The sequence below is a fragment of the Quercus suber genome, unplaced genomic scaffold (assembly GCF_002906115.3).
Source record: "Quercus suber isolate HL8 unplaced genomic scaffold, Cork oak 2.0 scaffold_27, whole genome shotgun sequence".
NCBI classification, from domain to species: Eukaryota; Viridiplantae; Streptophyta; class Magnoliopsida; order Fagales; family Fagaceae; genus Quercus; species Quercus suber.
In genome coordinates, this window is record NW_027069492.1 from 982,099 (window position 1) to 1,126,277 (window position 144,179).

Consider the following 144,179-nt stretch of genomic DNA (forward strand, 5'->3'; position numbering starts at 1 on the left):
CTCCTAATTTTGCAATCTCACAAACCCATTCTTCTGGTGAAGCTGTTGATGCAGTTTCCTTTCTTAAAAAAAGAAAAAGAAAAAAGAGATTTATGGTAAGTTATTGCATTGGTTGTCTCTAAGTAAGCTTGACTATTAGGCCCACCTTTAAGACCAACTACACATATCCCTCAGTTGATTCTACAAACCCTCCAAATCTTGTTATCTCCATGGGAGCCCCTAGGATCCTTCTGCCAGTCAGGCTCACGACTTCCAGGGTACTAAAGGCTATGAGGTTGAGTGATGCCCTTGTATCTACTACTGCTCTCCTGACTTGGATACCGTTTATGGTGGCCATCAGATAAAGGGGTCTGCAATGGTCTGGGTGCTCAACCTCCATGTCCTCATCAGTGAAGGTTATTGCATTGGTTGTCTCTAAGTAAGCTCGACTAGCATAAGATTCTGTTGTGAAACATTCCATCCTTGAATTTGCTACTATACTCATGAGGGACTCTGTGGCCACCCTACTTGCTTTTGGCCCAAATCCCAACTGAGTGAATAGTGATCTGAACTTAGGATTCTGACTATGCTTAGATGGAAGGATCCTTCAGATTCTTCTACTTCTGCCAGATTCCTATGGATCACTATAGCCACCACTCCCTTTCCCTTGTGGTTGGGTAAAGGGTTCCTTTGCACTTCAGGTTCCTTTTGAGTGAGCTCTAGAGTTCCCTTCCTAAGCTTTTTGTGAAAAAGCCTACGGAGGGTCCGATAGTCCTTAGTGGAGTGCTTAACATAGTTATAAATCCTGCAAAACAATGGATTTTTCATTTCTTCTTCAGTTGGTGGCTTGCATATAGTAAATGGCCTGACAATTCCATCTTCAATCCATTTATCCAAAACATGATTTAATTCCTCTGTAGTACATGGGATCATGAGTGGTTTCTCTACCATTTTTCCTTCAGGTCTCTTCATTTTTCTCCAACTGACACTGTTATGGCCTGGGATACTGGCTCCCTCTTTTTTCTCATAATCTACGTTATCCTTCTTGTTCTTTGCAGTAGGTCAGCAAATTGGGTTATGCATAAATTTTTGAGGTTAAGCCTGCAATCAAAGAGCATGTTAGATATGCAGGTTTCCACGAGCTCTTTTTCTTCATGGTCTCCATAACAGTCCAGAGAAACGTCTTTAAACCTCTTGATGAACTGGACAGGATCCTCCCTGGGCCTTTGCCTTACCATCTGAAAGCTTTGGAAGGTGACCTTGTCTTCATTTGGATAGTACTTTGCACAGAATCTCTCCATCATTTCGTCCTAGGTCTTAATGGACTCAGGCCCCAAGGTGGTGTAATAGGTATATGCTCTGTCCACTAGGGACTTAGCAAACTCCATTAGACATAGTTCCCTGGCTCCTGCGTAAGGGCCCATAGTGTGGATAAACCTACTCACGTGTTCCACAACACTTCCATTTCTTCCATCAAAAGGATGAAACTTTGGGGGTTCATATCCTTTGGGATATGGCTTGCCAAGGAGCTTTGGTAGGAATTGGGGATCCCAAGAAAATTTCTTGGGGATCCCTAGGAGCTTTTCCCTTTCTTATTCCAAAAGGGTATTGACATCTGCTAGCGTTAGATATTGGGGGTTCGCTCCTCCTCCTACTATTGACCCCCCCCCTCTGGTTGAGCTCTGTTCTGGTTGACCACATAGGGGATATTATCCTTGATTTCTTGGGTCTTGCCCTCTTTACGAAGGCGAATCTCTTGTTGCAAATCTTTCAACACTTCTGCCATTCGAGCCACAGGGTCTGGCTCCTATCCTGCGTGCCTCTGTCCTGATACGACCTCCTACTTTACCAGAGGTACCTTGTTCCTCTGTTTAGAGGCCACTTTATTTTGTCCTACAGGCTCAGAGGCCGCAAGTGGCGCATTGGTACTTTTGCTGTTCCTTGGTCTTGGAGCGATGCTCTGCGAAGGGACTACTTCTTCCCTCTCCTTTACCCAGTCCCCAACGGAGTTGCCAAAATGTAAGGATCCTTTTTTGGATGGTGTCCAGGCCTAAGTAGAAGCAAGGACCCTGGGCCTTTTAGTTGTTGTTTTAAGGGACTGGGTTTGGTTCACCGCAGCTAAATGGGCTGATTACAAACCAAGTGGTGCGCAAAGCAGGAATCCTACAATACATACATACCAACAAGCAAGAAATATATATGCATGGAATAGCAAGAAACAGTAAAGGAGTAATGTGATAAACAAAAAACACAGAATGAACATTAAGGATCCTTAAAACAAAGTGAGATATTCCATTACTTTTCTTAATTGTGTATTACAATATACTCACTAAGACGTATTACAAGGTCCAAATAAGTTCAAAATCACAGACTTAGATGGCTCTCCAAGCCTCTAAGACTTGTAAAGTTTGAATTTCTTTGAATCTGAGTATGTTCTATAGTGGCTGTTTAAGGATATCGGGCAGTATTTTCCTTTCTTTTGTTACTTTCTTTAGGTTTTTTTACAGAGTTTTCTCAATAATTCTATTCTAATTCACTGTTGTTGAATGCTCCTTTTTATAGTATCATCTTGGGGTTCTAAGGTACCACTGATTCCCCTCCTTTGCTCCTTGGGTACCAGAGCCAATGTTGTGCTAGCAACTTTGGTGGCTGGTCCCTTTCTTGTTTCTCATAATTTTCTTCTTTTGGTGCTTCTTCCCTAAAAGCCTTTTGCTGACCTCTAATCTCTCTTCCTTCAAGGCTTCTAAACTTCACCTTTCCAAACTTAGCTTTTTTGGCTGCCTTTCCTTTTGTCATTTTTCCAGAGTGAGCCAATTCCATCCCTACCAAGTTGAAAGTTTTCCCAACCACTTCCCTTCATGGTTCTTCTTTCTAGGTTCCTCAAGGTACTAGCTCTTTGTTCATGAATTGTTAGTCTCCAAACTTTCTGATTCCTTTCTGCATCATTGGGTAGCTAATATGGACACATATGTTCTTCGTTCCTTGTGTTTCTTGGCACTCCTTTTGAGCTGTCTTAATCTTATCCTAGCTTTACTGCATGTCCTGAGGACCCCGAGCTCTTGGTAATCCTTGGGTATCTCGGCCCAGTTCTTACCACTGGACTCCCTAGTAATTTTCTGATCTTGGCGGGCTGAGCTTTTTTCTTTCTTCCCTTCGTTTCATGGGCCCTAAGGCCTATCCATTCATGGGTCTTGAGCTTTTTTCTTATTGTGAGCTCAAGTCTTTTATTATTTTTTTATGGAGTTCAACTCACTGTGCCATTTTGGGCCTTGGTGCAGCATTATAACTTTTTAGACCTCAACACCAACCTCCAGTGTTGATATTCCACCTTCTAAAAATCTTCAAACAAAAGACTTTGGCTGGCCCCCCTAGGTTTGAATCCTAATTCCATCCCTACTTGTAACTTAACTGATTGACACATCCTGAAGTGTTGAAGACATACAATGTTCAAATCTCTAATTTCTTGTTATAACCATATTGAATTATCAACAACAAAAAATCATAAATTTAATCATCTTTCTAATTATATTCATGAATCAAATTTCGTTGGTAAAGTTAATATAACCAACCTACCGTCCTCAAAACACACATATTCCATACTCGGCAAAGATGAACTCTAGGGCCCTTGACCATCAGACATCCACTATTCTGATAAGCATTTCCCCTTCTAGAGTGCTAAATGGCCATCGAACTTTGACTTTTTTTATAAGCATTTTCCTTCTAAGGTCCAAAGCATAAAAACTTAACATCTTTACGTTTTCTGATTTCTATTGGTCCATCCTAAATCAATCCCCTTTCATCTTCCCAATAGGTTAATTGCCTATTTCTTCTTGATCAACACATAATCCTGACACCTCATGAGTTTATGTATAAACTATAAAGCCATTGATTATTTAATTTAATTAACACTATAAAAGCTAGATTTTAAACATAGAATTTTTTAAACTAATTTGCTGGAGACTTCATGGAGATTTGTATATATGACTTTAATTTCAATTCAAATAACACCTTCAAATTCTACATCATAATATTCTTCACCCACAAATTACACCTAGCCTTTTCTCAAAAAAAAAAAATAGACCTAGCAAATAACATCTTCAACTTCATAATCAAATTTAATGGAATTTGTATTGTCACTACGTCATATTCTTAATGGACGTCCAACAGAGCAGATTGATTCTTTTTTATTAACAATGAAAAACAAAAAAGAGAGTAGATTAATATGCAAATAGTAGATGATATTCTTCACCTTCAAATAACTCCTTCAATTTTTTTTTTTTTTTTTTTTAAGGAAAAACTCCTTCAACTTCTATATGGTGCAAAACATAATTTTTTAATTCTCAATAATTCATATTCATAATGGTTGTTCGACAAAGCAGATTGACCTGCAAATAACGTTCATCTATTAATACAAATCAGTGGCATTTGTACCCTTTGCATTTAACTCACTCCTGAAAATTATCCTTCACTCATTGTTTTAACCCACGGCATCATAAACCACCCATCTTCTTCTATATACCAATGTTATCAATTTCGTTCGGTTGGACACGGAATGACTAGAATTTTTCATTCCAGTTAATTAATTAACTAGTATGCATCACATTTTTATTCCATCTTGTTGCATTTCAATCCATTCCACTAAATTCCTTTAGGTATGATGATTTCAGTTAGTATATAAACGAATCATTATTTTTCTTACTTTACCTACATATAGGGTCTGTTTGGATTGAACTTATTGTTGCTGAAACTGAAAACTGAAAACTGAAAATACTGTAGCAAAATAATTTTTAAATGTGTAAATAGTACCGTGGGACCCATTTTTAATATTTTTTAGTGCGTAAACAGTGCCAAACAGTGCATGAACAGTGTTTTTGTCTCCTGTACAGTAAAATCATGTGATTTTACTGTTCACTTTCCCGGAAAAAAAAAAAAAAAATTGCAAAACGCAAAACGTGGACTCAGCAAACGCTGAGTCCAAACGCCCTCATAATATTTTATTATTATTATTTCATTAAGAATGTGTTTTTCTTATTTATTTTACTCACATATGATATTTTTTTTTCCTTCATTAAGAATGTTTTCCCCCTCATTTACTAAATATGAAATGTTATATTATGTAATGATGATATTAGAAAAGATGGTGAGCATTTTGAAAGAATTGATGGAGAGACTAGGGATATGGAAAAAGAGAATAGAATAAGGTGATACTTTTTTTTTTAATACCCTAAAACTTCATTAAATCAAAAAGAAAAGTACACAATAATGTAATCAGCCTTGCAAGCATCCAAGATAATTCTTGGGGCTTCATGCTTATTGCAATAGAATTGGCTTTTGAGCCTAACTGTAAGTTTGGTAGTGGTGTGATTTGCAAAATTAAGTATTTTTCCAACCCAACTAAACTTACATTTGAAAAAAGACTTGCTAAGTTCAAGGGAATTACAAATAATAATGCTAATAGACCAGTCAACTGGTACACCCTTGACATTAAGATTGTCAACATAGACTTTAACATCACCTTCTATGACAACCTGCATCCAGTGGCGGACCATCAATAGGACCAAGGGGGTCTTCCCCCCCCCCCCCCCCACAATTTATTAAAAAAATTAAGGATTTTTTTTTTTTGGAATTATCCTAAGTAATTTGAAAATTTTTAAAAGAACCTTATCATTTTGGCCCCCCATACCTAATAATATAATATATATTTAAGAAGGACTAAAATAAACATAATGTTCATTAAAATAGAAGAATAATGCTAGAGATACAAACTATTTTACAAAAAAATATTATAAACTGCTGATGTGATGAGTGATTATTGGTAAATGAAAAAGTAATATTAATGGTGGGCCTAGATAAAAACAATAAAAAGGTTGATCCACATCAACATTTTGTAAAAATATTGTAAAATATAATACAATCCATAAATATATATGTCAAAAAATTACAATAATTAAACATTCAGCATCTTTAAAATGAACACATAGGTATTTTAACAATTACCTCAACAAATAAAAGGGGAAAAATTCTAATTTTCATCCCAACACATCTAGGTTTTACTTGTATCATAGCAGTAGAAAAATTGAAAGGTTAGCAGTTTTATTAATTCGCCACAGAGAGAGATTGTTTATTTTATTCATTCTTGGTTCACTATAATTTCCCTACAAAGACAATTCAATATTCTAACTTTGGCATCGGAGGCGCTGTGGCAGGCACCACACCGGTGTGTATAGGAGACAAGTGGAAGGGATTAGCTCCGTCCGACGAACATCACTGACAAGTTCATTCTTATCATCTTAAATTTTAAACTTCAGGAAATGAAATCAAAATTATGAAAAATGGGTTTTAAGTTGCTAAAATTTACTAGTGTGGTGTACGTCTTGAATTGCCAATAATTTTATGATGTGGTGGAGAGACGGGGTTGGTGACCTTGTGGAGGGACCCACGTTACCTGTTGTGGTCTTGGCATGCATGTGTTTTGTGTCAGTATCCAAAACAGCATGGTATTCCTCCAAATATTGTACTGCCTTCTGAAACAGAGCCAGCCCAGACTTGCGTTGACCACCCACTCTAACCTCATTTCGATTTCCCCATAACGCCCATGCATAGGTCGCCACCTTGGCTGCCTTTTCTGGTGTACTGTCCTCCTCCATAAACAAGACCCACATGAGGTCTTTGAAGCTGCAGTCTCGGTCCGGTTCAAATGGCAGAGCTAACTTAGAACTCTCCCACATCTCACATGCAAACTTGCAAGTCCAGAAACAATGGTTCGAATTTTCCAATGCCAACTTACATCCATCACATAAATCTTCCATTAACACCCGTCGCCTAACCAAGTTTGCTTTTGTGGGCAAGATATCCCGACAAGCTCTCCAGGTGAAATGTCTGATATTCTGTGGCGTGGCAAGCTCCCATATCATCCTCCAAAATTTTCTATTCTGCCTACCATCAAAGCACGCTCCATTTCCCACCCCTTTTGACATTTCCACTGCCACCCAATAAGCACTTCGTACCGTGAAAACACCATTAGAACTACATGCCCAAGCTTGCTTGTCTGCTAGGAGATGCACACTTAGAGGAGTACTTTTTATGACCTCTACTTCATGTGGTAAAAACAGAGCATCAACCACCTCTGTTTTCCAGCTTGCATTCTCCTTATCTATCAACTCACTCACCATTGTTTGAACATGCATAAACATTCTAGGAGAGGTTACTTTGTAAGTGGATGGCGTTGGCAACCATTTGTCTCCCCATACCCGTACTTGCTCTCCATTTCCAATCCTCCACTACAGCCCCTGTTTCACGATTGCCTGTGCTACCATGATACTTTGCCACGTGTAAGATGGATTATTACCCAGAGAGGCCTGAGAGAACTCACAGTGCGGAAAATACTTGGCTTTGAGTACTCAATACACAAGAGTGTCATGTCGATGTTGAAGCTGCCATCCCTGTTTTGCCAAAAGAGCTAGATTAAATTCTTTTAGGCTGTGTTTGTTTCGTGTAAAATGTTTTTCCAAAAATACATATTTTCCGGAAATGCTATTTTCCAGAAAAGGAAAATAATTTTAAGTGTTTGGTTGAATTATGAAAATTGTTGTGGAAAATTGAGTTCATGTGTTTGGTTCTATTAGCAAAATGCTATTTTCCTACCATTTTTTCATTCCGGTGACAACAATGCAACAACAACAACAACAACAACAACAAGATTCCGGCGACAACAACGACAATCAAACTTTAAACAAACAAAAGTCTGGGTCTGGGTCGAACACTTTGGGCTTTGGGTTCGTGGGTCGCCGGCAGAGGCGAGCTCAAGCGGAGGCAAGATCGCGGGCAGAGGCGAGCTCGAGCGAAGGCGAGATCGAGCGAAGGCAACGCGGTGCTTGGTGTGGATCGGAGCTCGGATCGAAGGCGATCGCCGGCGATCGAAGGCAAGATCGAGCGAAGGCAACGAGCTCGAGCGAAGGCGACGCGGTGCTTGGTGTGGATCGGAGCTCGGATCGAAATCGATCGAAGGCGAGATCGAGCAAAGGCGACGCAGTGCTTGGTGTGGATTGGAGCTCGGATCGAAGGCGATCGCCAGAGAGTAGATCGGAGCTTGGAGCTTGGAGCTCGTCGGTGTGTGGATCGCTGGTGTGAGCTTGGAGCTTGGAGAGCAGTTGGTCTCTTCGCGTGTGAGAGATGAGAGAGCTGTTTTCCGGAATTTGTTTGAAGTGAAAATGAGAACTGAATTCATTTTCCACCTTCAAGCCCTTATTTTACGGTCAAAAGGGGAAATGCATTTCAGTTGACCGAATTTTACAAACCAACCAAATACACTAATTTTCCGGAAATGCTTTTCCGGAAGTGGTTTGAAGCCAAACCAAACGCAGCCTTAATTTCTTAAACCCCGTCCCCTTTGGGCCTTAGGAGAACACAGTTTGTCCTAGCTCAGCCACGCCATCTTCTTCTCCTCCTGCTTTTGGCCCCACCAGAAATTCCGAATCATACATGTAAGACTCTCTCTTAAAGCAACTCATAGTATAAGTTGGTATAGCTTGAGCCACAGCTTTGATTAAAACCTCTTTCCCAGCTTTAGACAGCAGTTTTTCTTTCCAACCAGCTAGCTTTTTCTTCAGCTTCTCTTTGATGTCATTGAAAGTGTTCCTCTTACTTCTTTCTACTAGAGACGGCAGAATGACTAGGATTTTGATTAGATTATTGGGCCTTAGGAGAACACAGTTTGTCCTAGCTCAGCCACGCCATCTTCTTCTCCTCCTGCTTTTGGCCCCACCAGAAATTCCGAATCATACATGTAAGACTCTCTCTTAAAGCAACTCATAGTATAAGTTGGTATAGCTTGAGCCACAGCTTTGATTAAAACCTCTTTCCCAGCTTTAGACAGCAGTTTTTCTTTCCAACCAGCTAGCTTTTTCTTCAGCTTCTCTTTGATGTCATTGAAAGTGTTCCTCTTACTTCTTTCTACTAGAGACGGCAGAATGACTAGGATTTTGATTAGATTAAAGTCAATTTTTATTTTAAATAGATTGTGTTATATTATTATTATATAGTTGAAAGGAACACTAGGAATTGGTAGGATGATCTCCACGATGGACTAGAAAAATTTCGCCACTGAACGCGCAACAGACTAGTAGTAGTAACCACATCTCTGACTTGGTGATTGACCAAATTGTAATATTTTTACCAATTAAATTAATGTTAGAGGTTTCGAATGCAAATTATATAACCCCACGGTTTGAGATGAGAATGTGGAAGGGAGCATTTGACTATTTGCCTTAACTTCAAATTGCTCGACTGATATTTAAGGAGTTTTTTTTTTTTTTTTGGGTGAGAAAGAGATATTTAAGGACTTGGCTATGAGAATGTGAAAGAGAACATTTGATTACAGTTCATTATTGTAACGTGACCAAAATATTGAAGGTACTGGACCTAAACTTTATTCAATATTTAAAATGTAATTTTTTTTTTCTTTTGTATGAAATTTTAAGTTCCTTAAAAAAAAAAATTTATAAAAACTGAGTATAAATAATTTCAATTAAAAACATTTTTACTTTCTATTAAAATATTTTTAAATTTAAATTTAAAAGTGATGTGATAGAATCGGAATATTTATCTTATGAGCGGTATTATGGGGAAAAAGCTTCATAACAATTTTATAACAAAGCATAGATGACAAATTAACTAGTTCTTATTTGAGCCCAACACTAAAATAAATTTTTTTTTTACCTACTATTACTAGTTTGTCACTTAAAATTTATTGTAAAATTGTTATGAAAATATTGTGTTTACAGCTTTATGTAACTAATATTCTTTGATGAATAATTTTTTTTCATACAACTAAAAATATTCTAAGTTTTTAAGAAATATTTGTATTTCAGTACGTACGTACATACATACATACATATACATATATATATATATATATAAACATTAAGGGATAATTACAATTTGCCCACCTGTGGTTTGACCCGATTTCTATGTGCCTACCCGTGGTTCAAATTTTGACACTTTGCCCACCTGTGCTTCTGACCGTTAGCCCTCCGTAACCCACCTCTCCACTCTCCGTTACTCTAACACGTTTTCTTTCAAAATCAAAACACAAAACAGATCAAAAAGTTAGCATCACAAATAATCATTTAAAATTAAAACATATCTCAATATCACAAATAATTAATCACAATATGTTAAGGAAAATAAACCACAACAACTAATAAATTTATATACTTAGAGTTTGAAGGTATATTGGTAAAATATCATTTAATTAAACAGGTCAGACCGGTTTCATGGGTTGGAAACTAACCTGACTCGTTTATTAAACGAGTCAATCATGTCAATCCAAATATAACACAAACTCATTAAGCTTCAACTCATAACTTGCTAATTTCGTGTTGTGTTCGCCAATCATGTCAAATTTTGCCACACCTAGTAAAATGCAACCATTAATGTTTATATATATATGCGTGTGTACTAAAATACAAATATTTCTTAAAAACTTTGAATATTTTTAATTGTATGAAAACAAATTATTCATCAAAAAATATTAGTTACATAAAGCTGCAGATACGATATTTTCATAACAAATTCACAACAATTTTTGCCACCCCTAGTAAAATGCAAGTATTAATGTTTATATATATATATATATATGTATATGTATGTATGTATGTATGTATGTATGTATGTACTGAAATACAAATATTTCTTAAAAACTTAGAATATTTTTAGTTGTATGAAAAAAAATTATTCATCAAAGAATATTAGTTACATAAAGCTGTAAACACAATATTTTCATAACAATTTTACAATAAATTTTAAGTGACAAACTAGTAATAGTAGGTAAAAAAAAAATTTATTTTAGTGTTGGGCTCAAATAAGAACTAGTTAATTTGTCATCTATGCTTTGTTATAAAATTGTTATGAAGCTTTTTCACCATAATACCGCTCATAAGATAAATATTCCGATTCTATCACATCACTTTTAAATTTAAATTTAAAAATATTTTAATAGAAAGTAAAAATGTTTTTAATTGAAATTATTTATACTCAGTTTTTATAAATTTTTTTTTTAAGGAACTTAAAATTTCATACAAAAGAAAAAAAAATTACATTTTAAATATTGAATAAAGTTTAGGTCCAGTACCTTCAATATTTTGGTCACGTTACAATAATGAACTGTAATCAAATGTTCTCTTTCACATTCTCATAGCCAAGTCCTTAAATATCTCTTTCTCACCCAAAAAAAAAAAAAAACTCCTTAAATATCAGTCGAGCAATTTGAAGTTAAGGCAAATAGTCAAATGCTCCCTTCCACATTCTCATCTCAAACCGTGGGGTTATATAATTTGCATTCGAAACCTCTAACATTAATTTAATTGGTAAAAATATTACAATTTGGTCAATCACCAAGTCAGAGATGTGGTTACTACTACTAGTCTGTTGCGCGTTCAGTGGCGAAATTTTTCTAGTCCATCGTGGAGATCATCCTACCAATTCCTAGTGTTCCTTTCAACTATATAATAATAATATAACACAATCTATTTAAAATAAAAATTGACTTTAATCTAATCAAAATCCTAGTCATTCTGCCGTCTCTAGTAGAAAGAAGTAAGAGGAACACTTTCAATGACATCAAAGAGAAGCTGAAGAAAAAGCTAGCTGGTTGGAAAGAAAAACTGCTGTCTAAAGCTGGGAAAGAGGTTTTAATCAAAGCTGTGGCTCAAGCTATACCAACTTATACTATGAGTTGCTTTAAGAGAGAGTCTTACATGTATGATTCGGAATTTCTGGTGGGGCCAAAAGCAGGAGGAGAAGAAGATGGCGTGGCTGAGCTAGGACAAACTGTGTTCTCCTAAGGCCCAAGGGGACTGGGGTTTAAGAAATTAAGGCTGCGTTTGGTTTGGCTTCAAACCACTTCTGGAAAAGCATTTCCGGAAAATTAGTGTATTTGGTTGGTTTGTAAAATTCGGTCAACTGAAATGCATTTCCCCTTTGACCGTAAAATAAGGGCTTGAAGGTGGAAAATGAATTCAGTTCTCATTTTCACTTCAAACAAATTCCGGAAAACAGCTCTCTCATCTCTCACACGCGAAGAGACCAACTGCTCTCCAAGCTCCAAGCTCACACCAGCGATCCACACACCGACGAGCTCCAAGCTCCAAGCTCCGATCTACTCTCTGGCGATCGCCTTCGATCCGAGCTCCAATCCACACCAAGCACCGCATCGCCTTTGCTCGATCTCGCCTTCGATCGACTTCGATCCGAGCTCCGATCCACACCAAGCACCGCGTCGCCTTCGCTCGAGCTCGTTGCCTTCGCTCGATCTCGCCTTCGATCGCCGGCGATCGCCTTCGATCCGAGCTCCGATCCACACCAAGCACCGCGTCGCCTTCGCTCAATCTCGCCTCCGCTCGAGCTCGCCTCTGCCCGCGATCTTGCCTCCCCTTGAGCTCGCCTCTGCCGGCGACCCACGAACCCAAAGCCCAAAGTGTTCGACCCAGACCCAGACTTTTGTTTGTTTAAAGTTTGATTGTCGTTGTTGTCGCCGGATCTTTGTTGTTGTTGTTGTTGTTGTTGTTGCATTGTTGTCACCGGAATGAAAAAATGGTAGGAAAATAGCATTTTCCTAATAGAACCAAACACATGAACTCAATTTTCCACAACAATTTTCATAATTCAACCAAACACTTAAAATTATTTTCCTTTTCCAGAAAATAGCATTTCCGGAAAATATGTATTTTTGGAAAAACATTTTACACGAAACAAACACAGCCTAAAAGAATTTAATCTAGCTCTTTTGGCAAAACAGGGATGGCAGCTTCAACATCGACATGACACTCTTGTGTATTGAGTACTCAAAGCCAAGTATTTTCCGCACTGTGAGTTCTCTCAGGCCTCTCTGGGTAATAATCCATCTTACACGTGGCAAAGTATCATGGTAGCACAGGCAATCGTGAAACAGGGGCTGTAGTGGAGGATTGGAAAGGGAGAGCAAGTACGGGTATGGGGAGACAAATGGTTGCCAACGCCATCCACTTACAAAGTAACCTCTCCTAGAATGTTTATGCATGTTCAAACAATGGTGAGTGAGTTGATAGATAAGGAGAATGCAAGCTGGAAAACAGAGGTGGTTGATGCTCTGTTTTTACCACATGAAGTAGAGGTCATAAAAAGTACTCCTCTAAGTGTGCATCTCCTAGCAGACAAGCAAGCTTGGGCATGTAGTTCTAATGGTGTTTTCACGGTACGAAGTGCTTATTGGGTGGCAGTGGAAATGTCAAAAGGGGTGGGAAATGGAGCGTGCTTTGATGGTAGGCAGAATAGAAAATTTTGGAGGATGATATGGGAGCTTGCCACGCCACAGAATATCAGACATTTCACCTGGAGAGCTTGTCGGGATATCTTGCCCACAAAAGCAAACTTGGTTAGGCGACGGGTGTTAATGGAAGATTTATGTGATGGATGTAAGTTGGCATTGGAAAATTCGAACCATTGTTTCTGGACTTGCAAGTTTGCATGTGAGATGTGGGAGAGTTCTAAGTTAGCTCTGCCATTTGAACCGGACCGAGACTGCAGCTTCAAAGACCTCATGTGGGTCTTGCTTATGGAGGAGGACAGTACACCAGAAAAGGCAGCCAAGGTGGCGACCTATGCATGGGCGTTATGGGAAATCGAAATGAGGTTAGAGTGGGTGGTCAACGCAAGTCTGGGCTGGCTCTGTTTCAGAAGGCAGTACAATATTTGGAGGAATACCATGCTGTTTTGGATACTGACACAAAACACATGCATGCCAAGACCACAACAGGTAACGTGGGTCCCTCCACAAGGTCACCAACCCCGTCTCTCCACCACATCATAAAATTATTGGCAATTCAAGACGTACACCACACTAGTAAATTTTAGCAACTTAAAACCCATTTATCATAATTTTGATTTCATTTCCTGAAGNCATTTACTCATTAGTTCTGAATATATATATATATATATATATATTGGTTTTTCATAATTTAGATCAATTTGGTTAATACTAAAATTTGTATATTTTTTTCACTTTAATAAAATTTGATAAATAGATCGACACGACTGACCTATTTAATAAACAAATTGTGTTAGGGTTGATTAATTTTGACCCATTTGATAAAATCTAATAAATAGATTGACACAACTGACCCGTTTAATAAACAGGTTGTGTTAGAGTTGATGAATCTTGACATGTTTAATAAACGTGTCGGGTTAATATTAGCCCATATAGTCGAATATTCATTTGTCGATACGACACGAACTAAACATGCAAACACGAATTACCATCCCCACATTTTACTACTTTTTTTTGGTTGAGAAGATTGCATTTTACTACAAGATTATCACAAAATGTGTACGGTGACCACGCATTACAAATTTACAATGACTATGAGTGCATAGAAGAGAAACACACGGTTCTGTCATGTGTGTACATTGTGTAGCTTCTCTTTTCTTGTCTCGATAATGAGGACATTTACACAAGATTTTGAAATTTTCCTGGATCATCGTGGACTTATATCCATTGTCCAAAAAGAAAATAAAAATTAAAAGCTGCCTAATTATTATTGAAAAATAAATAAAAACGTTAAAAGCGGCCTATTAGTCTCTTCTTATCTGCTGCAAAAAAAGAAAAAGAAAAGTGTATATATATATATATATATATGAGAGGTGCTACGTCCATAATTTTCACAACAAATTATAAGTGGTTAGTTACTATTAGTTCAAATTTGAACTTAATACTAATATTACTTTTTTGCGCCAACAATAACAACCAGTAATAATATGCCACTTAAAATTTGTTGTAAAAATGTTGTGAACATTTCATCTATCTCTCTCTCTCTCTCTCTCTATATATATATATATATATATATTAGCAATATCATTAGGAGTGTCCAATTGTGGCTTGGACCCGACAAAATTGTCCAATTTGAAGGTATCCGAACTAAAGTTTGACTAATCCAACCAAGGTGGCAATCTATAGTAGGTTTTTGCCAAGAAAATCATGACAACCACGGGTTGAGTGGTGGTTCTTTGCAAGAAAATCCGACTCCAACCACTCAGGCTGATTACCACCGTTAGACTTTGTCATTTTTTGTCAAGATCTTGACCAAATGTGATGAAATCCATCAAATCTCCATTAGAAATTAGAGCTCCGCCATAATCGATGAAATCTCGACCAAACCCAGTGGTTTCGACCGATTCAATTGTCAGAATAGTGAAGTTGTGGTGGTCCAAGTCCTGTATACCCATGATTGGTGACAGGAGGCGTGATTCCAAACTTGAGTTGATCTAGTCAAGTGGTGGTTTGACCCCAAACTTGACCTTGACTGGCCTATGGACACTCCTAAATACTATGATGATTGCTTTTCATATAAAAGTTACATTTTTATTTATTATTACTAATATTTTGCCCATGAGATGCACAACTTAATTAAAAATTATATATAAATAAATAAAAATCATATTAATATAAGTGAACCACTTGAAACTTTTAGAAAGTTTATCTAAAATAAATTAACCATCTTAAAGAGTAACCTTTGAAAAAAATTATTAAAAGTTTAGATACTTGCCATAAGCATGGTGTGTAAATTTTATTATATTAAACATAAAATTATGATATATAATCAGAATTTTATATTTTATTTTGAACTACTTAAAATTTTTTGTAATAGAATTTTAGTTGGAGTAAAATTTTAAATTTCTAGAAACTTAGGTAACAGAGTTTTACTTAAGATAAACTACTAGTACTTTTAGTAATATAATTTTAGTTGAAGTAGAATTTTAAATGTTTGAAATTTAGGTGATTGATTTTTACATAAAGGAAACTATTGGTAATAAAGTTTAGTCTAAGGTAAATTATGTCAATAACTAATGAGAGTGTAGACATTTGTGAAAATAATTAGAGCAAATTACAACTTACTCATCTGTGATTTAGCCGAAATTTATGTTGCCTACTTATAGTTTGAAATTTGGCACTTTACTCATCTGATATTAATTCTATTAAAATTCCGTAACCCACCTATGACTTTTTGTTAGAACAACTTTTAACATCAAAATGTAACATAAAACAGATCAAAAAACTAGGGTTTGAAGATACCTTCTCTTGGCATCGAAAAAAAAATTGACAAGAAACTCAAAAAGGAATAACTCAATCCTACGGCTTGATGTTAAAAATAAAAATAAAAATAAAAACCTTCAGGAACATATTGAAAGAAACCCATGCCCAAATCAGACCAAAATTCAATTTGTAACTCATTTGAAATTTTCCCGGAAACCCACACCCAAACATCTTACTTGCACTAATGAAGCTGGGTTCGCTGAATTGAAGTTGAGTTTGCGATATGAAGTTCGCAATGATGTTGGATTGAATATTCCTGATTTCCCATTCTCAAATCAAACATGTCGGCAATTACCAAGTGGTCTGATGGCACTTCCTTAGGTACTCATTTCTAACTATTTAAAAATAAATAAAAATTAGATGCGTGTCGCAAGCAGCAGGAGCATTCACATGGAAAAAATTTTAGTTAATTATTATATTTTCACAAATTCATCTATTCTTCCAAAATCATTAGGCTTTGACGCTCACCAATTTTCTTGTAAACAATCAACAGTGAAAAATTTTCCCCCCCTTTTTCTCATTCTCTCTTTTTGATCTGTTTTATGTTATATTTTGATGTTAAAAGTTGTTTTCTAATAGAAAAACTATAGGTGGGTTACAGAACTTTAACAAAACTAACTTCAGGTAAGTAAATTGACAAATTTAAAACCACAGGTAGACAACTTAAATTTTTGCTATATCACATGTGGGTAAATTGTAATTTGCCCAAATAACTATTTGGCACAACTACAACTTCTAGAATCCAACTTTAATTTATTATATAGTATATAATCTTTTATAAATACAATAGGGTTGAATTTATGAGATTCCACTCCAGCTCTACGATAACTACTATTTATTATCAAACTAAAATAACAATTAGTTTTTGGTATAGTCAGAATTTAAATCTTGAACACCGCACACCCTTGGTGCGATGGTCACTCTATAAGTATAAGTGCTTGTAAAGTGTGGGGGGTAAGGGCCGGAGTTCAAGTCTCAAGGAGGGAGTTTCACACACATATACATAATACACTTAGATTACGTTAGAGTAGAATTCTATCTTGTATCAAAAAAAAAAATTTAAATCCTGGTCTAATATTTGAGGGTAAAAGATTTTAAGCTAAATTACAAATTACACCCTCTAACTTTGATCAAAATCCAATTTAGATCTCAAACTTTATTTTTGTTCAATATAGTCCTTCAAGTTTCAAATTTATTCAATTAGGCATCTCATTTACTTCTGTTAGGAGACTACTGTTAAGTTTCCTAATTTTTCTTTTCTTTGAGTTTTTTGGCTAGTCATTTTAATTGCAACTTTGAGAATCATAACATATACAAAAATTTAATTGTATGAATTATAATTATATGTGAATAGATTGGACTACCATCCTTTATTTCAGGGCACAATTTCTTTTTTTCTTTTTTCTTTTTTTGATGGGATTCAAGGCACAATTTCATATATGTATATATATAAATTTTTTTTATATAGGTAAAGATAAGAAATGTAGTAAAAATCCAATATTTCTAATTTTTTTAAACCTTTTTTTTTTTTTATAAATAGTTATTAGCATATTAGACTTTAGTAAATATACTAATGGAGGAAAAATTCAACCTAAAACTGCATAAATGAAGTCAAAATTCTATTAATATCACTATTGGACATATGTTAACCCCCCAACCCCACTTTGGTATCTCAATTATAGTCTTTGCCATCATTGATTGCTTACCCACATTCACAAAACTGATATTCCTCAAACAAAAACAAAAACAAAACTGATCATAAAATGTACTTCTGTTTTGGTGGCACCATTATACAATATAAAATAAAACCTAAAAAATAAGAAAGCAAAAAAAAAAAAAAAAAAAACACAAAAAAGAATAACAATTAGAAAACAGCATTGATAACAACATAACTCTGTCACAAGTTGAATGATATATACTAACCATCTTGTGTCACAAGAGGATAATCAGAGGCACTAAGATTGATAAACCAATCCCAATCCTTACTCCTCTTGAGAAGAATGGCACAAGCATGAAGAGTATTAGCAACCATGGTGGGTCCTCTGTAAGTGACCATATTAGCTTTGGTAATCATGTAAACATTCCCAACCTCAATAAAAATTGGCTCTTTTTCCACTCGGGAGGCAAGCTCCAACCTCTCCTCTGCCGGTGACTCAAGATCCAAATGAACAACATATTGGTTCCGCGGATGATATAGAGCATGAAGAGTTCTCCAAAGCTTATCCAAATCACCTTTTGACCCAGAAACCAAATAAGCGAAACGAGGAATCGTTGGGCCAGCAGGAGGGGTGGAGATTGTGTAACCTTTGATTCAGCAAAAACCGAACTTGATTGATTTGTAGCTATGCGAGAAGGAAAAATTGAAATGATTGAATTGATTGTGTGTAGTGAAAAAACAAGACCCATGTTGAAGGTAGTGGCCAGAAGGAATATGCATATGAGAGAGCTTATGACAAGGGGAAATATCCACTTCTTCTCCATGTTTAGGGACCCATTACCAAACCATATCATGGGTTCCAATCAACTATTTCTCATGTTGCAAATCTCCATACTCACCAGATACATGTATCAGAACAGAATAGCGAGTGGCTATTCAATCAAGGTGTTGATATTTGGATCAAGACCCTCTGCAAAACTATTCCAAAAATTTGGACTTTAAAGACTAGCTGTTGAATCAAAACCAAACATTAAACAAAGGCCGCTATATAAATTACAGGCAAAAAGAAGACTAGCTCAAGAATCGTAACCAATAACCGACAAACAAAAATATGTATATATATAAGCTAAAGGCATAAGCAATAGAGATAGAGAAAGAGAGATAAAATAGAATAGAATAGAATATATTACAAGAGACAGGTATGGCACATCAAGAAAATCGAACAAAAATAAAACAAAAAATTATCCAAATTCTTTGCTGTCCATGATCTAAAAATTTAATAAAAATTCTTTCCCAGTTAAATCCCTTGATAATGACGAGCTTTTATTTAAAAAAAAGAAACTTGTTATTTTAGGGAACAAACCCTGATCATAAACTTCATATTCAACCTAAAACATACATAGAAAATTAATTTATTGCGCCAAATCAGAAGAAAAAAAACAATTGTAAAAAAAAAAAGAAAAAAAAAAGAAGAAGAAGCAAAAATAAACGTTAATGAAACAAAACCCAGATCAGAAAATCAAGGCTTCAAATCATTCCACCAAAAGAATCTCAAAACATATGCAATGGATTAAAATATCACATACCAACACAGCTGAGTACATAGCTGAAAAATAAAATAAAAAACACAAAAATCAGTGAAATAAAAGGCAACCCAATATAACTAAAACCACCAATAACACAACAGATTTAAATGAGATGAGATGAGAAGACAGCCATATACATAGATATACACAAACAGACAGACAGACACAAAGAAAGAGGTTGTGAGGGAAGAAAAAACCTGTTTTTTGATGATGCAGAGAGACTTTCAGCGCGTTTGTGCACGTTTAGATAAAAAACACAGAATAAAATACTACAAAAAACAAAAAACAAAAAACAGGATTTAGAGAGAGAAAGTTATTTATATATTTTTTCTATTAAAAAAAAAAGAACAAATGGAATTTAAAAATTTTTTTTTTTTGTGCTTTTGTGGAAAAGAGGACGTGTAATTGTGTCAGTGAGAGAGATCAGAGAAGTGGTTTTTTTTTTTTTTTTTTTGATGGAATCAGAGAAGTGGTTTATTAGTTAAAGCGATCTCTCATTAACATATCATATCACTTTTTTATTTAAAAAATAAAATAAACATATGATATCGCTTGACATGAACATAGGCGTTTCTGTTACGTTGGGGGTTCTTTGACCAAAAAACAACACCAAAAAAAAAAAAAAAACCGTCTATACGTTTTGCGTGTGTTTTGTGTTTTTTTTTTTTTTTTTTTTGCTTTCTTATTTTTTAGGTTTTATTTTATATTGTATAATGGTGCCACCAAAACAGAAGTACATTTTATGATCAGTTTTGTTTTTGTTTTTGTTTGAGGAATATCAGTTTTGTGAATGTGGGTAAGCAATCAATGATGGCAAAGACTATAATTGAGATACCAAAGTGGGGTTGGGGGGTTAACATATGTCCAATAGTGATATTAATAGAATTTTGACTTCATTTATGCAGTTTTAGGTTGAATTTTTCCTCCATTAGTATATTTACTAAAGTCTAATATGCTAATAACTATTTATAAAAAAAAAAAAAGGTTTAAAAAAATTAGAAATATTGGATTTTTACTACATTTCTTATCTTTACCTATATAAAAAAAATTTATATATATACATATATGAAATTGTGCCTTGAATCCCATCAAAAAAAGAAAAAAGAAAAAAAGAAATTGTGCCCTGAAATAAAGGATGGTAGTCCAATCTATTCACATATAATTATAATTCATACAATTAAATTTTTGTATATGTTATGATTCTCAAAGTTGCAATTAAAATGACTAGCCAAAAAACTCANAAAAAAAAAAAAAAAAAAAAACTGGTCATGCCAACAATTGATTAGCGTTATAAAATTTTTAATCACAAAACTTGCATTATATCAATTTTAAAGTTGTAGTGTGTGGACATCTCGATCAAAAGCAAAGCAACATGCAATTTATAGAACTCTTTGCCGTTGAACAAGAGTTTTGGGAAAACTAAGATATATATTAGAGACATATTCGAAAGCTAAAGTTTAAATACTTAAAGAGAAAACCAAGGTTAAAAGACATCTAATTAATCAGGTTTGGTAAATTCTCCATTTGGCACATATTATGTTTCTAAATATGGAAAGCTATTTAGTAGAAGATGATGGAATTCTGGACATGCATTGTCTTATACTCTTATTATAGGGTCCAGGACCCTGGCCTCAGAATTCCATTGTTTAATTTCTACAGCATCAATGATTTCCAAATTACAAAACTATAATGTCAAACGTAAAGCTGGTTCAGGTGTAGCGGCTCCATAGGAATTGCTTCAGTTTCCTATTGTTTCTATGCTATATATGACATCCACACTCAAAGACCAGGCTCCATTTACTCTTTCTTATGATCAATATCTGACCAAATAAATAGTCCGAACCCAAATAAGACAGGCTGTGGCCGATGTGCACAAAAATAGCACAAATATTACTACTAGGAGATAATTTTCCTTTGGAATAATATGATGCAGGTTGAGTTCATAACTGAAGCCAAATGTCAGTCTTTTCATGCACTGCACCCACACATGTTAAGTCCACCAAATTCATGTTTCCATTTACATTTTCCATAGTTAGTACTGCTATATTATTGTAATTGGAAACATTTTTTTGTTCAAGATTTCACAGATAATTTTGCATTGAATTCTCATTTGATTTTTTATAACAAACATTAAATACAAGTTAAAATATACATACATTCAAATATATGCAACAGATGTGGATGTACTTGACATTATTTCTACACTAGTGCATACAAATGGATAGTAAGTAGTCGATTTTATATATATATATATATATTGAAATTGAGCTTAAAAATACCGAGGGAAACATGGTAGAATGTTTCTCTTTATAGTAATCGAGTTTCAAATTCTGACCATTACCAGCAAAATTACAGATACAAATTCTGGAGTCCAACAAAAAGAAGATCTGCATGTTTTGTGATTAAAAATTTTATAACGCTAATCAATTGTTGGCATGACCAGTTTTTTTTTTTTTTTTTTTTTTTGGCTTTTGAGAGTTTTAGCAAAAGAGTTTAAGTAAAACACCCTTGCGTGTGTGAGAGTTTGGTTCTCATTAGAGAAAGGAATTTATTTTGTTCACGTTAAAGGGGTTGCTTTATTAGTTAATTGAGCTTTTCTTTTAGGACTTCTATAGTACAAACGTAATTTCTTCATCAGTTTGATTCCTCATCTTTAATATGACAAGAACCTATGCTTTTTGAGTGACCACTCTTTTTCTGCATAATCTCTCACTGCTTCAAAGCCTTGCATCACGGAAACCTCACGTGCTTGAAAGAATTTGGAGATTTGTGGGATTCTCCAAATTAGAAAAGACTATTTGGATTTTGGAGATAATTCTGATTTTTATAGCAATGACAATAGTAGAAAATCTGTTTCTAACAATTCACAATAGGGGTAAAATATAGTCAACACCCTTAAGATTTGAGCTAATAATAACCAGGTCTAAGACTTTTTAAAACTGACAAACTTGGTTCCTAGAGCCAACTTCTTCCCTAAATCGTTATTTATTTTTCTGCTATTTGTCATGATGATTAGGGACCAAATTGGTCAATTTTAAACTTGGCTAGCATTAGCCCAAATCTTAGGGGTGTTAGACTACATTTTACCCTTCATAATAGATTCCTACACAGACATGGCTCAAGTGGAAACCGGAATTTAGAACCCCAACAAGCAAAGAATTGTACTTACGAACATTGGTATTGACCCTATTTCGGATGCTGAAACATGTGAAAGCTATTACAGAAGATATTCCAGTAAATGTAATACTACGATTCTGGTCTTGGGATTTTGCATGTCCCCATGGGAATTAATTGATTAATTGTTTGATAAGCCTCTCCAGTCTCTAGCTACTTGATTTATTCTTCTCCCACAATGATCATCTTACTGTACTGTTCATATAACATCATTAGAAAAACAAAAGAGAAATGATATGTCTACAATAATTTTACAACATTTTTACAACAAATCCTAAGTGGCAGGTTGTTACTGGTTGTTATTGTTAGGGCAAAAAAATAATCTTAGCATTAGTTTCAAATTTGAACCAATAATAACTAATCACTTGTGATTTGTTGTAAAAATGTTGTAAAATTGTTGTAGTCGTAGCATCTCTCAAAACAAAAAATTTGAATTGTTCCAGAATTATCTACGATTTTTTTTTTTTGACTAAGAATGGGAGACTCAAAATAGCAGACTCCACTTCATGAGACGTGTTTCAAAATCGATTATGATAGCCCTTGAGATTACTTTGTGTAATTATTTAGTCAATAAAATAGCAACTAAAAAGACAAAAAGGTGCTACGTACTGATAACATGATTCCATTAAAGTAGGTAATAAACATGTACGCAACTTGTATCCCTTTCCCTTAAAAAAAGTGAGAGGTCTGGGATTCTAACTGACAAGAGCGACCGTAAGTATTATTTTAGTATGAAACAGCAAAAGACGCTAGGTGAAAAACACAGGAAAAGTACAGAAACCCTTTAAATGTTATTAATACAGTACTAGTACTAGTACTAGTGCACCCTTCTTTAGGAGAAGGATTTTGCATTGTGAAATCTACTCTAATGTGAGTGGAATGACATATACCAATGTCTGTAAAATAGAAAAATGGCAGTTACACTCTCCTCTTTTAAGTTTTGAAGAAAGTAACACTCTCCTTTTGTTTATATTAGTAACGAAATATTCTAAATTTCTATAAGAATATTTTTATAAAAGAAAAAAAAAAAAAAAAAAAATTAAGCACCAAAAACGCTTACAATGGCAAATCTCTCCATAACCTGTTGAAAAAAGAAAAAAAAAGTAATAATAAGGAAGATTCATACTTAATATTTTAAAATAAACTTTAATTAAAATTTTAAAACAATAAATTTTAATTATGAAATGGGGGATAATTTTTTTAAACCTGCCTTTAAACTTTGTTTTATATTAACTTTAACAATGCAGTGTGGCATCACAGCAAAACTGCAAAAGGCAGCCCCATCATGCAGAAAATTAAAAATGATGCATTTTGAAGATCGGTAATGTAAATTTATATCATATCATTATGAACTGTAAGCATTACAAAAATATACAAGAATTCTGATTTTTATCCCTTCCCTTTTCTTTGAATTTTTTATCTACAGACATCTGAACAAGACCATTCTCACTCTTCACGTAAACTGCATCCGCTATAATCTAATGCCAAAAATGTCTAATATTGCTCGCAATCATCGAGCTCCTATAACATTTAAAGGCCAGTCTTAGCTTCACAAGCTTCTCTGGCTCAAGATTCTTTCACATCATCTTTCTGCCCCACAACTTTTATCCACTTTCCTAGAATATTGAACGATTTGGAAAATAGCCAAATTAAACCATCTCCAAAATTTTGATATTCCCCGTGGAATTTGCAGCAACTAAGGTTGAGGACTGGCCACGCCAACAAACAGAAGAGATGAACTGTGCAGCATCATCCATTTCATGGCCGGAAAGTGGGTCTGTGTTGTGATACTTGAATGACAACGCTGGCATGGGGAAAGCTTTGTGGTAGATGAACACCTGAGCCATAAAGAATATGAACACAACTAGCTGTAAATTAGCAAAATTCAAGAGTAAACCGCATGGACAAGTATGTCTCTATTATTGTAACTAATCGCAGACCCACACTATATATGAGAATATATACTTATTTTTTAATTGTAATATAATATATAATTTGTTCTCTAAAATTTGTTGAAGATAATTTGTCCTCCCAGCCTAAAAATTAAATAATTTCTAAAATTATTTTTCATCTTTCTATTTCTATCAATATATCGTTTTATTATTTTCGGTGTGTTTGATTAATATTACTTTTTTTTTTTTTTTGATAAGTATGTTTGATTAATATTACTCATTTATGAGGTGGTCCATATTCTTTGAAATTATGTTATATTGTGCTCTATTTTTTTTTTTTCCTGTACAACTAAACTTTTTAAGTTTCAAATAAATTATTCAAATTCCTTATTTTCTTAATAGAGATTATCATGATAACTTAAACTCATAACAAAATTACTTATTAATATTACTCAAATAATTGATAGGCAATTAATTAACAGTAAAGATTGTGTTTTGATATAATTCAAATTTTCACTTTCAAAATAACGAAGTATTAACCCAAAACAAAAATCAAACCAAAACTATAAGAGGGAGAGAGATTACTTGTGATGGAGAACTAAAAAATACAACATCAAAATATATTAACCTAAAATACAGTTATAAAAAACACAATGATTCATCAACCTATAAAGTGGAGTTGAAAGAAAAAATAAAAAATAAAGATAGAGAGAATAATCATTTTTTCATGAGAGAATGTGTGAGAGAATAACAAATTTATAGAAAATAAGATGAGACAAGAAATAGTAAAAATAAAAGATATAGTAATAAACATTAAATTATCTAAGTCACTGTGTAAAATATAACATTATAATCTTATATACTATCTTTATAATGCAATAGGATAACATCAAAAATAAATAAATAAATAAAATTAAAAATAAAATAAAAAAACTTAAAAACACAAAACTAAATTGTATCTACCCAAAGTAGTGTTCTAAAGAACACAAAAATTAATCAACCTAAAGGAGAGATGTAAGATAAAAAAAATCCACCAAAAATGAAAAAAATTGAGAGAGAGAGAGAGAGAGAGAGAGAGAGAGAATTGTGCGAGAAAACTATACATAGAATGGGAGAGAAAATTGCAAATTTATAGTAAGTGAATAGGAATAAGAAGAGCCAAAAATAATGTAACATAAAGTGGTAGTGGAAGAGCGGTATTAAGATAGATAGTAGTGAAGAGATAGAAAGGTAAAAGAAAGGAGAAAAGTTAGAAGAAGTGTACAATAAGTTGGGAATTAATAAGCAAACAAAAAATTAAATAAGAGATAGTGAGTTGGAAATAGGTGGATGATGTGGGCTCAATAGAAGCATAGCAACAATAAATGCTACACTTCAACTTTTATATATATATATAGTCATATAGATATAGATATAGATATGAAAAAGAAAATTTGTTACTCTCCTTTCTTAGCAAAGAAAAAAGAGTTTTTTTTTTTTTTTTTTTTTTTAAACCTAGCCCAATTGAAAAAAATCTTTTTTTAAAAATGACAGCCAAATTTCATATAAGTTTTTTATCATTTTGATTTTGATTTTGATTTTCTTTCTATTTTAAAGACACTTCTTTTGTGGCCGGTGGAGGGGGGATAAAACCCGTATCAGCATCCAGAAAAATGATAGTTTGGTAGTAATTGGGAACAGAGAAGTGGAAATCTTGACAGAGAAACTGAGAGTATTGAGTTAGGTGTCACAGTTTGGAACAACTTTAATCTTCAATTGAGTAAGAACCCAATACCAATGCAACAGAAGCAAACAAGGTAGCATATACCGACCTAGTTAGTAGTTAGTATACGTGATCATGATTGATGCTTAGGGGTATATAGATTAGGAGCTACAAAGTGGAAAGGTGAGAAAATCCAACATATAATCAGTAGGGACAAATTTTTTCACAAATTGACCAGTAGTCAATTGTAGGTGATAAAAAAAGAAAAAAAAAATAGATAAGTCCATGTAAAAGTGATTGTTCACCACTCACAATCAACCACTTCATTAAGTTGTGGCAAAAGTTGTGTTCCTAGACTTATTGTTTCTTAAATAAAATGCCTCACTCTTCCCCTATTGTTTCAAACTTAATACAACTATTGAAGATAAATTTGTTATTACTTCACAAATTTATCTATTCAAGATTTATTGTGAAGTCCAATTTAAGTAAAGTCTTGTGATTTTAAAGGTCTATTTATATGTGTCCTAGGGTTATTACAATTCTTGATTTGGATTGTTACTTAACAAGTTATGGTCATTTTCTAATTAAGGGATAAACTGTAATTTTAAAAATATTTCATGAATTTAAGAAATTATATTAATTTACTTGACTATAGGATTTTCTAGGAGATCGTAAGAGTCTTTTATTAGTTGTTAGTTCATTTTCTTATTAGGTTTTTAGTTTACAAATCAAAAACTAGGACTTTAGTACAAGTATCAATCCTTACATATATTTGTAGTCAATGCACTTGAGGAATATATACAGTTGATTAGTAAAAATATGGAGTGTTTTCAATGTTTGGGCATTTTGGCCTCTTATTGTTCTTTTTCTCTCCACTCTTCTTTCTTTTCTTCTTCTCTTTCTTGTGATATTGTTCACAACTACTATTTATACAACAATGAACACAATAAATATCTCTTTTTATTTTTTTCTTACAACCCCACGTCAAGTGCTTCCTATTACCTCTCAAAACCTAAAAAGTAAAAACCTACGTGTTGTCTATCAAATTGTGATGCAGGAAGTGCAAAGAAAATTTTACTATAATTTTGGAAGCCAAATGTGTTTCTACTATTGGTCCATTGAATTTTATTTAAGTTCTTGTTAGTTAATTATCTTATAAGTATTCTATATAATTTCATAGAGTTAATAATTAGGTTTCCTAAGTCAAATAGAATTTGGGTTTAGTTTTAGTAGTCAATGTAAGTGTGCTATTGTATTGCTATGAAGACAAGTTTATAATGAATTAATTAAATGGGAATTGTTTCCAATGGTTTGGTGCTGATTTTAGTCAACCCTAGTGTTGATTCCAATGTTTTGATCCCACTAGGTGTTTTATAGAGTTCCTATTGTTATTTTTCTATTCACTTGTTGTTATTTTATATTAGCATGAGGCTATTCTTGTAATTGCGCTATATCGCTTTAAACCTTTCCTTTCTCCGTCTCTCTCTATAATCCTCTTCCTCTCTATTCTCTCTTAACCCTAATAACCACTAAAAACATCTAGAAGTAGTTTTGAGATAACAAATGGTGTGGAATGTCAACACCGGTACGGACCTCCATCTGGACACTAAGTGTGTTTAGCAAAAACTAAAAAGTCAGCTTATTTTACTATTCAGCTTATTTTTGCTATATGAGCCCCACTACACTTTTTGGTACTATTTATGGGCCCTACTATACTATTTCAGCTAATTTTTAATTTTATCTACAGTACTTTTAGCAAAAAAAAATTCAGTTTCAGCAAAATAAATGGATCTCAAACAAACCCTACCTCTTCTCTCATGATAATTATTGAAATTTTGTGAAAATTTCTGGAGCCATTTAGAGTGACTTTGTGACTTTTGCGATCTGTAATTTTGGAGATTTTTTTGCTGTTTTAGTTGGGTTGTTGAAGTTTAACTTGGATTGAGTTTTTGGAGTGGTTGGTTGCTATCTTGAATCTTTTGCTTAATATGACTAAAAGGAAAATTTTAAATATGTTGTAAGGGAAAAACATCATTTTTCAAGGATGATGATATGCCTAAATCTATTACTTCGAACAAATTGAATGGTACAAATTATCTTAGCTTGGGCACATGCTGTGAAAATCTTTTTTTTTTATAAGTAAGAATGTTATAAATACGAATGTCTACTCTATGCATAAAAAACATAGAGCAAACCTAGAAAATACAAGAAGAAGAAAACTAAAAAAACAAAAAAGAAAACCAAACAACAGATAAATTACAAAAGAGAAAGAGAGCTAAGAAAAGAGGGGAGAGAATCACTAGTCGTGAGTCCTCAAGCCCGAGACCAATCAAAAAGAGTCTCACTAAAAGAGGCAATCATCTGAACACCAGAACTATCCAAATCTTCAAAAGTCCTCCGATTCCGTTCCTTCCAAATACACCATAGGATACACAGCGGAACTAAGTTCCAAATCTGAGACGAATGCTTACCCAACCAATTCCACCAGCCGAAAAGCAAATCTTAGATCGATCTAGGCATAACCCAAGACAAACCAAAAGTTATTAAGACAAAGCTCCACAACTGATAAGCCATCTCACAATGAAGAAGTAAGTGGTCTACCGTCTCTCCACAATGCCGGCACATAATGCACCAGTCTACAAAATCCAATCCCCTCAATCTTCTCAAGTTATCACCCATTAGGATCTTATTCCAAGCTGCACACCAAACAAAAAAAGAAACTCGCCTAGGGGCCTTTACTTTCCATATTCCTTTCCAAGGAAAGACAATTGAGGGAGAATCTCGCAATTTGTTATAATACGACCGAATGTCAAACTCCCCATTAGGCTTCAACTTCCATCTCATCCGGTCTCTAACATCTATTGGAGGAATATTAGCTCCCAATATATGAAGAAAATGCAGCCCTTCATCCATCTCCCAATCATTAAATTCTCGAATAAAACGAACATCCCAAAATCTTCTATCCTCCGCCCCCTACCTTGACAAAGAAGCTTCTACAGATGCCTCCTTATCAATAACAATACCATATAGCCTTGGGAAAGCCACTTGGAAAGGTTGATCCTCATACCACCCATCTTGCCAAAATCTCACTCTATTCGCCAACCCAACAACAAACTAACAATTCTTACTAAAATACACCCATCCCATGCGAATACCTCCACAAACCACACCCATGAACTCCCCTACCTAGCTTTGAGGTCCATCCCCCCCATTCTTCCCCAAATTTTGACGCTACCACCCTCCTCCATAACCGACCCTCTTCCTTCCCAAACCGCCACAGCCATTTCCCAAATAAGGCCCCATTGAAAGTAGTAATTTTCCTTATCCCCAAACCACCATTAGCTATAGGCGCACAAACTTTATCCCAACCTACCAGATGAATCTTGCTATCAGCCCATAGAAAGTCCCTTTGCAACTTTTCAATCTTATTAGCCACATAAGTAGGGATGGTGAATAGAGATAGAAAATAGGTAGGAAGGCTAGATCACATACTCTTGAGTAACATCAATCGACCCCTCTTAGACAAATACAACCTCTTCCACCAGGCTAATTTCCGCTTAATTTTTTCCAAAATAGGATTCCAAATTAAAGGAAAATTATGCAAAGCCCCCAACGGCATGCCAAGATAAGACATAGACAAAGTTCCAACTCTACAGCCCAAAATTTCCGCTAGGGCTTGCACATCACCAACCTCCCCAATTGGAACCATTTCACTTTTGTGCACATTTACCTTCAAACCTGTTACCGCTTGAAAACTGAGTAACAACAACCGAATATGAAGAATTTGCTCCACATCTGCATCACAAAATAGGATAGTATCGTCTGCAAACAAAAGATGTGAAACACATTCCCCGCCACCCCTCCTACCCTCAACTTTAAAACCGTGGATCAAGCCAGCTCCCTCCACTCTTCTCAACATCCTATTAAACACCTCCATCAAAATCAAAAACAGCATAAGAGATAGCGGATCCCCTTGTCTTAAACCCCTTGAACTACCAAAAAATTCAGCTGGAGACCCATTAATCAAAATAGAGTATTGAACTGTGGAAATACAAGTGCGGATCCACTTACACCACTTCACTCCAAAGCCCATTCTATTCAGCAAATACAGCAAAGCCTCCCAATTCACATGATTGTAAGCTTTCTCAATATCAAGTTTACAAATGACTCCAGGAACCCTACTCTTCCTTCGGCTATCCACACACTCATTCGCAATAAGAACCGAGTCAAGGATTTGTCTCCCACCCACAAAGCTATTCTGAGTCTCATAGATCCACTGATCTAAAACTACTCTCAAACGATTTGCCAAAACCTTTGCCAAGATTTTATGCACACTCCCTATCAAGCTAATAGGCCGGGAATCTCTAATATTAGAGGCGTCATTCTTTTTAGGAATCAAAGCAATGAAGGTAGCATTGAGTGACTTTTCAAAGAAAGATTCAGCTTATGAGGACTGGATGCATGGGGGATTCAGTTCTTATGAGGACTGGATGCGTTGAAATATTTGGTGGATAACCCCCCTATAAGAAAGATTCAGCTTATGAGGACTGGATGCGTGGGGGATTCAGTTCTTATGGGATGTTGTGGCATATTATGGAACCTCACATTGCTACTACAGTTGAATTTTGTGACTTGTATAAGAAGATTTGGGACTTTATAGCAAGATCCTTTTTGCATCAAAGCAATGTTTCTTGTGTTATTGAGAAAATTTGCACTACTAAGCAATTTGGAAAATGGTTGTCCAAGTACTATAATACTCTAAAAAAATTAATGGGATCCGTTATTGCAGTATCAATCTTTTATTATTATTTTTTTTTTGATAGCTAATAAGACTTTTATTGAAAAATTGAACATCATGTTCACGATGGTGAACACTTTGAACAATGAAACAAATACAAGAAGATCAAGAGCTAAAAGAAATAGAAACTTCATGATTGCTTCTTTGCCATCTGATTAAGACTCTGACTTACGTGCGTTCAAAGATCAAATCCTTGCTAGTGAGACCTTACCTACCCCTACTAATGTCTACCTCAACTATTGTGCTCATCTTGGGGACAAAACTCCACTAGCACTTCCTTGGAGTCTTTGCTTTAGTCTCCAGTAGTGGTGGTCATTGTAATTCTTCCGGTGGTTTTTATGGTGGTTGTGGAGGCCTTGATTTTCTTGATGGTCATCGTATTGGTGGACATGGTGAAAAGAAGTGTGATCATTGTGGCAATACCAATCATATTGAGCCTTATTGTTAGGTGAAATATGGCAAGCCAGATTATGTGAATCGGGTCATTAATGGTGCTACAAAGCCACAACCTACTTCTACTCCATCTAGGCACATCACTTCAAGTTTTGGTTCTTATAATGCACTCACTACTTAGCTTAGTCAGCACTTCCCTCTTCTTATGTTGCTACATTAGTTGATCCAAAGTAATGTTCCATTTGTGGCTCGTTCCTCTCCATCATGTTTCATTGATTCCGATGCTAACATATATCTAGTATACTATCTCTCTTCTTTGATGTACTTGCTATTAAACATCATATTTTTTTTTAACTAATGGTTCTTCTCGGCCTGTCCTTGAGAAAGGTTTTGTTCTTCACCCCCACTAAGTCACTATCTCTACCATCTAGCTGGAAAGCACAGGTGCGCCGATCCAGTCGGCGCACCTGAGTCCAGTACGCACAGATGCGCCATGCTGCCATGGACGCGGTTGCATGCACATCTATGACTGATTTTTTTTCTTTTTTCTTTTTTTCTTTTTTCTGTTTTCCGATTCGGTCTGAAACAGGCCCCAAATCGGTCCGATATGGGCTGAAATAAGTGTTTAAAAAAAAAAAGTAAAAAATTTTGTCAAAACACACCATTTGACATCCTAATTTAAAGAAAAAACCCTAAACTCATCTCAAACTCTCTTTGACTCTCTCGTTCCCTTCTCTCTCTCTCTCTCTCTCTCTCTCTCTCTAACCCACAGCTCTCCACTCTCTCGTTCCCTTCTCTCTCTCTCTCTCTCTCTCTCTCTCTCTAACCCACAGCTCTCCCTCAAACTTGCTCCATCTCTCCTTTGCCTCACTAACCCAAGCTCACTCTCCTAGCTCTTCATAAAATCTCAAACCTTGGTCTCAAATTGGTATATATTTACCATTATATGAAAAAATATGCTTAGCAATATATAGAAAATAAAAATATTTTTAATAATTTATAAATAAACGTATTCTGCTGCGCCCGCACCCTACTTTTTCAAAAATTACCGAGTCGCCGCATCACACCGCACCCGCACCCATGCTTCCTAGCCATCTAGTCTTTTTGTCTCTTGTTCTCCCTTTAATTTGTTTTATGTTAGTCAATTGACTGAAGCCTTACATGTTCTATCACCTTTGATCCCACTTTGTGTGCTTTTTAGGACCTTTAGATTAATAAGATGATTGGTCTAGGACATGAGAAAGGCGGACTCTATTATATGAATCTTGATGATTCAGCCACCCCCATTTTTCAACTTGTGCTACCGTGTCTCCTCTTCAATGGCATTTTTGTTTGGGTCACTCCTACTTGGCCAAGCTCAAGTCTAACATTCCTGCATTATTATGTGCCCAGTCCAGAATGTGAAGCTTGTCAATTAAGGAAGCATCATCGTAATTCATTTTCGAGTTGTAGTCATAATCATCAGTTTGAGTCTTTTGATGTATTCCATACAGACAGACGTATAGGGCCCTTCCTGCATTTCTGCTTAGAATAGTTTTCTTTATTTTTCTTATCTTTGTGGACGTTTATTCTCTATTGATATGGTTGTTCTTTTATGAAAGAAACTTCTGAATTTCCTCGTATTTTTTCCACATTCTATAATGAAATATATATTCAATTTACCATACACATTAAGATTCTTTAATTTGATAATGCATCAAAGTACATGCAGTCTGTTATGCATTCCTTTTGTGCTGATCATGGTATTATTCACCAAACTATTTTTTCTCACGCCTCTCAACAAATGGTGTGGCTAGGCGAAACATCATCATTTACTGGATGTTACTCATACCTTGTTATTCCATATGCAATTACCAAAATCATTTTTAGGGAGATGATTTTTTTACTACTTGCTATCTTGATCAAGATAAGCTATCTCCTCGAGCTTGTAAGTGTATTTTCCTTAGAGACTCATAATCAGAAGGGTTATTACTGTAATAGTTTTGAGTTTCATCTAAATTTTGTGAGTGCTAATGTCACCTTTTTCAACTCCACCTCATTCACCTTATCAGTGTTTGTCTTCTAATCTCGTCTCCAATCATATGTCTTCTACACTTCCAATACCTTTATCTTCTTCTCCTCTTGCAAAACCTTTGGCTTCCTAACCCAACCCTCCCTAAGAGGTTTATTGGCAATCTCAAGATAGGCGCATTGTCTTATAGCCCCTATGCTACATCTTTTGTTTGAGGAGGCTCCATCCACTTTTCTTCCAGAGTATGATGATTTACCTATTGCTCTATGGTGAGGTAAACGTACTTGTACTCAACACCCAATTGCTAGTTTTTTTTCCTACAACTATGTTTCACCATGTCTACATTCATTTGCTTGTACTATGCCATCTATTTCTATTCCCTCATCTTATAAGTAGACCTTGTCTTCATCTAGATATAAACATATTATGGATAAGGAAATGAGTGCTCTTTACAAGAATCAAACCTGGAAGCATATTGCTCTCCCCATGGAAACAAACAGTAGGTTGTCGTTGGGTTTACAGTATCAAGTACCTCCATAATGGTTCTGTTGATTACCATTAGGCGTTGTTAGTTGCCAAAAGGTACACACTGACATATTGTGTTGACTATCTAGAGACATTCTCTCCTGTGGCACGTCTCAATTCAAATAAGATCCCACTCTCTATTGCAGTTAGTCACTTTTGGGCCTAAGTTGCACGGACACGGCAATTTTGGCCAAGGACCCATGTCTGACATAGGTACTAGTACGACACTCTCAAAATCCATACCCAAGAAGTACCCTTTCTTTCTTTTCTTTGTTTTTTTTTTTTTTTTTAAAACTGGGTACGGCCCAAACACAGTTGCGACACTCCGGTATGTCCCCAGACACGGCGAATCTATAAAGATAAATAAATAAAAAGAATAATTTTGACATCTGGTCAGCCATTCACTGTTGATCTTGTTTTGAGCATAACGATCAACTAAAAGCCCTAAAAGTCTGACCTGTGCCTCTCAGTTCTTCTAAGTTCTCTGAGACCAACGCCTTTCTCCTCCTCTCAGTGTTTCTGATCTGATCTGTGCTCTGAGAGCTTCGCCATAGATCGGCAACAACCAAACCACCTCCGGCGACCCAAAAGCTTCCTCTCTTCCTCCGCCATTTCTCTCTTCTACAAGTTTTGGGTTCTCTCTCTCTTGGTCTTTCAACGCTTTCTTTCTCAGTTTCTTTTTCTTTTTTTTTTCGGTTTTACTTGTCTACCTCATGCGTGTTCTTTTATATGGGTTTAGTATTTATTTTCTTTGTATGGTTTTATACTTTTATCTACCTTATGCGTGTTCTTTTATGGGAAATGTTAACCATTGCCCTAAGGCCATTGGTTTATGAGCTATTTTTAGAAACATTTTATTAGGAGAATGATAAAACAATAAATATTGTTGACAACTTTTTATATTTTCCATGAAAGAGGTGTCAAAACTTTCCTATTATGGTTTATTAACAATTTCCCTAAGGATCCGTTAACATGACCCTTTATATGGGCTTGCTGTTATTATTATTATTATTATTTGGTGTTTGGTTTTATCTGCTTATGCATTTTCTGTTATGGGTTTAGCAATGGAACTCAGGAACTATTTGATTTGTTGTTTAGCATTTGTTATTTCATATTTTAGGGGTGTTATTGTACTTCTTTGTTGTTCTTACTTAATTTAAATCCTAAAATAAACATAAATTATGTCTTAAAATATTTTCAAATATCTAAATATAAATATAAATTAATTAATTAATTCCCATACCTCCAACGTGTCTTACCCTTATTTTTCAAGAATTGTTGTACCCTCGTACCCGTACCCGTACCCATATCGGTGTCCGTGCAACTTAGTTTTGGGCTTTGTGTTAGCTTGATATCAAGAATGTTTTCCTTAATGGAGAACTTCAAGAGGAAGTAAACAAGGATCAACCCCTTGGATATGTTTAGTGAACACCCTGTTCAATGATTATGAAAGGTGTGGTATGGTTTAAAGCAATCTCCTCGTGCCTTTTTTCATCGATTTAGTGTTGTTTTATTTGGGTATGGTTTCCAACGTTCTACTTTTGAACATTCTATCTTTGTTCGTCACTCTTCTGCTAGCACTATTATTTTGATTGTTTATGTGGATGATATGGTGACTCCGCTAGTATTGCTGATTTGATGAGAACCCAACATAATTAGAATTTAGTTTAGTTTGAGTATTCTATATAAGCTCGTTATTCCACTTCTATGGAGACAGGTTTATGATGAATTAAATTGTAATTGGAACCTTTTCCAATGGCTTGGTGCCACCCTAATTTTGAGCCCTAACCCTTTCTTCTACCACTCTAAACACTAGATTCACAAATCCTAACTTTAACCCTTCACTATAACACGTTGACAAATTTCCTAATTTGTCCTACGTCAGAAATAAATGGCTTTTCCGGTTTCAAGTGCCTTAACTTACAAATCTCTTCTGCAAATTTTAACACAAATATAGAATTGGGAATTTCATAAAAGAAGAATAAACATTATCAAAAACCATAAGAATTGCCCATCATGATGTATGGAGAGATGGGATGCTTATTGGGTGCTAAATCCTAACAACTTAGAAGCTAATTCCTAAGTTTTCTTGCTTGGTTGAGTATAGAGATATGACACACACATCATGTGAGCTTATGTGGATTAAACATTTCCTTAAGGAAATGAAATTTGTTGTGAAGATGCCTATGACATTGCATTGTGATAATCAAGCAGCAATTCAAATTGCCTCCAATCCTATGTTCCATGAGCAAACCAAGCACACAGAAGTAGATCATCATATTACTTGGTAGAAAGTAGACGATGGTGTAATTGCCACTCCATATGATTCTACAAGAGTCCAAATTGTTGATATGATTACCAAAGCTTTATGTAATGACTTGTTTGGGTTTATTATGTAACAAGCTAGAATTGTCTGATATATATTCTCCACCTTGAGGGGGAGTGTTATAGGTATAAGCTAGGAGCAAAATAGTAATATCACTGTACTCCTTTATATATAAATAATATTTTATGTGTTAGGGTTAAGTTATCAAACCTAAACACTTTTACTCCAATAACATGTGATACCTGATTTTCCTAAGTTTTACATTTGGGTTATGCTTCCAACATCTACAATGGATGCTTTTTATTTCATTTAACAAGCATCTAATAGACCAATACTTGAGTTTTCTAGGAATCACTTGAGCAATGATGCCAACTTCTTGTGTGATTTAATTGGACCATAACAAGTAGAGACAACTTCCCAGACAAGAAATATAACAAGTAGAGACAACTTCCCAGACAAGAAAGACAAGGAAACGACTCACCCTTGTCACAACATTAATGTGAAAAACCTAACAAAAACATAGATATCCCAAGATGATATGTTAAAAGTACCTCATTTGTCTCTGAACCAGTAGCAATGTAACCATCAGAAACTGACAAACCCACAAAGTTCTGCAACAAGGAGTAACATCAGCAATAAACTTATATCAACCCTAGCATATTTCTACACATGATAGTATCACAATCTTGCATAATACATGCATACATATATGGAAATGATAACCCAGGATAATTGTCACAGAAATAAACAACTATTATCACATGATAAGAAGTTCCTGTTACTAGGACTGCCATGGTGCCTATCCTAATGCCATTTCTATGGGATCCAAGGTGACATATGAGAATAAGACTTCAGTGGCTGACTGAGGTCCTTCAAACATGTGCACGTTCTCCAAAAGATAATGCAGCTCTATAAATGTTTAGCCAATCATGGCTTGCCATATTAGCAAGACTCAACAGGTCCACATTATACTATATGACTAGGTCCAAGGGTTCACATCCCATCTAGAGCCCTGATTGATGCCTTGACACATTTTGTATAACCGTGGGTCAAAAGCAAGGCACAGGAAGCTAGAGAAAGCCAGCATTGGCAAGGGGAAGCATAATTACCACAAAGGAGATGGGATTTGTTCCAGATTCCCCATACTTTTTGAAAGGGATGATATTTATACTCTCGAGAAAATAGCTACAGTTGGAATATATTGTTTTGGCTAATCATCTGATTGTGTCATCATGTGCACCCTGATGTTTTGCTTTCTTCTTGAACTTTCTCTTAATCAAGTATAGTGGTATCTTCATTCTCAACAATAGGCAATATATCTAACTCATCAACTGGCAGAATCAATTCTACTACACATGGTTCAGATATTTCACCTAGTTGTGTAGGCTTTTTAGTGGCTGCACAGATGTTGAAGCAACATCTATTGGCACTTGTACCTCTATTTTAGCACAAAATGACAATGGCTCAATAATATTGGCTCTCATGTGTGAAGCTTTATCTTTGAGGGTTATTGGTCTTTCTTTGAAAGGACTTATTTACTGACTCCAGTCTGGGTGTTTATTTGGTCAAGCTCTGCAGACATGTCTTGAACGGCTCTCACTAGCACAAGTGGGCAGTGACACGATGAATGACAACCAACAACAGGGATTGCAGCAAGCAGGAGGTCTATTTGAAAAACTCGCCACCTGGTTCAACATTGGCTTTTTCCAGCAGTTGAGCGGCTTTGATCTCCAACCAACTTCTGGGGGAGGTGTGACTCATAAAGACGAGGAAGACGCCAGAAAAACAAGAAAGTTGTGAAATTTGAACAGCCAGTGAGTGCAAAGCTCACAACTGAAGTTAGGAGCTGTGGTAACTGATGGCAGCACACGGGAACTAGGGTGGTGGGTTCGCCGACATAAGGAGGGTTGTCTCAGCTATTTGATGGGTTTCAGATAAGGCTTGATGCCTCGGTTGAATCACGCTGTGGCTGGATAATCAATTTGTGGCTGAAGGGGTTGGTTTGTGTTGTCATATATAGAGAACCTAGGAGTCAACATAAAGGCTTGCTTAAAGTTAGCGCTAAGTGAGAGAAAACCTCTACAAATCAACACCTAGGGTTGGCTGGAGTCAACACTAAACCATTGGGACAATTTCAAAGAGGAATTTTATTCATCAAAATATTCCCACTTCCTAGGAAAACATTATTGTGCTTCTATAGTCTACTAAACACTAACTATATAGGAAACCTAATTCTATCTTATGTAGAAACCTAATTCTAAACAACTATTGAATTACAAAAATACCCTTGACTTTCAATAAAAATACTAACAAACCTAATTAACTACTAAGACCAAAAATACAAATTACTTGAAAAATTAACAAAAACAATAAAGCCTTAGTCCCAAAATTTTGGGAGTGGCTATAGACCCTTCATAGATTAGCTAGGGTCAGCCGCATGTATTCTTTTCCTCCATACTATTCTATATGAAGTCATACATGTCCTTTTTTATTATTTCAAATAATGTTAGTTTTGGTCTTCCTCTACCTTTTTCTGTTCCCTCAACAATTGACTTGAGAAATTAAATAACACTTAATTAAAATAAATGTCTTTGAGCCTTCCACATCATTTCTTTTTGCAAATAATACATCTATTCGGTAATGAACAGACTATTTTTTACGCTTTTGTTCACATATGTTTGATAAAAAAGATGGAAGTTTTGAATCACAAGTCTTAGTGGTCAATGTTGGTGGGGAACCTTGAGGATTTTAGGAATTTCAGCGATAAGGTTGGTCAATAAAAATAAAATTTTAATTTGATTTCACCATTGTTGATGTTATAGAACCAATAACTGATTAGAACACATATTTTTATTTAATCTAAAGTGTTTAGAGTCCTTTTTTTCTTCTTCTATTATTCTCTAACTTGCTTGGACCAACTAACCATTTTGTAATAAGAAGAACAAGATACATCAATATACCATTTAAAATGAAACCAACCTTGACAAAATAGCATTGGAGAAAACAATATTTCAACATATATATAAATGTGGATGCCTAACATAACAAAGAGTTAGCGTACCTTTACATTCATGTGTCCTGTGAATGATTGAACCGGAGTATCATTAACCCGAGGTGTGCACATTGACAAATCCCAAAGCTTCAGAGTGTTATCTGTGGATGCAGAAACAATACTCGTTGCATCCACAAATTTGATGTAACTCACAGTTTTATTGTGTCCAATAAATGTGCACAGAGGAGTTTTCAAGTTACGGAGATCATAGTAATAAATTTTATGATCTGCTGAACCAAATGCAAGGGAGCGACTAGAATCCAAGGGAAACTGAACACAGCAGACATTCGCCTTTGTTTTGATGGTACCAATACTTACTCCCTGCATTAGCAACCCATGTAAGAAAAAAACTTATCATACATCCAGAAGTAAATGTACACAGCATGCAATGATATGACTGCAGTACGTTTAGTTTCAAAGCTGACATCCACCAAGTGCAAAAATAGAATTGCCTGATTGATACTCCATAGCTTAACAGAACTGTCATCGCTCCCGCTGGCCAACATTGTTGGATCTGCTGATGAGTAGTCAATAGACCATACACGCCTCTCATGCTCTCTCATTTCCATTAGCGCTTGACTTCTTGTAACATCCCATACCTGAAACATGATAAGCAACTGAGCCAATAGAAAACTTACAAATGGAAAGAAAAGTAAGGTTTTACCAACCTGCACAACACCTTCAAAGTTACTTGAAGCAATCTGGCTTTTGATGTAACTGTTCCAACATATACTGCTTAGCTTCGACCTACTAGCCATTTCAACTACAGGATAATGGATATCACGGTCTTCATTTATGATTGTGTCACATTCAAAAACTTTAATTTTCTTGTTTACACCAGCTGTAGCAAAAAACTCTCCATCACGATCAAAACTGAGAGAGCATACTAGATTGGAAGAATTTAACAGATCCCCTTGCTTCAAGTCTGCTTTGACTTTTAACTTACTGAAAGATAGATACTTGCACAAACCTTCAAGGAATGGATTTATCCAGCCTGTTTGTCTACCCTCACTGTACTGCTCTTTTGATGCCAAATTATTAACAGAACTTCTTTCAGTTAAGACAATAGACCCCTTACCATCACTACTTATTGTTGAATGTCTAATCAGTGGTTTCCCTGACGGTTTGACAGGCCTGCATCTTGTCAAAAAGTAAGCAGCCTCCAGCTTCTTAAAGTTTTTCATTAACCGAGAACTTTTGGAAAGAAGACTGCCAATATTTTCATTGAGTGTATCTGACTTTTGACCATCATCTAGATTATCATCATATTCCTCGATGTTCTGAATCTGCATTCCTGGTCTAAATCGTTTTCTAGACCCCAAGCTAGTAGAATCACCACTATCAACAATGTTCATTGGTGGGAGACTTGACATTAAAAGATCATCCTTCCCCATTTCTGGGCATGAGCCACCCTTCTTCTTAAGAAGTGCTTGCTGCTTCATAACTTCTTCAATATCAGCACACAAAAAAGAAATGGTATCTTGCAACTTATCAGCAGCTTCCTGTTTTCTTTGTTGTATAAGCAACAGGAATTCTAATAACAACTCCTGCTCCTCTATTCTTTCTCTAAGCTCAATTGCTGCTTCCCGTTCTTCCAAATCATCCCTTGGTTCATTAAGGAACTCACTCTGTAACAACTCGCTGCTACCCATGGCATAAAAAGTAAGAGTGTGAAACTTTGATCTCATAAATTTCAATTACTCAAAAAAAAAAAAAAAAAGCCTTTATGTGTCAGCATCATTCTTCTTAACCATTAAGGATTCCATGACAATAATTCAATGGAAGAGGAAACTTAGAAAGATATGATGGGATTTCTTAATTGCGACTGGCAAAATAAATGAAAACTACATCAACTTATTCAAGGAAAGAAACCAATAAAGTGATTATAATAAACCATTAATAGAAAGAGAGTTAAATATACACAAAATTGGTCACTCCAAGGAACTTAAGCAACTGAATGCATGTGAAATTAATTACATTTTTTCAGATTATGTATGCAAAGATTTCAATTTGCTTGATTCTGACTTCAACTGCAAGGCAGGCAATGGATACTTGATATTGTATAAAGGAGAGAGAATTATTTAATTTATAATCATTATTTCCTCAAAATGGTCAATTATTGATCCAAATGCAATCCAACATGATCCATCTAAAACAATGTGTCAAGCAAACTGTCCTATAACTTCTAGTGATATTTATTTTAGAATTATCCCAAACATATAACTTATTCCCCCACAATCAAAAGCATAATTTGATTTTTACTCATACAACTCCACAAAATCGACAGATCAAAGGAAAAAAAAAAAAAAAATCCAACTCCAGCCACATTTCTTCAGAGATTAATACATCAGTTTCCTTCATTTGTTATGTAAATATATTCTATAAATCATTAATATTTTTCTTGTTTTGTCCCTAGTATCTTGTCCTATTTGAGAATTCTTCATATGATCATATATATCTTTCACGTCAAAAGTGAAGGTATTGGGTACATAAGAACAAGAGATGGAAATGTAAAACAGTAAAAGGCATCTTGAAGTGAAGAAATTACCCCATTTTTGGCCGACCACTAGCATCAGGATGTAGTAACCATAAGCAAAATGAAGCTTCTTTTGGCCACTTCAGCAACAGCTGAGGAGGAAGAACTCGATGTCTAAGACTTGACATAGTTCTGCTTTTTTCTTCTCTTGAGCTAAATGGGCAGAATAACTGGTTGCAAGTATAATTATCTCTTCAGTGTGCAGAAAATATAGAAACATAAAAGAGCTCTATAAACTCTTACTTTTTAATAACAGTATGAAATAAATGAATCAAAAACTTAGAATCCTATTTTAATTTGAACATTTAATAGAGAATTTGAGAATCTTTTCTATGAACCTCAAACAGAAGAACCCCCAAACGATAAATGTCTGAAGCACAGGAACTTGGAGAACCTGCAACCTCCTCAGGACTAGTGTACCAATTGGTCTCCATGAGCAATATCTGTTTCATTGGAAATGGTTGCTTCTTCTCTTCTACTTCTTCAACTCCCCCCCGATCTTTTTCTTTATTTTCTTCGGTCTCTTCTATTAATGCTAAACGTGCTGCATAGACTGAGCTTGACTGCATGCAAGTAGTCTCTGACAAAGCATTAGTTGGTGTCACCGCTGATCGAAAATCTTCACTACCTAAGCCGCTTCTTTCTTGATGCTCATCATGGGGCAAGGAAAAGGATGAATTCTTAACCTCCACACTTTGGCTATTCGACCCTTCTTCCAAAGAATCAGAACCAGAATCCGAACAAGATGCAGACTCAATGAAAGAGACATGATTGAAAGAGGACATAACAAAGCAGGAAGGTCGGACATTATGAACAACAATCCCTTGTAAATGTGCTACATTAACTATCTCCACTATTTGCCTAAATATGTGTAAGCATTCAAAGCCATCAACTGTTCTTTCTGGTTTGTCCAACCACTGCCTCAAACTAACATCACCCCATTTTATGGCTCGGACAAAAGGGTCAACAGCTACCTCATCCTCACAAACTCCAGACAAACCACCCTGGTTTTTAAGATGATGATCAGTGTGAGCCAACACAACCCTACTTCTCTCTTTCCTAAACACAGAATCATTCGATGTATCACCAGACAAGCCAATTCTATTGGCACTAAGAACCCTACGATTCCTATCTGAGACACTAGAACTATTTAATCCCCTAGAACTATCAGACTCTTGCCAAGCAGACTCAGATGAACCCTCCATAACTATCCAGCAAGAGCTGCATGAAGACCAGAACATGCACATCCAAAAAATGGAGGATTTATCCCACTACTATGACACTCTCTCAGTTCCACCATTACCATTTCGAATCAAAAACTCATTTTTGTTGGCCCAAGCATATAAAAACACATACCTTCTCATCAAGATCAACACTTTAGCTTGACAAACATATTGACAAATATCCTGCGGGGCAAAAAAAAGTAGACAAACTCAGTATACAAAATTTTCAGCAAAGGACAACGAACGCATGCACCATTACCACCAACAGAATTACTAAGCAATAATTGAACAAAAGTCCTAAAAAAATATATATAATAATTCACAACACCACTCATTCAAAACACATACTCACATCCACATTTCAAAGCAACAAACTACAAAAGCACCACTACCAGCAAATACCCATCAAAGAAAACTCAAAAAGAAATCTTTTTGAGCAAATAGAGAAAAACCCAACACCCATCAAGAGAGATAAAGAGAGAAAGAGAGAGAGGTTACAGTACCACTACCACAATGAGAAAGTTCTCCAACTGTTTCTGCTAGGCCAACCTGAGAAACAGAACCACACAACAAAACTTTATTTGCAAGACTTTAAGACCACACAAAAAAAAAAAAAAAAAAAGTTTGCACAACTTCATAAAGAAAACAAAGAGAAAAAATTCCCCAACATTTTACTTCACAAAGAAACAAAAAAAAATCTCCCGACAAAAAACATAGACCGTTTGTGAATATAAAATAAATAGAAAAAAACGGTTCCCCTTTAATTTCAAGGCCTTATTCTTTGTATCTTTATTGGGTGTATAAAATATTTAGTCCATTATTACTTTATTGCCTTTTTTTGGTCTATGGGACTATGTGAGGCCAATCTTTAGGAACACTTCTTCATTATCTTCCCGCTTTATTCCAAACTACATACGTGGCTAAACCGTGGCCTGGAGCTAGTTTAGGAACAGTGGCAAACATGTATATCTCACAAACTGTGGTAGACCATAGTATAGCATTTTTTATAAGAAAAAATGACACGGGCTTTTGTAAAATAACCATAAAAAATTGGTAACATAATGGTTGATTAAGTTGAGCTTGCTTTCCCAAAGCGGAAATATCATTAGGTTAGAATACAGAAACCCAGATTAAACAACTTGTTTAAACTTAAAGTATACATTAATCTAGTCCAATCAAGATGTGGGATCCAATCTTATAAAAAAATTAAAAGATGTGGGATCCAATATTAAAGACAAATGAATAGTGAAAGATTCACAGAGTCACGTTGGTATGATACTTTTGTAATAAAATAATCTGCTTAATGTATGTATCTTTGTCATGAAAAAAGTGTGACCAAAGAACATAGCTTATAATTAATTATTACTTTAATGATTTTTATATTAATTAATTAAGGTTTTCTAACTTTTATTAACAAAAATTAATTAAGCTTCTCAAACATCAACTAGCAATTTTTTTTTTGGGGGTATAATTTATTAAATTAAAATAATGCTTAGTGCTGTTTTGCTATGCATGAACCCCCAATCTTATTAGATTCCTCTAAAACCCTAAAATTGTATATCCAAATAAAAAATTTACGCTTGTTTTTACATTTTATTAAGAAGTGTCCGAAACCCCAATCTTCTTGGTCAAAGAAGATAATGATTTATATTTATTTAGACAGGGGCATTAGCATTGGGGGTGTAAAACTCCCTAAATTGCGATCTTAGCAACCAACACATTAAAAAAGAGCTTTACTTAGGTGTGTAAATCTAAAAGTTTTTAGTAACTGTGAACATAATAAGTACTTATATTTAGACACTATTGCTCATGAGTTGTAAACTTAAAATATTTTATTTTATTCCTTTTTCTGTCTCACTTTTGTTGGGTGGTGTATATTATTTTATGAATAATGCTAGTGTCACAACTTTTATCACAATTTGCTCACATGGCAAGTCATGAGTGATGGAGTTGTAGACCTACCACTTTTACTCTACCACTCGCGACTTGCCAAATGAGCAAGTTGTGGCAAAAATTGTGATGGAAGTTAACATTACTCTTATAGGGTATATTGTTAAATGAGTTGATAAAATAAATAAAATATCATTTTGGGTGGTAAAATAGACACTTTTATAAAAATCTGGATTTGAATGCTCATGCAACGAAGTTTTTTATTTTTTATTTTCGTTATTATTCATTTTTTTAGTGTCGTAATGTCAAGAACACAATAAATTTCATAATATTTTTTATATTATTTTTAGTGGTAGACTATAATTATTGTAACATCATTTTTACATTGGACCAACACTAACATTATTTTTATTATATATCAATCACAATCCACCACTTCAATAATCATTATAAAAATAAATAAAGAAAAATATTATGAATTTGGTTGTGTATCCAAACTTACTGTTTCCAAGTGAGGCGTGGCAATGTGGAGGCTTGAGTAATCATCTTTTTTTTGGTCAGCAAGGAAATATCATTAGAGTAGGAATTTATAAGTCTGTTACAACACAAGCTAGCTTTATCATCAGCTAGAATTCTTTCCACCACAGGCGGTGGCTGCAAAAATACATCATACGAAATTACATCGCTTGCACCTATTTTGGCCATAGCATCGGCAGATTGATTGACCTCCCTAAAGATATGCTTTATCTGCTTGTTGGGAATCTCCTTCACCAGGTTCCTGCAATCATTTAGCAAAGGTTCCAAAGTAATCATCTATTAGCATCAACCCCACCCACTTGTCTATTTTAATAATTTTCAACGGTGGGATACTTTCCTTTTTTGTGTGAGATTAAAAAAGATGGGACTTGATTTGAGATGGGCACCTAACAAGTTGTTTGGACAAAACTTTTAATTAATGGCCAATTTTTAATAAAAATAGAGGAAATAGGAGTAGAATAAAATTGCTTGAAAATTGGTAGGAAAGAAAGGAGTTAGTGAAAGCAGAGGAGAACATATATACATATGTGTGTGTGTGTGTGTGTGTGTGTGTGAGGCCAAAAAATTAGGGCCCCTGAAAAAAGTGATTTTGGTGCTTTTAAGGGTACTTCTCTTTTTGAGTAAGTGATGTGAAGTCGCCACTTATTTTTTTTATAAAAAAATAAGAAAAAAATAAATACAAACTACATGTTTAAAATACTTCGAATGTCATTGATTGAATAAAAAATATACAATTTTGGTAAATTAACCTTACAAGGCTTTGGGTCCTAGTTACAATCTATGCAAAAGAAAGAATACAAAGCTTTGGTTCTAGTTACAATCTACCAAAATTAAAAGACAAAACACAAATCTACCTATCCAAAAATCCTAAGCTCGAGGGCTAGGTTACAGAATTGGAAGGTGTTAGGCACTCATTCTACCCAGACAGAATCTGGTCTTCTAGACTGTAATGACCAATATACCCTTTTTGAATGATGTTGAATGATATGTTATAATGCATAAGAAAAAAACTAATTTAAAGAAATTTGCCTTATGAATAATTTCCTCTTTTGAAGAAAATTTAGATCTGTCTTGGAAATTAAAATAATAAGACCTGGTTTTTAAAAAAATCATATATGCTTTTGTAAAGGGGAAAAAAGCAAGATTTTATCAAGAAAAATCAAATATGTTTTGTGTAAAGTTAAAAAAATTCGGTTTGTTGAAAAAAAATCAGATTTGTTTTTTTGTAAAGTTAAAAAAAAAAAAAAAAAAAAAAAAAAAATTGATTTTATTTGTAAAAAATCAGATCTGTTGTTGGACAAAAAAAAAAGACCTTGGAAAGAGGGTCCACATTCATGAGACAAATTTATTATGCATGCATCACATATTAAAAATAATAATAATAAATAAATAAATAAAAAAGGCTTCAACCTAACTTTCAATCCCTTCTTTAAAATTTCAAAACCTGCAATTCTATGACAAAGAAAAACTTTTAGAAAAAGAAATCAGATCTGTATTTAATGAAAATATAAATTAGTTTTGAGTTTTTTTTTTTTTTTTTTTTAAGTTTTGATAGTCATTATAGATTTTGAAGTCAAAGAGAAAGAATTGAAATAAACAATCATCTAAAGTATCTAAGCATGGCAATTATATATTAAGAACGAGACATAGTAAACATATTCATGCATCAAACAATAACATACTAACTAATGGAAAAAGAAAAAGAAAGCAAACAGAATACCTCTTGCATGAGCATGCTCTTCTAATGAAAGAATATTTTAGAAATCAAAGAAGTTTATTCACTTCTTTGAGGTCTAAAATACTTTGCTTACAAAAAAGAAGTTCCTAAAGCAAAAGCCTCCAGAACGTGTTTAACGTAAGGGGAATAGAAAAGTCAAAAAAGAAGAGCCTGTGTTCTGATTTGTTTCCTCTATTTATAGAGGTTGGGATGCTTAAAAAAATAAGTTGAATGAAATCGAATACGAATTGGAACGCATCTTTATCTCTAAAAATCTAGATTTAAAAAAAAAAAAAAAAGGTTTTATCTTAATTAGGAAATCCCTGGGTTGGGTCGAAAGTTTAGGCCAATCGACATTTGGGAAGTGCTGATCAGAATGTGCCAATCAGCACTCCAAGAGTGTCGAATGGCTCTCTTGGGTGCCAGGTCCGCGTTTGAGTTTTAGTCTAATTTAGACTCATTTTTTGAGGATTTTTGAGCCAGGAATTGCACCTAGACGTATTTTTAATTTGTATTCTAAAAATTAATCCATTTTTCTTGATATTTAAGTATTTAAAGTGATAATTAACTTGTAGATAAATATTCCAAAAAAGACTTGATTATCCACAACTTCTTTGTTATCTGATTGTTCACTTTATTCCCATGCAAGCAGGCCGATTTTTGACACTAACCAACAAGCAATCACGAAATTATTTAATAAATTTAATTGTCTAACCAATTAAAATTAATTTAAATTAATCATGTGTGATCGACTCCACCCAAACAAAATGCATGCAGACCGTGAAAACTTGATCATGTGATATCTTTCAATCCAACAGTCCGATTTGGAAATAGAACGTACCGTCACGACAGAATCTCAAGATCATTTTTATGATATGCAATGAATGAATTAATGAATGTAATGCAATTCTACATTTTGGGGTATATGAATGGTCACTCTAGCCATCTTCCAAGATTAAATTATGGGTGCAAAATCAAGTGTCTACAAAATGCCCCTCATTGACAGAGCTTGTAAAGCAAATGTTAATGTAAAATAAAGACACTAATTTTAGCAATCATGATTTAATCAAGGTTGACTTTTCAAAGATTACCTAACCCAGAACCTAAAACCTTGGAACATAGAACTAGTGGTTTGCTGTTTTTAAAAAAATGAGAATTGTGAATTCTCAACCTACTTGACAACTGATAAACTTGAAATGAATCTTGAAATCTAGGGTGACTGAGAGGTTTCTCTATCTCAGCCTGAATCTGGAGTGGAATGAGAGGCTTCTTTATCTCAATTCGTGACTTGTGACGACCAAAGGGATTCTCTACCTCGATTTGTATGGAAGGTAACCAAGGGGCTTCTCTACCTCGGAACCTGGGACGATTGAGAGGCTTCTTTACCTCAATCTTAAATTGTGGGTGACCAAGGGGCTTCTCTACCTTGATCTGAATGGAAGGTAACCAAAGGGCTTCTCTACCTTGGAACCTAGGATGATTGAAAGGCTTCTCTATCTCAATCTTGAACTGCAACGACCAAGGGGTTTCTCTACCTCGATTTGAATGAAAGGTAACCAAGAGGCTTCTCTACCATGGAACCTGGGGCGACTGAGAGGCTTCTCTATCTCAATCTTCAATTGTGACGACCAAGGGACTTCTCTATCTCGATATGAATGGAAGGCTTGAATTATGACAACCAAGGGACTTCTCTACCTCGATTTGAATGGAAGGTGTTAAGGGGAAAATTTTGATGTTCCCAAATAGAGTATGGGGTAGCCAAGCCGAAACTTGACGATGGGCCCTTGAAATAGAGCTCAAAGGCTTTCAGTGTTGTGGAAGTCCACCTAAGCAAGAGATAGAGGCTGCACCCTAACAAGAAAACAATAATAAGGCCCAATAAATACGTTACTATTATTAGTTTGTTATATTATTAGTCCTTTTTACAGCATCATAATTCAAATCAGTCCTCCAGCGATAAAGGTGAAATTACACTTAAAAGTCCAAAAGTTAATGATTAAATAAATTTATGAAGGTATTCAGTCCTGAGGATCCTTTGTGTGTCTTGGTTAGGGGAATTTATAGTACTTTAAGCCATCATTACATCAATGTGAGGAAAAAATTCAATTGTTACAAATACATTATATACTTCATCATAATAATAGTAAAAAACAAGGATTAAAGGCTTCATTGTTACAAATAAAAGAGGGGAAAAAAAAAAATAGGATGGAATGAAGAGAGTGAAAGATCCCCAGTTCAGTGCAGCAAGTATTAAACTAAGATTTTGATGAGTGTGTGTTCATAAGACATGAATGAGACAATATGGACTGTTTTGAGTGAGTGGGATGAGATTAACTTTGAGGTTAAGGCTTTTTGTGAGTAGTGGGAGGCATTTATAGGCTATGATTGTGTAAAAGAGAGGAAAGAATGTCTGAGGTTAGATGAATGTGAGCTGAAAGGGATGAGTAGTGAGCCTAAAAAGAGCTAAACTACTAGCAAAATGGCAAATAGACCAGGAGTTTCAGAGGGAGTAGCTGTTTGTTTTTAGGCTAAGATGCTTATGCTTTTATAATGGAGTTTTAGGGAAGCATTAATTAACATGAGCCCAAAAAACGTGAGGTTAATCAGAGGTGGAGAACTAGGGTTAATCTTCCTGGGATTTTTGGTCAGAAGTAGAAGGTTTGCTTTATAGGCTGCTTTGCTTCTTTGGGTAATGATGAGATTTTGCATTAAATGTCAGAATTTCTAGGGCTGAGCTTAATCAATGTGATTGGGGCGTGTATCAAAAGCAAATCCTAAAGCTGTAACTGAGATTTAGACCCCCAAGAAGTAAGATTCAACACCCAAAGCCAGGTGTCAAATTCTAAGCCTACTTCAGGAGGTTATGCTAGAGGTCCCTTTATGCCCTCCAAACCACATGTTCCAAATTTTTCCCCCTTTAGAATTCATGGACTTGGAACATGAATCATGTCTTAAACGTTTTTAACATTTATAGCATCAATTTGCTGGAGTTTGAATAATTTGGTTTCAGCTCTCCTTCCGCTGGAGGTGCAGTCTTGAAAAAGATGATGGAGTTCCATCACCCTTTAAACTTCAGCTAATGTTACAAGCCTCGGGTACTGTTCACGTCAGGTAGAGAATGACCAAAAGTCGATGAGACAACCTCTAGTTCATTCTTAAGGACTTGGTTCTCTTGTTGTACTTTGGTCAAGGATGAACAACGGCTGTTTTGCCTACTTTCAATCCTCTGCTTCTTGTTGGGATCTCTTAGATTGGGCCTGTTCACCTAGGCTGGTTCCCTTGGGTCGGGTTGTGTGCATCCTACAAAATCAACAACACATATTGCCATGAGCTTTCCTTCCTCATGAACTTTTATTAGTAAATATTCTTTGGGTTTTTATAGATACTTGCAATGGGTCTTTTGGGCAATTAATTGTAATGTTTGAAACAATATAATAAGTTTTCAAAATACCTTTGAAAATAACCTTTACTATGATGGATTCCATAAATAACATTCATGGCTTCTAATAGTCGCATCATAATTTAAATGAAAAGCTTGTGGGATCGAGTATTTTCCATGAGCATTGAAGATATATTTTATGGATGTTGTGATGCAAGTGATGACCATGTATTTCATGGGTTATATTGTGAGAACATATTCTTCAAGATAACTCCCTATGAGCTTTTATAAAACAATTGCCATGGTTTTTTGTCATAGTAACACTTAAGCAATAATTATGCCATGATACTTTTCTCTTTACCAAGCGTTTATAATCTCGGGTTTTTTGATAAAATAGTGCCAATAAAGATTGGACTTTTGATATTGCCAGCAGGAACTGGGTTTTGATGTTGCCAATGAGAATTGGGCTTCAAATATTGTTAGAGAGAACTGGGCTTTGATATTGCCAATGAGAATTGAGCTTTGATGTTGCCAATGAAAATTGGGTTTTAAATATTGCTAGCGAGAACTGAGTTTTGATCTTACCAATGAGAATTGGGCTTTGATATTATTAATGTGAATTGGGTTTTGGATAAATAAATTGCCATGGGTTTAAACCATGGGCTTTGATTATGGATTTGAATTCCATTAATAAAATTGTTTTGCCATGGATTTGAATCATGAGCTTTTCAAATATTGCCAAGTATAAGTATTCTTAGACTTTAAATAGCATAGGATGTGTTTATTGGGTTCATAGGGCCGGTTTTGGGCTTAGCTAAATAATGATAATAATATTAGATAAAATATGAGTTTTTGGGCTTTTTGTGATATTTTACATCATAACCCAATTTAGATAATAAGATATAAAACATTTATGATTAACATAATAATAGAGCAAAAATATTTGGGGAAAACCCAATAACTTATTAGTGGTATAAATATGTGGTACTAAAAAAAAATTAGGTGTAAAAAAAAAAAAAAGTACCCTAACAGAAGGTAACCAAGGGGATTTTCTACCTCAAAACCTAGGATGATTGAAAGGCTTTTCTATCTCAATCTTGAACTGTGACGACCAACTGGCTTCTCTATCTCAATCTGAATGAAAGGCAACCAAAGGGCTTCTCTACCTTGGAACTTAGGGCAATTAAGAAGCTTCTCTATTTCAATCTTTAATTGTGACAATCAAGAGGATTCTCTACCTCGATCTGAATGGAAGGTAACCAAGGGGCTTCTCTACTTTGGAACCTAGGGCGATTGAGAGGCTTCTCTATCTTAATCTTGAACTATGATGACTAAGGGGCTTCTCTACCTCGATCTGAATGGAAGGTAACAAAGGGGTTTCTATACCTTAGAACCTGAGGCGATTGAGAGGGTTCTTTATTTCAATATTGAATTGTGACGACCAAGGGGCTTCTCTACCTCGATCTGAATGGAAGGTAACTAAGGGGGCTTCTCTACCTCGGAACCTGGGATGATTGAGAGGCTTTTCTATCTCAATCTTGAACTGTGACGACCAAGGGGTTTCTCTACCTCGATCTGAATGGAAGGTAACTAAGGGGCTTTTCTACCTCGGAACTTGGGATGATTGAAATGCTTCTTTATCTCAACCTTGAATCGTGACGACCAAGGGGCTTCTCTACCTTGGAACTTAGGGCGATTAAGAGGCTTCTCTATCTCAATCTTGAATTGTGACTACCAAGAGGCTTCTCTACCTCGATCTGAATGGAAGGTAACCCAGAGGCTTCTCTATCTTGGAACCTAAAGTTTTGCCTGCAAAAGACCAAAATTTGGGATTAGACTTTAAATGATTCTGTCATTAAATGCCGCAAACTAAGTTGGTACAATGCATTTAATGCAGAGGTGATGAGTGCTTTATCAAGAAGCTTCTTTGCTCCCTTGTTGGTACGTTTTGACTCTCTTCCTTAATTTCTTATCACGTTGGTTTTGGACTGGGACCCTAACCCCTCAGGGGAAGCTCACTTCTTGGACTCCTCGGATTTGAACACTATTCACCTCTCATCAACTGGTTGCCTCGCCTAGGCTTGGCCCAATCCAATGAAGGGTGAGGCCCAGTTGTCTCTTCGGACATCATATTGCCTCGTATTTCTACACCTTAAGTTCCTTCTTTCCATATATATATATATATGAATTAAACCTTACACTTTAAAAAATATTGTAGTTCAAACTATAAATTCATTAGCAGTGCAGGGAAGTGTTAAGAAAAAATGCCTAAAATAAAATAAGATCATCTAACTTGGAAAAAATTATTTTGTATCAAATGATACCACGTCATCAATATTAAAATCCAAAATGAGAGACATGAGTATAAAAATAACTACCCACTAATACATGTCTTTCATTTGTTAGTGGGATAGTTTTTTTTGCTGACATGTTTCACACTTATTGAATTTTGATACTGTTGACATAATATCATTTGATACCAAATACCTTCTCCTAACTTAGATTGCAATGATATTTACATATATAATATATGTTTCGAATAAATAACCATACAATATCGATTTGCATAAACAATTTTTATTTAAGATATCATTGTAAATGGGTTTATACTTTGAAACTTTGAATTACAACTTCTTTAAAAATATAAATTTTAATTTGAACTTTCAAAAGCGTGGGTTTAATCTGAAAACCACCCTAAAACTATGAGTTGAAAATGTAACTTTTTAATAATTTTATGCTAAGTTCAAATTGTCTCATATTAACAGATTTGCTTTTGTAAAAAAATATTAGCTAAAATTGCAGTTTCTTCTCTTTTAAGAACAAGGCAGAGGGTGACCAAACGTAGAGACTGGTACAACCAAAGCTTTGTTTCACCTCTTAGGGTTTTTTTTTTTTTTAAAGCAAAATAAGTTGGGTAAAATATGATTTTATCTTTTGAATTATGTGTCAAATTTCAATGTCATCCTTAAACCATTGATTGTTTCAATTATTATATATTAGTATTATTTTCAATTGTTAAAACAAGCAAGGATAAGGAATTTAACCACCGCGCACCCTTGGTGTGGTCGTCACTCTACAAGTATAAAAGTTTGTGGGGTGTAAGGGGCCAGAGCCAGGGTTCAAGTCTCCAGGAGGGAGTTTCACACACATATACACTTAGATTTGGCTAGAGTAGAATTCTATATTATACCAAAAGGATGAGAAATTTGAACCATAATTCTTTTTATAAAGGATGCTAAGCATTGATGTTTAACTATTAAAGCTCTTGACATTGATTTTTTCATTTAATCATTAAAATTTTAAACATACTTTAATATTTTCCTTATTTTTCCTTATCCTAAAGCCCATAACTATGCGAATCACAATTAAGATGTACTAACTTTTTTTCCATGCATCTCTATAAATTATAATGCTAACGTGGCACATTAAACTATATGTTGGTTTTACAAAATCAGGATTTTATACTTTTTAAAAATAGTCACTCCACAAATATAAGTGTTTGTGGGGTAGGGAGGAAAGGACCGGGGTTCAAGTCTTCAGGAAAGAACTTCACACACATATACACTTAAATTAGGTTAGAGTAGAATTTATATCTTGTATAAAAAACAAAAATAAAAATAGTCAAACAAATTCAAAACATTATGATCTCTAATGCTTGTGTCCCGTATCTCTAAACGTTATGGTTTTATGAAAGATGAATTTGTGTACGTGTTTAGCATTATCAAAGAGTGTAGGAAAACATTATATATTTACATAGTAACAATACAGTAGGGTGATAGAGTTTTGATCATAGAAGTATAGAACTGGATGCTTTAAAGGGTGTTTGGATTGATGAAAACTGAGTTTCATCACCCAAAACTCAAAAAATGTGGGACCTATTGAAACTCAACTTGTTTGGACAAATTTTTTAGTTAATAGCCTGTTTGGAAGTTTAGAGAGGGAGGAGAGTAGAGGGAAGTAGAGGGGAATGATTATCCTCTACCTTGTTGGATGTTTTTAAAATTAGTAAGGGGGAAAGGAGTAATTAGCCCCTACTCTTGTTTGGATGTTTTAAAAATTAGGAAGGAGAAGAGAGGAAATGATTTAAATAGACAAATTTACCCCTATTTGAAAATAGATTTGCAACATTGGTCTATGATTAATTTGTTAGATTAAATAATTATTTAATCAACATTCTCATTCCCTCAAATGCCACTAATAAAAGTATAAAACTACTATGAACTATTATAAAATAATTTTTATTATCTCAAAAAAAATTATAATAAAAATCCTTCATAAATTTCTACAGTTTCCCCGCATTTCTCACCAACCAAACAAAAAGCTAGCTCCACCTCAGTCTATCATATGACATCCAAAAAGTAAAATTAGAATTCAAAATTTTCTAAGCAACCAAACAAAGACCAAGAACCAACAGACCCACTAGGAAACAAAGACCAAGAGAGAGAGATAGAGTCTTCGCTCGAACGCTTTCAATGGAACCATTCCACGCTCTCTCTCTCCAAATGCATGCTCCTACACTCTGTGTTCTTGCAGTACAACTCGCTCACCGGAATTCTCCCGCCGGAGATCGGGAATCTCACCAGTTTAAAAATCCTCAACCTCGCGCAAAACCATCTCTCCAGTGAGATCTTCAATGAACTTCCTATCGGCCTCAACTACCTTGATCTTTCATTGAACGCCTTCTCCAGCGTGATTCTGAGGAGTGTCACAAACTTGACTCAACTTCAACTCATCAACCTCTTGTACAACCAGTTCTCTGGTGAGATTCCAGCAAGCTTTGGAAAGCTTCAACAACTTCAATACCTCAAAATTTTCTGATTTTTTATTATTTATTTTTTCATTTTCATGGTCTTTCAATGGTTTTTAGCGAAAATTACATGGTTGTTTAGCTTCAATGTCAGTAAAATAGTGAGATTCTTTTTCTTTTTTTTTCATTCACCTTAAATTTTCTCAGGAAACAAACAAAGATTGCTAATATCATTGGTTTGTAATTTTTTTTTTTAATTTAGAAAGGGTAAATTGGAGAATTCATTTGATCAATAATTTATCTACTCTACTCTCCCTCCAAATCTCTCCAATTTGGGGGAATTAAAAATGAGGGGTTAGAGGTAGTTGAAACCCCTCCAAACCCCTCTTCCTCCTTCCTTAAAAAACTTCTAAATAAGATAATTGAATTACTCTCCCTCCCTTTACTCTACTCCCCCTCCTTTTTTAAACTTCCAAACAAGTCATAAGTTTCTATAACTCAAAACTCAAAATTTGGGGTTTGAGTCGTGAAAACTACAAACACATTTCAGGTGTTTTTAAATTATGAGATTTGGGTTTCAATGACACACTTGTAGATACTCAACCTTGGTGGGGCCCGCGGAAGTGTGTGATCAATCTGTTTAAGTGAGCTCGTTGGATACCTTCATTGCTCTTTCTTTTTTTTCTTTTCTTTTTTTTTTTTTTTTTTCAGACACAGACAATAGCTTTCTCTTCTTCACTCTGTGGCTAACCAACTTATGTAACTATTGCTCACGGATTGCAATAACCAATTGAGAACTATCTCAAATTTAGCATATTTCAAGAGAATTTAATTAGTGTGCCGATGCGTTGATCAAGTTCGGCTTTAATCTATCTTGTACTTTTGTACCTTTTGATAATCCACCACGTGTGGTGGAGAATCTGCTTGCCCTTGACAGGGCAGCTAATATATGTGGTAGACCAAATCTTTGTTGCTGTTTAGTTAATAACTTAATATATCAACATTTTTCCACCAAAAATAAATAGATGACCCCAGCTCCCCAGATAAAGGGTATGGTGGTTGACATTCATCCTCCTCGTTATAACCGTTTGGGTTTGAGTCACCATTAATAGCTAAAGCCATGAGGTTACATATAAAATGTTTTTTCTCGCTAGATAAGAAGTGACTAACCCCACGATCCGACTTCTTTTTTAAAATAAAAATAAAGATAATGATGACAGCAATACAGTAACAATAGGATGATAGAAATATTGAAGCATTTCTAATAGGTGTAAGGTCCCATTGCCACGCTTGTCTCAATGGGGCCTTGTTCTAGTTTTAAAGCATCTCTAGGTTTTAGCCGTATGTTGACATAATGACACAGTACTAAGTGGCTTCGCTAACATTAAAAAATGTTGTAAATGCGTTGCATTTGGGGGAGGTGTTTGTTTTCCATAAAAGGAAGTAAAAGGCTGTCAAAAGCTCGATTGCCATGACAATCGTGCATGTTATGCATTGTATTTGAATGTGTTAAATATATTAGCAATGCGATGTGTTATACCATGTTGTATATGTTAGAGTGGATACAGAAGGGGAAGCATAGAATAGGAATGTTGAGAACACGAGGGTTACGTGCTTCAACATTGTCGACCTACATCCACAGAGGAATCCGTTAAGGGCTACATCTTTATTTTGTAAGAGTGTGGTATAAAACTTGTGTTACAATGAACTATAACACGAATATATATAGGCGACTAAACCCTAGACTACTGTACAAGTAGGAGTGTGCTTGGATCTATTACATTGAGCTAATATATCTCTAACACCCTCCCTTAAACTCAAGACGAAAGCTCAATGAAGGCTTGAGGTTGGATACGTATGAGAAGATCCCTTGAAGAATGCCTTTGAAGAAACCACAATGAAGAATGTGCCAATTGACCAATTTCAAAGTTTCAAATGAAGAAATGGAGTCCAAAATTGGAATCTACGCGAAAACCAAAGCAAGATAAGCCATTTTTGAAAATTTTAACTTTTGGTCAATGGTCAACACATAAAGTCAAAGTCAACAATCAGCAATAGTGCGGCGGTCAAAGTGGTCCTGGTCAGATCCAGGTTTCCAGGTCAATTCTAGTTTGGGTCACGGATCTATGCTGCAATATTGTTGATGTCATCTGATAACATGTCGCTTACATGTTCTAAGGCTTGCATGGCTGTTGACATGGAGGGAGTGACATCATCGAATGACATCATGAAGACATCAACAGAAGTCTTCTGGCGCATGTGGAGAATGCGATACCCAGAAGGCGAGTGTAATTGACGGTTAGCGCGTGAGGGCGCATGTTTGATCAGATGAAGACCAGATTCTCGGGTTTCGTAAATTGGCAGACAACAAGGCCTACATAGTGGCGGATGTGACCAAAATCCAATCAAGGAGTTGAGAATCCTTATCAGCGCGTGTGAGGAGGGTCGAAGCCTTTGTCCGCGCGTGGAGGTGCGTGTGGCTGCCGATGGGGACAGGTTTTCTGGGTTTTGGTCGCAGTAGGCCGTTGAGCACATCTGTGTGGTTGGTTTCATCAGGAAAAGCCTCGATGTGCACAGATCTTAAAGAGAGAGGCACAGATTGCTTGGGCTTGTGATATGAGACATTGCAGCGACACAACAACAATGGTTCCATGGGAGCTATGTAATGCAATGGGTCCTGATCTAAAAGCAAGCATGGGCACTATTGTGGATCTGTGCTACGCATGTATGAATCTTTTTTGTTGTGTAGAGATACTTGTTTAATGCCAAGAATGAAGTTTGGCTCTGATACTATATTAAATATATTAGCAACACGATGTGTTATATCATATTATATACTAGAGTGGATGCAAAAGGGGAAGCATAGAATAGGAATACTGAGAACACGAGAGTTACGTGGTTCAACTTTGTCGGCCTACATCCACGAAGGAATCCCTTAGGGGCTACATCTTTATTATGTAAGAGTGTAATACAAAGCATGTGTTACAACGAAATATAACATGAGTATATATAGACGACTAAACCCTAGACTACTAGGACAAGTAAGAGTGAGCTTAAACCTATTACATTAGGCTAATATGTTTAATATATTTCTAACAAATGACAACAATAATAAGTCAGATAAGTACATAAAACGTATCATTTGGCTCGATTTTAACAAACTTTACAATAGAAAAGTAGGGAAAATTATTTATATTGTTAATTAATGGAGTAAATTGAGGGAAATAATAGGGAATTACAAAACAAGATTAGAGCATTTTCAACTTTGCAAGTCTAGTTTTTTTAGAGCTAATTAAAATTAGCTCAAAGACAAATAATGGAAGTGTGGTAAGTGGTAACTACATATGTTATCTCTACGGATACAACATAAATTGCTATACAATTAAGAGAGAAATTTCTACTCTACGTTCCTCTCTCTTTCTTTTTTGCCTAAGCTAAATTTCCTCTGTAATTACTCGTTGATAAAAGAAAGAAAACTAATTTTATTCATTATAAGTTGTCAACGTGGTAAGTACAGGGGAGCATTCTTTTTTGGGTAAGCCCTCATATTTCACCTTCTATTCTAATTTACCTTTAACCAAAGAACATTATAATAGACCATATAATATAAGAGAGAGATCTAGAGAACCTCTTAAAGTCTTTTGCAACTGACAGGAACAAATTGAAGGAAAACCTGATATATTACCAATCAAAAAGAGAAGGAAAAGCTGAAATTATTTCAATATGAGCCTATGAGGTAAGATCTTTATAGAGGAAAAAAGTCATTTTGTCTTACATTAGCCTGTTCCAAACTTCCAAAGATTCTTCTCAGATTTCCATCAATGAATGAGTTACTCCTTTTGTCCTATAATACACACTCTCTCTCTCTCCAATAAGCTCTTGCGACTGGAATAATTAAACATGTTATCATTGCCCCCAGCAAACCAATGGACCATTGTATTTGTATGACACCTATTAACTTTTACTTTTTATCACGAGGTTTGGACAAAAGGGGCAATGGCGATTCATTGAGAACTCCGCAAGACATTCCAACTCTGGATCATAAGTAGACTGGTTGGTAGGAAACCCAAAAAAAAAAAAATTACTGGATTATTATTTGCTTCACATACACTGAAGCAGCTAGTCTTCTAGTATATCAAAACAGCAACCCTTGCCATAAGAGTTGTGATTCTTGTGAAACCTTCAATTATAGTACATAATTCCTAGAACTCTCCCATTTCATCTGGAATAAAGGGATAAATACCTTCTTCTGTTTCTTTTTCTTTTTTTATAATTTAAAAATTGAGGGAATGGAAATTTGAACCCAGCCAACAATGAGTGGGGATTTGAACCCTACTGACAAATCTTGCTAATAATGGAGGGAACAAGAAGATATCAAGAGCAAGGAACAAATAGACATGATACAATAATGTCAATAAACCAGGCAATTCAAAATGAGAACCATATATGAAGTGGAAGACTATATTTATTAACCACCACATCACATGGATCCATGCATTGTAGGCAGCAAAAGCCTTCTATTTTTCTAAACAAGAGAAGTTCAAACCAAACACTTCAGTTTCTCGAAGATCACACTAGAAAATCAGGTAAACTCTGAATTGCTGAAGCTCCAGCTCAAAATTTGATGATTTTCAATAAGTTGCCCCATCAATGCACAGAGCCCAATATACATTTCATCAAGAAAAACCTTGGAAAGATCGAAATCAACCTTGATCAATGGTTTCTGGCCTTTTTAATGTTATCGGGAGCCGTTGTTACCCTGAGCTGAGAATTAAAGTGTTCAATCCACACGCGATAAATTGCTCCACTATTCAACTTTTCATCAAGAAAAACCTTTGTCCTATTACCATTGTTCTTTCTATCACCGTCAAGCCAATATCCAGCTCTGTGCACAACCAAAGAAGTGAGAGAATTCACATCGACACCAGCATGATGATTGTGAATATCATTGAATTGTTGGTTTTGAAATACACCAAATCCGATACCAAAGACATGGTTGTTGGAATCACCATCGTTAGTGATGTTTCAAGAAGCCTAGATGTTGGGCTGAAGCAGCACCTTGGATGCCAGTGGAAGATATATATATATATATGTTTACTTACTTTTACTGGATTATTATTTGCTTCACATACACTGAAGCAGCTAGTCTTCTAGTATATCAAAACAGCAACCCTTGCCATAAGAGTTGTGATTCTTGTGAAACCTTCAATTATAGTACATAATTCCTAGAACTCTCCCATTTCATCTGGAATAAAGGGATAAATACCTTCTTCTGTTTCTTTTTCTTTTTTTATAATTTAAAAATTGAGGGAATGGAAATTTGAACCCAGCCAACAATGAGTGGGGATTTGAACCCTACTGACAAATCTTGCTAATAATGGAGGGAACAAGAAGATATCAAGAGCAAGGAACAAATAGACATGATACAATAATGTCAATAAACCAGGCAATTCAAAATGAGAACCATATATGAAGTGGAAGACTATATTTATTAACCACCACATCACATGGATCCATGCATTGTAGGCAGCAAAAGCCTTCTATTTTTCTAAACAAGAGAAGTTCAAACCAAACACTTCAGTTTCTCGAAGATCACACTAGAAAATCAGGTAAACTCTGAATTGCTGAAGCTCCAGCTCAAAATTTGATGATTTTCAATAAGTTGCCCCATCAATGCACAGAGCCCAATATACATTTCATCAAGAAAAACCTTGGAAAGATCGAAATCAACCTTGATCAATGGTTTCTGGCCTTTTTAATGTTATCGGGAGCCGTTGTTACCCTGAGCTGAGAATTAAAGTGTTCAATCCACACGCGATAAATTGCTCCACTATTCAACTTTTCATCAAGAAAAACCTTTGTCCTATTACCATTGTTCTTTCTATCACCGTCAAGCCAATATCCAGCTCTGTGCACAACCAAAGAAGTGAGAGAATTCACATCGACACCAGCATGATGATTGTGAATATCATTGAATTGTTGGTTTTGAAATACACCAAATCCGATACCAAAGACATGGTTGTTGGAATCACCATCGTTAGTGATGTTTCAAGAAGCCTAGATGTTGGGCTGAAGCAGCACCTTGGATGCCAGTGGAAGGCATAAAGATGAAAACTAGATCATGACCAGGAAGGTAATTCTTGTATTGGGTGATGGAGAAGGTGAAAGAGGTAGAGAAAGGCAGGATTTTAGTGGAGTCTGAGGATCTTGTGGGAATTTTACTATGGTACAGAGCTCTACGGCCTCTACCAATGGAAAAGGTAGTGTTTTGTGTCAGAGAAAGAACATGAGAGTTGTATTGCCATAAGAGTAAAGAGGTCTGAAGGATTGAAGCCATCAAAGTTGAATTCAACTGCCAAGGTAGATTGGAGGAAAGAGAGTTTGGTAAGAAATAGCAGAAGAACAAGGAGAGAGTGTATTGTCCTTTCAGAGGTGGGGCTAAGCAAGAAGAAACAGTAGATGCAGCAGTAATCTTTGTTCTGGAACTTTTATCTAATTATAATGCTCAGTCCTCTACGAGAACCAACATATTTGAATTTTCAACCGGCTACAATTACAAACTTGACTTTTCAAACCCTCCCCTTGGCTGGAATCAACAATTATCCAGATTTGAGTCCATGATGAATTATAGTAGATCAAACAAAACCATATTAGATTTTTCAAAACTCTCTCTCTCCCTCTCTCTCTCACACACACACACACACATTATCATTTTTTTGGTACATCCCGTACTAGGGAATCCAAAGACACATTTCATCACTACCATACAAGATTTCTTATTGAATTAGAGTAGAAAAAGTGTGGCAGACCAACACTAGCAGCCAGGGAAGAAAAACATGAACACTCAAATGGATTAGTTCAATTGCCAGCAGCACCATTTACTTTGCCACAGTGCGGGACCGCATACCTATAAGGTAAATAAATAATAATAAACCCACCACGGACCACCACAGTAAGAAATGGTCAGCTTGAGAAGAAACATAGACAATGGCATAAGGGGAAGATTAGACAAGTTTACGTGATGTAATGACAAACAAGATAAGCAGCCACCAGTGTAGCCATATATGGAAAAAAAGTAGGACCCAGATCCAGACCTGGGACAACAGGGTTGGGGAAAAGAGAGAGGACCGAGGGAAAGTGGAGTTTGCCTTAAAATCAGAAAAAAGATAACAATAACAGCATGCAGCTGAATTCTCCTGGTTTCGACAACACTACAGCCACTACAAGAATGATCTTATAGGAAGGACAGAAACAAGAGGAGATTAATGCACACTCAATGTGGAGGATGCAACATCTTACTCTTTTCATCACGAAAGACATCATATTTTCTAAATACTCTACAGCTTATAATAATAATAAATAAGATCTACAAGAATGGCCCATACTTAAGCAATATCAGTTGAAAAGTAGAAAGAAAATATATGTGATCAATTGCAGAGAGAGAGAGAGAGATTTCTCAATAAGCTTTAAGCTTAGCTAAAAATGGCCACTAGCGCCCCTTCTAAGACCTATACAAAAAAACCCCACCCAATAACTAACTTGCATTGTGTGCAAGAGAAAATCACCAGCCAAATTGTATGCGGTGATCTTCCTGAATCCTGAAGATGCTTGGCTTTATTTGGGGTTCACTTCAACCAGTTCAACGACCAGAAACAAATAATGCATTAGTTGATATTTGATTCCCTTCAACATGTGCTTTTCTGATCTTTGCCTTGTCGAGGCGTGCACGTCTAACAGCTTCTTGGATTTGCCGATCATGGTCCTTCAGCACCTGATCCATGTTGCCAGATGGAACTATCAATGGGCCAGAGTAGTGTATTTTGTGACCCTTTGACCCATAACCAAGCTGAACCAAATACAGACAAGAAACATGTATCAGGCAATCAGAGAAGCAAAAGGAAGAGACCAGGCACTCAAAAGGAAATACTTTTTAAACAGATTAGAAAGAATAATCGGCTTAAGTCAAATATTACAAATCATTAGGCCGAAAATTTCTTTATAGTAGACAATCTCACTAAATACAAAGAATTAGGCCTTCTTTCTAGGAGTACTAGTAAAAATTACGACAGCAAAAATAAACACAAAAATATAAATCTATTTTATAGCTGACAAGTAATACCAACAAATTTTAAAGAAAAATTATTTCAATTTTTCTTTTTTGTAAGAAATCTATTACAGCCAACAAATCTTAAAAAAGAAATGAAAACTAATTATTTAAGGGGAGAAGAAAGTTTAACTACTTACAAGAATTGGGTCTTTGTTGTTGAATTTTGCTTCTTCTTTTTTATGAGAACCTGCAATTCCCTGTGAGTGAAGCTTTTGATCTTGTTGTGTCACAAAGTCTGAGCCCTCCTTAAAGGATCCTGGAAACCTGCCTATAAATTTTGCAATTTCTGGTTGTGAAGAATTAGACCTCTGTCTGCGATCTTCAGACATCCTCCTCGCTTCCCCAAAACTTGACATTGTTGACAACTCAGCCCCAGTTGAAATCTTTGCAGCATCCTCCAGGTTCTTCCCAGCCTTTGCCCATGCAGCTCGGTGAGCCAGGGGCCCTGAATGGGAGGCTCTCTTATGATGATGCTCATGGGTTTCCATACTTCCTTCCACAGCTTGTGATGGTCTAGGTGGATCAATTGGAAATCCAGAAGCAACTTCTTCAGGATGAGGGTTAAACTTTTCACTACGGCTCTTAGAATTGGACTGACCTTGTCTTTTCTGTAACAAAAGAAATTATTAACATAGAATTTATAGGATAAAGACAAGATTGATTAAAAAGAAAAGAAAAAACAACAAGAAATACAAAAAATTAGTTTATATAGATTGCTAAAATAAGGCTTAGATAACACAAACAAGGCATTTGAAAGAGATCAGAATAATAGTCTAACATTATGATAAAGAGACATAGTATAGATATTTTTGACATGAAAAAATAAAATTAACAGATGAAATTAGCAGTGATAAACTTCAGAATGCTATCACAGTACTCATATTGCAGAAACAAGGAACTCTATGCTAGATGAACAATCCAAGAAACTCCAACACTGAGACCAATTAAAAAGAGTGCACTGGCACAAATCTTTTAAATGATCCAATGGTTTTCGGTATCCTCAAACAAGTGCCGATTCCACTCTGTCCAAACAACCCGAAACCATATTCCAAGTATCTGATCTATGCTTCCCAAGCTAGTTTCTCCAACAAAATAATAAACTCGCAACAGTGGATGAAATCAAGTTATCATTGAGTCTAAATATCACTTTACTCAATTTTTTTTAAGGAATTTACAGAAGTCTGCACAATGTAATATAAGTACAGGACCTTTTTTTTTTGGATAAGTACAGGGCATATCCAATGACAAGTTGAATACATTCATACTAATTCTTTCTCATATAGTAAGTTCTTTTACATTGTATTGAACTTTGAATCAAACAATTATAAGACACACACGCACGCGTGTATGTGTGTGTGTGTGTGTGTGTGTATGTGTTGTACATATATATTATTAAGTGCACACACAAAAAGCCATCTAATTTTAACATAAAGAGTACAAATAAAATAAAATAAAATAAAATAAAAACCCAAGCTTTGTGACCAGTCAAAAATGGAAGGCTTTTGGTTCCACATAGAAAAATTTTAATCCAGTGAAAAGGAGCAAAACCTATTTATACGATAAGTATACAAAGAGATACACCAAAAAAAACTCAAGAAAAAGTAAAAAAGATCAAGAAATTCAAATAAATTGGGGAAAACAAAAAAAAACACATGTTGGCACTTCTACATAGAGAAATGGATAGTATGTGATTTGATATACAAAAATAACCAAGCTACAACTTGAATTTTTAATGATGACACTTCCATTGAATCCACATTGCCAACAGAGGATTTTTTTCTTTTTCTTTTTAAATGAAAAGGGATACAAATTCAAACAATGTTATATACCTAAAAAAATTGCAGTAAACTTATGCTATTCATTCAACATTTGTGTATGCAACGCACAAAGTAGAGCTTTCTTCTCTGTTTATTATTATTTTTTTTTTATTACTCTTTGAAATTAGAAATTAAGCATTTCATATTCAATGTTTTAAAAAAAGAGCAATAAAGAACTGAAAAAAGAGAAGTTTAAGAATTTAAGGTTGGACCAGGGTTCAACTAGAAGCCAAACCATGATGACATCATATTGATTTTAACAATTAATTAAGATACAAATAAATGGATTAAATTTGTAAAAACTAACAACATTGTAAATGGTGTTTAGTTTTACCATCTTTTTCTTGTTTTTCTCTTCCCATTTTGTTTGATCATTGTAATTTGGTTTCTTGATGTTTTTGCTTTTCTAGTACATTTCCTATGTATAGGGCTGTGTTCTTCTTTAATATATATTTTACGTTATTTATAAAAAAATAAAATAAAATAAAAAACAATTTTCAAATGTATTTTCACAACTTTTATAAGGTATATACTATATAGAAAAAAATTAAGGCATAACCAAACATGATAAATATTGTGTTTAGCAATCCTTCAAGTACAAATCATTTTAATCTAAAACAAGATCATTTTCTAAGTAAATTAACAAACAACACATTCACATGCGAAAAGCACATTTCTGAAATTACTAATAAATTCAAAAAAGATCACAAATTCAATGGTATGTATGGAGAGAGCCATGATAATGATTTCTAGTAAATAACATAATGGAAAAGTATAAAAATATTTGCTAAAATCAGAGCAATATAAAAGTTCATTGATTTTATTCGTAAATTCTGTATTAGTTATCAATTCAGACAGTCAAATGTGTTAACATCATAAATGGTAAGGGGCAATAACGAAGGTGGGGAGTGTGTGCAACCCATTTGGCAGGGAATGGGAGAGGATTGAATGAGAAATAAATATAATAGTTATTCATTTAACTAACACAACAAAGGCACATAAACTGATGGTTGGCTGGTAAGCTATTGAAAGGGAGGTAACAGGCTTGATTCTCCATGTCCATGATAATCTGCAATTTTCCAAACATTTCAGAATCGGTCCAACTGCAACCAGTATCACAGTTGACCAGTCTGATAGGTGGTACAAACAGTTAAAAATACACAATTTGAATTGTCCAGTTTTCTAAACCTAAAGATCTGGGCAATCAAATCGGACCTGACAGGGCAGTCCATTCTGGTTTTAAAACTACACATGTTATCAAGTAAAGGTTAAGGAACCAGGACTAAAATGACAATAGGCAAACACTAAAATCACAATCAAAAACACAAATTAAAACACCCACTCCCCACTGGAAATAGAGTGGTAAGAATAACAACTAAAATAAACATGAGGTTACCTGCATTGACAAGACTAATTCAGCATTGGCATCAGGAGCTGGAATGGCTCGTGACTCTCTTGTTCCTCTCCTTTCAAGGTCAATTCTCTGGCCCTTGCTTCCTGCTGCTCCTTGTCTATCCATGTAAAAATAAATGAAAAGAGAAAGAAACAAGAAGATATTAGTGCATACAGCACCTTTGCCAGCTATCACTTTTTCATCGACAGGAGTTCAAATGTCAATAGCCAGTGAAACATATGTACAAACATTGCTTTCACAATAATGCATCATTCATTAAAGCCTAAAAAGCTAATAGAATTTAAAAGTTGGATCTATAATCACCACTAGAGTTTGTATGCAAACGACAAACTAAATGAATCAATCCTGCTCCCTAGAAACCCTTCTCAACTAGCTTGAAATGAACAGATCTATACTCTCTCTCACTCTTGTAGTTCCTAGGGTTTCTTTGATCTTGTCTTTTTATATGATTGGGAGGTGCTTGTTCCATTTCTGTGCCATATCTCAGGTCTAAAAAGCCAATAAAATTCAGAAAGTTGGACCTATAAACATCGGAACAGTTTGCATGAAAACAACAAACTAAATGAATCAATCCTGTTCTCTAGAAACCCTTCTAGATCAGCTTGGAGGATGAACAAATCTGCACACACACACACACTCTCTCTCTCTCTCTCTGTTAGTTCCTTGGGTTTCTTTGATCTGGTCTTTTATATGATTGGGAGGTGCTTGTTCCATTTCCATGCCATATCTCAGGCCTATCAAGGACATTAATGTAAAATTGATATTTCAATTAATGAATACGATCTAATATTATCTGACATGTCAATATTAATATGTATCAGATACTTATACAACTGCCATTTTGACATATCTGTGCCTCCTAAATAACACCATAAACATCAGAAGAGAGGTGCTTTGTAGCTATGAATTTTTTTTTTAGTTAAAAAAATCCTCACCGCCTGGCTTCTTCATCCCGTATTTTTGCATCGAACTCTTTGCTAGGAGGATATTTTGGCAAGATCGAAGGATCACAGGGAAGTGGTTTTGTTGTAAAGAACTGGAGAAAATAAACCAAAAAATAAAATGTAAACAAATAATCACAATAACTAATAGCCACAAGAAAATAGCAAAACAAATATGTTGAAACTTTTCTAAATGTACTGTTATGGCAGTAACATGACAAGATATAAAAAAGAACAGGTCATGATAATAATTTTTTTTTTCTTTTTTTTTATAAATCAATTTCATGGCCAAAGCAAAAAAAATCTGGTAAAAAATTATAAAATAAAGATAAAACACACAGCAGAAATACAATAAAAAGAAATTCTATAAGACTTCATTTATCTAAAACTTCATACCTCACTTTTGAGTGCAGAAGCTGCAGATCCACGATCAGCAGGATCTATGGAAAGCAAGGTATCCATTAATCCTAATGCTGGAGCAGGGAAATCCTTAAATGTGTCCGCCACACAGCGTCTGTAAGGTTGCTGGGGCTTAAATATGGTTGCATGAGGCAACTTAGATTTTCTCCAATAATCCTCTGAAGGTGAGCCACAAAGCTTGAAAATTTTATGTAATTGCTCGACCTAGAAGACAACAAAATGAAGAATTCAATGATAATTTAAACAACTAAGCTAATTCAAAGTAAGAGAAGCAAAAAGACATGCTGAAAGTGAAGAAGAAGAAGAAGAAGAGACAGATTTTAGTTACATGTCATCTGTACAATTATTACTGGGGATGTCTTTTTTATCTAAACTATAATTCACCTTAAAGACAGTGTGATGATCACAAAAAAATTAGGTAATTTGCGAGTCTGAGAAGTTGAGAACAATACAAAAGTAACAAAACTACAACATGCCTACTATAACCAGTGATCACCAATCTCTAACTGAATGTTCAAAATAAACTCTCCATCACACATCTCCGCAATAATGGCATTTTCTTAGGAAAGGAAACATATTCCTTCAAACTAGATCCAAAGCCTTGCACCCTACTTTTGTTTGTAAATATCTATCTCTGCTCATCTCTTAATTAAGAAAAAATTTTCAGTATGTCCTTATAGTTCTCTTACCAAAAAAATAAATAATAATAACAGTAATTCCAAAAGTCCAAACAATTAAACCTTTGAAACATAAATGGCTATTAGTAGCCACAAACTGCATGCCTAGCAATAATTAAAAGGTAATCACTTCCTGTAAGCAGAAAAGACAGGTTCTTAACCAATAATATGATTGATAAAATAAATTGTGCATAACTCTAATAACAGTGACATAGATTGTTATGAAAAGCAAAAACAGCAGATCATGCACATTAATCACAAGAAAGTAAGGGATCAATTCCACATGTTTGGTGGGGAAAAAAACAAATACCTCAGTTCTTCCAGGCATAATAGGCTTGCCAGCATATAATTCAGCGAGTATACAACCTGTACTCCATAAATCTACTGCCGTTCCATAGTAAGTGGCTCCAAGTAAAAGCTCTGGTGGCCGGTACCAAAGAGTTACAACACGGCTTGTAAGTGGCTGACTTTGATGGGGATCAAAAAAACTAGCCAGACCAAAGTCTGCAATCTTCAAGACGCCATTGTTGTCAATTAGAAGGTTGGAACCCTTTATGTCACGATGCAGAATGCCACGGCTGTGACAATGATCCAATCCCTGTAAAAGTTGCTGCATGTAACATTTGACCTGGAAATAAATGAATTAAACATCAACTCAATTAGCAAACTAAACAGAAACATAATATCCCAAGATTTCTAAATATTAGAAGATAGATTTCCATTAAGTGCAATTGCAAAATATATGAATAAGTAATATCAATTGATGTTAACATCTCTGGAAAACTATTTAATGGTCACATCATTGTGAGCATTTACAGAAAGCAAAACTTAAAGCATGATATAGAACAGCAAATTGCAGTGTCTAGCAGGAGAGGAGGGGTAGGAGAAAAGGAATCTATAATACCTGTGCTTCTGTAAATTTGAGACCAGGGTGTGAAGCCAGCCCTGCCAAATCATGTTCCATGTACTCAAAAACAAGGTACAAGCTGCAAGACATCCTTGATGTAACTAGACCTTCCAGTTTAATTACATTTGGATGATCAAGCCTACGTAAAATGTGAATTTCCCTAGCCATAAAGCGAACACTCTCAGGTTCCAGGTTATCAAACCTTACTTTCTTTAAAGCAACAGTTTTATTATGTTCAAGGTCACGAGCCATATATACATTACTGTAAGTTCCCTGGCCAATCTGCAAAACAAATAAATAAAAAGAAAAAAAAAATCATTAGACAAACCAAAACCAGCCAACAGGTAATATCAACTTAAAGTGGACAGCAGAGAGAGAGAGAGAGAGAGAGAGAGAGAGAAACTAAAGCACCACTTGTAACAGCTAAATAGAATAATCTGATCTTTGCGAATTCAATTAAGCTACCTTACCTCTATCCTGCATTATAAGCATTAGACAGCTGAAATATCAAAGTAAACAAAAATGAACAATGGAACAGGAAGAATAATATCCTTAACATTGGGTTGTTCGGATATTCTATAGTTCCAAGCCAATGGGCTCTGGTGCAAATGCACATATTTCCGAATTAGCAAAATGGTATTAATAAAAGAATATTTCCAAGTCTGTCTCTGGGGGTATCCAGTGATTAGCTAGATGTAATAACTCTCCTTAATCAAACCTATTTATTGATTCTGTTTTGCTAATAAGAACAACAGTCAGATTGCAATTGCCATTAATCAGAGTTTCATCACTGATTCAAGTTTTAGCCAATGAGCTATGGCACAAATGTACGTATTTCTGAATCAGCTAAATGGTATTAATAAAAGAATATTTCCAAGTCAATCTCTGGAAGTATCCAGTGGGTAGGTAGATGTGATAAATCTCCTTGATCAGTCCTATTTATCGATTCTGTTTTGCTAATAAGAACAGCAGTTCCTATTTTTCTCATTCTTTTTTGATAAGTGCTAATAAGAACAACAGTTAGATTGCAGTTGCCATTAATCAGAGTCTCATCACTGATTCAAACTGCCTAATACCCTAGCCCTTACTATATCCTAGGTCAAACCTAACCTAATGTTTTATAACTAATCAGGCCTTTTACTCTTCTTCTTCTTCTTCTTGAAACTGGCTAATCAATTTTCTTAAACAAAAGGATTAAGTTACAAAATTTATTTGTTCATTATTAAATAAAATAAAATAAAATAAGAAGAAAAGGAACAACAGGATGTGTATTACATCCTTCCAAGCGCTTAGAACCTAAGTTTACTAGAGCAATAAATCCAAGAAAGCATCACAATGGCTGCGGCCCACAGTGGACAGCCAGTCAAATAGAGAACATAGAAAGATGGTTAAGAGAATTTCCATTCAGTTCTATTTCATTAAAAGTGGGATTATTCCTCTACTGATAAATAGTACACATAATACAAAAGGAACAGCCCCCCAAATCGCACCACTTTTACACTTACCAAATGTCCCTCTCCAACCTACAAACAACTCCTTTCCAGTCCTAGGCATTGCCAAATGGACCTTTAATAAAGATGAGGCTAATGATCACAACTCTCACGCCACTATACAATGTAGGAGGAGATGGTTTACAAATTTAAAATGAGCAGTCTTTTATATGAGTCCTCTTCTGTTGTATCAAGTTCATGCACCAATAAAAATATGTGCATCTTTGCTCTCTCCTTTAGCTTTAGAGTCTTTATTCTTTTCTTCTAGTATTCCACAACTCCACTCCCTTTATATAAGAAAAGGAAGTGTCATTGAGCTGAAACTCATTGGCTTATAACCCATTGCCAATCATAATATTAATTAGAAAAATGCTATTAGCTGAAGGAAGTTTAGATGCCAGTAATTAACTCACTCCCTATAGTAACAATTCCATAGGAGTCTTATTTCCACATGGATCCCTAACTAGCATACGTTATAGGTGAAATAAACATGCTATTGAATTTTTTAGTTCAGAAAGTCTTATTTCCATACAAACAAGGAAAGGAATTTACAATAAAGTCTTATATACTATATATAAGCCCAAATGCACTTTCAATATAAAAACAATCAATTCACTCAAAATTATGTGATTGGGCTGATTAATAAAGCAATATAATTCAAAAAAATAAATGATCATCTGCAAAGTACCATAAGCATTCTCAGTTTCCCTCAATACCCAACATAATGTAACTTCAAAATGGCAAATAAGGAAAGGATCATACTTTATCCAGCTTCTGAAAAGAATCTGCACGCCGTGGTGTCCATCCCTTAATAGCCTCTCCAGCAACTGCAGCCAGCCATGATGGCCACCCTGCTGCAACCTGCTCCCCTTCTGTTGCTTTTGGAATACTACCCATCCCCGGATGTTGAGCAACAACATACTCCATTTTCTCCCTCTTCCTCTCAAAATGCTCACTGTGTAACCGAACTGAGCCATTCGCATGCTTATCAATCAACATTGCCCTCCCATCATTACTATCATATCGATCCTTTGCTCGATGCACTTCCTCCCTTCTCGACGAGGTCACCCTGGACCCCCGCAAGTCTGATGAGGCCTTGCTCGAGAACCGCTCTCTTGGGCTCTCCTTGCTATCCTCAATAGCAGAGGGCTTGCAACAAAGGCAACCCATTGTGCACCAAAACCACCACCAACAACAAAACTCACCTCTTGAATCAATATTCACCCCTCAAATCTTCCAATTTTAGCACTATTTTCCTCTTCTTCCATGCCCATAATTGGCTAACTTCCAAACAAAAAAAGTAACTTAAATAAGCATTGAATTCAACTCTAGTATCAAATCAACCAATTTTCACTACTCAGAAAGTAGAAGTCTTGCAATTAGCAGAAACAAAACCCTAGAATCTTGAAAACCTTGACACAACCGAGTAAAAACCAATCCACAATGCCAACAAAAGCACGGTTCTTTTCCACTAGAATTTCACTCCTCTACTCCAAACCACAAACTTACAAAAATTCACAGAAAATAAAACCCCCCCAACTAAAATTGCTAAACTCAAACCCTAAAATCCCAAAAGTAAAAGCTTCACACAAAAACTGTGAGAATCTTCAATTCACTTACAGTACAATGAAAACAATAGCTCTACTGCAGCAGAGGCACAGTTTGCAAGCACCAATTTCACAGAGAGAGAGAGAGAGAGAGAGAGAAAGAGAGAGAAGGATTGAAACCCTAGAGCACACTCCAGGGTTTGGAGAGGGAAGCCATGGATCTAGGGCACAGAGATTTGAGAGTGTGTGAGGAGAGAGAGAGAGAGAGTCACACACACGTAAGAGTGAGAGAGCTTCAGAAAAATAATAATAATAATTTAATAATAATGGTGAATTGTTTGTGTAATGTAATAATAATAATACAAAAACAATAATGATTGTCGCGGCGCGTATTTAAAGTGGAAGGAGGAGAGACTGAGACTGAGACTGAGGCAGACGCAGAGGCAGTTATGACGAGTAAAAGAAGAAGAGAGAAAGTCAGTACTCTACTCAGTGGATACTGGATACTGAGTGAGTAAAGTCCAAACCAATGTGTAAATAAAAATTATAAAAACATACAAAAACCTAAATATAAACACATTCTTCCCGTATCCTAAACGCACGCGCTCCTAAACTTGTTTACAACTAAAATATTTACTGTTCAAATTTTTCAAGTGTCCTAAGCTCACCTGCTCTTAGTACAAATTTTCTCTCTCAGCTTTTGGAATACTACCCATCCCCGGATGTTGAGCAACAACATACTCCATTTTCTCCCTCTTCCTCTCAAAATGCTCACTGTGTAACCGAACTGAGCCATTCGCATGCTTATCAATCAACATTGCCCTCCCATCATTACTATCATATCGATCCTTTGCTCGATGCACTTCCTCCCTTCTCGACGAGGTCACCCTGGACCCCCGCAAGTCTGATGAGGCCTTGCTCGAGAACCGCTCTCTTGGGCTCTCCTTGCTATCCTCAATAGCAGAGGGCTTGCAACAAAGGCAACCCATTGTGCACCAAAACCACCCCCAACAACAAAACTCACCTCTTGAATCAATATTCACCCCTCAACTCTTCCAATTTTAGCACTATTTTCCTCTTCTTCCATGCCCATAATTGGCTAACTTCCAAACAAAAAAAGTAACTTAAATAAGCATTGAATTCAACTCTAGTATCAAATCAACCAATTTTCACTACTCAGAAAGTAGAAGTCTTGCAATTAGCAGAAACAAAACCCTAGAATCTTGAAAACCTTGACACAACCGAGTAAAAACCAATCCACAATGCCAACAAAAGCACAGTTCTTTTCCACTAGAATTTCACTCCTCTACTCCAAACCACAAACTTACAAAAATTCACAGAAAATAAAACCCCCCCAACTAAAATTGCTAAACTCAAACCCTAAAATCCCAAAAGTAAAAGCTTCACACAAAAACTGTGAGAATCTTCAATTCACTTACAGTACAATGAAAACAATAGCTCTACTGCAGCAGAGGCACAGTTTGCAAGCACCAATTTCAGAGAGAGAGAGAGAGAAGGATTGAAACCCTAGAGCACACTCCAGGGTTTGGAGAGGGAAGCCATGGATCTAGGGCACACAGATTTGAGAGTGTGTGAGGAGAGAGAGAGAGTCACACACACGTAAGAGTGACAGAGCTTCAGAAAAATAATAAATTGTTTGTGTAATGTAATAATAATAATACAAAAACAATAATGATTGTCGCGGCGCGTATTTAAAGTGGAAGGAGGAGAGACTGAGACTGAGACTGAGAGTGAGGCAGACGCAGAGGCAGTTATGACGAGTAAAAGAAGAAGAGAGAAAGTCAGTACTCTACTCAGTGGATACTGGATACTGAGTGAGTAAAGTCCAAACCAATGTGTAAATAAAAATTATAAAAACATACAAAAACCTAAATATAAACACATTCTTCCCGTATCCTAAACGCACGCGCTCCTAAACTTGTTTACAACTAAAATATTTACTGTTCAAATTTTTCAAGTGTCCTAAGCTCACCTGCTCTTAGTACAAATTTTCTCTCTCCTTTTTTTTTTTTTTTTTTTTTTTGAAAAGTGGAAACTTGTTATTTATAATGTTTCCTCAAGATTAAATAAAATTTGTAGGTTTCAGTTAATTTAAATAGTAAAGTGTCTGATGGTTGTATAAAAGATTTTAGATTCAATTTTCTCTTACACTAAAAACTGATTGGTATCTTAGTCTGATGATTGATAAAGAGCTATCATCAGAAACGAACACTATAGATTGAAATTCTCTTTAAAAAAAATGTTAAATAGAATTTACCAATAGTTTTTATAGCTTAACAGATTAACACTTCTAAATATTTTCAATTGAGATATTTAAGATTCAAATATTCTCTCCATAAAATTGAATATAAAATTAACAAAAATGTTTAAAATCCAATTAATGTAAAAAAATAAATAAATTGTTTTCCATCTCCAAAAAAAAAAATGTTTTCTTTTATGTTTTATTTTTTGGTTAAAACTTTTAGGCATTATTTAAAATAGCTCTAGTTACACTTCAAATTTTACACCTAATTTCAAAACATACTAAGGTGTTATGTTTTGATTGATGCACTATAAAAGTAGTGTAAGTAGGGTCAATCATAGTCTTCAAAACCCAAGGTACTCTAAAATTGATGTTTGCAAGTTCTTAGAAAGTGAACACTAGTATCCTTGTCCAAGCAGAGACTAATGTTATTCTATTGGCTATTTAGCTCTTAATTTTCCTATTTGCAGATGTGTTATAAAGAGTGCTTGCTCTCAGTTCCATGGAGACTTTTGAATTTTGTTGAGTTAGTTAAGAATGTAATTAGTGACTTTGACCGTGTATTCTTTAATTGGGTACATAGGAAGGCTAATCATGCTACTTATGTACTATCCAATTGGTCCCTTAATCAATTTTTGCTTGGTACTTTTGATCTGGTATTCAGCCCATTACGTTTTCTTAACATTATCTTGGCAAAGGCATCCTAGGCTATGTTGTAGCTTGTTTCCTTTTTAATAAAGTCTTATTCAAAAAAAAAAAAAAACCGCCAAATTGTCCTGTGAATCAATTTTTAATGTTTTTTGCATTTTATCATGTATTATAAGATATACAAACACTTTATAAAATTTTACATAAAAATTATAAATATACATTTATAAAAAGTATATTTATTAATTTAGAAAAATATTTAGTTAATGACTAATTTGATCATCCCTTTCATAATAATATTCGATAAATCTAATTAAATAAATCAAATTAAAATATATTTATGAAATCTACATTCAAATTGGTTAAATTTAAAAGTGATAATACATTATATATAAGTGAAAATAATAATATATTTTCATCTTATTAATAATTCTTCCTAATAATTTCTTCTCCATAGTCCAAGTCAATGCTATCATTGTTTTCGGCATCTTGTAAAACAATTTCTTCAAATTCAATGACATTTTCTTCTTCATCATGTCCAACATTTATTATTTATTCCTATGCACTAGTATCAAGAGTTGCAAAAAAAAAAAAAAAGATATTTTCACACATAAAAAGTTACTTTATTTTAAAATACCATTTTATAATTCATTTACATCAGATATTCTATTATTCTATATAACACGTTGAAAAAAATATATACAACACATTGAAATAACCTAAAAAAGACAAAAAAAAATACAAAATACAAAATCCACATAACCACCCATGACAGCCGCCACCACCACCACAACCCACCCCAACAGACCGAAACCCCCTCGCCCCCCCCCCCAAACCACCACTACTGCAAACCCACCACTATTCAAAATCAACCATCTACCACCATAACCAAAACCCAAAATCAACCAACCATCACCTGCCGCCATAACCACAACCACCAAATCAACCCACAATCATTGCAACCCACCAAAATTAGCCACCACAACCCATCAAAATCAACTCACAACCACCCAAAAAAAAAACTCATAACAACCAAAATAATAATAATAGAAAGAGGTTGAGATTTGCGATGTGGCTGAAGGAGAAGGAGGTTAGATCGGCGGTGTGGCTGAGGAGGAGGGTGAGATCAGCGGCATGTGGCTGAGGAAGAGAACAAGATCGGTGGCGTGTGACTGAGGAAGATGGTGATATCGGCAGCGTGGCGTGGTGATATCGGTAAAGGCTAAGGAAGAGAGTAGAAAGAAGAGAGTGAAGGAGGAAGAAGAAAGTGAGAGAGGAAGAGATTGAGATAAGAAAGAAGCAACAGATCAAGGAGAGAGATGTGGAGGAGAGAGAAAATTTTAATAAAATAATGAGAAATATGTTTAGTATTTTGACTATACAGTTCTATTAGTTAGGGTTGTCCATGGATCGGGCGGGTCGGGTTTTTGCCCAACCCGTAATAGTAACAGATTCATAGGTTCAGGTCACCGGCAAGTGGTGGTCGGTTTTGGGTGAAACCGATCTCACCGGAATCCTTCAAAATGCGGTGAGATCTCGCCAGATCCGGTGAGATCCCATCGGATTTGGCGAGATTTCTGCCAAATCGTGATGAGAAATCACTGGTTCAGCTAGATCCGGTGTTTATTGTGCCAGAAATCGACGAATTTAAGTGAAAAAGGGGCCGGAATCTAGAAAAAGGGGCCAAAATCTGGAAAAAGTGGTCGGAATCTGGAAAAAAGCCGAATATTGAATGGACTTCGGTTCGGGTCGAGTTTCACGGGTTTTGAACTAAAAAACCGATAATTGACCCGCTGGATGTCGGGTTAGCAAAGTTGAAAACCGCGTTCGACTGTCGAAGTCGTTGGATTGGGTGGCGGTGGGTCGGACGACGGTAGGTCAGACGGGTTGGGCAGGTCACCAGTTTGCCTAAACAACCCTACTATTAGTAGAATTGAACTGTAGCAAACGCCAAATCTATTTGGCATTTGGCACACCTCATGAGGAAAAAATTTTGGTGTTTGGTGTGCCAAATGTTAAATTTTTGGCATTTGACACACCTGATGCTAATGCTCTTATTTAGCAAATTTGCATGCAAAATTAATTAGTACAAATTATGAAATATCATTATATTAAATTAAATTGTTAATTTTGATTTCCATAGATTATGGGTTAGTAGATGGTACAAGATAATAAATTTTTTGATTTTCAAATCTCATTGACATTGTTTCGATCAATGATTTTATAGAATGATTTTCGCATCAAAGATAGAATTATGTATAACTTGTGTCTTAAAATGTAGGGGAGTTTTATGTCAAAATCTTATAAAATTCTTATATTTTTTTCTAATAATCATATAGCTACAATTTTCTTCTCCTTCAATCTGTTGTACCTCTAGAAGATTTATGCTTGGCATGTATTGGACTTTATCATACTCGTCCATAGCTCCCCCTGTTGAAGCTGTTTTTGCCAAAGCATCTGCTTCCATATTTTCCTCCCTTGGGAGTTGAACAAAACTGGCTTCTTTAAATTTCTTGACAAGCTGCTTTACCTTGCTGAGATACTTCTTCATCCGACCTTCCTTAGTTTCACACATTCTATTCTCTTAATTGATAATCAACTGAGAATCTCTTTAGATGACCACTGATTCTACCCAAAAAGACTTAGCTAATTCCAATCCTTTAGGGAGAGCTTCATATTCAACTTCATTGTTGGTGGTTTGGTGTTGTAGACGAGTTGCACATTTTAACTTATCTCCTTCTGGGGACTTCAGTATAACTCCAATTCCTCCTGCATATAACGTGGACAGGCCATCCACATTAACGACCTATCTCTGAGCTTCGTCTACCCCATCTAGCTCGCCTTGACTAGAAGTGAACTCTGAAATGAAATCCACCAATACCTGTGCTTTTATCGCGCTTCTTGGTTGGTACCTGACATCAAACTTGCTGAATTCTATGGCCCATTGGATTAGTCATCCTGCAACTTCTAACTTGTTCATCACCTTCTTTAGTGGATGATCTATCAAGACATTTATGACATAAGATTGAAAGTAATGTCTTAACTTCCTAGAAGCCGCGACCAAGGCAAAGGCTAGCTTTTCCATCATGAGATATTGTGCTTCTGCCCCTCTTAAAGCTCGGCTTGTATAATAAACCGGCTTCTATATCTTCCCTTCTTCTCTAATCAGCGCTGAACTCACTGCATGCAGGGACACTGCTAAATACAAATATAATTCTTCACTTGGTATGGACGGGCTTAGCAGAGCAGCTGTGGTGAGGTAGGTTTTGAGGTATTGGAAGGCCTTCTGACACTCATCCATCCATTCGAATGTCTTCTTAAAAACTTTAAAGAATGGTAAACACTTGTCAATAGCTTTTGAGATGAATCTGTTAAGGGCAACAACTTGTCTGATAAGAGATTTGACTTCTTTAATATTCCTTGGTAGCTCCATATTTAGTATCGCTTAGATTTTATCGAGGTTTGCTTCAATTCCCCTATGTGAAACCATGAACCCAATAAACTTACCTGACGAAACTCCAAAGGCACATTTGCTTGGATTCAATTTCATGTTATATCGTCTAAGCGTATCAAAGGTCTCTTGAAGGTCGTCCAGATGCTTTTCCTCGTCCAAACTCTTTACTAGCATATCATCTACATAAACTTCCACATTCCATCCAATCTATGGATGAAACATATGGTTAACCAACCTTTGATAAATCGCCCCTGCGTTCTTCAAACTGAAGGGCATCACCTTGTAGCAAAACAAACTTTGGCTAGTAATGAAAGATGTCTTTTCTTAGTCCACCTCGTCCATCCTTATCTGATTATAGTTTGAGAAGGTGTTCGTAAAACTTAGCAATTTATGACTTGCAGTTGAATCCACCAGTTGGTCAATGCGTGGCAACATATAGCTATCCTTTGGGCAAGCCTTGTTCAAATTAGTGAAGTCCACACACATTCTCCACTTGCCGTTAGCTTTCTTGACTATCACCACATTAGTCAACTAATCCGGATAATAAACTTCCAGGATAAATTTTGCCATGGTCAACTTCTAGACTTCTTCTTTAATAGCATTATCTCATTCGGGAGCAAAAACTCTCTTCTTTTGACGTACGAGCTTGAAGGAACGATACATGTTCAGACAATGGGTTATTACACTCAGATCAATACCCGGCATGTCCTTGTGACTCCATGCAAACACATTCATGCTCTTTCTTTAAAAAATGGACAAGGTATTGCTTCGTCTTCTTTTCCATGCTTGCTCCAATCCTTGTGAACTTCTCGAGGTTACTCTTGTCTAAAGGAGCGTCTTCCAGTACTTCCATGGGCTCTATGGTAGCCCTTCTTTCATCTATGCTCATCGTCTGTATGTGTTCGTTTATGGCCAACATGGCTAGATAGCATTCTCTGGTGGCTAATTGGTCTCCTTACACTTGACCTACTCTATAATCTGTTAGGAACTTAATAGACAAATGGTAAGTAGATGTTACTGCCTTCCAATTGTTTAAAGTCGGTCTTCTAATGATAGCATTGTATACCGATGAACAATCCACGACAAGAAAGTCTACTTCTTTGGTTATTTGTTGTGGATATGCTCCTACCACCACAGGTAATGTAATGGTATCCACAGGCTGCACTTTCATCCCTTTAAATCCTATTAAGGGCGAATTTACTGGATAAAATTGATCTCGTCCAAGCCTCATTTGTTGGAAGACAGGATAATACAAGATGTTCGCCAAACTTCCATTGTCTACCAATACCCTTCTAGTCATATAATCAGCAATGAGCAAAGTGATGACGATTGCATCATCATGTGGGTGGTGAACCTTTTTAGCATCCTCATCCATGAACGTAATGGCTTGCTCATCTATTATCCTCGTCCTTGGGGGTCATCCAGAAAGTTAAATGTTTTGTACTACCTTTAAGTACGTCTTCCTCGACTTGGAAGATTGTCCTGTCGAGGTCCCTCCTATAATAATTCTTATTTCTCCAAGTGGGGGTCGTGACGACTCATCTAGCTTTCCCTTCAACTTCTCATTCTTGTGATCTCGTCCAAGAAAATTTCTCAATTTTCCTTGCCTAATAAGATTCTCTATCTGCTGCTTTAAATCAAAACACTTGTCCGTGTCATGTCCATAATCTCTGTAGAAGCGACAATACTTGTTCCTATTGCGCTTGTTGGGATCTCCTTTCATTTTTTCCGGCCACTTCAAGGATGGATCATCCTTGATTTGCATAAGCACTTGTTCAAGTGGCATGTTTAAGGGTGTATATTGTTGACTCTGTGCTGAAGAACTTGCCCTTTTGTTGTCTTGATCTTTCTTCTCTCTTGTCCGGGCCTTCTTTGGACGAGGACCCTACTCAGAGTAGCGCGGGAGATTTGCTTCCATTCGCTTGGCTCTCTTCCTCTTCTTAGCTATAATTGCATCATTTGCATTCATAAAGTTTTGGGCCGAATGGACAAGTTCAGACATGGTTTGAGGCTCTTGCTCATAAAGCTTATGGATGAACAAATTGGAATTAACTCTATTATGGAAGGCTACCAATAACAACTTGTCATCCATCTCATCTACCATTAGGGCTTCCCTGTTGAAACGAGTAATGAAGGACCGTAAGCTTTCATTTTTCCTCTTGCTCTATGGTTAACAGGCTAGATAAGGAATGTTTATGCCTTTATCCTCAGATAAAATTGTTGACAAACAACTTACTCAATTCTTCGAAAGAACCCACATTGTTCGGAGGTATCTTACTGAACCGCACTCGTGTTGGCCCTTTGAGAGTGGTAGGAAAGGCCTTGCATATAATCTCGTCTGAAACCCCTTGAAGGTGCATCGTAGTCTTAAAAGTAGCGATATGATCAAAAGGGTTGCACGTTCCATCATATGAGTCCAAGGAAGGCATCTTGAACTTAGGAGGCAATGGATGACTGTTGATGGAAGCCATGAAAGGGGAGTCTGTTCGATGAACTAAATCATCTTCGCGATTCACCCTTTTTATGTTCTCCTTCATCTCATCCATGGCCTTCCTCATCTGATCCATTTTCCTTTCCAAGTATGGCACCCTTCGTGAAGCAGTACCCCTTGACTGGTTCTCGGGCTCAACATTTTCTCATTCTCTAACTTCTTAACTCTGAGCTTGTCATTCTGCGTATCTTTCATGGCGTTGCCTCCTTAAATTGATTTCCCTAGTAAACTCTTGGTTCTAATGGGTTAACTTCGCTGTGGCGGTTGCCATGGACTGTATATGCTGGATGGAAGGCAGTTGCATGACAGGTGCTTACTAACGATCATGATGGGGATTACTAGAAGCATTCATACTCTCTTGGTGGCCTAGACTAGTGTCCATTGATCTTGTCCGAACCATGCAGCCTTTTTGTCGCAGGAAGATAATTTGCAAAACACAAAATTAAACTTTCCCACAGACGGCGCCAACTGATAATGCAAAGAAAATCAGTAGGCTAAATGCTTCGGACTTCAATGGGCTAGTGATTGCTTGAGAGGCCTGAAAAAAAAAAAGATAAGATCAAAAGTGACTAAGATGAACCAGCCAAGAACCCTCTAATGCTTAAGTTAGTTTTTTCCTTTGAAATGTTAGAATTCAAATTTTTGGAAGTCGTGAGAACTTACCTCCATTAGATGTGGATAAGTGTTTATATAGTGTGCCTTGAAGTGGTTACTTGTCTCGTAACTTCCCTAATATTTGTGGAAGTTAGAAAGTTCAGACTTAACTTCTACCAATTGCTTAGAAGTTAGAATGTTCAATCTTATCTTCTATAAGTGATATTGGAAGTTAAGTATTTAGTAGGAAGTTACAACGATGAATTAGGATCTCACTCATGTTTCAAAATAGTAAAACGTGGTTCAATTCACTAGTCTTTTGTAGGTAAATCTTTTTGGAAATTTCCCAAGTGTTGGGGGTTGTCCAGGTGTTGGGGGTAGTCCAGGCACTTTCCCAGGTGTTAGGGGTTGTCCATTAGGGGTTGTCCATTGACACATTTGCATGCAAAAAAAAGAATGTATGAAGATAATAATTTAGATTTGGTCAATTTTTTTATTTCCTAAACAAAATATAAAATAAGAAACCAATGAATAGGTGGAATTAAGTTGTCCTTTTTATTTTATTTATCATGTTGTGCATGTATTTTATTTCTCCCAACAAAAACTTAAGCTACTATTGTCAAATTTATATAATGAAAAAAAACACACGTACAGGTCACGTGCTCCGAAAGAGCGTGCATGTGATACATGGCCGTTGGGTTTGCCATTAAGCTTTATCAGTTGTGTTTACTCGATAAATAGTGTTCGTTGAGAGAGTTACCAACCAACTCTTTTTGGCAGGTAATTACTACCATCAAACTCACTTGCACAATAAATATGGTACCATATGGTTTCTCAAAAAAAAAAAAAAAAAAGAGTCCACGTTTCACGTTTTGCCTTTTTTTTTTTTTTTTTTTTTTTTTCCGGAAAAGTGAACAGTAAAATCACATGATTTTACTGTTCAGGAGACAAAAATACTGTTTATGCACTGTTTTGGCACTGTTTACGCACTAAAAAAATATTAAAAATGGGTCCCACGGTACTATTTACACATTTAAAAATTATTTTGCTACAGTATTTTCAGTTTTCAGTTTTCAGTTTTCAGTTTTAGCAACAATAAGTTCAATCCAAACACACCCTTTATTGGCTAATTTAGTTACTGCATGATACTTCCTTCGTTGTTGATGTCCGGCTAGCTTGATGTATTCTTAGACTTTGTTAAAGCAAAGTAGTCCCAAGCTTTTTCCTCTACCAACTAATCAACTACCCTACTTAGAAAAAGTATGCAAACCTTGTAAAGAGCCGGTGTTGTGGCACACCTCTAAACTAAATTAAAAAAAAAAAATGTAGTAATGTTGTTTTATATTTAATTTATCTATAAAGAAATATATATATAACAGGAGGTGAGGTAAGGATTGAATCCCGTGTCACTAATAACAAGGTTCTTAAATTATTTATTTATTTATTTATTTTTCTTACGTAGTGGGCAAGGAGGGGTTTGAATCCCAAACACTAGATTCACACTAAAATTAGTTTATCTCAAATTGTCAATACCAAACACCAGTTTAATGTTTGAAAAGCCTAATCCATTAAGTTTAAGGGGTTTTTGTTTTTGTCTTTTTTTTTTTTTTTTCTTATGGATGAATATGAGAGGAGGGAACAAATCTCATATAATAATCCCAGAAAGGGTTTGGCTGCTAGGTCCTAAGGCCAATGGTTGGTTCAAGAGTTTATTTTTATAATTTATTGACACATAGAATAGAAAACATAAGGAGTTATGGATCAGTTACATGCTCAAAAGACACCTTGAAATATCATTTTAAAAATTATAAGTGCTGAGCAATGACGAGTTATAGATTTATAGTTGATACAATTTTGGATTTGAAACCTATGATGTAGGTTTGTTTTATGATAGTTGCTCATATCATTAGACCAAAAAATCAATTAGTTTTATAGTTGATATTATATATTATTGATGCAATTACAATAATAATGGAAATAACACAATGAGAAACTGAATAATACTTCTGAATATTATTAGTATAAATAAAGGAATTACACAACACAATTTGGACTGAGGCACGGCACTCGCTCTCTTTAAGAAGATTCAAGCTCTTGATTGGCTAAACTTCGTTACCGGTGTAGACCTTCTCTGACTTGTCTCCCCCAGGATACAACAGCCCAACAAGTGTTGTATGGCTAGAACAACATCTGCACAAAGTGTTTAAGCCCAAAGCGTTTAAGCCCAAAGCTCCACCAGAAAGAATACCTTTCCTTGCCAAGAATCTCTTTATTTTTTCTTTGTGTGTATTGTAATGACATGGATTGGGTCTGAATGCGTCTACTTATAGGATTAATGGGCTTCACGAAATTACTACCCAATTTATTTTGATTAATTAGGTCCATTATTCTGATTAAGTGGGTGTTACAAGATGATTCATTCCAATTTTGATACCTCCACTTTTCACCTCCCTCTTGCGCATGTATCTAGCCCAATATCTGAGACAATACATTTTAACTCATTAATCACCGCAATTAAAAAGAATAAAATAGTCTCTTTCCTTTTCAATGTGAGATTAAACATTTTCACTAACTCCTTATCTTCCATATTCACTCTCACATCTTTACATTTATGTTATAACATTTATTCATTTTAATTATTTAATATTAAAATGCTCCAACATATATACAATAATATAAAATGAGATTCAATCATAGTTAATGAATCATCTTAAATAATGGACATTTGGTTGGGTGATAAAAATTATAGGGCTTGATTAGCAAGTGCTTAGACACAAATTATACACCCTCTCACTATTTTTGTATTGTTGTGGGCCTAACCGCCTAAGCATGATGAAGTGTGAGAATGTAAGTAAATTTTTATGCGTAAATTTTGAACTATTTTCCTTATTAATTATATCAATTATCAAGGAAAATTTTAAGGTATACACTTAAAAAGTAAATATTTAAGTACAATATCTACTTAATCTTAATACTTTATATAGTTACCACCGTATACTCTTAATGCGATAGTCATTGCACAAGTATAAATGTTTGTGAAGTATGGCGGGTAAAAGTCAGGGTTCAAGTATCAGGAAGGAGTTTCACACACATGTACATTTAGATTAGACTAAAATAGAATTCTATCTTGTATAAATTAAAAAAAAAAAAAAAAAAAAAACTCTACATAGTTAAGTATCTAAATTAAATCGGCTTACTTAATTAATTAATATATTTAATACTAATTGGTTGACACTTTTGACTCGAAAATGATGTCATGTTACATCATGTTACAAACTTTAACTACACCATATTAAGGTCTACCAACTCAATTATTAAAAAAAAAAAAGAAAGTCTATCAACTCATATTCAACAGGCATGAAGAACTTAAGCCAAGCACAACAGGAAAAGAAAGGAAATTAAAGGTTTGAGTTAATTATAAGAGTGTTAAAAGGGAGTTTTGACATGACATGATGTTGAAACTTCACACACACGTATATTGCAAATTTCTTTATCCCTAATAGTCTGGAGCCCGTGAGATGATGCCTAAGCGAGGAAAACCTCAATCACAGAGGTTATTCTAGAGCCTACACAAGGCACCTCTTCTTGTTTTGTTATTAAATCAGTTTCTTTATCCTTGATAAACTTGTTTTTGGTATATAAATTAAGAAAAATATTGTAGCTCCCACTATGACCACATGTTGTTTGCCACATCACAATTGAATTAATTAAATTGGTTAAAATTTAAAGCCATGTGGGCAGTTGTTGAGCAGCTTGTATTACTGAACATATATATAATTTTATCAATCATTGCGTGGAAAAAGAGTAAAGTCCAACACTCACTTTCCTAGTCATCTACTACTATATATCAAGCAATTTTTAGTTTTATCAAAAAGAAGAAGGAGAAGAAAAAGATTGGGTTTCATACCAAATTATTAAAATGAAAAACATGTCCTCAAGACAAGAACAGAACCCTTTATATAAAACTAAAATACTTTTCTGGTATTGCATTTAGATTTTGGCTTTGAAAATAATGGAATGCATGGTATCAGAAAAAGAAGGGTTTTATTATCAAAAAAAAAAAGAAAGAAAAGAAAAGAGAGGAGTAATAAATGGTATCATATGAAAGAGCTTATAAGAAAATTATGGACAGTTCATGATCAGAGCTTAGAAAGAAGACTAGCCATATATCCATGACCAAACAGCTGTCCATGTCCATTAAAAATGATGGTTATCCACATAATCATCAATCATGCAAACATGAAATTTATGACAATGTCGTCCCTCACTCAGACAATTTGACAAGTACATGGGACCCCTTTTTCTTAAGTTATAAACACGGTCCACCCTTCTGGTTTTGGCCTATGTTATTTTGTGTCTCCATGCAGCCTAACACTTTGATGAAGCTTCTCTTGACCACACTCCTTTTTTTTTTTTTTTTTTTGTATTTTAGTTACCATGCAAATTGTTCATATAATACATACAAAACACAACCTTGTTTAAAATAATTAATGATCAGTGCTTCTAGTCACACACATGGCACCCCTAGTACGCAGTGAAAAATCATGTCTATACTGCTTATGATCTGTTCATTCTATTAATGTTAGTATGTACTAGGGTTTTTGACCGAATAACAATAAATATTGATTGCTATTTCTAGGACAGAGTCGACAGACAATGTGTATAATACTTTTCAACCTAAACAGTATCCGGAAATAACATTCAACAATGGCATTGACGAAAGCAAATGGCAAATTAAGGGTAGGATGAAAAGATAGAAATGTGGTGGATGTCAATTAAAATATGGCCAGTGATAGCGAAGTAGTACCTAGTACTGGAAAAGAGGATAAAAGAAGGTAAGAATTCGTTGTCCTAATAATCATTTTTTAACAAACATAATGATAAAAAAAAGGTAATTATCATAGGTTTGAAATACTATTTTATTATGAGTTTCAATTAGCTCAACTGGTAAATTTTTGATGGTTGTAAAAGAGATTTAAGGCTCAATCTCCACTTACACCAAAAACTGATTGATGTTTTAGTCTGATGATAAAGAGATATCATTAGGAGCAGATGCCAAGAGATATCATCAGAACGACACCATAAGTTGAAACTCTTTCTCAAAAAAAAAAAAAACTATTATATCTTTTTATTTATATATATATATATATATATATAAAGATCATTTTTCCATCAAAATGTATATAGAAACTAGAATGTTAAAAATCATTTAACAAACATGCATGAAAAAAGTTAGATCTCTAGTTGAATCTTGTTAAGGGCATTTGGGCAGCAAACTAAAAATAAGCCCCAAGGCCCAAAAACTTCAAACAGTTATTCAAGCCCATAACCATGGATATGGTCCATACGGCCGGCTTAGTTAGACATGGAATTGATTTAAGTTGGGCCCATGAAATTCAGCCCAAGAAGCCCACTAATTCAGCCAATGAAATCCGTGAGACAAAGTCTAAAACAACAAAAATAGTCAAACTGGGCCAAAAGGTTCACTACCAGCCGTAAAGGGATTTTAGGCTTGACCAAGATTCAAGCAATTAATCTCTCCCTGTCAGTCCTCAACGTGGACAAAGCCAGGGAATTAAAAATTTTAAAACTACGTAAAATATCACAACTTTTGTTATAATTGTTCACATGGTAAACTGTGAGCGGTGGATTCATAAGAAAGTGACAAATAATAAGTCACAGTCTACCACTTAGAATAATTGTGGCCAAAGAATACCAACACAAGGGGAGAATTAGTAAATATGGACTGGAGGGCAAAAGAGACATCTCCAACCTACTTTGGCTCAATAATATATATATATATATATGTAAAACTATCACATGAACTTGGGACATCTGTGAGTCCCATGAGTTAACAGACGCCTTAAGGGCATTAGTTTAGAAATTTTTTCTAAAAGTATTTTTATGAAAAAAAGAGAGGAAAAAGTAATTGATTTTTTATTACAGCATTTTATATTTCTCATAAAAATAGTATTTAAATTTTATTAAAATGACGAATTAACAAATGCCCTAAAGGTATCCATAAACTGAACCTAAAGATCTAGTGTACGTTTGGCTTCAAATTAAAAAGTAAGTTTATTTTACTATTCAGCTTATTTTTGCTACTATTTATGGGTCCCACTGCACTTTTTGGTACTATTCAGGAGTCTCACTGTACTATTTCAGCTAAAATTTACCTTTATTTACAGTACTTTCAACAAAAAGTTTTCAGTTTTAGCAAAATAAGCGGATCTCAAACAGACTCCTAATATCTAACGAATGAATGCCAACACCTAACAAACTTTCTCTTTCCACTGAATGAAGATCAATCACCATTCAATGTTGATAACCATGACTCCTTTAATTTAGCCAATTGAGAAGGGGTTTTCCCTTTAGGGAAGCATATTTTACAACACTTAGTGTATGTTTGGCTTTAGCTTTAAAAACCAGTTTATTTTACTGTGGGGCCCGTGGGCCTGATAGCCTCGGCCCATCGGGTAGCAGGCCCAAGGCCCATGCCGAGGAACACTGACTATTCAAGGCTAAATTGGGGAAAGCCTCTTTTCCCAATCCACGCCGAGAACCTCCTCATCCTCGGCCTGACAAGGGTGATTTTCGGGAAAGACCAGGCCCAAAGTAAGCTGTCACCCTCGCATTTAATGTATTCACCTAACCCCCCTGGCCGCATTAATGGGGATATAACCCCTTAGCAGGGCAACGTTGATCAGAGTGAACCACTCGAGTACTGATAAGGCCTCTGATGGGACGGACGGCCAGAAGAGAGGCAAATGAATGATCAACAGATGGAATAAGGAGATAGGAAGATGAAGANACGTGGACAAAGCCAGGGAATTAAAAATTTTAAAACTACGTAAAATATCACAACTTTTGTTATAATTGTTCACATGGTAAACTGTGAGCGGTGGATTCATAAGAAAGTGACAAATAATAAGTCACAGTCTACCACTTAGAATAATTGTGGCCAAAGAATACCAACACAAGGGGAGAATTAGTAAATATGGACTGGAGGGCAAAAGAGACATCTCCAACCTACTTTGGCTCAATAAAAAAAAAAAAAAATATATATATATATATAAAACTATCACATGAACTTGGGACATCTGTGAGTCCCATGAGTTAACAGACGCCTTAAGGGCATTAGTTTAGAATTTTTTCTAAAAGTATTTTTATGAAAAAAAGAGATGAAAAAGTAATTGATTTTTTATTACAGCATTTTATATTTCTCATAAAAATAGTATTTAAATTTTATTAGAATGGCAAATTAACAAATGTCCTAAAGGTATCCATAAACTGAACCTAAAGATCTAGTGTACGTTTGGCTTCAAATTAAAAAATCAGTTTATTTTACTATTCAGCTTGTTTTTGCTACTATTTATGGGTCTCACTGCACTTTTTGGTACTATGCAGGAGTCTCACTGTACTATTTCAGTTAAAATTTACCTTTATTTACAGTACTTTTAACAAAAAGTTCTCAGTTTTAGCAAAATAAGCGGATCCCAAACAGACCCCTAATATCTAACAAATGAATGCCAACACCTAACAAACTTTCTCTTTCCATTGAATGAAGATCAATCACCATTCAATGTTGATAACCATGACTCCTTTAATTTAGCCAATTGAGAAGGGGTTTTCCCTTTGGGGAAGCATATTTTACAACACTTAGTGTACGTTTGGCTTTAGAAAAACCAGTTTATTTTACTATTCAGCTTATTTTTACTGCTATTTATGAGCCCCATTGCACTTTTTGGTATTTTTCATGGGTCTCACTATACTATTTTAGATAACTTTTTCCTTTATCTACAGTACTTTTAACAAAAAAAATTTAGTTTCAGTAAAATAAGCAGATTCTAAATAGACCTTTAGTCAACTAGGTTGCCAATTTTGAATAAAAGTTGAAATCAATTCAACATTTTCTAGATGAATATTGCTCAATGCTAATAAATGGTAGTACCCAATAAAAATAACTAGCGTGTAATCTCATGTATATGCATGGGTACAATTAAAAGCAATAACAATTATACGGTTCAAATTACACCTTTTTTTTAAAGAGTTTCAAATTATACATGATATTAACTTACACATTTTTTTAACCATATATTTCTAAAATATGTGATGGTTTCTCATTATATATATATATATATGACTTAGAATTTCTTTGGATTTAAACTCTTCGATTTTTGCACTCAATAATTCACTTGACACAAAAATTAAAAAATTAGATGAACACGTGGTGTAAAATTGGACTCCAATTGAAATCCAATTTAAAATTTAATTGAATTTGGAATCTTTAATTTTACACTCAATAATTCATTTGACATAAAAATTAAAAATTAGATAGAACAGGTGATGCAAAATTGAGAATCTAATTAGATTTTTTTATGAGCTTTAGCTTTTAATATATGTAGATTGATCTTCTTCCCATTCAACAAGACCTTGAATGACTCTAGCACCATTATAAGAGCATAGGATATTTCAACGTTAGGGGGGCATATTAAGAAAGGAAGAAAAACACAAAAAGCCTCCATACACAATGGTGAATGGTGAATCCAGGATATCTTTTTAGGGGTTTCATTAAGAAACTTAAGTTAAACAAATTTTAATAAAAAGAGAACTCAAATATATCAAGTTATCAATGGGAAAAAAATTCACAGAAAAAAAAAAAAAAAAAAAAAGAAGTTTTGCGCAATTCATTCTACAAGTTTTCATATTTTGGAATCCTTACATGATAATAAAAAAAAGAAGTTTTGCGCAATTCATTCTACAAGTTTTCATATTTTGGAATCCTTACATGATAATTCATTATGAGTTGTCATTATCTATTATTAATGTATGTAGGTATAATCATTTTATTTTGTTAAGTTTGTATAACATTTTTATTTTTATGCAATTGTCATTATCTATTTGTCATTGTTTTTATAAAAATATTTTAAACCGAATAACAAAATTCAACCCACAGGCATTGCATTAACTAATCAAATGCTTGTTACTATGTATTTACTTAACCATCTATACATATATAAATAATACACTATGTGTCTACTTAACCAATCAAATGCTTGTTACTTTCTTTTTTTTTTATCACTAATTTCATAACAAGTTATCATTATAACATGATAAGAGCATCACCATTAGGTGTGCCAAATGCCAAATATTTGGCATTTGGCACACCAAACACCAAAAAACCTCTCTTATGAGGTGTTCTAAATGCTAAAATTTTTGACACATATGAACAGTATGCTTCTAAATATGCAACTGTATGGACTGAAATGCTAAAATTTTTAATATTAGTTTATTCTACTTTTCTCTCTCTTCTCTCACCCATGACCCATATCAGTCCCTCTCTCAAGCCTCTCTTCCTCTTCACTGATACTCTAACCGAACATCTCAGCCTCTCTTCCTCTTCGCCAATCTTGCTCATTCACGCTGTCAGCCTCGCTCAGCAATCGACGTCCAATCTCGCCTCCAATCTCACCGTCGATCTCTCCTCTGAACTCACCGCGATTACTCCTCTGGTCTCACCAATGTAGCGACCAATCTCAATCTCAACATCCCCGCTAGTCTCAAGATCTCGCTGCCGAACCTTCTCTCCCTAAGCCACCATCGATTTGGGATGTGGGTTTGTTTGATTTTGTTGTGTTTTTTGCCATGCTGATCTCTCTGGTTGTGTTTGATATGGGTTTTGCTTTTGGGTTTGTTTGATTTGCCATGTCGATCTCTCTGGGGTTTTTTTTTTTAATTATTTTTATTTATTTATTTATTTATATTATAAGGTGGCATTGGTGGATGTGGGTTTGTGCCGGTGGTGGCTGGTTGATGTTGTTGTGGTAGTGGTGGATGTGTTGTTGTTGTTGTTGTTGATGTTGTGGATGGTGACAATAGGGAGGAGATAATATATTATTTTAATATGTAGTAAATATTATTTTAATGTATAGAATTGAATGATAAAACATTTGATGAGTGAGATATTGTAAAATGATGTAGTAAAATAATAAAGTAGGTTTTTGATGTGTCAAAATGACATTTTTTATGAAACAACTGATGGTGATGCTCTATCAATACACACATGTAGCAAGCCTTTTATATTTACTAATTATTAAATTATGTATATTTATATTGTACATACACATTCACAGAAATAACATTATAACAAAAAATAAATAATGCATACAATCAGTATCAGACACGCACTTACACAAATAATATATGAATTTATAATAAAAAGAGAACTCACAAACACTGATTCTTTTCTCTTAAGAGTTGGGAATATTGATAGTCAAATAATAATAAAAAGATTCATGAGAGAGAGAGAGAGAGAGAGAGAGAGAGAGATTTGTGATCCATATTGTTGGTTGGTTTTAGGATGGGCTGATTTGTATTATTGTTTGGTTTTGGACTAGACTGATTTGTGTTAGAGTGTGCAAGATTTAAGCTATGATTATTTTTAAAGGTAAATTAAACTAATAAAAAAAATTTATATTATATTAAATTTTTTTATCAAGTCAAGGGGAAGAGCAAATAATGCGTCCACACACTTAAAACAGGTTTTGGACTAGACTGATTTGTGTCAGAGTGTCCAAGATTTAAGCTAAGATTATTTTTAAAGGTAAATTCAACTAATAAAAAAAATTTATATTATATAATTTTTTTTTTATCAAGTCAGGGGGAAGAGCAAATAACGTGTCCACACACTTAAAACACTTAATATTATATAAATTTTTTTATCAAGTCAAGGGGAAGAGCAAATAACGTGTCCACACACTTAAAACAGGTTTTGGACTAGACTGATTTGTGTTAGAGTGTGCAAGATTTAAGCTATGATTATTTTTAAAGGTAAATTAAACTAATAAAAAAATTTTATATTATATAAATTTTTTTTTATCAAGTCAGAGGGAAGAACAAATAACGCGTCCACACACTTAAAACACTTAATATTATATAAATTTTTTTTATCAAGTCAGGGGGAAAAGCAAATAACGTGTCCACACACTTAAAACACTTTTACACCCTTACATCTTTAAGCTCATTCAATAGAAATAGACAACTTCCTTATGAGTTTCTAATTACACGTACAAGAGAGTCTCTTTATTCTTCGTCACATTACTCTTAACTACCCCTTTTTTCAAAAGCTAAAGTTTGATTTTCAAAAGTTATGTGAGCTGGATGTAGGGTCTTTCCCTTCTATTGCAAGTTTAATGAGTATTATATAACCTCAAGACACTGTTAACCTTCTTCATCATTTGTGTAGAGGTGAGTAGTGGATTTAATTGGCTCCCTAAACTAAACCTAGGTCAACAAAGAAGTCTAATTGAATTTAGACATATGGCGAATCAACAAAAGAGCCCAAACAAATGCAAAACCTTGAACATTAGAATCCATTAGAAAATAACAATCTCAATTTATTGTGTTAGGGAGATAAACCCTTGGGATGCCACTTTACCCAAAAGCCAAAAACTTAAGCGAATGAGTTTAATTCCAATTATGTTATATTAACCATGCATTTTTGTCAATATATAGTATCCAATATGGGACTTCACTATTTAACTAACCACACCACTCACACATAAATATTCCAACAAATCTCCGATTTTGTGAACCTTCTACCAAGTCACTTAGGTTAGTCTCCCTCTTGAATAGAAGCCCTTTTCCTAACAATGCAACTGTCATGCATTACCATTATAATAGAGTCCTTTAATCAACCCATAAATATTCCAACAAATCTCCGATTTTACGTGTGAACCTTCTACCAAGTCACTTAGGTTAGTCTCCCTCTTGAATAGAAGCCCTTTTCCTAACAATGCAACTGTCATGCATTACCATCATAATAGAGTCCTTTAATCAACCATGGGTGAAGCAAATATAGGAATCTTCCTTGCATAATTATAAGAATCACCAATATGAATTATTATATATTATATAAATTGTTGTGTTCGTTTCATATATTATGAGCCCTATTTAAAGGTTTTTTTTTTCCTTCAGAGAATCCATTTTCCAAGTATAATTTCACAATGTGCACCAATTAGCACACTACTATTAAATTTTGATAAAAAAAAAAAAAAAAACCTTCAAAATAAGGAAATAATTCACTAAAATCTAAATTTTCAAACAGTACATGAAATAACAAAAATTAATTTCATATTAAGGTTGTTCAAGACAAGGTGGGCCATCCATTTTCGAATTTTGTTGGTTTGAATGATTGTAACACTTAAACTCCTTTATATATAAACCATTAAAAGTCCATGAAAATAAATGATGAGCTACTCATGTGATGACTCATGTCCTTAGTTGGAGTTGCATTTTCACATAATATATATAAATACACACACACACTCAAAGGCTTGAGTGTGACACAATTAATAGTTTACACATACAACAATAACACAGGGAGGTTAAGTGTTACAGTTAAAATCTTAATGATTTTTTTTTTTTTTTAAGGGAAACCACATGAAGTTTTGTGTGTTCTTCTAGCCTTAAATTGCTTGGGTTTTACTCAAGGATTATAGTATTTCACCATCCTCTATTGGTATACAATGCTTCTTTAAGGTTTGCTTGCTTTCTTACCTTGTTTAATAGGTCTAGGTTAAAGTGGAGCTCTTACGTGTTATGATAAGATTTATGTCAACTTGTCTTCCCAAAAGCCTAATTAAAGAGAGATTCCCTTGTTGCCTTTTTGGAGATATTCTAATATGCTCATACGATGTTTGGAAGCTCATCAAGACATAGCCCTTGAAATTCTTGTGTTTGGTCTAATCGTCTTCAGGAGTGGGTTGGAGTGGATAGCTCCAAATGGTTTGTAAACTTTGTCCATTCATAAATTCTTCAAGAGATATTCTAATAATTCCTTGAGTGAGTGAATATCACAATGAGCCTAAGTCAAAATAGAGATAATAGTTTGAATTTCTTTGTCCCTGTTGCAATGAACTCATTATTATGTTTTACGAACTTTATTTTTTGGCACCTCTGTGTGATTTACACATGTAAAATTTAACGATTTATGATTGAAAATTAGTGTGATGTCGGCGAGTAAAATGTTTTTAAACTATATATTGGCAAATTAAATTATACACAAATTAGTGTAATCAGTAGTAGAGTTAAGATTAGATTTCAAATGAGAAAAATTTATAAGCGATATACACACATATACATGCATGTGAGTTCTTAAAAGTTAAAACCAATCTAAATGATATAAACAATTTTTGTGAATACTAATTGATATATTAATGCAAGAAAATCCAAATAAACAGCATATTTGCTATATTGTGTTATTAGATTTTTTTTTTTTTTTTTTTACACATGAATAAGTTGTTTTTTAATTTTCTCTAAGTTAAAAATCCACTTTCGATTCACATGAAATATTTTTAATAGTTATAAAAACTCAGTATTATATATATCAAGTCTGATATTTTGATAAATATAAACTCATAGAATTATCAAATTGTAACATTTTTAAAACTATATTTTAAATATATATGTACTTGGAACTTCAAAGTTCACTTGAAAACAATATTAAAGTTTCGAGTTTATCATATAATCATTCTTTTTATTTATTGGTTATATATAAATTTACATGAAAAAATAAGTTTATATTAAAATAAGTATTTTTTTAATATTTTGTTATCACTTTTAAAGGGCTAGGAACACAACAAAAACTTAACACAATTTCACAACTATTTTAAACTAGCTTACCACATACACACGAGCTCATTACAATTTACAATTTAAGTTTTTTTTTAATGACCCATGTGTAAGGTGGTATGCTAACTTGGAAATATTGTGAATTTCTATAAATTAGAAGAACTCGTAATAAAGTAATAAAAAAAACAAAAAACAAAAAAATCTTTTTGTATGAAAACTCTTATCTTCTTTATTTATTTATTTTTACATTTGTTTTTCCTTTTGTAGTCTTGAGTCTTAACCGACATTGATCAAATTAGAAAGATTTTGTTTTAANAACTTTGTCCATTCATAAATTCTTCAAGGAGGGAATGTTGGAATCTAACCTAATTAAAAAATTGAAAAAATTACATTTTACCCACTTTAGTTTCAGCTGAGTTTAAGTCATCAAAAAGTATATTTTACCCACTTTAGGACTAATCGTATTCATTTCTTCACAAAATTAATGCAATCATATTGTAATTTCAATAAACTTAAAAAAAATAGAAAACACAAATTTATTTATTCTTGCAAATGAAGTACATATAAGGCCACAAAGTAATAGACATTTTCAAGCCACTAACACTTCAAGGTGCTCTTTGTTTTGGTTCGAATAAATAGAGTAACTCCATCCCACAAGTAAGACCCTTGTTCACACCACACGACTATACTTCAATGGAACTCAAGATACTGAAGTTGGACATATAAAATAAACTGTAGGGTGTCCGAGGACTGAGAAGAGTAAGCTGTGGGATGTCTTGTACCCACTCATTTGTAAAGCGCATCTGACCCAAGAAGTTGGTCTACCTAAGAAGAAGATGGGAAGGTGCATAGTATCTAATGAGCGCTCGAATGGGGGAAATAACATTCTAGGAGAAGATCAACGCGGTGGGAGGAAGCTTCCTGAAAGGGTATACCTTCCACCCCCGCATTGAATGCTCTATAACAACCTTATTAGCTGCATTAATGTAGAAGTGACCTCTGAACAGTGTCTTCACAGCTTGCAACCCCATCTACCACCTTCAATAGAACTTTGATGGGATAAGTATCCAAGGAAGAGCTCTAGGGCATACATGTGGGCTAGGATGCCAAGAAGGAGGATATATAAGGGTAAAGAAGCTTTATAGGGAGAGGGGGGGGGGATTTTTCTTTGAGTGTAAAAAATATACTACAGAATGAACAATGAAAGTTTGGTGTAGAATCTGTATCACCCATCTATAAGAACAAGTCCTCGTTTCTCAAAAAAAAAAAAAAACAAAAAAACAAAAAAACAAGTCCTCAGATTCTCCCAAAGACAATAAAATCCTTAATTATTACTTGAATTGTCTATCTCTAGAGCTTCTAGTTCCTTGGATTGGACCAAAATTTAGTCCCAAAATTACACTTGAACTTTTTTCCCATTCTCTTAAAAAATTCTATTGTGTAGGCTTGAGTCGAGGGACAAGGCATCACTGTTTTAATGGGCTTGGGCCCCCAATTTCCCAGACCTACGTGAACAATAATCTATTAATGATAATATAGATAAACAAAAAAGAATCATACAAATCCATAAAAAGAGAAAAAAAAAATCAAATTTTAAGATAGGGGAGGGGAAATTTGGTTGGGCCAGGGGCAATTCCCCCTTTACCTCGTGTAACTAATCCACAAAATAATTATCCATCAAGGACTAAAAGTTGAAAGGATTATTGTGGGGTAAAGGAATTTAAATATGGTAATTGCGCCACATGTCATACCCATGGCCGATGGGGCCATTATCGTGTCGAGGAGGTCACACCCTCGGACAGTAAGGCCACGTCAGTGACATGTTACCAAAGGAGGTCATACTATAGAGAAAAAACTTCGGAGAAGGGGTTAGCCCTGACATGACTGAAGGGATAGCGTCTGTCACCACATTTAATGCATCTCACCAAACTTTCTGACTATATTTATGTGGAGAAGACCCCTAAACAGTGCTGCCTTGGCTACCGCAACTCACAAGGGGTTTGGGAATGTGTCTGATGAGACAAACACTTAAGTAGTGATAGGATGCCAAGAAGGAGGATATATAAGGGTAAAGAAGCTTTATAGGGAGAGGGGGGGGGGGGATTTTTCTTTGAGTGTAAAAAATATACTACAGAATGAACAATGAAAGTTTGGTGTAGAATCTGTATCACCCATCTATAAGAACAAGTCCTCGTTTCTCCAAAAAAAAAAAACAAAAGAACAAGTCCTCGGATTCTCCCAAAGACAATAAAATCCTTAATTATTACTTGAATTGTCTATCTCTAGAGCTTCTAGTTCCTTGGATTGGACCAAAATTTAGTCCCAAAATTACGCTTGAACTTTTTTCCCATTCTCTTAAAAAATTCTATTGTGTAGGCTTGAGTTGAGGGACAAGGCATCACTGTTTTAATGGGCTTGGGCCCCCAATTTCCCAGTACCTATGTGAACAATAATCTATTAATGATAATATAGATAAACAAAAAAGAATCATACAAATCCATAAAAAGAGGAAAAAAAAAATCAAATTTTAAGATAGGGGAGGGGAAATTTGGTTGGGCCAGGGGCAATTCCCCCTTCACCTTGTGTAACTAATCCACAAAATAATTATCCATCAAGGACTAAAAGTTGAAAGGATTATTGTGGGGTAAAGGAATTTAAATATGGTAATTGCGCCACATGTCATACCCATGGCCGATGGGGCCATTATCGTGCCGAGGAGGTCACACCCTCGGACAGTAAGGCCACGTCAGTGACATGTTACCAAAGGAGGTCATACTATAGAGAAAAAACTTCGGAGAAGGGGTTAGCCCTGACATGACTGAAGGGATAGCGTCTGTCACCACATTTAATGCATCCTACCAAACTTTCTGACTATATTTATATGGAGAAGACCCCTGAAAAGTGCTGTCTTGGCTGCCGCAACTCACAAGGGGTTTGGGAATGTGTCTGATGAGACAAATACTTAAGTAGTGGCCTGAACGATCAACAAATGGAAGGCCAAGATCATTTAAAAGGAGTTATATAATGTAAGAGATCTTCCAGGGAGAGGGGATCGGGAAATTTGTAGAGAAAACATTGTAGTAACAAGAACTGAAATTGCATCTCAGTTTAAAAGAAATATACATAAGGACCACACTCATTGGATTTTGCCGAGGAAGGTTCTCTTTGCATAGAGCTTGTTTTTCTTTACTTTCTTACTATCTTTGATTTATTGTGTGTATTGTTTGATCCATTGGATCCTAGTTTTTAAGTTTACTCTCTACAAATTCATTGTATTAGGCTCTTTGGGCTTTAATCTATTCATCTTTTGAGCTTAGAAACCAAAACCCGCCCTTACAATTATAAAAATAATGAATTAAAAAAATTGTGAAAACATGAGATTGGTCCTCAAATTTTGGGCCAAGCTCTATTTTGATCCTTGAAATTTGAAAAGTTGAAGGACTAACATGATATGTTTACTCTCTCAAAAAGAAAAAAAATTGTTATGTTTACAAATTTTGAAGACTCAAGTGAATTTTTTTTTTTAATTAATAAATTGAATGACTAAATTAGAATCTAACCCAATTGTAGGGACAAAAGTTTATTTTTACCAGTAAAAAATAAAATTAGCTCATAATTTCTTAGGGCTTTTGTAACTCATATTTGAAAATTTTGAATGGCATCTCATGGCACCACTTTCACTGTCATTATTATTATTATTATTATTATTTTTTAAAATTTATTTATTTTATTAAGAGCACTTTCATGCGTGCAATAATGATAGTGTTTTTATTTTTTATTTAATAATAATTTAGTAGTTGAGGAATGACAGGTTTGAAAATTTGAACACATTTCTTTCTGATATCAATCGGTTTTTGGTGTAGGCGGAGATTAAATCTCAGATTTCTTATTCAACCATCAGAGACTTTACCAGTTAAGCTAACTAAAACCCACAATTAAAGCTAAGAACAATATAACTATAATGGTTGGTGATTTGACACCTTATGATGTTCCCCTCTCTTGTTGTAACTATATATATATATATATATGAGTTGGATTCAAGTTACACCTAGTACGACTTTAAGCAATATTACACTATCCAATATTTTTTAATCAGATGTGAATTTTGATAAATCCACCGCTTGATTACATTATCTTCGCATATCCTCCATACTTACAAAATTTAAAGATGATCAAAGATCAATAATCATGTTATCAATCAATTGTTTAAATTCAAATTTTTGTAGTTTAAAATAATGCATAAAAAATAAGTTTATGGATCGAATGGTAAATTACATCCGATTAGCATGAAAATTGGTATGCATGTTAAGAACATATAGAACATGTAGTTCAACGGTTGGATTTTCAAAATATGAATTTAATAACAAGTTATTGGGTGGTGTAACATTGCTTAGAGTTACATCAACCTCTATATATATGTGTGTGTCAATTCAACTATAAAACTTTAAGCATTCTCAAAAAAAAAAACTATAAAACTTTAAGCGTGATACTTAAGTTGATGATAACAAAAGTTAGGTAATGCTACAACTACAAACCATTTTACAAACTATTGATGTTACAAATTCTTATTGGTTATAATTTGGACTCACCATTGACATAACTTTTTTATTTATTAATAACTACTTATCTGTCATCACATTAGTAATTTGTAAAATATTTTGTAGTTTTAAGACAAAGAATGACTATAAAATTTTGTTTCCTATGATTGAGCCGTTAAAATATTCAATCATTTTTCCCCCTTTATCGTTATCTTCAAAACATTATAAAAGGAAAGAAGGAAAGCGAAAGAATCATTCAATTGGAAATTTGGGATTGACAAACCCAGTTGCTTTAGGAGAAGGTTGGGAGCTCAAACTGAAAACTAGGCCACAAGGTTGTGTATCTAACTATATATCTAAGCACATTCCCAAAGCTAATCTCAATGTGTGTTGAATCAATAATAGTATCAAGGAAAAAGAAGAAGAAGAAGAAGAAGAAGAAATAATAATGACAATTTAATTAATAACAATAAGAGCTAAATTAAATACATTTTATGTTCATCAATTGCATAATATCTTTTGCCTTTATCGTTAATATGAATTATAAAAGCATCAAGTTTTTGAATTATTAAGAACCTTTTAGCATAAGAATTAAACATTTCTCAACATTATGTGAATTAGTACATGAATAATCTAAAGGTTAATAAAAAAAAAAAAAAAAAAATCTAAAGTTATCATTGTCAGCCAGTGTACACTATGTTCTTGAACGTTTTCAACTAAGAGATTGTGAAAATAGTAAATTATTGTTGACAATATCAATATTTAGAAGTCACTCCAACCTCTCTTTTTTTCATGGGATGCTGTATAGAAATTTAAAAACAACAAACAATAATTATTGTTGTAATTTTGTTTAGTAAAATTCGTGGAATTACTTTACTAGTAAACGGATTTGGCACTTGGCAGTAAGGAAAACATGTGAGGTTTTATTTTTTATTTTCTTTTAATATTTTCTTAAAAGTATTGATCTAAAAAATATTTTCTTTAAAGTAAGGTGTTGTGGTTCTTCTGGAAAGTGGTAAGTGATCAAGTTATGTTTGGTATCATAACAACTATTTGAGAATTCCATGTGTTCAAACTCATCTTGTTCAATTGTTGATAATTACAAATCCGATAGTTTTAAATGTTTGAAAATTTAAATTCACAAGAACATTCCCAAGAATTGACACTTTTGTTCGGATATATTTTAAATTTGAATTTATACTGAATTCAAACAACGCTATTTAAGAAATATAAAAATTCTTTTTTAAAAAACTTATACAAACTCATTTAGGAACTAAATAATTGATATAACTTGAAAATTATGTATGATTTTAAATGAGAAAGATACTCTTTTATTTTTTAATTTTTTTTAAAATATTATGGAAGAAAGATACTCTTGTGCATTGATAAACATCTCTCTTTGGAAGAAAATGATAATAATAATTATATAAAATCAGCTCTATATAGTTAATTATAAGGGGAGAAAATAAGAAGTGAAAATTTGAATATATATTTCATTTTGGAAATTCTTACAAATATAAATGATATTATGTGAGAATTGACATCTCTTATCTAAAAAATGGGAGTTATTACTCCTATTAAGGGCCTGTTAGTAAGAGTATTTAAATATAGTTTTTTATTTTAAAATTCATAAAATAGTGGGTCCCACATTTGAATTTATTGTTTATTTGATATTCTCTAAATACAATTTTTAGAAAATTGTATCCTATTTTTTTGGTTTAGTACAAGATTTTGAAAACAGCTGAAATGATGTTTTCAAGATACAAAAATGTTTTTAATGGCATAGTTGTAAATAAATTGAAAATAGTGAACCTCACAAATTTGTCCAAATTCTTTTATCTTTTAAACTAAGGAGCTTATCTTTATCACAAAAAAAAAAAAAAAATCTCACATTTCAAATTTGAAACTTATCATTATTATAAAAAAAAAGATACATAAACTCTAATCTCTTATCATTATATATATATATATATATATATATGTAATCTACAGATTCTACATGTTATTTTTTGTAATTTTTTTAAGAAATATAAAAAATAGAAATGGTTTCCCAAATGTTTTATTTTTGTTTTCAGTATTTTGAAAATTATTATTAAAAGTAGGAGTCAAACACTTATAAAGTAAAACATTATTATCTGAAAACTAGTTTTAATTTCAATTTAAAAAAAAAATGTTTTCATACTATTTTGAAAACAAAAATAAAAATTCTCCTATCAAACAATCCTAAGCTTTTCCAACATCTTTCTCAAAAAACAACCAAACTTTCACGAATTATAAAGCCAACAATTCTTGTTTTGAATTTCTTTCTAATTTTTTTTTTTGAATTTTGGGAAAAAAAAAACCTTCCTCTTTTTATTTATAGTAACACAATTCCTCATAAACTATAAATTGAACACTGTCCTTCTTACCATCTAGCTACAACAACTAATCATCATATCATTATATAATAGACTTATCGGTTGCTTGCTTTGATGCTGTCCCAAATTAGTCTTCTTATTAATCAATAAACTAAAAATAAAAAAAATAAAAAAAACTTAAAACAAACCAATTACCATATAGTTTCTATGCGACATGAAATAAAGTTCATTTAAAGAAATATCAAATGATATCATACAATTGTGACGTGCTATCATGACTATTAGCCAACCTGTTAAACTTTTTTTTTTTAAACAAAAATTTGATTCTTCAAAAAAAAAAAAAGAATTAGTTTCAAATTTTTAGTAAGTAATTGTTACCAAAAAAAAAAAAAGTGGTAATTACGAAATCTTTAATTAAAAAACTTTTATTGATTAAATATCAGTTTTTTATTTCTAACTTTTTGTTAAAAAATACCAATATTTAAATTGCATAGTATTCAGAGTTCTATGATTTTACGTTTCTTAAAGTTTTCAAAAATCAAAATTCAAAGTTTGTTTTGTTTTTTTGTTTTTGAAAAAAGAGATAAGATATTAAAAACTTTTCACATTGTGAGAGAGAGAGGGGCATAGAGAGAGAACCGCGAAAGCCAATCCCACGTAACAAAGAGTTTCTCTAAGAATTTTTTCGGAACAGAAACTCTTGAATTCGATCACAATAGAAAAACCCAGTTCATATAAACACTTAAAGTTTGGGATTTTGATTTGGGTTTTGGAATTTGAGGCGCATTGGCATAGAGGTAAGTCTTTTCTTTTTTCTTTGAATCTCTGTTTCTCATTATTGGGTTTTTGGTTTTTTTTAGGAAAAAAAGTTTTTGTGTAGGCATTGATCTGTTAGGATTTGGATTTTGGAGATAGATTTGAATTTCGAAAGAAGTTTTGGATTCTGATTCTTATTTGGGATTTGCAGGTTCCAATTTGATCCAAGTTGGAATTTTTTTATTCTTGTAAATATTTTATTCTTTAGAATTGGATCACATTGGTGTATGAGATTGTAATATTTGAAAGTTTAGTGGAAACTGTGAAGTGGGTCTGATTTTTTAGGATTCATATTGTAGTAACTTTGTGCATTAGGAATAAAGTTCGGGAATTGGTGTTTTTGAATGTAAAGAATTGTGGGTTTGTGAATGTGAGGTCATACATTTGGAGATTTGCTTAGTGATTTGGTAGAGTATTTGGTGGTGGGATTGGTACTGAAGTTGGACTTGGTCTTAGCATTTTGGTAGTTAACTTTGGAAGACAATTTCAGGATTTGTGAATGAGAGGGGTTTATAAAATAGATAGGAGATGAGACCAAAACTTGTGGAAGTGAAGGTACAATGACTGGAGGGTCATTGGGTTTACGTACTTCGAGTTATGGTTCTCTGCAACAACAGTTTCAGAATGGTTTCTTGCAGGCTACTCAGGCATCACCGGTACTTGTGCGAAAGCCTCCAAAGATGCTTCTTTCTAGTTCAAGGGAGAAGGAAAGGCTTCTTCCCTTTATTTGTCGATATGTTGGTCGAAGGAGGGTTGCAATGCTCCTCTTGGTTGTCCTTGCTCTTTTGGTTTTTGTATTTGGTTCCTTTACAGTTAATAAAGGTCTGTTTCTATCCCCATACCTTTTTTTTCCCCTTGATTGTGAGTTGTTATGATGTAGAATTGGAATTATTGTCACTGCTATTTATGATTGGGAACTACTAGTTATTGTTTACCATGGTTTGTTGAGTTCAAAATAGTCCTTTTTATTATTATTATCATTATTTTACAATTTCAATCAAGAGATGACTCGATAGGCACACTCACCATTGCTATGAGTTTCAGGATCCGGTTAACTTTCTATTTAGGTTTTTCATTGTGCTACTTATTTCCTTTGTTTTTCTTTTTAGCTGTTCTTCTGAATTGTTTGATGATGCTCCAGAATCAAACATCTCTTTACATATCGGAAGCATGACGCCTTATCGGTCAGATTTTCCTGTATTTTCAAATCCACTGGAAGTAGAAAATAGCCTTGGGGATAAAAATTCTTATGGACAGAACTCTTCGGGAGGAAATGATCAAAGCAGATCCCTGTCAATTCCTCCTCCTGCTACTATTACAACACTTAGAGATGTTATAAGGTCTACCCCTCGATTGGGCCATCAATGTGAAAATTTTACACTTCCTCCTCCCCCGCCTCCTGGTAGTAAAAAGATCGGACCACGCCGTAAGTTTGAGTGTTTCTTCTAAATATTATGAGCAACATACTTTTTTGTAACCATACACTTTCTAATATTAAATAAGTCTTTAATATCTTAACATGAATATATCAACTACTGTCCCCATCTAATTTGTTCTGGTAAAGTGTTGTTGATTGTGTTCTTTCTCATTTTCTTTTCAGCATGTGAAGTATGTTACCTTCCTGTTGAGGACGCTATAGCTAGCATGCCGAGCTCTCCATCAAAATCACCAGTGCTTCGGAATTTGACATATGTTCATGATGAAAATCCTATTAAAACTGAGACTCATGGAGGCTCTGACTTTGGTGGATATCCTTCTATGAAGCAGAGGAATGAATCGTTTGATATAAAAGAGTCAATGACAGTGCACTGTGGGTAGGTTTAAGTTTGGTTCTTATTGTTGCATTTTGCTTATGTATGATCTTCATTGTCCACAATAGCTTGTAAAGAATATTAATGTTTTTGTTTTTATTCTTTCAGCTAAATGCATCTGATTTTCTTCCTTTTCTGCTGGTGCATATTGTTTTGATCAGATTTGTTAAAGGAAGCAAACCTGGTGACCAAAGTGGATTTGATATTGATGAAGCTGATCTTATGGAGCTGGAGCAGTTCCATGAGGTTATTGTTGCATCAGCCATTTTTGGTACTACTGAGCATGAGCCATTCTATAAAGACTTTTTTAATTTTATACATATAATTTGCTTGTCCTCATGATTGCACCTTTGCTAGGAAACTATGACAATATCCAACAGCCCAGGAACATTAGTGAAGCAGCAAGGAAAAATATTCCTTTTTATATGTTTATTGATGAAAGGACAGAAGCTGTTATGAAGAATTCTACTGACTTGGACAGCAGTAAGAAGTTTGGATTTTGGAGAATCATTGTTGTTCGTAATATTCCATACAGTGATCCAAGACGTAATGGAAAGGTCAGTATGTTGTTGTTTGTTTGTTTGGTTTTTTTTTTTTGGTTTTTAAACCAGTAGATTTGCTTCTTGTTTTTGATCCTATATCAAATTTTAGCTTATATCAATCATGTTCCACACCCCCCCCCCCCCCCCCACCCCACCTTTTGAAATCGGTAACTTTGAGCATTCAATTAAGTTTTAGATTATCCTTTCATTTTCCTATTTTGTGTATGGAGCTTATTATGTTCTAACCACATTTGGAGAGAGGGAGATTGCATGACATGAAACATATATAAAAGAAAAAGATTGCATATGAATTAATTCTTTTATATTCAAGGGTAAAGTAGAAAATGCATGTTTACATGTTTATTTTCCAGTTAACTTTTGTTCTACATCTTCCTAACCTGTTATACCAATGCGCAAGCATATGCTAATTTAGTAATCATTATATCTTTGTTTTGCCTTTACACCATAAATCTGAATATATTGATACTGACCAAAGTGATTCTTTATGTTGTAACTAATGCTCAAAGTACAGATAGGTTGCCTGAGTTGTATTAGTATTGGTATTACTATTTTCAAATCTCTATCAGATACAAAAATGCATAGAGGCAAATGTCTTTGATGAGTTCTTTCAAGCATTGGATGGTGATGTCTTGAAATAGTTATTACAAAGCATAGTCATGAAAATTGTAGGGAAAAAGAAAGCATAGTCATAAATTTTTATTATTATTTCAGAATGGAAATCATCATATTATTCTTCTCTCTCTCTCTCTCTTCATGACAAGTTTTTGATTGGATACTTCATAAAATAAATTTATCTTGGTGAATGTGAAGATGATATGTGTATAACGTAACAATTTGCTCTAAATTTCATCTACTACTTCTAGTAAGTTTTTTCATAATTTAATTTGATTTTGCCATACTAATTATGCTTTTAACAATACATTAGTTGATAATTTGCATTATTGGGGCCTTCAAATACCTAATCAACATCTATACCAAAAAAAAAAAAAAAAAAAGTCCTTGAAATTATTTGCTGATGAAGTGCCGGAAATTTGAATTTGCTAACGGATTAAAATTGAAGTAGTTAGGACTTTACATGGTCAGATATGATTCTATGTACAATATATAGTGGAAGGAAGTCAAGAAGACATTAGGCCCAGAATCTGTATCTTGGCAAGGCCAAGGGGGTTTCAGTGGAAAAACTTGGAAGTTGACTTGTGAGCACTGAAACCATTTCTATAACGGTTCTATAGAAAAAAATCAATGTTACTTGGAGCTGTTTATATATATATATATATATATTTGAGTTCAAAGGCTAAGGAAAAAGAATTTCTTGGAGAACTTGTAGAAAAATGGGCCATTTTCTATACGGACTTGGTTGACGAATGATGACGTTCGTATAGTGTAAATATTTTTGTATGAAGCGTGAGAGACTAGTATCTACTAGACAAGCAAAATGAAAACTTTTATCAGATGAAAGCAATAAATATAAAGTTTAACTGCTTAGGTAAAAGAATGGTGGGAAATGTATATGCCAAGATTTGCAGGTGAATTGAGAAGTTGAATATAGATCAGGTTGGGTTCGTCATTGGTGAGGTTAAGAGTTCTATTTAGGAATGATAAGATATTAAGATTGTACAAATACAGAACAGTTACTTCTATGAATTATCTTCGAAGGCACATAGGGAAACTTTATACTCAGAGGGTTTAACTTTTCTTAAGTCTAGAGGTTCAGATAGAAAATGCTGGGGCCTTCTTGTGTTTACATTTTAAGTTGATGGTTGATGATGGCATAACCTTGTCATCAAGTTGTTTAACCTGAATGACAGTATTTTCAAGTGAATGACAGTATTTTCCTTCCGATCAATTGGTGAGAAGTTCCTTCAACCCACTTTGTGGCAGCTCAAATAAGCATCCATGTGTATTTTTAAAATTATGATTTATTAAAAGTCTTGTCTTATTTAGATGACTTAAGTCAACTAAACAAAAATATTCATAGATAGTCATTTACTACTACTACTATTACTACTACTACTATTTGAGGAATATTATTTTAAAAGTGGACTTTTGTTTTATCATGATATCTGAGGAATGAGGAAGTTCTGGGAAGTTGAGTTTACAGCAACTATAATGCTTTCAAACTATACTTAGGAGTAGTAGGACTTGTGGTAGTATTTTGAATGGAAAGGTTATGTAATTTTTTTTCTGGCAGCACAGCAGTTAAATTCTTTTTTCCCTTGTCTAGTGTTGTCCTTTGTTTCCCTGGCCCCTCCTTGGGCCTTCGCATTGCATGCAGGATCTCCTAGCCAATAGATCTACATGAAATTTGGTATCTTGACAAAATAAGATTGATGCTTTTAGATTTAGTGCTGAAGCTAATTTTGGCTATGGAGTGTGTACTTTAATTGTGGTCCTTTTGTGATTGAATATTCAATTAAAAGAGCCTGGTCTTATCATTCCTTGGCAATGAAAATTCTCAGATAAGAATCTGAAGTATATGTGAGCTTTCTGGTCCAAACTCATTGGATGCATGTGTAAATTATCTATTTGAAAAAAGAAAAAAGGCCTATATGGAGTATATGACCTTTTTGTGCAAAATTTGTTTAAGAAACTGGGGGTTCATGGGTTATATGTTCCTTATTCAGTAGCTCTCTGTTATAATAGAACTTTAAACTTTGATCTTAAGTATCACTTTGTCAAGTGAAAATTTGTATAATGACTGTGGCAGAGGATCAACTGCTTCGTAAAATTCTCTTTAAAAAAAAAAAAAAAAAAAAAAAAAAAACTGCTTCGTAAAAGCATAGGATCAACTACAATCTGCATAGTAGGACACCATCATAGCAATTTGGGCCTTTATTAGTGGCAGCATGTGTAGTGTCATATCTAGGGAACTTCGGTTTATGGTCTTTTCCTTATTTTCTGTCTCTTTGGTCATGCCAATAAGATCTCTTAGCTTGTTGCAGAGGTGACTTCAAGAGTCATCAAAGCTCTGATTTGTTGAATGCTATTCCATTATGTTTGATGTATCGTATTTAGGGGAAGCGCAATTCTAGGATGTTTGAAGGAATTGAAGCCTCATTGCTTCAAGTGAAACTCTGTTTCTTGGATTGTTGTTTGATTGACTTAGGACTATTCTGGATGTTAATTGTTCTTTTGTTTGGAGTTCCTTGATTTTTGTAATTTTTGAACTTGTATTCTTGTGTACTAGGGCTTTTAACTGTTTTAGTTCAATTAAACTTCAATATGCAAGGGTTATATTGTGGTGGCCTTTATATTGTAGCAAATCTTGGGGGATGACATGGTCAGTTAAAAATCAACAGTTCTTCTTTTTCAGTCTTTCATCATCATCATCATCATCATCCTACTTGTTGTATAATAGCGTTTAAAAAAATTGTTTGTTTGTTTTATTTTTTACTTTTTTTTACACTTCACCACAGAAGGATTTTGGGTTGTGTGTTTGTGCATGATTTTAGGCATGTATATACACATGCATGCCAACTATATTGTTTGATATGACTCTCCACCTGAAGGTGGTCCAACTTTTGTTGTGTCGTTAATACCTTTATTTTATTTTATTTTATGTTATTTCCCAAAAGTAAGGATTTAATATGTTTAACGTTTGACAAAACAAAGTAATTTTTTATTTGAATTTAGTTAAGTCAGCCCCAACCTTACTTCCCGTCAAATTCTCTCAAAAGTGAGAAACAATGGTTTCAGTTTTCTCAAGCTCTTAAATTTACCTATTTCAATTAAATTTAAATTATTCACTTCCCCAGTTCCACTTCCAAGCTTCTATTAAATATTCAGGAAGGTAAAATCTTTCGCTCTCTCCCATTAAATAATAATAAAAAATTCCTGTTTTACTACTATAAATCCATGAAAAGAAGCAAAAATGTGAAATTAGTTGTAGGTTTTACTAATAACAAAATCGAACTTTACAACATATGCCATGGGGTCAATGCTGGCTCAAAGGGGGAAAAAGTGCAAAGTAAATAACCGAAGAATCCTGTGAGCCCACAGGTAAGGTTGCATATATTTTTCTTCAATCTCCCTTTTTTTTTTTTCCTTGGGGTGGTCTGGAGAGCAAATGAGGGGCTCTGCCTCTAAACTTCCTTTTTCTGTGATGGAATACACGCTTAGATTATTTGCATTGCATTTCATTAGATTATCTGCTTAGATTGAAGTGTGCTTTTCATCCTTGTCCTTGTTCTTCTCTTTTAGATTTGGTTGAGCATTGTAGTTTGAGAGCTGTTTGTAATTCTCCCTGAGTGCACCCCTGGTGTACTTAGTTTGTTTTTATTAATAAAATTTTTCGTTAATTATCAAAAAAAAAAAATATATATATTATCTGCATTTCATTTTTTATATTAGTTACCCCTGCAATCTATTATGGGGAAAAATTGTGATGAAGAAATTAGAAATCTTTTGAGTCCTTAGGTCTATTAGATGTTGATCCTGTATGTACTTGTGACAGGTACCAAAGCTTCTATTGCATAGGATCTTCCCCAATGTGCGTTACTCTATATGGATTGATGGAAAGCTCCAGCTTGTTGTGGATCCATATCAAATTCTTGAGAGGTACATCCTGTCGTCTGTTTGTGTTTACCTTTTATGCTCTTGGTATGTGGAAACCTCTACGTAGGTGATTTCTTAATGGCTATGACATTTATAGGGTAAAACAGGCATCAGAGAGTTTCACCATATTTGATATGTTTCCAAGAATGATCTTTGACCCAAGTAGTGTAATTGGATATTTACCTAGTCAATAGCTTTATTTCTCTCAAAATTTTATTAATTTTGATATTCAAGAAATTATTATTTCTTAATTTCAGATAGATAATTGTAGATATTGTCAATATTGTTTACCGATGCAAGTAATGTAATTGTAGATTTCATCTTGATCACCTGCTTTATTTTCTGAAGAATCTAATGGCATTGATGTTCATGAGTGGAGGAAGGGACATGATTATCTGAGCTCAAAGGAAATCATTTAATATTTTTTTAATATGTTGCCAGGTTCTTGTGGCGTGAAAATGCTAATATCGCCATCTCAAGACACTATAAACGCTATGATGTGTTTGTAGAGGCTGAAGCTAATAAAAATGCTGGGAAATTCGACAATGCCTCCATTGACTACCAGATCGATTTTTATAGAAGGGAGGAGAATTTAACAGCATATAATGAGTCTAAGCTTCCGATTACTAGTGGTAGGTTTCATGCATTCATGTTTGCAGGAATAACTTTGAAGATATTTATACATGAACATATTTTATTCTTGCAATTGTACATGTTTTTCCAGATGTTCCTGAAGGTTGTGTCATTCTAAAGGAGCACATTCCCATCACAAATCTATTTACCTGTCTATGGTTCAATGAAGTTGATCGTTTTACTCCTAGGGATCAGTTAAGCTTTTCCACTGTTAGAGACAAAATAATGTCAAAAGTTAGTTGGAGCATCAATATGTTCGAGGATTGTGAAAGACGTAACTTTGTGATACAGGTTAGCATTTACTTATTGCCATATGGATGCAGGGAAATTTTTTTTTAGAGCATTTTAGCTTAAGTGAAATTTGCATTTATTTCTCAATAGAAAGCTATTTGATCTAAGTTTGTACTCAAGATAAAGAGTAGGACATACTGTTAACACATTGATTGGTACCACTTTTCTTAAAGTGGTGTAATTTGCATGAGAACATGCCATTGGGTCAGACACAGACACAGGCAGATGCACATACATATTTATGTTATTATGTTTTTTTTCCTTGCTAGAGGAATCGTAGTTTTCTCTGCTTTCTTCCCCAGTTTCCTCTCACTGGGTAGTTAAGGTGCAGCTGGTCCTATATTATGGGAGTGTGGAGAAAAAATTGTCAGGATGGGGAAGGTTTTTTCCACTTCTATCTTATTTAATTTGTCATTCTTTTGGTGTTTATAGCATTTAAATCTTTAACGTCCATTTCCCATAATGCTGCCACAGGAGGAATTTCTCTTCCCCAGAAAATGTTGGAAAGTTGAATGTTCCTAGTTGCATTCTAGTGTCTGCATTTGAAACTGGTTAAAAACATGTAGATAAAAATAGATCCACCACCCCCCCTTTTTTCCTTGAGAAAAAAATATTTAGATTCTCTTTTGTATATGCTCAGTGTGAAAATTTTGACATACAGGATTACCACAAAGGTGTAACAAAGCCCCCACCCAGGCCTCGTCCAGTTGGTTCAGTTATCCGTCATCCACCACCTTTGCCTCGTTCTATTCCAATTGTAAGGTCTCCAGTGAAGAAGAGCAATAGGCGAAAAGGAGAGAGGAGATCTGGTCAGAAGCGTCATCGTAAAGTTATTGCTGGTAGTAGAGATAACAATTCATTTTAGTTCTTTTTTTTTTAATAGAGAGAAGAGAGAGAAAGGGGGGGGGGGGGGGTGGGAGGGTTGGGGGCGGTGGGGCGCTTAAGAAATTGTCATCTTTTGATTTTTCTTTCTTTCATTCAAATTATACATCACGGGTTAGGAAATTGTGGTTAGATTCTTGCAGGATGGTTGAGGACAACAGTGGCTCTAATTTTGTTTTAGAAAAATGTTGATAAATATCCATTTTTGTTGTAAATACCTTTACTACAAATAATTGTCATATAAGCTGCTCTGCCATTTTCAGTAGCCTTAAACAATGAGTTGTTTTCCCCGGACAATAGACTTTTCATTTTCATGTTATTGGTAGTTCTTTGGTGCTATACCAGCCGGAAAATGTGAGACTTATCCACATTTATTTCGATAGACAAAAGCCCATTAGAGTGAAATATGTCTTTTGCTTTCAAAGAGCGGAAAATATTTTCCAAAATGTTACATACTCAATAGACTCACAAATGGGGTTCAAGTGATAGTTTAGTGGCATGAAGATAAATTGCTTAGTCCATTAGGGGTGAGAAGCTCCTGGGTTACTTGGTAATTGGTTTTGGTGGGTGGGTTCAATTACCCATAAGAGTTTGATTGCCAGTGAGATTGTTATGCTGCATGCTTTGTGTAACTAAAATGAGCGAAGTTTTCTTATGTCATTAAATAAAAAAAGTGGTAGTTTAGTGGTAATGACATTCTTTGTAATGTCTTGTGTTTGTGGTTTGCACTCTAGCTCCTCTCTCCCCACTATGCTTATCTAAAAAATAAAAGACTCAAATAAATTTCATTTGAGAAAGAACACTCCTAGCATTAACTTATCTCCTTCTCTCTCTTCAATCAAGCGTTAGCGTTTGTTGATTGATATTGATTGAACGTTGACTAGTTTTCTCGAACAAGTCGTTTTCTTGTTTAGATTTTTGAATGATTTCTAGTAAAATGGATTTTGACAAAATACATTTTGCTATGAAATAAAGTTTAGTGTACTGCCAAAATTCATTTTAAAAAATAATTTTGTTAGAATGAAATTGCATTTGGTTATGTTACTTAGAGAACACTTTTTTCCCCTTTTTTTTACCAATGTACATTGTTGGTCTTTAAAGTTTGGGAATTACATTTTGACTATTCATATTTGATTCTATTTTCATATTCACCATACTGTCTATTTTCATTAATGTTACTATCAAGTGTCCTTCATGTTTTATTCTTTCATGAAATACTAATTATAAAATGTTGTCGAATGGAGAAATTTCATGATCAAATTAGTAACAAAAAACAGTAGGACCAATATAAAAACGAAATCTAACATGAATGGCCAAAATGAAATCCATCCAAATTTTAGAGGGCCAAAAGTGTACTTTATTCTTTATTTTTATTAAGTAATGATTTATCATTAAAATATTATATACTTTTATATAATAGTTTGAGTACATAAAACAAAAATATCAAGTAGAAGGTAGAAGATAATATAATCATACTTACACACAAACAAAAATATTAGTTTTTTTAAATCAGATAATTTTGTACATAAAAAATTAAAAAGAAAAATAACCAATACCAATTTCTCAAAACAAAAATCAACAATTTCTATAATTCTAGATCTATGCACGTACAATTTTTTCATTGAGACTTTCCATGGTCTCTCCAACAAGTGCCTATAAATATAATAAACAAGTAAAATAGTTATGGGGGAAATGAAACAAATTTATTCTTAGCCAATATCGTACAGCTAACAATGTGTCCGTTTCTAAAACCATCATTCTCAAATTTAAATTCCAAAGATGTTGAACTCCAATCTAAGCCTAGACTCCGGCATGTAAATCCAAAATTGAGTGTGAAGCCTTTGATCCATTCGCCTTAGTTTACTTCCTTCTCTTTCCTTGACTAGTCCATGTCAGGAGTCAGGAAAGAACTAGAATTTGAATTAGTGGACATGAATAAAAGAAATTTCATGCGAATCCAAAGTAGTGTCTATCAGATATTAGCAAAATATCTATAGAAGAAACGACAAAAAAATAATTTTTATTACTATATTCCAACTAAACCATCTATTAAAATGGAACTCAAACTCAATGTTCTTTTAAATTCTAAAAAACATCTATGATTGATTATGTATTAAATTTAGTAATAATATCCCTTTCAAAAATTAAAGAGTTTTTTTACAAAATCATCTTTCATAATCAAAGTGTTTTATGAAATTTTGTTTAAGAATTATAAAAAATTGGGATATTGGCATTAGATGTTGACGCTACATCACTAGAATTATTTTTTGAAATATTTGCATTTTTTTTAATGTCAAATATTGTAGTACTTTTCTCATAATTTACAAATCAAACTAATAAAAAAAAAGTACTTACTTTAAAAAAAAAAAAAAAAAAACAAATGAATGAATTGTTTAGGTGCAGTCAAATAGCAAGAAGTAAAATACTGTTTAAGTAAAGTCTAATAACAACAAATTATGTCTTCAAAAAAAAAAAAAAATTATGACATCATTTTATTGGACAAACTAAATATGATTGGCAAACTTATGAGATACTTAATGTAAAATATGGATGGAGGGATTGTTAATGCAAATAAAATAGAACTTCCGGGAACAAAATTCAAAATTTAAAATTTTAGGGTGTAAAATTCAAATACTCCTAAACTTTAGGGGAACAATTTGCATTTTCGCCTAATTTATATATATATCTATCTATCTATATCATATAAATTGAAAGTCATTTGACTTTTTGTTGACTTTTTTTAACATGATCACATAAAATTTTTAAAACTCACATTTTTCCAAAATTACCCTTCTGATATTTTTTTTTATTAGATTAAAGTATACTTTTGGCCCTTAAAATTTGAAATTGTCTTTATTTTGGCCCTTTATACTAGAAATTTATTTTTTTATTTTTTTATTTTGACCTTTATATTTTATTCTATTTTGTATTAACTTTTTCTTTCAATATGAAACCATAATCAAACATGAATGACTAAAATAAAAATTTTGAAACTTAAAGGATCAAAATGAAAAGAACTCCAAATTTTAAGGACCAAAAGTTTTTTTTTAGCCAGTTTTTATTTATTTATTTATCTTTAGAGTTGCAAATAATGCTAAAGTATATTAGTTTAATCTAATTAAAACTTCTTGTTCTTTTAGATAAAGCAACCAAACATTTTCTGTATTATGGTTAAATTAAGTTTGATATTCTCTCAACTCAATCTAATTAAATAAGATATGTTCTTTTCTACTTCTTTAATTTGATTTTTTTTATTTACTTATTGAAATTAATAAATTATGTATCATATATGAATATTATTTTATCAAACTTTCTAGAGTATTAATGCGCATGTTAGTTTGCTTATTTATTTATTTATTGACATTAATAAATTATGTATCATATATGAATTTTTTTTTGTCAAACTTTCTAGAGTATTACACATGTTAAAAAGTAGTTATGTCTATTATTGAAGTTATCATTGAATTTTTATTTTATTTTTTGAGAAACAAGTTATCATTGAATTTGGAAAATTTTTTTTTAAAGATTTTTGGTTTGACTTAATGTTAAGGGCCCATTTTATTGGGGTGGGGACCTCATCGCAATTAGTACAAAATTTTTCAATTGTTACATTTGATGGTTGCTTAAAATTTATATTAAAATGAAACTGTTAAGATTTTATCCAAATTAATAGTAGTTGCACAAAATTTGTTCAATTACTGTATTTTAACTTTCTTAAATTTGGATTAAAATGAAATAAAAAAATGAGTCTTTAAATACAACTCCAACGATTTCATTTAAAGTTTGCAGATTAATTTCTAACAAGCCCAGACCAGGGGATGGATTATCAATTCCTCTTTCTTTCTTTTTTTTTTTTTTTTTTTTGTTCTATTTTGTTTTATGGACTTTTTGTCTTGGTCGGCAGTCTTATATGTTGATAAATCTAAATTGAAAATATGAATTTTTTCTAATTACGTGTCACGAAATTCCCATTAGAGATTCAATCGAAGAAAATAATCTGTTTTATTTTTAAGGTCACGTAAATCATGTGGATTCATTGTGGAATGACTTGGTTACAACCTCAACAGAGCAAAAAACTAAAAATGCTAGCATCGGACTTCTATTGACTAAATTTTATTGGATAATTTTTCATTTTTAGATACAAATAGTTGTATGTGACGTGATAGTTGTTGGAACATTTTAATATTAAAATATAATTTTTAATAAATTAATTAAACAGTAAGTTAGTAAATTCCATGAGAAAAAAAGTGGAAATTTCATGTGGTTAATAAGTGAGTAGTTAGCGTTTTTCTATATAAAAAAAAAAAAAAGTTAGCGTTTTAGTAAAATTTTAGATGGCAAATTATTGTTTGTTCTAATCTGGTCTACCACTAAAATTATTTTTTTATTCACCAACTAGTAACAAATTTTCACCTTAATTTTGTTATAAAAATATTGCAAACATAATATTTCTCTTTAGTAAAACATTTTATTACTTGGGCATGGAGATAGCCTTGTATTTTAATACTCTTTGAATAATAATATTTCTATCTCTACTGTCAAAAAAAAAAAAAAAAAACATTGATTTATAGGAGAGGGGTGCTCATTCATCTATAAGGTTTTAAGTTATTGAGTTAAGATTTTAGAAAAGAACTTATAAACTCAAACAAAGGCAAGCTTAGCCATTTCCCCTGTATTGAAGGTAGAAAGCCTTATTTGCTCTCTTCATTATTATAATTAGGTAACTTCTTTGACCCTCTTTACAGATCATACTGTGAAAATTACTCCCTCTGTAGCTCAACTTTTTTTTTTTTTTTTTGGCTTTTTAAAATTATTATTATTATTAAAAGAAGAATCCCAATCCCTATCCCTAAACAGCTGTGTGGGAGACTACACAATGATGTCGGCCTCTGTGGAGATCTTAATCTATAGGATATAATAAGATACTTTGTCATTGATTTGCCGCACAGAGCAAAACAGTACAGCTACTTTGTTTGAAATAAAATATCCCATTATTGCTTTGCACCATCAACATTAGATCAAGAAATATCAAGCTAAGATCAGCATAGAATAAAAAGGCAATATTGAAATTTAAAAAAGGAAAAAAAGTCCTTTGGAAGAAATGGAAAGCAACTCTGAATTTGGTGTGGAACTTAAAAAATTAAGGGATAAACACATGATGGCATTGATTTTTTTTTTTTTAGTCTTCTTTGACGCCTTCCAATATGAGTTCAAATCTTCTGTCCCACTTTATACTCCACCAATAAATGCTTGCCATGTGTTCACCTAATTAATTATATATTATCATTATTGACTTATTAATACTACAGTTAGTATTAATTAATAGTAGCATTTAATTAATTATGTGAACACATGGTAAGTATTTATTGGTGGAGTATAGAGTGTAGTAGGAAAAGTGAGACAGAAAATTTGGACTCAACCAATATGCAATTAAACTAAACATGAGAAGCATTAAGAAGAAAATTCATAATCAAATGGAGTCCATTAAGCAAATTTTGTTGACAATATGCAATTTGCAATTTCACATCAAGATATCAATAACTTCTTCTTCTTCTTGCAATGAATGTATTAATGGAGATTTGAAATCAATGGTGCCGTATCCCCTTCACAATATAATGTAATCTGTCAATTATATGTGTAACAGTTAATTTTTGTTGTAATTAAAAGCATTTAATATCTAAGCATTTCTTACATGATACAAAACTGACTAAAACTTAAAGTAAAGATATAAATATAGATAATTTTATTTCACTGATTTAATCCAAAATTAAAAACTTTCTAGCATCATATTTTATAAAATTGTTGAATAATCACAAACAGCTAATGTTGTGAGTAATTATTAATAAATGAAAAAGTGATATTAATTGTGCGCCAAGATGAAAATCAATAAGAAATTGACTACATCAATATTTTATAAAAATATTGTAAAATATAAAATATTAATAAATAATTTGTAATGGTAGAATTATTCAAAATTGTTTGAACAATTGAGATAACCTATATATAATATCCTTATTATATCTTCTCCCATAAATAAATTAGCAAGAGTGAAATTCGGATAAGCATTCAAAATTTATAGGGGGATATTTTAATGTTTAGTAGCTCAACAGAAGGAGAAGAATAGCAAAGGTCAATTAAAGATAAGTATAAATTTCATCCTAAAGATAGCCCTTTACCTTTTTGACCCGCATTAAAGTTATTATCCATCTCTTTGTCTAACTAGTGGACAATAAATTGAGTTATAGAAGAAAAGAAAAGAAAGAAATGAAAATGAACACACTTTAATAATGATTTCTTAACTGTTATCCTTCCTTTTTTTTTTTTAATCCTAAATTGAGATATATATATATATATATTTTAGACCTTTTTTTTTTACAAGATTAAATTTTTACTCTATCCTATTCTATTATCTAAGTGAATAAGTGTGTGACCACAAGATGTGCAATCGCTTAGCAGAAGAAGCAGGAAACCGGAAGTCACCAGAAAAGCATGGCACTATTTTGCATGGTTTTAGGATATGGAGAAGGAAGCAATCTCTATGCCATTTAAGGCATTTATTTCCAACGTCCACCTTATTATTCATCCTCACCAGTCACCACATCTCTAAAATCCAAAACCCCAATATATAAATAATTAAATAAATAAAAACCCTCCAAGACTAAAACCTCCTTAATGCTAGTGCACACTGCACTCTTATCTCTCTGCTCTTTTCTTTCTCCTCCCAAAAAAGAACTACCACTTGTTATAAACCCTTTCCAGCTTCATCTCCCTTCATTGCCTCAGCTATTGGGTTTTGGATCCACGGTTTTCTTCTCTCTCTAATTACTGTCTTTTTTGTTTCTTTGTACTGAGTATTGAATATCGAGGTTTGGGTTTATGTGGTTTTAGTCTTTTTTTTTTTGATAAGCCTGTTGTTAAATTGATAGGAGAAGCAAATATGTGGTTTTGGTCAATAGGTTCTTTGGGTTTTTAGAATTGTACAGTAAAATCTAAGATTGGGTTCTGATCAATGCTTTATTTGTATTCCTATTAATTTTAGAATTGGATTCATAGGTTGGTATTGACTTTGATCAATTATTCACAGTAAAGAGTAGGGTTTTGGGTTTTTCTGCTTTTCTTATGACTCTGCATTGAAAGTTGTGGTTCAAAAGGATTTTGATGTTGTTGAGCCATTGTTGAATTGAGATTGGAGCTAACCTTATTATAGGAGAAGAAAGTTAAATTTGAATTTTTTTTATAAATTTTTTATTATCAATGGGATCATCTGGTTTTTTATTGATATGTATTCTCCATTCTGGGATTGCTCTGACTTGTGGAGCTTTAATGATGTTTTACTCCCATGAGGTCTATGTGTTTGGCCATGGCCTTGAGACCGCGATTAAGCTTCAAGGATCAACACCCCATGATCAGTTACTAATTGGAACCTCCGATTCCTTCTCGGGTTTGCTTTTATTTGCAATAGGGTCCCTTTTGTTCATGATGGGTTTTGTTCAGGACAGAGAGTTTCAGAGTTTTTTTGCCAGGGGATGTGTGTTTCTTCACATCTCCATGGCTGTTTGGAGAGTATATGTTGGGATGAAGCTTGAGGATCTTGCTTTTGATTGGCCAAGGCAGGTTTTTGGGCATATTGCGTTGGCACTTTCTTGGGTTTTCTTTCTTGTGTACTCATGGAGAGAGAAGTATGATTAGTTTTGCAGTCACTTTGTTAAGGTGCAATCATGAGGGAATTCGAATTGTTGTGGACAGTTAATGAAGCTGTTGTTTTCTCCCTCTGCCTGCTGCTTGGTTATACTTTAATTGAATGAGTTTGAGCTGGAATTGATTTTGAACTCTGGTTTTCACCCAAGTGGATTTTATTGGTTTTCTGTCCTGTGAGGTTGCAGGGGTATGTTGGAGTAGGAGAAAATTGGAGACACAGCACGTATTGAATTTCAGGTAACTTAAACCTTGGTTAGAGTCTGATTATGCTTCAACTCTAAGAAAGTGAAATAGGATCTGGGTTGCAATCTTTGCTCAAATCTTTGAGGATCTTAGAAATGCTTTAGTTTCTGTACTTTTGGCATCATGTAATGAAGATCCTTGTAAATTGCTCCACTTATATGTCATCATGTACACGACAATGAGAATGTTTAATTCCTGTTATACTTCTCGGGCACTAGCATCTTTATCATTCCCACCCACTTTACCTTTAAACAAAATGCTTTTTTCAAATTTTCATAACCAAATCATAAAATCTTGAAGCAAATTAACGAAATTTACAGCCTAAACAACCTTGTGCAGTACCAATTCCTTTTCCTTTGACATAGGAATTATTCTAATTTCCAACCATGATAATGCTGTTCGGTCTAATCAGTGGGATTGTGGTGAGATGGAAGCTCTTACGATAGACGATCTTCTCCAGTTTGATCCATCATTTGGGGTTTGTCATTGAAATATCCTAAATTGCTTGCGTTTGTGCCTATTATTATCCTTGCTTGCTAATGCTGAAAAATTAATTAATCACAACTTATTGGATCTTCGTTTCGATTTGTAATTGGTGAGATTGGGGAGAAAAAGATCTTTATGGGACAGTACTGCCTTTGCTCTTCAGAATGCCAAGCAAATGTCTCGTGAAGTCGTGATATTATGATTTGCACCAAGGAAAAGGAAGTAGCACAAGATACTACAGATTTTAGTACATAATTTTTACAAATTGATGTGATAATAAATGTAAATTGGTGGACTTGAAAAACATAACATATGAATGTCTGATTTTTTTTTTTTTTGGAATGGTAAAAAATTTATTTGCTCTCTCAAAGTTATTACTATATTTACTACAAGACTATATTTACTACAAGAACTTATATATTGTCGTGACAATAAATGTGATTGGTATCACATCAATTATATAGGTGAAACATCAATTTATAAGATTTATACAATAAAATTTGTATTATTCCTAAGATCACTGGCAATTATTTCTTGTTTTAAATGCCTAGGTTTATGTTTGTTTTGCCTTCTATAATAAATTAATAATGCACTTTTAAAGATACAAAATTTATAAATGTTAGTGAGTGTAGTTTTTTTTTTTTTTTTTGATATTTCAATAGTGGGGCAAGAGAGATTTGAACCTTAAAATTTTGATCATCTTCAATGGAAATATCAAGCAATTGGATTACAAGATTCTTCATTGAGGATTTTAGATTTAAATTTTCTGAATTATGTCTCCTCTCGTAACTAAGGGTGGTGATTACAATCCTCTAAAATTCTTAAGATACCCCTATGTGTTTCTAAAACTTATCTGTTCATTTGAGATGAAAAAATAATTTAGATTTTGTCATATCACTAATAATTAAAATAGATATCAACTTTTTTTTGGGTAAACAAAAAAGTGTACGGGGAATGGGACAACCCCTATATGCCCGAGGCAACTGTGAAAAAGATGAGGGGTTCGGATTCTGGCCACTGGAGCTGTTAGATGCGAACACGTGTCCAGCCTTGGACACGTGTCCGCATCGCAACGTGTCCAATGATCACTGGCACTGGACACAAGCTGCTCCTAAAGATGAGTACCAACGCAGTGGGGGTGGGGGGACACTCAAACCCAAGACCGGAATCTTGTTAGCCCAAGTCCCTTTCCATCGGGTGACCTGTTGCTTTGGCAAATTTCAAAATTTTGATAGTTAACATTTATTTAAATATGTTGATGATGTGTTATCCTCATTTTAAAATGGATAAATAGGATTTTATGATAGAGTTATCTTGAAAACTCTAGAGGGTCCTGATTTTAAAATAGATAAATAAAGGTTTTAGGAATTTCATCACTCAACCTCAAATCCTAAAGCCCTCACCTCAATTCCTCAAGGTATTTCATTCAGTCATTCTCATCTCAGTTCTCTCTCTTTTTCTCTAGAACTGAACTAAATACTAAATAGCATAATAGAAATATCAAGTATGTGTATGTGATATCTTTTGCCAATAAAGCAATTTATATTTATTTGACTTTATCTTTTTGTGTTTACTGTTATTGGATTCTTTATTCTTGACCCACTGACTCTATGACTCAGCCTTTTTGGCTTTTGTGTTGTTTGTCTCTTGAGTGGGTTTGGGTGGGGTGAGGGCCATGAGACTATGTAAGAATGAATTTTATATGATAATTTATTATATCTGTCTTTCAAGTTAGTTTATCATTTTTTGAATTAATTTTTTTTGGGGGATTGAAATTAGGTGCCAAATAATGAGCAAACGACAAACAATTATTGCATTTTTTAAGAAAAAGTTGTATGTCATTCAAAACTTAGGTAATTTGTAGAAACAAATGTTGATACTTGAATGTTTGATAAGCGTCCCTCCAAATGTTCAAGAATTCAATCTAAAGGGATAGACCATGATCCAGGATCATGTAAATAAATATATGAATTCCCTATCAACGAACAAGATGAAATTTGACCTGCTTATCTCATAACAGGTCCATGTCAACCTAGAAACATAGAGTATCCATAAAAAGGACCGAAAAATTATCGTCGTAGTTTTCAATTTTCGTGGTTTGAATCACATGAAAATTGGTTGAATTATATTTTAGTATATCTCTACTACAACTCGGCCCCCTTAAGTAATTATTCCTGACTATGCCCCTGGGCTTATATTGGTATTGCCATAAGAGTTGAAGTTGGTGCACAAATTGCTATTCACATGCTGACTAATACCATTGTTTCTCACAGTTTTCTTTGGATCAGTTATTTTAATTGCAGTTACTCATGACATCAGTCTCCCATCTTGTAGTTAGACACTCCTCCCATGACAAAAAATGGATAATATTACATACACCCCTATTACTACACGTACCCACAATTTTTTTTTTTTTTTTTAAGACCACAAATTATTCCACAACTATTTTGCCATAATTCTGACGTGACAGACTGTGAATGATTAACTATTGATTACATATAGACCTATTATTTTTTCTTCATTAATTACAATCTCCCAAGTCATAATTGTGGCAAAAAAATTGTAAAATATTTTGTAATCCTAAAATTGTTGATACCCATGTTGCATCTATATGGCAGTGGGGCTCAGGTGATGTAAGTACTTGTGAGATGGGTGTGAAAAATTTTGTGATTTCTCTAGTGCCTATAGCGTTACTCTCAATTTGGATGTGATACATCAGACAACTTTATTTTTATCATGTTATTTCTAATTTTGTAATTCTCACATAGTTATTTACTTATTTGATGCACATAATGAAAATTATTCCAAGTGCTCATGAGGGGAGTAAAAGTTCAACATGACATGCGCTGATTGTACTTTTTTTCCTTTGCTAAGGTTTTTTTCTCATCAAGTTTTTCTTTGCAAGGTTTTAATGAGACAATTCAAAGGCATTTAAAGGTTCACAAGAATATTGTACTCTTTTTTTTCGTCACTAATTTTTTTTCCATTAGATTTTTCATTGGCAAGGTTTTAAGGAGACATATTCTTTGCGAGTGGTCATCTAAGGGGAGTGTTGAAAATTGAGACAATTGCTAGCTGGATTTTATTGCATGTGCTAGCTGGATTTTGCTGTAAAACACTTCCTAATTTCAGGTTTCTATTGCGTAGATTTTTGTTGTAAAACTTCAGCCCTTTGTGCTGCAAAAGTTATCCAATAGCATTCCAATTGATTTAGTAAATATATTAAAACCAACCAAATGCTAAAGGCTAATATATGAGGGCCTTGTTGTAAAGAAGGAGATATAACTTTTCAAGAGAACAACTACTTAGCGGACGTTTGGTTCGCTGTAATGTTACATTACGCTATAATATTACGTTATTGAATCTTACATTAATGTAATATTAATACAATAATACAACATTACATTGTTTAGAAGGTGATGAGATTAAGATAATGTGATATTTTGTAATTTTAAATTATAGTACTGTTAGAAAAAATAAAATAAACCAAAAACTTTAATGTTACATTATTGTAATGTGTATCACATTAAAAACACATCAAGGCAAACCAAATGCCCCTTATTATACTTTTAGCAACAGAAAAGAAAGTGGATGACTACTTAAATACAAAATTTCTATTACTTTTTAGTTTTATTTCTTGCAAAGTGACAAACAGTAAACAAAACAAAATAATTCAATAGTGACTCAAAAAAAAAATTGCAATTTTTTTAATGATTAGGAATTTGAGCATTATGAAAGTTGTCGTAGTGCCAATTTAAAAAAAAAAAAAAAAAAATCTCAATTGAACATGTATTTAGAAGAGCCTAGACTTAGCAAAAAGCAAAATCCAAAGTTGGAAGTTCTCCCTTGGTGGAAAGAACATTACAACCGGTTTCAAGAACTCTCTTTAATGGCATGAGATCTCATGAGCTCAGGGAAAAAAATGCATCTGAATCAAGTTTTAGCATAGGAAAAAAAATTCTTACCCTATATCGATCACGTCTTTTGCCTAAGAACGTGGAAGCTATGTTGAGCACTAAAAGTTGGTTATATGGATTTGAAGTTATTTTAATTTATTCATAGAGTCATATAAATTATACATTTTTAACTCTTTATTGATAAACTTTGATTTGCTTTCATGATACATTTACGTTATATTAAAATATTGTATTGTGGATGAAAATATTGATGAAATTAGCCAACTTGAGTTACAATTTGCAAGTATGAATATTTGTAGTGCTAAATCTATTACCAATGTTGAGTAGTTGAGGTATAATTCTTATAAAATATTTACTGGCTCTTTTTTACTTAAATTGTAATGTTTATTTTTAAAGGTTTTATTTTATATTTAGTTTATCTTTCCATATAATCTATCGTTATTATTATTTTAAATACAAAATGGATTTATGCACTTAAGAAGGCTAATAACTTGACATGGTTCATAACATTTAGATTTTGTAATTATTATTATTATTATTATTTTGGTTCTTTTATGGGAATGGTATCATTAGCGAAATTTAAATTTGAAGTATGTAAAGAATTTTAGTTATGCTCAAACGTCAAAACTATTTAAATTGCAAAGATATGGAAATTTTTATGTTTTTTGGTTTGTCTGTTTTTTTCCCTTCACATCACATGTATAACAATAAATTGGTAACAAATAGTCTTCTTCATTTTTTTTTTTTTTTGTTTTTTGTTTTTTTTTGTTTGGAGAAGCAAGACATCAACTTTAATCAGACAAGGCTATTAAATCAACTTGAACAAAATGAAGAATATCTAGTGGCACTTCTTCTATCCAGACATTTAGATTTTAATTCAAAATTGCCCTCCTAGCTAGACTGTGGGCTACAATATTTCCTTGATGACATAAATGGGAAAAACTAATGTCTGTGAAAGCAAGAGTTAACTGTTGTGCGTCCTGGATTAGAAGCCCATGAAGAGAAAGGGATGGACTCGGGTTTGAGAGCTCCTTGCAGATAGTTTTTGAATCACCCTCTATGATAACTCAGGTGACGCCTAATTCCATTGCAAATTCAATGGCTCTTCGCGCTGCCAGTGCTGCAACTTGGGCAATTGTGGTTGGTAGTGATATTTGCTGTGAGAGGGAAGCCATGACTGTGCCCATTGAGTTCCGAATAACCACTCCTATACCTGCTTTGTATTGGTCTTGGAAGATTGCTCCATCGTAGTTTACCTTGAGAAAATCATCCGTTGGAGGTTTCCATCTCATATGATTCCTGTGTTGCTACCTCGGTATGCCTGGATTAAGAAGTTGAAATTCATTCTTGCACTCCTTAGAGATATTTAGTATCTGGTTTAGTGGACAAGCGTTCTGGTTGGTCCGAATCTGATTCCTTCTATTCCATAGTGCCTAGCTCATGAATGTCAATAAAGCAGCATCCTTGTTTTCCTCAAAAGCTTGCTTGAAAATCTCCCTCGCAGTCTGCCCCTGCATTGCTAACAGCCATTGCCACTGAGAATCCAAGGCCTAAGCCACCTGCACATCAGAGGGAAAAAGAAAAAAAAGCATGTGAACAGGCTTCAGTGTGCATCTTGCACCTGTCACACACCTCGTTGAAACAATTTTCCTTTTGCATAAATTGGCTTTCGTTGGAAGTGCTTCTCTACAACAGTGCCATACAAATTTTTTTACTTTGTTTTGGACCTCCATTCTCCATAAATTTGCCACCACCCCACGGGCTATGAAGAGGTGTGGCTTAATGGTGACTGCACACTACTTCCCTTATAGAGAAATCTGTAGCCCAACTTCATAGAGTAGTGTCCAGTTGGGGTGAATGGCAATATGAGCTTCTCTAGCTGGGGTGAAGAGCTGAGTGAAATGCTTTTTATCACTGCTGCCTCTTTCGAGTTAAAACAATGGTCAATCACTTCATTTTTCCAGCTATGGGTTAACTGATTTATCAATGCTTCAATATAATAAATTTGTAGAGAGTAGGTTAAAGAACTAGGCCCTAATGAACTTAACAATGGCTAGTATGGATTTAGAAGATGATTAAGCAAAAATAAAGCACATAGGACTGAACGAATTCCCTATCCAAGGATGCCAATTTTTATTATGAATCAGTAAAATTAATTATAAGTGCAACTTTGATTGTTACAGTATTCTCTCTTTATTTTTCCTATCCTTCACTCATGGAGAGTCTCTCTCATTATATAGCTCCCTTCGAACCATCTTGATCCTACACTTGTTGATCATCTGAGCTCTTACTTGAGTGCCTGTTCCATCAGTCACTTTCTTTGGCTTTCTATGAGTCGTGGTAGCCAAGATTGCACTGTTTAAAGGTCTTCTTCACATAAATGTGGCAAAAAAAAGTAGCTGCAGTGCATTTAATACGGTGGTAGTAGCTTTTCCTTAAATATTTATGAGTTCTCATTGCTCTTGTACATGTATGATGCATGTCCTTGTCGCTGGAGTCTACTGGAAGTTTGCCTTGATCGTTTGGAATACATATTTGAGCTGTGTTTACCATTTCTAAGGAGGAGTTCCTCCTCGGACTACTCTTCATTCGCTTCTTGCTTATGAAACTTTAGAAATTTGAACCCCTCATAATTATTTCCCCCTTCTCGAACATTCTCTCGTCTTCGAATAAGGCTCAAGGCTTAATATATAATTTTGGGCCCTTATTCCTATAATAAGCCCTCAAATTTCCAGTTTTTCTCTCTCATCCGAGGAGAAAAAATGGGGTTTTGATTTTCAAGAGACAAAACCATTTATTTCTCTGGTTCACACTTATGGGAATGCCATTTTACGCGCCCCATAATTGCAACTGATGCTTTGAAGCCCACGAGGTGTCATAACCTTGCTTGAGCTTGTGTTGGTAGTACGCCAATTGGACCATTACATTTTCCCTTCTCTCTTCAATTAAGTCTAATCTCTTCTCCAGTTGCCCATTGTTAGTGATCGGATTGAATGAGCTGGTTCTTAATGTTGGGAAGCCAGCCTTTAAGGGAATAACAGCCTCAGCTCCATAAGTCATTGAAAATGGAGTCTCCTTGGTTGACTTGCGAGGTGTGGTCCGGTATGTCTAGAGGACATGTGACAGCTCTTTTACCCATTTTCCCTTCGCATCATCCAACATTTTCTTGAGTCCATTCACTTTGACCTTGTTAACAGCCTTGGCTTATCCATTCCCTTGGGGATAAGCTGGAGTAGAGTATCTATTAGTAATTCTCAAGTCACCACAGTATCTCTTGAAAGATTTGCTATCAAATTGAAGGTCATTTTCTGAGATGAAGGTATGAGGGACTCCTAATCATGTGACGATATTCTTCCATACAAACTTCTTGGCATCCATGTCTCTAATGTTTGCTAGAGGCTCAGTTTTGACTCACTTAGTGAAGTAATCCGTGTCGACCAGTAGGTACCTTTTATTTCCTACTGCCTTAGGGAAATGACCCACAATGTCTAAGCCCTATTGAGTGAAGGACCAAAGGCTGGACAACAGATTTAGGACTCCTTCCAATTAGTGTATGTTCGGTGAGAATCTTTGGCATTGGTCGCACTTCTTCATATACTCCTGTGCTTCCCTTTGCATATTTGGCCACCAATAGCCTTGAGTGATGGCTTTATGTGCTAGAGATTTTCCTCTGGTGTGGCTCCTACAAATCCCTTCATGTAACTCCTCAAGGAGTAATTCTGTTGCCTTGGGGTGTATGCATAGCAGGTATGGTCTAGAAAAGGAGCGTTTATATAACTTTCGGTCCTCAGACAGCTAGAACCGAGGAGCCTTTCTACACACTTTGTCTGCTTCTGTTTTATCCTTGGGTAGGGTGTCCTCTTTTAAGAATAGTATTATAGGGTCCATCCAGCTAGGCCCCACCCTAACTTGGTGAACATGAATCACCTCTCTGTTCATCTCTGTGGGTTTGCTTAGGTCTTCTACGATGATGACCCGAGGTAAGCTTTGCGCCGAGGAGGTTGCGAGTGTGGCTTAGGAATTGGCATGTGTGTTTCCTCTCCTGGGGATGTGTGACAGGCTGAAAGATTCGAATTTTGATTGTAGGCGCCTAACCTGACTCAAGTACCCCTGCATTCTTTCGTCCCTTGCTTCAAACTCTCCTTTGACTTGTCCGACGACCAATCTGGAGTTTGAGAACATATCTATGGCCTTCCCGCCCTTTTTTCGCACCATGGCCATTCCCATTAGCAGAGCCTCATATTCAGTTTCGTTATTAGTGGTCGAGAATCATAATCTTAATAATTTCTTGATGGAGATCCTTTTGGGGGATACTAGTACTAACCCTACTCTGGAGCACTTCTGATTTGTTGCACCATCAACGTACACTTTCTAGGATGGGAGGCCCTGTTGGGAGATCATGCTAATCGATTTTTTATCTATGTGTTGTGTTCCCGTTTCTTCTTCTAGCGGGGATTCAATAAACTTGGCTACCAAATCCGCGAGGATTTAACCCTTGACAGAAGTGCGAGGCATGTATATGATGTCTTAGCAATCTTCCCCATGTAATCAGCACTCCAAAGCAAAATACTGAATGGGAGCTGAGTTAGGACGATAACCGTGTGTGCCTGAAAGTAATGGGGGAGTTTGTGTGTGGTGTGTACTACTACCAGAATAGCCTTTTCCAACAGTAGATAGCGGATCTCGGCCTCATGTAATGACCTGCTTACATAATAAACTGGCCTTTGTGTGCTGCCATCAACTCGTATCAAGACCAAGCTTACAGCATGTAGGGCCATAGCAATATAAGCGAATAGGACTTCGTCAACCTCAAGGTTGGACATTATAGGAGGCTAAGATAGATAATTCTTAAGCTGTTGGAAGGCCAAGGCACATTCCTTAGTCCACTCGAACCCCTTCCACTTATTCATCAATAGGAAGATGGGTTGGCACCTATCTGCTGATCGAAAGGTAAACCGATTCAGGGTAGCAGTCATTCCGGTTAGTTTTTGAACTTCCTTGGGATTCTGAGGTGGTTGTAAACTATTGATTGCTTTAATCTAGTCAGGGTTAACCTCAATTCCCCTATAGGTTACCATGTAGCACAGGAATTTACCTGATCCCACACTGATGGAACACTTGGAAGTGTTGAGGTGTAGCTTGTGTTTCCTTAGAATTTCGAATGTGTTCACGAGATCTCTTAAGATCTCGGATACTACCTTGCTTTTTACTACCATGTCATCTATATAGACCTCAATGCTCTTGTCCAACTGCGATTCAAATATCCTAGTCATCATCCTTTGATAGGTAGACCCTGCATTCTTCAAACCGAAGGGCATCACTTTGTAGTGGTAGTTTCTTGTGGAAGTGATGCAAGCTTTCTTCTTCTGATCATCCAGAGCTAGTGGTATTTGGTGGTATCCCTGAAAGGCATCTAGGAAGCTCATCTGAGGATGGCCTACGGTTGCATCCACCAGCTGGTCTATCTTAGGCATATGGAAAGGATCCTTTGGGCAAGCCCTATTCAGATCTGTGAAGTCCACACACACTCGCCATTTCTTACTCTTCTTCTTTACCACCACGGTAATGGCCAACCACTCAGGGTAAAATACCCCCTTGATAGCCCCCGCCTGCTTTAATTTCTTCACCTCCTTTCTGACAGCATTAGAGTAGTCCCTGGACGAGCGCTGAAGAAGTTTCCTCTTGGGAGTAATAGACGGATTAACATTTAGATGGTGACAGATGAAGTTCGGGTCCACTCCTGGGGCTTCGTAAGCACTCCATGCGAAGACATCGACGTTTTTTCTAAGGAACTCTATCAGCTCTTCCTTCTCTAGAGGAGGCAGTTGAGCCCTAATCAGAAAGAATTTCTCTGGATCGTTGCCAATAACAACCTTCATCAAATCTTCACATTTTGCCTTCTCGGCTGACCCATTTACCAGCAACGTCGGAGCTTTTAATTGCTATAAGTCCCCTTTGGTATGGGCTGAGGATTTGGCCTCGGGCTGATGTCGGATGGTAGCCACCAGGCATTGCCTCGCTACAAATTGATTTCCTAGGATCTCTTTAACCTAGCCCCCGGACGGGTATTTCACTTTTTGGTGTAGAGTAGAAGAGACGGCTCCTAGGATATGAAGCCAAGGCTTGGCCACAATGGTAGTGTAGGGTGAATAAGCGTCCACTGCGATGAAATCCACCCTCACTACTTCTGAACCAGTCTGCATGGGTAGCCTAATTTGGCCTTTTGGAATGACAACCTTCCCATCAAAACTCACCAGGGCGAGCTGTAGGGTGTTAGGTCCTCGGGTCTTAAGTTCAGCCCCTTATACAGGTTGAGGTACATTATCTCGGCACTACTACCTTGGTCCACCATCACCCTTTTCACATCATATCTCCCAATCCTGAGGGTAACCACCAAAGCATCATCGTAGGTTGGATGGTTTCGATTTTATCCTCGTCCAAGAAGCCCAAAGTCGGCTGAATTTCTAGTCTAGCCTTCTTTGGCTCTTGAATAGCGTCATTGGCGGATAGCCGAGCCACAGACATTACTTTGGAAGGGCAGGACCCAGTTCTCCTTGGAGAAGCAAAGATGACATTTATCGTTCCCAACGAGGGTCTTGAAGAATCATCTCTTCGAGATTCTGAGTTTGCCTAGCCCTCCTGACCACTGGAGTGGTGCAAGAGTTGCTTTAGCTTTCCTTCACAGATGAGCTGGTCCAGGTGGTCACAGAGACTTCTACAATCTTTTTTGGTGTGTCCATGGTCTTGGTCGTATTGGCAATAGAGGTTGTGGTTGTGCCTCGTGGGGTTTCCCGCCATTTTATTTAGCCATTTAAAAAATGGTTCGTTCCTAATCTTCTCCAGAACTTGATGTACTGGCTCTCAGAACACCGCATTGACTGTCTAAGTATTGGCAGATCCTAATTGTCTGACAAAATCTCTCTGTGGTTGGTTGTTATTGTACTAGTTCAACCTAAAATCCCTCCTCTCCTGAGGGATAACCTTATCATTTCCTTTCCTTTGTTGCTGATCTTCCTCAACCCTTTTATACTTGTCTATTTGGTCCATAAGTTGGCACACACTGGTGACGAGTTTTCCAGTCAGAGATTTTCTTAAACCGTGCTCGGTCAGGAGGCCGAGCTTGAAAGTACTGATTGCCACATCGTCAAAGTCACCATCTATCTCGTTGAACATCTCCCAGTATCTGTTAGAGTATGTTTTCAGGGTTTCTCCCTTTTGCATGCTTAAGAACAGCAGGGAAGTCAAGGGTCGAGGGACCTTGCTGCAGGTGATGAGTGTTCCTATCTCCCTCTTTCAGATACATGGTCTTGGACCTCTTCCTCCACATACATTCTTCCTTGTCCATGAGGGAGTTTATTTCTCTTTGGATGGCAAGCAATCGGGTTGCACAGCCTCCTTGAAGCGCTATCCTTTCATATTGAGCCAATTCTCTTCTTTTCTTAACTAGTTCTTTTCGGATTGAGCCAAAGTGATCTTTACTCCATCTTGTAAGTTCTTTGCCACACGACTCTATTTTCCTCAACACCTATGTATTTTCGGCCCCACCAACCCTTGACAACCACAAACCTTTAACAACTTCCCCACACCCTTTGTCTGCTAGCCATATCTCCTTGAATCTAAATAATTTTTTCCTTCTTTGAAAATCCAATTCAGCTAATTCAATCCACAAGAATTTGTGGTCAGAGGTAGTGCTATCAACGTGGTGTACCTTTGTGCCAGGGAATTCCAAGAACCAATCTTGAGAAGCTACTGCTTTGTCCAATCTCTCCCATAAAGAGGACCCATTCTGCCAATGCTTTCTCTATGTAAAAGGGAAGCCCTTGAACCCCAAATCCTTGAATCCACGCTCATCAAGGACGTCTCTAAATTGTTGCATTTGGTTGGAGGGTCGTAGTGTACCACCTGACTTCTCTGTTTGCTTCAAAATTTTGTTGAAATCCTCGGTGCAAAGCCAAGGCAACAAACTTTGATGATGTAGCTGACGGAGGAGGTCCCATGACTCAAATCTCTTTATGTTTCGGGCTCATCATAGAAACTTGTGAATCTCCAAGGTTTTTTCGAGTTTTTATTTATTGTGACATCAATGTGATTTAGTGAAGAAGTCTCAACATCCACCTCAATTCCATCCTTCCAAAACAACGCTAATCCCCTACCTATATTTATTCTCTCTATAAAAAATTTCTGATCAAACCGTATATGATCTTTAACATTATTTAGCCTAGCTTCGTCCGTCCATGTTTCGGCTAAGAACATGAGTAAGGGAGCTTTTACCTGTACCAACTCCACAAGCTCTTAAACTACATGTTGGTTCTCAAGCCCCTGACAGTTCCAAACGATGCAACTCATTAGGACTGGCGGGACTAGAAGCCAGTCTCTGCCAAAACAGGGCAATTCTCCTTATCACTACTTGAAACCACTAATTTCTTGCTTGGTAACTTGTACTGATTAATAACCATGTCAACTGGACGCTTGCAGCCAATACAGTCATCTGGTATGGCTTGGGAGCTAACTGATAGGCGTGCTAGGCGTTTCCACGTCAGGTATGGAGGCTTGTCTGCAACATCATAGGTATTAGAAACATTTGAAATACTTTTAAAGGTGAAGGGTGGACTTGTGGTGTGGCACGTGACTCTTTTAAGAGTTCTCGTGGGCTGGCGCTTGCTGCATCAGGGAAGAGGTTGTTGCGTGTAGCAGAATTTGGAGCTGAATTTAAGGGATTTTCTTCATACCCGAGCTCCTTATCAATATCCCTTAATTGTTAGGAAAAAGAATCTCCAAGAATATTGCTATCCCCTAGATATTACTCTCCTTTCTTTTTTAAAACCATGGACCCTGTGGAATTTATTTTAGCGTCTTTCTTAAAAACAGCTTCCATATTTTGATTTTCCTTTTCTGATTGATTCCCTAACTCCGGCGTAACAACTGGCATTTGTTTCTGACTCTCCACCCCCTCCATCATGTGGAAAGGTTTTCCTCCCTGCCTTCATAAAAACCCGATACCCGGATCACTTTGTTGCTTGGAGATACATTTGGTATTGCTCGAAGTCATGATCCAGATTGTTGAGTTGAGAGTTGCAGCGTACCCTTACTTTGAATCCAAAGATCGCAATCCTTATCACTATGGTCAAAACACCCACACTAGTAGCATATATTGGGCAACCTCTCATATTTAAAATTCACTTAGACCTTTCCACCCTTCTCTAGTTTTATGACTCGGCCTCTACATAGAGGTTGATAAACATCGAGGGTAACTCTAATCCTTATAAAGCTTCCACCCCAACCCTCTATGTTCTTATTCGAGCGATGTACTAACCCCATTGATTCATAAATGTCCTCAGCCACCGATTTTTTCATGTACCTAATGGGGATGTTATGTTCTTGTACTCAGAAATCCACTTTGTTAAAATTGAGCTCTTCAATTGGTGAATTCATGTCGCACCTCTGTAGGACCACAAGAGATTTGTTAAAACTCCATGGTCCATTGGATAATATTCTGTCAATGTCTTCTTTATTATCAAAGATAAAGAGAATTTTGTGATCTCCTTTCTTTTGAATTCTGAAACCATTCTTGGCTCGCCAAAGCGGCTTGAAAGTCCTAGCCATTGCTTCCATGTTAAGCACCCGACATGTGAGAAATAAAGCTGCTATGATATGCTCTTTAGATTGACGGTCTTTTTTAATGCAAAGGTCATCACCTTCCCATTCCGAAAGGGAGAGGCAGTTCCAATATTTTGTAAGGCCGTCCATGGTGTGATGAAAAAAGTGGAGAGAGAAGAAGAAAAAAAAAAAAAAAAACGTAGAAAGAGTAGACAAGAGAACGATGGGAGTGACTGTTTCCCAAACCCCTAAAGAAAAAAACCCACTAGCCCTACACGTAACGTTGTTACTAAGGGAAGAAAAAGACTTACTAGAAGGAACAGACAATTCTACTGCCTAGNTTCCTTTCTTGACGTGACTTTCTCTTGCTCCTCTTCCGTCAGCCTAGACGACGTATAAAGAGAAATAAAAGAAGAAGAACAAAGTACGGTGTAAAAAAGAAGAAAGAAAAATGGTGAGAGAAGAAAGACGGATTGAGATCATGTGCACTGTTGTAGATATTTTTTTTACATTTTTTACTCTCTTTTTTAACTTTTTAACTCTCCTTTAATATATTTTATTTAACGGTTGAGATTGAAAGTTATTTTTTTAACTTATAATCTCAGCCATTAATTACAATTGCATCAGGGTATTGCACCTGAATCTGAAAAAGACAAAGAGACCTACGCATACACATACACATACTACATACACATACACATAAACATACATAAACACGCATAAACACACACACATACACATACATAAGCATGCATTAACACATATACATAAACATAAATAAATATAAGCATGCATAAACACATACACATACACATACATAAGCACACATATGCATACAAATACACATAAACATACATACACATACACATAAATATACATATACATAAATATAAACACACATACACATAAACACATATAAACTTACATAAACGTAAACATACACACACAAACTTAAATATAAACATAAACACACATAAAGGCTCGATTTAGCACACCAAAGTAACTAACGAAATTGTTTGAGAATTTGTGCTAACTTACAATTTTTTTCCAATCTATATAAGGGTTTAATTTTTCTTAGTCTGTATGTGTGTTTATATTTATGTATGTTTATATTTATATTTATGTGTGTGTGTTTATGTGTATCTGTGTTTATGTTTGTTTGTTTTTGTTTATGTTTGTTTATACATTTTTATGTGTATGTGTGTTTATATTTGTTTGTTTTTGTGTATGTTTGTTTGTGTTTGTGTTCATGTGTATTTATATGTATGTGTTTATGTTTATAAATATAAACATAAATATAAACATAAACACACATACATAAACATGCATAAACATAAATGAACATAAACACGCATGCAATAAACATAAACATACACATACACACTCATACACATACACATACATAAACATACACACATACATAAACACACATGCACATACATATAAACATAAATATAAACATAAACATACATATACACACTCATACGCATACACATACATAAACACACATACACATATATTTTTAGTTCTTGCCTTAGGCTTCAAAATATCTAAAGCCGCCCTTGCACACACATTATCCTCATTTTATAAAGATCGTTTGGCCAGCGCATTGGGCGTTGCGCGTTTACGTTTTCAGCTCTTTTTTTTTTTTCTTTTTCATTTCACGCGTTTCCAGCTTTCCCAGCCACTTTTTTACTGTAGCAACACTGTTGCGGCTACTGTTCATTGAACAGTAGCCGCAACATGTGACTTTTCCACACAACTTTTACTGTTCATGAACTCACAAATTTCACTTTTCAGCAACTTTTTCATTAAAAATGGGACCCACAGTACTATTTACACATTTGAAAATTATTTGCTACAGTGTTTTTCAGTTTTCAGTTTTCAGCTGTATTCAAACGGACCCTTTGTTTCTTATAGTCTCCAAGAAAAAGAAATTAACCCAAAAAAAAAAAAAAAAACCATTTTAAGGTTGGTAAACATAGTCTTCTGTGGGTCCCAAAAAAAAATTCAATGAGGCGTGAACCCATATGAGTTTTTCATCAAACAACTGGTGGGCAAGATCAAACATTTCAAAACACATACCAATCAAGCAATTCCACAAAGCAACCATTTTCAGGGTGGTAAACATGGTCTTCTGTAGGTCCCAAAAAAAAAAAAAATCAATGAGGCGTAAACCCCATATGGGTTTTTCATCAAACAACTAGTGGGAAAAATCCAACATTTCAAAACACATACCAATCAAGCAATTCCAAAAAGCAACCATTTTCAAGGTGGTAACATGGTCTTCAGTAGGTCCCAAAAAAAAAAAAAAAATTCAATGAGGCGTGAACCCCATATGAGTTTTTCATCAAACGACTGGTGGAAAAATCCAATATTTCAAAACACATACTAATCAAGAAATTCCACAAAGCAACCAAACAAGAATATGAACCCACAGCATCAAATAAAATAAAATAAAAATCAAAGATAGACACAACAACCGAACTAACGCACAAACCTCAACATAGTCCTATGATATACAAAACACAAGAACTGATACAGGCATCGCTTCATATGTTTTTGTTTAATATAAGGCATATAATAACAATCAAAACATATATATATATATATATAGAAGATCTGCATAGAAAAAGAAAGCAAAAAAGGGAGAGGGAGAGAGATTTTTACCAAAAAAAAAGGAGAGAAAAGCTTACCGTTGAAAAGCACTACAACTTCTTGTATTATGTGTTGAGTTGGGTCTTAAAAAAGGAGAAAAAGAAGAAGAAGAAGGGCAGAAAGGGCTTCTATCTATACTATATAGTGCTTTTACATTTACGGACTATGTTTTCGTTGAAATATTTTTAGGCCCAATTTGGGTTGGGCCTTGACTTACATTCTGGATATTTCAACATTCAACATAATACACATGTTTTTATTTATATTGATTACATGAGTTTTTTTTTTTTTTTTTTTTTTGAAGGGAATTGATTACATGTGTTGGTTTACATAATACACATGTTTTGAATTATACAAGAAACATAAAAAAAATAATAATAATAAATAAATAATAAAAATTGCATACCAAACACCAAAAAAAATTCTCAAGCTCATTTTCAAGATCATTACCAAATACCAAAAATGAGATAGTTTTCTAGAAAATGTTCTTTGGAAAATGAACAATTTTTCAAAAAATATTAATGCTGAAACAAACAAAGCATAGCTCATAATTGGTTAAGCATATAATTTACTAATTATGCCCTCCAAAAATAGTAAAATCGAAGATTGTGTTGCTGAGCCAAAGACTATGAAAATCTCTTCCTTTCAACTCAGATGATCCTCTTAGGTAAAATTCTGGCACACAAGGCTTTATCGGATTATGGTGTGTAATTTTTGGTTATTTATTTATTTATTTGAGATTATGAAGCAAATAGTTTTTATATTTTGCTTACCCTTTCTATTTTTTGAAACACTTTTTTGGGAAATACCATTTTTTTTTTGCTTTGCTTTCAGTATATCATGCTTGTGGTATGTGTTTGATTAATTTGGATCTAAAATTAGTTCAACAAGATGATTCTTCTTCTAAAATATAATAACAAAACCAATATATGTTTTTTTAACGGTGGGTTCACTTTCAATGTTTTCATTTCGTGATTTTGGTTGTTTTGTGGGTTTTGTGCTTTGATTTCGGTGGGTGTGATTTGATTTGTGATTTGGTGGGCTTCTGGGTTTTTGTTGCGATTTGATTTTGGCTGGGTTTTGGTTGTGATTTGATTTTGGCTGGGTTTCGGCAGTGGTGCATGGTTGGAGGTGATGAGCTTGAAAAACTCCAGCCATGGAGGTTTAGAAGGAGAGCTTGGTGGTTAGCCATGGAGCACGATGTGACGTGGGTTAAGGTAGAGAGAGGATGAGAGGGAAACAGGGGCGGTCCTAGACATTTTGGGGCCTAAGGCGAGAACTAAAAATTAGGTTTTTTTTTTAATACTTATATATTAATTAAATTAATGTTTATTTAATATTTTTATATTATATTTTTCATCATTCTTTTCATTTTCTTCTAAATTATTTTGAAGTTCATTATCAAGATTTGTTGTATTGCAAAATTGAACATTATTTTCTTCTAAATTATTTTGGTGAATTTCTTACTTGTAGGGACTCAGTTTGGATTGACCCTGAGTATGAATGAGTTTTTAGCCCAACAAGCCCAAACAATAAATTTATAGAGAGTGGGTTAAAGGTTTAGGCGCTGGCCGTCGTTCATCAAGCATCAACTCTCATTTATAAAAAGATACTTAGAGTTTCTTTACAATTGGGAGGATGCTCCTCGGCCATGGGCCGAGGAGGCCTTTTGCTTCTCTTTTTTCCCCCCCTTCTTTTTTACTTTACTTGCTTTCCTTATATAGTCTTCATCTTCCTATCTCCTTATTCCATCTGTTGATCATTCATTTGCCTCTCTTCTGGCCATCCGTCCCATCAGAGGCCTTATCAGTACTCGAGTGGTTCACTCTGATCAACATTGCCTTGCTAAGGGGTTATATCCCCATTAATGCGGCCAGGGGGGTTAGGTGAATGCATTAAATGCGAGGGTGACAGTTTACTTTGGGCCTGATCTTTCCCGAAAATCACCATTGTCAGGCCGAGGATGAGGAGGTTCTCGGCGTGGATTGGGAAAAGAGGCTTTCCCCAATTTAGCCTTGAATAGTCAGTGTTCCTCGGCATGGGCCTTGGGCCTGCTACCCGATGGGCCGAGGTTATCAGGCCCACGGGCCCCACAATAACCCCTCAAAACCCTGCTGCACGTTCCCTCGGACGGGGAGGAGGGTTTTGATACCTGCGGGCCCTCTAGACGAGTCGCCCCACTTCGGTTCGTGTTAATGCTGGCGGCTTTTTGACTGCCCGATGCGCATTTTTAGCGTTTCAAGACTTAATGGGTGCCCACATTAAATTTTGACGGCACCACGTTTCCCACTTTCAACGGTATGATCTCTTGCTTTTATGAACAAGCGCTTATATTTGGGGAACCTAAGGGGGAGTATAAGTACCTGTTTGAACCGCCTGGTTTCATCATTTTCGCACTTACAACCATTGATGCGTATGACTTAAGTCTAGTTCAACTTGCACTTTTCCTGAAGAGAATCGCCATGCTTCTGTAAGTCTTCTTTTTCTAGCGACCCCAAATTTTCTTGATTTTACTCCTCCATTTCTTCTTTTAGAACTTTTAGTCATCTTTAGGGAATGGGTAAGTTTAAGAAGTTGGTTGAGTCCGACGAGATGATGAACAAATTTATTGTCGACTATGGAATACCCAATAATGTGAGTTTGAAGTACTGTGAAGAAGGGGAGTGGTACTTTAAGAGGAGAGAGGGTGAAGTTCTGATCCCAATAGTCGCTTTCGTAGAAGGAGGGATGAGAATCCCTATGAGGCCAGTAACTCTCAATTACCTTAGGCATTTTCGCTGGCTCCTACTCAGTGTTCCGTGAATGTATTTAGGATATTAGGGTGTGTAGATACCCTGAATGAGAAAATGGGGCTGAGACTGACTCACCACGATGTGAACTGGTGTTACAACCTTCATCACCTGAGGGGTAAGACGTACTATATGAAGACAAGGGATGATAGGGTTCGTCTTATCCAGTGTCTTCCTGATTCCAATAAGGGGTTAACCCAAGATTTCCTCATAGTGTCGGGAGAGTGGCACAACGGTTTTTCATTGCCCAACAGTAGAGGGGGAGCCAAGTAGGATATCCGAAGTAAAAGACGATCTAGGTTTCAGTATTTTCAAGTTTTATAACTGTATATTTGATTTGGTTGATTAACCATAGGAGTTTCACTTTTCTTGTCACAGATCCGCACGCCTTTGCACGTCATTTCCATCTGGTTAACAAAGCGGATTTGAAGACCGTTCTTAGGTCGGACCTTTTCCTAAACGAAACTGATAACCAGGTCAGAGCTGCTCATCACATCCTCGGATGCGACCCTGCTCAGAAATCATTCCCAGTCCCGAAGCACGTAATTAGAGCATATATATATATATATATATATATATATATATATATATATATATATATATTACAGAGGAAGGCCCGCTGAAGAAGACGAAGAAAGAAGAAGAAGAGGAAGAAGATTTTCAAGACAAAAGAAAAGAGAGAAACGGGTACTTACGCAGAGCAGAGCAGAGCTGAAAGGAGACTTCTGGGGTGAGGGAGCTACGCAGAGAGATGAGATGAGATGAGAGGAATGAGGGCACCGTGCGTGATTCTCTAAAGACCCCTTGCCCTTTAGTCAAAGGCAATTTCGTAATTTCCCTCTCCCAACAGATATATATAAAAACGGCCAGACCCAACTTTTCATTTATGCACCTCAGCTGACCCAAAATTGAAACGCGCATATATTCAGAAATATAAAAGCCAACTTTTTCCAAAAAGTTGGGTTTTATCCTCACCAAACGCACGTTTTGGGCTAGCGTTTTTGAAAAGCCAACTTTTGGGCTTTAAAAGTTGAATCAAACGGGTACTTAGGAAGGCATAAGCTGTTTATTCTACATCAATCTCTTGTCAACTAGCGTCAAGATGTTGCATTTGATCTTTCTCTTAGCTCAAGTTTATCAGTTAGAAGCGAGGATGTGCGAACAATTGCATCAACATAAATACATCAATATTGTAAATTATTTTTTTAGAAAGAAATACTAATTTTGTTGCATTTATTAATGTGATTTGCAATAATTCATAATAAAAGTGTAATAAATGTTAGGCTTGTGTAAAATTAATATTTCCATAATAATTTACCACTTTAATAAAAATAAAAAATTATCTCTATACTTCTTAATAAATGCACTCACAACAAAAAGTCATTGTCAAATATACTTTTAACCATAGTTCTCAGTATCATGTACAAAAATTTTCGTATTATAAGTACTTGTGAATCGTCTAATACATAGGTGCGTATCATATAAATTGTACGTATCATATAATACATAGACATGTGGGTTTAAAATGAGTTTTTTTTGTCAAAATTTGTGGTTTTATTTAATTTAAATAAGTTGTTAGAATTTTTGAACACAAAATTATTGGAAAACTTAATTGAGTCTAATAAAATAACAAGTCCATGAGTATTTTTTCCTTCCTTCTCTTTCTCCTACAAAATTTAGACTATACTCATAACACTTACTTTCATATTGACAAATTTAATTTCTATGCTATTAATAACGTATTAAATGAAAATATGATTATTTATCATCATCATCATCGTCATCGTCATCGTCATCACCATCATCATCATTATTATTATGAGTCTAAAAAGCTAGAATGCCAATAAAAAATACAAAGAAAAAATTATTAGAATAAAAAAACAAAAAAAAGTAAATGTTGATAATAATGAAAAAAAAATGTCTATGAAAAATTAATTTGGCAAGATACTGAACATGATGATAACATTAACTTAAATGGAGTTGATTAGCCAAGTTGATGAAAAAATATTATTATTTTGGTTCATATATCACGTATTATCACTTTTGAGTTTAATCAATTTTAACATGCATGTTATACACATTAGCTAATTTGACTTATTTAGATAGCTTTGTTAAATTTTATTGCATAAGTAATGATTATATTGGTCATTAGTTGAATATATTTCGAATTCGTAATGAATATACCTTTTATATATGTATATCTACAATTATTTTATAATTTTATTAGAAGTTTGTGTATCTTATGATACACGATACAAAAAAATCAAAAATCGATTCACGATACGATTTACAATTTGAGAACCATGCTTGCAACCAATATATTTATTAATAAATGCATTTTTTTTAAGTATGCATTACAAAAATTGGATCATTAGGGCACTCATTAATAGGATCTTTACGATATCAACTTAAATCTCAACAAGGCTAAAGTTGCGTGCGGCCTTTGCAGTCAATTCAAATTTATCTCAAAAGTCAACACTATGTTATTTTATATAAGGAGGAATCTCATTAGGGTTTCAAGTGGTAACCTACTGGTAATGATATTATTTTTGGTGTTTAATATTCGTGGTTCGACCCCCCTCCCTTTCCCTCCATCATCTTTTTAAAAAAAAAAAAAAAAAAAAAAAACTCCCACTAACTCGAGGTACAAATGAACAAATATTAGCCCATTGAATGATTAATTTACCATGCTCACTTAAGTATCGAAAATGACAAAAAAGTCTCATCAACCATTGAAGATGCACTATTTAATGGTCCGTTTGGATTAAGGAAGAGAGATAGAANTTTTTGCAAGTAATCTTTCTGTAATATATATATATATATATATATATATTTTTTTTTTTAATTTTTTTTTTCTAATCTGATATGAGAAATACGTTTTGAAGGTAGAGTTTTGATCAATAAAACACCAAGCAAGGCCGATCTACTACCAAAAACCGCCAGGTACAACATTGATCTGAATTTTTTTTTTTTTACCTATCAAAAAAAATTTTCAGATCTTGCATGCTTTGTTATTGCTAAAGATCTATTTGTTCTCTTGCCGGGTACTGAAATTTTTTTTTGTGGATGCTCTATTTAAGTCCTCTCCCCTGCAAAATTTGTGGATGCTCTGTTTAAGTCCTCTCCCCTGCAAAATTTGTGGATGATCTATTTGTTTAAGCACTTTTTAACAGCTTTACCAAACACTCAGTTTTTTGAAACTCAACTTTTTCATTATGGACTTTTAGAAAATTCCACTTTTTCATTATGTACTTTTATAAAAAACTGAACCAAACTCACCCTAAATCAGATTGAGCGCTAAAAGTGGACTTGCAATAATTGCATAAAGTAGGGGTCCATGGTGGTAGAGACAAAATTCCGTGAAATTTGATGAAGCAAATGGAAATAATTTAAGGAACATAAGTCAGTACTCTTGGTGTTGAGTAATATTGCTTTTTGGAAAAATTCCTTTGTTCAGGCCACATAATCATTGTTTTTAGCAATTTTTGTTTCTTTAATAATTTTTAATATAAAAGTCAAAATAAAGTTATTTTGTTTTGGGATGTCTCTTAAAAACAATTGTTTTTAATTCTGCAATTGTCTTAAATTTTTCATTTTGGGCAAATTTTATGATTCTTTTGTCACCTAATCTCATGATTAGTACGAATTAAGGTTTGTTGAGTATATTTATAGTAGCCCTAGGATTTATTTCCAGAATTTATTTTCTCCATGTTTTCTAATGGATTCTGGACGTATCATCTCGTGGATTTGAAGTTATTTTAGACTATCATCACAACACGCATCCGCATTGTATACTACCGAATGCCCATGTGCACCTAACAAAACCCTTTTTATGATGTTAACATCAACACACCCAATTGATTTGATAGGAAACTGCAAATTTTGTAGTCATGGCCTGATATGGGTACACATTTGGTAGGTGAGTTTTTTATTTATTATTATTATTATTATTTTAATAAATCGTTTGGTAGGTTAGTTTTTGTCCTTACAAGGTGAAGGGATAATAAATTTGAATTTACAAATAGCAGTATATTATTCACATCAAACAATATATAATTAATAAATATATATATATATATTAATAGTAAAAAATTAGAGTTAAAACTTGAGTTCTATTACCACAAATAAATTCACAACTTTTACTGCAAAATTATGTAACTGACAAATTTTTCTGATTTTTATTTTTACCCATCACAGCCGGCTTGTGAAGAGTTGGTGAAATTTTTCGAGGTTCTAGAATTTTTGTTAGAACCCCCCACGGTATGTCTCGCAGAAAATATTGGGGGCAGAAACAGCGAAAGGGTATTATCGGACATTTGACTCACAATTTCCAACAATGGTCAAAGTTTCAGTCTGTCAGATGATTGAGAGAGAAAACTGAGTTATTGCATATAAAAGTAAGTAACATCCACTCTCTCCAAACCACGTGGCTTCGACAGAAAGGGCCAGCTCAGAACGCAGAGCATGACTCTCATTTTTTTTTTTTTGAGTCAAACTCTTAAATGAGTTTGAACTTTGAACTTGAACAGGGCGTGGGACAGGTCAAAAGTACAAAAGATTTTTGTTACTTGTGTGAATAGTTTTGTTTTTTGTTTTTGTTTTGGCTGAATCTGTGCGTATAGTATTTACATGTGTGAAATTTAGACTGCGTTTAGATAGGAGGGTTTGTTGCTCAAAGTAAAGTTAAGTTGCGT

The 144,179-nt window shown here is 34.5% G+C and overlaps 7 protein-coding genes across 12 annotated transcripts; 3 read left to right on the plus strand and 4 right to left on the minus strand.

The window, feature by feature from the left end:
• Positions 1–6,326: 6,326 nt before the first annotated feature.
• Positions 6,327–7,151, minus strand: LOC111982908 (uncharacterized). Its single transcript, XM_024014530.2, has one exon. It carries the CDS (start codon positions 7,149–7,151, stop codon positions 6,327–6,329), a length of 825 nt encoding a protein of 274 aa, XP_023870298.2.
• A 5,894-nt stretch (positions 7,152–13,045) lies between these two features.
• LOC136065614 (uncharacterized) lies at positions 13,046–13,825 on the plus strand. The gene has a single exon (XM_065769093.1). It carries the CDS (start codon positions 13,046–13,048, stop codon positions 13,823–13,825), a length of 780 nt encoding a protein of 259 aa, XP_065625165.1.
• A 4,167-nt stretch (positions 13,826–17,992) lies between these two features.
• On the minus strand, positions 17,993–19,658 carry LOC111982920 (beta-glucuronosyltransferase GlcAT14B). Its single transcript, XM_065768835.1, is given in 4 exon segments — positions 17,993–18,394; positions 18,397–18,771; positions 19,349–19,368; positions 19,546–19,658. Coding segments are annotated over 2 exon segments (591 nt in total). The 5' UTR covers positions 18,617–18,771; positions 19,349–19,368; positions 19,546–19,658; the 3' UTR covers positions 17,993–18,023.
• A 4,173-nt stretch (positions 19,659–23,831) lies between these two features.
• On the minus strand, positions 23,832–43,940 carry LOC111982906 (protein SPA1-RELATED 3). Of its 5 annotated transcripts, none has more exons than XM_065768842.1 (8): positions 43,490–43,932; positions 42,096–43,163; positions 41,770–41,927; positions 39,890–40,865; positions 39,674–39,820; positions 39,231–39,542; positions 36,721–36,780; positions 23,832–24,360 (listed from the first exon to the last, which is right to left on the minus strand). In XM_065768842.1, the coding sequence occupies exons 2-8, from the start codon at positions 43,002–43,004 to the stop codon at positions 24,172–24,174; spliced, it is 2,751 nt and encodes a 916-aa protein (XP_065624914.1). In that variant the 5' UTR covers positions 43,005–43,163; positions 43,490–43,932; the 3' UTR covers positions 23,832–24,171. The 5 variants fall into 5 exon arrangements, with proteins under 5 accessions (XP_065624914.1, XP_023870294.2, XP_023870296.2 ...); XM_024014526.2 differs by having other exon boundaries at positions 43,484–43,932; XM_024014528.2 differs by having other exon boundaries at positions 39,890–40,862; positions 43,484–43,929.
• Positions 43,941–62,379: 18,439 nt separating this feature from the next.
• LOC111982907 (probable serine/threonine-protein kinase At1g54610) lies at positions 62,380–72,910 on the minus strand. The gene is made up of 8 exons (XM_024014529.2): positions 71,786–72,910; positions 69,531–69,815; positions 68,937–69,254; positions 67,926–68,153; positions 67,524–67,624; positions 66,571–66,685; positions 63,495–63,965; positions 62,380–63,096 (listed from the first exon to the last, which is right to left on the minus strand). The coding sequence occupies exons 1-8, from the start codon at positions 72,191–72,193 to the stop codon at positions 62,890–62,892; spliced, it is 2,133 nt and encodes a 710-aa protein (XP_023870297.2). The 5' UTR covers positions 72,194–72,910; the 3' UTR covers positions 62,380–62,889.
• Positions 72,911–103,074: 30,164 nt separating this feature from the next.
• LOC111982919 (probable hexosyltransferase MUCI70) lies at positions 103,075–112,092 on the plus strand. Of its 2 annotated transcripts, none has more exons than XM_065768864.1 (10): positions 103,075–103,344; positions 104,002–104,185; positions 104,505–104,789; positions 104,964–105,177; positions 105,336–105,445; positions 105,532–105,731; positions 110,191–110,294; positions 110,733–110,923; positions 111,016–111,215; positions 111,877–112,092. In XM_065768864.1, exons 2-10 carry the CDS (start codon positions 104,044–104,046, stop codon positions 112,078–112,080), a joined length of 1,650 nt encoding a protein of 549 aa, XP_065624936.1. In that variant the 5' UTR covers positions 103,075–103,344; positions 104,002–104,043; the 3' UTR covers positions 112,081–112,092. The 2 variants fall into 2 exon arrangements, with proteins under 2 accessions (XP_065624936.1, XP_023870308.1); XM_024014540.2 differs by having other exon boundaries at positions 103,076–103,344; positions 103,515–104,185.
• A 6,408-nt stretch (positions 112,093–118,500) lies between these two features.
• Positions 118,501–120,252, plus strand: LOC111982923 (uncharacterized). Its single transcript, XM_024014545.2, has one exon. The coding sequence runs from the start codon at positions 119,352–119,354 to the stop codon at positions 119,784–119,786; it is 435 nt and encodes a 144-aa protein (XP_023870313.1). The 5' UTR covers positions 118,501–119,351; the 3' UTR covers positions 119,787–120,252.
• The last annotated feature ends 23,927 nt before the right edge of the window (positions 120,253–144,179 follow it).

Excerpts from the sequence above, each read along its gene's own strand:
- LOC136065614 (XM_065769093.1), top strand. The coding sequence starts at position 13,046 with ATGGTGAGTGAGTTGATAGATAAGGAGAATGCAAGCTGGAAAACAGAG.
- LOC111982919 (XM_024014540.2), top strand. The coding sequence starts at position 103,924 with ATGACTGGAGGGTCATTGGGTTTACGTACTTCGAGTTATGGTTCTCTG. Across the intron at positions 105,446-105,531 it reads TGTTGCATCAGCCATTTTTG|GAAACTATGACAATATCCAA; the intron begins GTACTACTGAGC and ends CACCTTTGCTAG. Across the intron at positions 110,295-110,732 it reads CCATATCAAATTCTTGAGAG|GTTCTTGTGGCGTGAAAATG; the intron begins GTACATCCTGTC and ends ATATGTTGCCAG.
- LOC111982923 (XM_024014545.2), top strand. The coding sequence starts at position 119,352 with ATGGGATCATCTGGTTTTTTATTGATATGTATTCTCCATTCTGGGATT.
- LOC111982908 (XM_024014530.2), bottom strand. The coding sequence starts at position 7,151 with ATGGTGAGTGAGTTGATAGATAAGGAGAATGCAAGCTGGAAAACAGAG.
- LOC111982906 (XM_065768842.1), bottom strand. The coding sequence starts at position 43,004 with ATGTGCATGTTCTGGTCTTCATGCAGCTCTTGCTGGATAGTTATGGAG. Across the intron at positions 39,543-39,673 it reads AGCTATGGAGTATCAATCAG|GGAGTAAGTATTGGTACCAT; the intron begins GCAATTCTATTT and ends TTGCTAATGCAG. Across the intron at positions 36,781-39,230 it reads CAGGACACATGAATGTAAAG|AACTTTGTGGGTTTGTCAGT; the intron begins GTACGCTAACTC and ends TCCTTGTTGCAG.
- LOC111982907 (XM_024014529.2), bottom strand. The coding sequence starts at position 72,193 with ATGGGTTGCCTTTGTTGCAAGCCCTCTGCTATTGAGGATAGCAAGGAG. Across the intron at positions 66,686-67,523 it reads CGGGATGAAGAAGCCAGGCG|ACAAGGAGCAGCAGGAAGCA; the intron begins GTGAGGATTTTT and ends TTACATGGATAG. Across the intron at positions 63,097-63,494 it reads ACAACAAAGACCCAATTCTT|CTTGGTTATGGGTCAAAGGG; the intron begins GTAAGTAGTTAA and ends TATTTGGTTCAG.